The 144,179-nt window shown below is 32.3% G+C and overlaps 2 protein-coding genes and 1 long non-coding RNA gene across 5 annotated transcripts in view; 2 read left to right on the forward strand and 1 right to left on the reverse strand.

The window, feature by feature from the left end:
- The first annotated feature begins 9,374 nt into the window (after positions 1-9,374).
- LOC126734660 (uncharacterized) lies at positions 9,375-97,047 on the forward strand. Its single transcript, XM_050438360.1, has 3 exons — positions 9,375-9,633; positions 9,741-9,921; positions 96,892-97,047. The coding sequence occupies exons 1-3, from the start codon at positions 9,542-9,544 to the stop codon at positions 97,045-97,047; spliced, it is 429 nt and encodes a 142-aa protein (XP_050294317.1). The 5' UTR covers positions 9,375-9,541.
- Positions 88,854-91,004, forward strand: LOC126734137 (uncharacterized). 2 transcript variants are annotated; one of them, XR_007659988.1, is made up of 3 exons: positions 88,854-90,366; positions 90,437-90,570; positions 90,628-91,004. It is a non-coding gene; the product is annotated as an uncharacterized LOC126734137 (long non-coding RNA). The 2 variants fall into 2 exon arrangements; XR_007659989.1 differs by having other exon boundaries at positions 88,854-90,358.
- Positions 97,048-138,372: 41,325 nt separating the features above from the next.
- Positions 138,373-144,179, reverse strand: part of LOC126734133 (uncharacterized) — an 8,485-nt gene continuing 2,678 nt past the window's right edge. Inside the window, exons 2-3 of one of the 2 annotated variants that reach the window (XM_050437665.1) lie at positions 140,397-142,724; positions 138,373-139,414 (exon numbers count right to left, since the gene is read on the reverse strand). In XM_050437665.1, the coding sequence (XP_050293622.1) occupies positions 138,796-139,414; positions 140,397-140,761 (984 nt within the window). In that variant the 5' untranslated portion in view covers positions 140,762-142,724 and the 3' untranslated portion in view covers positions 138,373-138,795. Of the gene's footprint in view, positions 139,415-140,396 lie in introns of both variants that reach the window. The other variant, XM_050437666.1, reaches the window with a different exon arrangement.

Below are 144,179 nucleotides of genomic sequence, written 5' to 3' on the forward strand. Positions count from 1 at the left end.
TTTTTTGCATTTGATAAGCAGCTTTTGGATTGTTCGGCATTTTTTACCTTTTTTTTGTCGCCGTTATATTTTCCACGTAGTTTGATGTTATATTAGAAGAAGTTTCTTGAGAATTATTCTTATTTTCTTGTAATTTTGGTATTTCTTCCGAGCATCTTTTACAATCATTAAGTTTTGGTTTTTTTTTAATCACATTTTTATTTTCTGAAATGACTAATTTTCTTTTTTTATTCAGCTTATTTTGCGAAAGGTCTACCAATTCTTTTTCCGTCGTTTTTATATTTTGTACGTAGTTTGATGTGATATTAGAAGAAGTTTCTTGAGAATTATTCTTATTTTCTTGTAATTTTGGTATTTCTTCCGAGCATCTTTTACAATCATTAAGTTTTGGTTTTTTTTTAATCACATTTTTATTTTCTGAAATGACTAATTTTCTTTTTTTATTCAGCTTATTTTGCGGAAGGTCTACAAATGTCAATTCTTTTTCCTTCATCTTCTTTTCCTCCATGCTTGACATTAGAATAAGTCGTCATAAAACATTATTATTAGGAACAACGAAGAAACACAAACTTTTACAAAAATATACACATTTACCAAAGACCATTAACAAAAATATACATTCGTGTATGCACAAACCAACGATATCTTGCCTTACGCCTTATGATAACTTTTATAATCTGCACGAACTCACGAACTAATCCGCTTATTCTTATTATTTATTAAAATAATAAATATGAAGCGATAACAGAGTCTCGGCTCCCGGCACGCGGTTTCGGATTACGGTGTCGCAAAAAGCGGTGTCGCGACCGACACCAAATGATAATTTTGCATAAAAGCGATCGCAGTAGTATTTTCAATACTAAAAACAAAAATTTTCTTATGTACTTATTTGATCAGTAATAAAACAAGTGTACCTATTTTAACTATTATTTTAAACAGCAAGTGATTAAAAACATTAAATTTTAAAACGTTTTTAATTTTACATTTAATTAATTTTATTCATATACCAATCCCTTAAAATATAAACATTTTCCTTGGCGCACCTTAAATTATTATAAATATGTTTTTTGCAGTGGTATTTACGACCACTTTGACTAATAAGACAATTTAAATTTAAACAACCCAACTCTAACAAGTCTATAATATTATTTGGAATTATACTACTTAACCACATTTTTTTTGTTAAACCTTTAACATACTGTTTGGTTTAATAGTGTCTTTTAAAAATGCATAAAGACCTTCCAAGGGTAATTAGTTGACGTCAGTAAAGTCCCAAGGCAATCCATGGACTTTTTTTTATATTGAAATCCTTGAACGTCTAAAAAATACATATTATACGTCTGTAAACGTGCGTGTATCTTTCACTATAACTTTTAACAAACTGAAGTTAGAAATTATACATCATGCATTATTTAAATCATAAAATCTATTTTTAATAACACATAGGCTTTAGTTTGTTATATAAAGAATATACATTAACAAGTGCACAAAAACATTGTGATCGAGAGTGATAAAAGCATAGAGGTTCAGTTTTTTCCATCTCCACTTCTTTTTCCTTCTCCACATCCTCTTTAATTTCGATAACAGGTTTCAGTGAATTGTAGTACAAGTATAGTAATAAAAGTATTAAGTTATGTATTATATTTAGAATAAAACAAATGTAATTATTTCTTATTTTATTATCATACAGTAGGTACCTATACTCTTAGATATGTTATTATATTTATAGATTAGTCAATATCCTAGTAAGGGTTCATGCCAGTTCACGCGCTATGTATGTCAACCAATTTGGTAATATGCTTATTTAATAATTATATTGTTGACTTATGTGTAATAGTTTAGGCTAAGCAATTTTGAGTGCTTCTGTACTAAGTTATTATATTTTTGAATATACTTAGATTTTAGTCATGTTTTAGACAAGTCGTTTTTAATTGAAACTCCTTAACCTCCTACATTATTACATGGCGACCCTGCCACTAACGATTTTTTTGGAAATGGAAGAAAATAATTAGAAATAATGGGAGGTCAACAGTCAAAAGAAGAGATAGTTGTTGCACAAGCTGGTAATAGTGGAGGACAAACTAATGAGGCTAAGACGGGCTTTGGAACCATCCAAGATATTTTAACCGTTATTTTGCTAGGTTTGATGATTGCTTTTCTGGGATGGTACATTTTTTGTTCGCTGCAAAAAGTCAGTAGAAAGGAAGATCCGGAAAGAAATATTCAGGAGCCGAGAAGTGGTTTAATTTTTTAGGTTATGGTTAAAGAAGTCTGATGGAATGGTATATTATGGAATGGAATTAGTAATTATTGGAGCAAAATAGTATAAAATGGTACATATGGAATGTCAAAGGAAGGCGATGAATTTACATGTTAGCTGGAGGAACTAAAAGTAGAATACCGAAATTTAAAAAAAGACAATTTGGAACGACAAAGTAGTATCGAGGTAACAGATAGGAAGAAAAATAAAGTTGATAATTTTAAGTTAAAATTTATTAGTATTAGGGATAATTTTAATAAGGAACTGCATGACCCAAAAATTGTAGATATAGTAAAATCTTACGTAGCTGATTGATATAGATAGGTATTTTAAGGCAATTTATAGTATTATTGATGAAAGATTAGCACAAATAACTTCCATCGCTATAGAAAGTAAAGTAGATTTTGAAGCATCTAATTCTGAATCACAAATTAAAATGGCTGAGAAATTTGATCTTAAAACTGCAGCAGGTTTAATTCCAATTATAAATGGCGCTGAAAATGTAACTAAGCAGATAACACTGCACAACAAATCGAAGGTTATTTTATGTTGACTGAAATATTTTTATTGTTGTTTACTAATTCGAGGCATCTGATTTCGAATCTGTCGTCAGTTTTACTCTAACAGCTCGAGTTGTTTAGATATAGCTACGTTCTTCTCATTTATCTTTATTTTTGGTTTTTTATCTATTATAGTTGCGTTTTAGATAAATTATTGTAATTTTCATCATGACTTCGCTAAGAAGGGTCTGCATTAACGATCCGAATTGTTTTTGTTATATTTGTGGTGAATATGTTTTTCAAAAATTTCGATTGAATATGTCAGACTTTGTGAAACGAGCGTATTTAGAGTGTTTTGGTTTTCCTTTGGAAACAGATAACAAGTGCTGGGTGCCCAATATTGTGTGCAAAATTTGTGTTGAAGAATTACGTTTATGGGCCACTAAGAAGAGACTCTCTTTTAAATTCCAATCCCCAATGATTTGGCGTGAACCTTTAAATCATCACGATGACTGCTATTTTTGCGTTGTTAATATAAAAGGAATCAACAAGACGAACCGCTCCAAATGGATTTACCCCACATCAACATCAGCTGTGAGGCCTGTAAGGAGCTCAAAAGATACATCTTTACCATTACCATCTACATCTACAGAAAGTTCTGATGAATTGAATGAACTGAGTAGCATGAGCGATGACGAGTTTGTTCCAGAAAATCTCTTTGAACCAAAACCATTCGATCAAAGTGCACTTGATGATTTAATTAGAGACCTTGGACTATCCAAAACTTCGTCTGAATTATTGGCCTCCAGATTAAAAGAGAGAAATCTTTTAACTAAAGAAACTAAAGTTTCTTATTACCGCACTCGAGAAAAAGACTTACTTCCCTTTTTCGCTGAGGAGGATAATTTTGTATTTTGTACTAATACTTCTGGTTTAATGACTGCCATGGGCTTGCAGAAATATGAACCAATCGATTGGCGTTTATTTATTGACTCGTCAAAACGGAGTTTGAAGTGTGTACTATTGCACAACGGAAATAAACTAGGCTCCATACCAATAGCACATTCAACTAAATTTAAGGAAGAATACCCCACAATAGCACTGGTCATGAACAAAATCAAATATAACGATCATAAATGGGTGATTTGCGTTGATCTTAAGATGGTGAACTTCCTTTTAGGACAACAAGGAGGCTACACTAAATATCCTTGTTTTATGTGTTTATGGGATAGTAGAGCAAAATCAGAACATTGGTCAAGAAAAGAATGGCCCTCTAGGGAAGCACTACTTCCAGGTAGTCTTAATGTTATAAATGAACCTCTAGTGCCACGAGATCGTATCATATTGCCACCCCTGCACATTAAACTAGGTTTAATGAAGCAATATGTTAAGGCATTAAATAAAGATGGTGAATGTTTCAAATATATTTCAAGGAAATTTCCAAGTCTAAGTTCAGAAAAACTCCAGGCAGGTATATTTGATGGTCCACAAATTCGCAAGTTGGTAAACGATCCTAATTTCACCAGCTCAATGTCAGAAATTGAGAAGAATGCATGGGATTCCTTTGTTTGGGTTATCCAAAATTTCTTAGGTAATAGGAAGGGTGATGATTACATTGCGCACGTCGAAGAGATGTTGTCACACTTCCAGCGACTTGGATGTAACATGAGCATCAAAGTGCACTTCCTACACAGCCATTTACACCATTTTCCTGAAAATCTCGGTGACATGAGTGAAGAACAGGGTGAACGATTCCACCAAGATCTTCGAACCATGGAGGAACGATTTCAGGGTCGCTGGGATGCACATATGTTGGCCGATTTTTGCTGGAGTATTCAGAGTAGCAGTTCATTCAAAACTAGTAGAAAATCATATAAAAGAAAATTCCTGAGTGTATAGTTCTTGTAATTAAAAATGTTTGTACGTTGAGTGTATTTTTAATTCCCAAAAAATACTCCCTCCTTTTAACTCAAAAACTAGAGCTGACACATATAAACTGATGACATTATTTAATATCAGCATTAAAAATAAGCCTAGAATCATAAAAATATTCAATGCAACATACATGCTGTTGGGCGGTGTAATAGATGCCATTGAAATGTATGATTCTCTTTTAGATGCTGAGGGAAAAAAACTACTAACGACCTATGTGTTGAAAACGCGTTTTTCGGAAAATGCTAAAATTAGACTTAAACAAACCTATGCCTCTAACGCTCTTTTAGTTCTAGATTTAAAAAAACATTTTATTTCAAAAAAATCTTCGGCAACATTATCTTTTAAGTTAAATAGTGAAAAACAAAAGTCAAAATCGATAGATGAATTTGGGAGGACATTGGAAGAATTATTAGTTGATCTCACTTTAACGCAAGCTATTGAACAAAATATCCAGGTTTTTTTGACCTGTTAATGAAAAAATTGCAATTAATTCCTTTGCAAACGGGTTAAATAACCATGAATTAAGGAATATTATTAAAGCTCGAAATTACTCAACTTTAAATGATGCCATTAGCGGTGCGATAAATGAAGAAATGTCTTTAACTGGTTCAAGAGAAATTTTTCATTTCAGATCAAATAATAATGCAACCTTTTCTAGAGGTTTCTATAGAGAAAATAATCATAGAGGAAACTCACAAACTCGAAGTTCTTTTAGAAATTTTCCAAGAAATAATTTTCATAATAATTCAAATTTTCATAATTCTTATAATGCAAACTCGAATACAAATAATACAAACAATCAGTTTTATAACAGTCGGAAAAATCGACATATTCCTAATTCAAGCACTTTTAATAGATCAAATTTCAATAATAGATTTAACCGAGGAAGCGGCCGTGTGAGTCATAATAATGGCCAGCGCGGATATTTTATACAGAGTGCTAACGATAACACAACCACAAGTAATGCAAATAATACAATGAACCCAAGAGGCCATGGTAGCGAAAATACTAATTCAAATATAAATAGTTCAAATAGTTGTTTTTTCGAGGCTAAAGAAAATATAGATAATATTCATACACCAAAACTAAATGGCTTAAATTATATTATAGTTAATTATTATGGTACTAAATTAAAACTTTTATTAGACACGAGTGCTACTGTTAGTGTAATTTTTAAAAATTATGTTGATAAATCTGAAACCATTAATTATTCAGACAGAATTAAAATAAATGGAATTTCTGGTTCTCTGATTTCGCAAGGTTCAGTCAACGTAAGGTTCAATGTCAATAATATAAACGTGTGTCATACGTTTTTGCTAATTAATGCCTTTGATAATTGTGATATATGTAAGCAACAAATGGATAATAGCATTATGTTGCAAATAGAAATCACCATCATAAAACCTATGTATAGCGCAAGTTAAGAAACGCGCAATTCTCAGATAAATGTCATCAATTTATTCATCACTCTCGACTGTAACGTTGAACCTAATAAATCATGTCAGTTAAGTAAATCTAAATAGTTTCATTACATACGGAAGCCATCCAACCGTGTAATGCTTACAAGTATCTTGTAAAAGGACATTACAATAATAATATTCATGGTGTGGTAGGTTTAGATTTTTTCCTTACATATTGTGCTAACATAGATTTTGAAAAATTTGCATTTTCTTTTTACTATAATGACAACAAAATAACAATACCTATGCAAAGCGAGCACGAAATATTGACGTTAATTCCAAAACGTACAGAAATAATAAAATATTTTAATATCGAGAATAATAATAAAGATTATGTTATTTTTGCAGACGAAGCAAGCGAAGGTATTTTTATAGGAAATGCAATAGTTCGCCCCGAATCAAATATGATACCTGTTAAGTTTCTTAACGTACGCGACCAAGATATTATTTTAAAGGATTTTAAACCAAAAATTGATTTACTCGAAAATTATGATTTAGGCAATTTTGGAAATAGCGATAATTTGTCTGTTAGTCGAGTAGAACAATTATTAAAATTAATTAATTTAGAACATCTTAATAAAAAGGAAAAATTTGATTTACAAAGAATATGTGCTAAATACTCTGACGTTTTCCTCTTAGAAAACGATCCGTTAACAACCACTAATATTTATAAACAAAAAATTCATCTAAAGCCAAATGCGTCCCCTGTATATAAAAAACAGTATAGATTACCATTTTCCCAAAAACAAGAAATAGATAAACAGATTAATAAAATGCTACAGGATGGTGTTATTGAAGAAGCTAGGTCTGAGTGGTCTTCACCTCTTCTGCTTGTTCCAAAAAAAGTCGATAATAACGGGAACAAAAGTTTTAGGGTGGTTATAGATTATAGAGGTTGTAATTCGCAGTTACAGGATGAAAAATGGCCCTTACCCTGTATAACTGATATTCCTGACTCCTTATCTGGTGCAACTTATTTTTCACATTTAGATATGTCACAAGGCTACCATCAAATAGAACTAGATGAAGCTAGTAGGTCATATACAGCTTTTACAGTAGGTAGTAAAGGCCAATATCAAATGACTCGTCTTCCTATGGGCCTAAAAATCAGCCCAAGCGCTTTCTCTAAAGCAATGACCATAGCTATGTCTAAATTAAATTATGAGAGATGTTTCATTTATTTGGATGACCTTATTGTCTTCGGTAAAAATTTCCATGAGCATAATATAAATTTGGTAAAAGTTCTTCAACGAATGAGAGAAATTAATTTAAAACTCAATCCCAATAAATGTGAATTTCTAAAGAAGGAGCTCCTGTATTTCGGTCACATTGTCTGTTCAAAAGGAGTGTTACCTGACCCTGAAAAAATCAAAGCAGTCCAGGAATATCCAGTGCCAACGGATGCAAATGAAGCTAGACGATTCGTCGCATTTGCTAACTACTATAGGAAATATATTAAAAATTTTGCTGAAATTGCTGTACGTTTAAACTGGCTGTCAAGGAAAAATGTTCCATTCAAGTGGACACCTGAGTGTCAGGAATCTTTCGAAGCATTAAAAACTGCTTTAATTAGCCCCCTTCTATCTTGCAGTATCCAAATTTTTCTTCAGATAATACGTTTGTTTTAAAAACTGATGCTTCAGGTCAAAGCGTGGGTGCGATTCTCTCCAATAATGATGATATGCCTATAGCCTATGCGAGTAGGGTATTAAATAAAGCAGAAAAACAATATTCTACCATTGAAAAAGAGCTATTGGCCATAGTTTTTGGTATAAAACATTTTTTGTGTTATTTGTATGGTAGGAAATTTATTATTTATACCGATCATCGTCTTTTAGTTTATCTATTTGGAATGGCTAACCCGTCGAGTAGACTTTTTGACAAAATTTCGGTTACTTATAAAAGAATATGATTTTGAAATTAGATATATTAAAGGTAAAAGTAATGTAGCCGCTGATGCCCTATCACGGATACAGCTTTCTTGTGATGAAATAAAAAATATGTCAAAAACTGTCGAAGGTACAATGTTTGCTATAACAAGACAACAAAGTAAAAATATAAATAATGCTGAGGATGAGGCCGATTTTAAGAGTTCTGTAGATGACAGGCTTGATCACCCTGGAGTTGTGGAATTATTAAAGCGTCCAAAAGACTCATATGAATTAAGCTCTACATTACATAAAAGTTATGAAGATTTTGAAAGGCATGAAAAAATTGATTTTCAGCTAGGCGATTTTATTATTAATGAAAAAAAAAAAATTGTTGTAAAGAATAATTGCACTTTAGATTCTCGATCGGCGCTCATACAAAGTATATCGTTGAGAGATCTTGATAAGATATACAAAAAATAATTCCGGAATTAGTTGTTATCAAAAATAAAGAAAATGCGCAATTAATAAACAATTTAACAGAAAATATAATAGAAATAAAGAAAATAGGTTTTAAAATATGTATAATAAAGGACGTCCAAAAAATTACCGATTTAGAAACTAAAAGAATTATTATGAATGACTTTCACATTCTGCCAACCGGAGGTCACGCGGGAATGAACAGAATGTATAATAATATAAAAAAAATATTACTTTTGGTCTAATTTGCAAAAGGATGTTGAAGAATTTGTTAGATGTTGTAAACATTCTAGGCCTAATATTCAACCAATGTCTATCACAACAACTGCGTCATCAGCATTCCAAAATATTTATTTAGATATTGTAGGACCATTAAACGAGGATCACGAGGGTAATAAATATATTTTAACAATTCAATGTGAACTTTCAAAGTTTGTACAGTGCTATCCTCTAAAAACTAAGGAATCTACAACCTTAGCTCGAAGTTTTGTTAATAATTTTATTTTACGTTATGGTATTCCAAAATGTATAATTTCAGATCAAGGTACTGAATTTATATGTTCAACTCTAAAAGAAACATGTAAAATTTTAAAAATTAAGCAGCTGTCTTCAACAGCTTATCATCACGAAACTCTGGGATCTCTAGAAAACACTCATAAACCTCTTAATGCTTATCTTAGAATACAAACAGGAAATAATTCAGAATCTTGGAGTTCATGGCTTCAATTTTGGTGTTTTTCTTATAATAACAGTATACACACTGAAACAAGATACACCCCGTACGAATTAGTTTTTGGAAAGACTTGTAATTTACCATCAAATATTGAGATCATTTTGCAAAAATAAATAAATCTGCAATAATTATAAATTCCAATTTTTTATAATCTTTAAGATGCATAAATGTTGTTTAACATGTAAAACCTTATTAGAATAATTACCAATTACTCGCTTAGGCAAATTTTCTAGTATAAAAGCACCATCGTTTTATACATAAAGTTAATCTTATCAACTCATCAACTTCATCAACTAACTACTACAATGAATGTAGAATCAACCTTCATTTTCGAATCTGTTGATCGAAAAAAGTTATCCAATAAACTATTAGTGGTGATGTTAAAAAATTTGTTCAAGTAAGTATTTTTTTAATTTAAAATTTCAAAAATGTTTAGCCATTATTATTATTGAAAGTTAATATTTTTATTTTTGTGAATAAAAATTTTGATTTTTTTTTTCATAGATTTGGAAAGAAGGATATTAAAATAGTACAGGGTAGAGTTCACCTCTACCTCTCTTACTCGCCCCGCAACGAAATAGTTGCACAAAAAGTGAAGGGCTTACTCGTAAAATATTTACGGGTGGCAGCTAGTGATGAAGAGGAGCTACAACTGTTCCTCAAGGCTATGCGGGAGTTTACAGAGGTAAACTTTTACCAAGCCGTGGAACTGGAAGAGGATGAACGTCACGCTTTAACGGACGGTAGAGATAAAGAGGAACCAAATAAAAAAAAATTAAAATTTTGGAAAACCGAACATTCCGAGACTCTACTACTACTACAGCTGAACCATCCCAATTAATTAAAATACCTGATGAAGATGCAGATGAGTTTGAGACGCAAAAATACTCTGTATTTGACTTAAATGAATATAAATAAAACATATTTTAAAATCAGTTTTTTATTTTAAATGGTTGAGTTTCTAAAAATAAATTTTTATTAATCTAACTAGTAATCCTGTTGGCTGTCTGTTAATTGGCTGTCTATGATGGAGAAAAAATAAGCCATTTTGTGTTTAAGCCACCATTTGCATTGGATCAATTATTAAATGAAATTATTAAAGAAGCCAAATCGGCAATGATAAATCAACACTGCATTCTTTGGTATGAAGGATATACCCCAGTTTATGAATTTTCTGAAATATTGAAAAATCTTACAGATAAAGAAAATATACATAGAATATATGTAAAAGGAAAAGATGTATGCAAATATGTAGAAAAGTATTCTGTAATAATGTAGGAGGTTAAGGAGTTTTAATTAAAAACGACTTGTCTAAAACATGACTAAAATCTAAGTATATTCAAAAATATAATAATTTAGTACAGAAGCACTCAAAATTGCTTAGCCTAAACTTTTACACATAAGTCAACAATATAATTATTAAATAAGCATATTACCAAATTGGTTGACATACATAGCGCGTGAACTGGCATGAACCCTTTGACTAATCTATAAATATAATAACATACCTACCGTATGATAATAAAATAAGAAATAAATACATTTGTTTTATTCTAAAGTTCAAATTTTCAAAGTAGAAAACGGTCTAACTATCTAGATAAACAACATTTAGCAACGTGATGCAATTATTATAATAGGTGTGTAATAAAATAATACCCGTCTTGTTAAATGCGAAAAAAAATGTAAATGGAATACATATTATTAGTATATTTATACGAGACATAGGAAAATATCTGATTCAATTTAATTCTACAACGTAAACTTATAACACTTATTCTCATCATGATGTCTACTACAACAGAAATTAGCGAGTTGAGTGAAAAAATGTTGTTAAAAATTGGCGAACTTGGTAAGCTTATAAAAAATAAATATGATTAATGCAAGTGGATAAAATTTTTAAATAAAAATATTTTAATTTTAAAAAAATATTTAAGAAGTTAGGTTCAAATAGATAGGAAATCTATGATTAAATTAGAATCAAATTTAAGTATTTTTAAAAATTATCGAGAACAATTTAAATACAAAAAGAATAATAATAAAAAGGGGAAACAATTAGTTTGGATTGAATTGGAATCATGTTTTAATAATCGTATAAGAACTGGAGCAATTGTTAACTTTAATATTAAGGACCCGCTGATATTTTTCAAAAAAGCTCTTAGATCATTTTTATGTCAAGTAAGAAAGGAACTTAAAAAATCTTTGTTAAAAATAAATGTTATATTTTTATGTAATTTTATTAAAGCTCAAACTGGTGAAATTGAATTAAAACATTTTACCACCAAAAATCAAATAGTTGATCGTAACACCGATTTAAGAAAATTTTATAATGATTACATAAAAACTAATATTTTAACAAAGTTAGAGGAGTTTCAAGAGAGAGATTCCGGTTGGGCACTGTATGAAATTTTACAATTAAAAATTAATTTTAATAATTATACCCCTATAAATATTAGCTATTTTACTTACATTACGGTGCCGAAATTTATTCAAAATACTAAGAGGGTTCTTAATATTAAAAATAATGATAAATACTGTTTTCTCTTTAGAACGTCTTCATATCCTCATTTTAGTGAAATTTTAAAATACGACAATATTAGTTTTCCAATTAGAATAAAAGATATAAGTAAATTTGAGAAAATGAATAATATCGGAGTGAATGTATTTACTTTGGAAAAAAAGAAGTTGTACCTGTATGTCTGAGTCAATATGACTTTTTAGTTAGGTTAATTTATTAATACTTTCTATGAATCAAGAGGATAATTTTAATACAGATGACGATGACGATAATGATGATTTAGGTCAGCATATCTTACAATTTCATAGAACATATCATTTTGTATTAATTAAAAATTTGTCAAGATTATTAAATAAGCAAATTGGTGATATTACTAATAAAAAAGTTTATTGTGACAGATGTTTAAATTATTTCTATTCTGAACAAGTTTTAAATAAGCATATGTTTGCCTGTAAAAAATGAATAAAATTAAAATATCACTTCCATCTGAAAAGGAAAAGAATATATCATTTTCACATTTTAAAAATAAAGAAAAAGTTCCATTTGTCATTTATGCCGAGAGTATATTAGAAAAATATGAGGATTTAAGTGTTAATGTAAATAAATATCAAAAACATATTCCATGCAGTATTGCTTATTATTTATTATGTAGCTATGATAATTCTCTATCAAAATTTGAGCTGTATACGGGGCAAGACTGTATAAGCTGGTTTTGTTTAAAACTATAAAAATTAGCACATCAATTAAATCCTATATTTTATAATATTGTTTTAATGTTACCCTTGTCAACATCAGAGCAAGAATCATTTAACACATCTACTATGTGTCATATTTGTCAAAAGCCTTTTAGTGAAGATGATATAAGTTAAAGATCATTGTCATTTTACGGGTAAATATAGGGGTAGTGCTCACTTTTTATGTAATCTCAATTATAAAGATGATCATATTATACCTGTAATATTTCACAACCTTTCTGGCTACGATAGTCACTTTATTATACGGACATTGACAACCGAAATACCGGGCTCGGTTACCTTATTACCTGTTAACAAGGAAAAATTTATATCTTTTTCAAAATATATAGAAAATACAAGTATTTAATTTAGATTTTTGAATTCTTTTCGATTTATGTCTAGCAGCTTAGATCGATTAAGTTCCTACCTAAATTCTTCTGAAAAATATATTACTAAAAGTTTTTGCAAAAATGAGACTGAATTTAGTCTTATATCAAGAAAAGGTATATTTTTATATGATTATCTTGATTGTTGGGAAAAACTAAAGGAAAATAGCTTACCGATCGTATCGATTGATGCTTCCTACTCCAAACTTAAAAAATCTAATGTAACACAGACTGATTATAACTTTGCTGTTAAAATTTGGGAATCATTTCAAATTCAAAATTTACAAGAATATTTGGAGTTATACTTAAAGACTGATATTTTACTTTAGGCAGATGCTTTTGAAAATTTCCGAAAAGTTTGTTATAAAACATATGGTTTAGAATGTCTAAAATATTTTACTGCCCCTGGATTGGCCTACGCTTCTTGCCTTTTCATTTCAAAAGTTACATTAGAATTAATTACCGATATTAATCAAATAATGATGATTGAAAGCGGAATTAGAGGTGGAGTATCTCAGTGTAGTAATCGTTATGGTAAAGCTAACAATAAGTATATGGAGAATGAGTTTAACCCCGATCTGCCATCATCATCTTTAATGTACTTTGACATTAACAATTTATATGGAACAGCAGTGAGTGAATCGCTTCCTACTGGTGATTTTAAGTGGGTTGACATAAGTGTCTACTATTCGGAAAATATTATTAATACACCAGACGATTCAGATCTAGGGTATATACCTGAAGTAGGTTTGGAATATCCTAAGGAACTCCACAATCTATACAAGGATTTACCTCTATGTCCGGAACGTTTAATACCACCTGTCACATCATCAAAACAACCTAAATTATTGACAACACTTTTTAATAAGAAAAACTATGTTATTCATTACAGAATTTTAAAACAAGCTTTATCTCTTGGTTTACAACTTACTAAAGTTTATAAAATTTTAAAATTTAAACAATCACCTTGGCTAAAAACTTACATTGATTTAAATACAAATTTGAGAAAACAAAGCCAAAATGGATTTAAAAAAAACTTTTTTAAGTTAATGAATAATGCAGTTTTCGGAAAAACTATGGAAAACGTGAGGAAATACAAAGATGTTAAAGTAGCAACTACTTGGCTCGGTCGATATGGAGCAAAAAATTACATTTCAAAACCTAATTTCCATAGTTTAACCATTTTGGATGATGACATGGTTATAATTGAAATGTCAAGGTTAAATATTAAATTTAATAAACCTATATATGCAGATTTTAGTATTTTAGAAATTTCTAACTTTTTCTATATGATTTTCATTATAATTATATTAAACCTAAATTTAATACAGACGCCAAACTATTATATACTGACACTGATTCTTTAATTTATCATTTTCATTTAATAAATTTATTTTATTATTGAAATTATTATATTTCAATAATATATTAATATATATTTTATATTAAATTTATTATATTATTTATTAGAAATGATATAGACAGATTTGACACTTCTGATTATCCTGTAGACAACATTTATAATATTCCTTTAGTTAATAAGAAAGTATTAGGATTAATGAAAGATGAGAATAATGGTAAAATAATGAGTGAATTTGTAGGTCTTAAATCAAAAATGTATGCATTACAACTGTTTGATTCAGATAAAGTTGTTAAAAAGGCTAAAGGTATTACTAATACTTCAATGAAAACAATAACATTTGACGACTATTATAACTGTTTATTTCATAAAGACACATTTTATACACAAGAACATTTAATTCGAAGTAAAAAACATGAGGTCTACACAATAAACCAGAGAAAAGTTGCTCTTACTCCATACCATGATAAAAGAATTATTAATTATATACAGGGTGTCCAAGATAAGAATCCTAAGCATGGGGATCTCGGTACCTGTTGGAGATACAGCTTCGGTTAAATTAGGAAAAAGTTGTGCACTTTGAAGCGTATTTACATGCCGTTGAGAAACTTCAAAAATTTCCATGGCCTGCTGAGATATTTGGAAAAAACGGAAATTTGCCAATATCGATTTTATTTTTTCCTGGCTTTATTTTAAAAGATATCAAAAAACTATTGACACTTTCTCATTGACATTTTTGAAGTAGTACGTGATGGCGCTTTTAAATTTTATATCCGTCGTTTCGTTTCCGAGAAACCACCATCAACTTTATTTTTTTATATGGCGCGAAAAGAAAGTACACCCTGTATCTGACTCCATTTTTTATTATAAATTCAACGATGTATCACATGTCACATTTTTTTGTTAGTTAAAAGGACAAATACAATTTTTCTCTTTTTTTTAAACATATTATTAAGTAGGCTTTGGAAACAAATGCTTTGACACTTTGACGTAAATACCTTTTACCCTGTCACATATTTTTTATTAAATATTAATTGCCGTTGTTGTTACCGTGATTGTCGAGGTGTTGTTTGTTGAGTAATTATTGTTATTATTTACTATTGTCGTTATTATTGCCAAAATTGTGTTATTATCTTCAAATATGCCTGGTGGTCATTATAGTCATGAAGAGAAGTTTGACATGCTGTCGTGCTACATTTTGTGCTACAAAAATACTGTAAATACAGCAGCAATGTATCTTAATAAATTTCCAGATAGAAAGCAACCATGTAAATCCATTTTCTTAGAGTTGGCTCGAAATTTAAAAGAATATGGTTCGTTTAAAAAGCCTGTTTTATCTCGAAAAAAGGAATCTCTTGAAGAAACTCAAAATAATGTTTTACAAGCAGTTATTGAAAACCCCGAGATATCAACCAGGCAAATTGAAAAAAATGTAGGAGTGACCAAATCTACAGCTCAGTTTATTTTACGTAAAAACAGATATCACCCCTACAAATTTAGAATTTGCCAAGGACTTAAACCTGGGGATTTCGAACGACGTCGGCATTTTTGTGAGTGGTATACACGTGCCTGTGAAGAGGATTTTAATTTTCCATCAAAAATAATATGGTCCGACGAAAGTATGGTCACTAATAATGGTATCTTTAACCGCCGCAATAGTCTTTACTGGGTCCAACAAAATCCGCGTGTTAAGAAAATATCTAGACATCAATAACGTTTTGGGTTTAATATGTGGTGTGGAATTTTAGGAACCAAAATACTCGGTCCATTTATTTACCATTATTCATTAACAGCAGAACAATATCTTAATTTATTGCAAAATGATTTAGAAGACTGCTTAGATGATTTACCTCTGGCACAAGTCAATAGCTGTTGGTTTCAACAAGACGGGGCTCCTGCACATAATTCTGGGCAAGTTCGACAGTACCTTTCGCAGCGTTTTCCTGAAAAGTGGATTGGAACCTCCAGTGAAGTGTCTTGGCCAGCGCGACCCCGGACTTTTTATTATAAAATGCGTTAATTGATTTGCTTTTTTCGTTATTTTTAAAATGTATTCATTATTTGTTGCATATCGTTAGAAAAATCATAAAACATTTGTCTATTACTGGTTACATTTTTTTATTTATAAGTAGTACAATGTATAATGCAAATCAATGCTTCATTTAGCTTCATCACTCTCTAAATAGATATTAAGAAAAATGTGACAGACTCGGTAACAGGTATTTACATACGTCAAAGCATTTGTTTCCAAAGCTTACTTAAAAAATATGCTAAAAAAATAAAAAAATAAAGTTGATGATGGTTTCTCGAAAACGAAACGTCGGATATAAAATTTAAAAGCGCCATCACGTACTACATCAAAAGTGTCAATTAGAAAGTGTCAATAGTTTTTTGATATCTTTTAAAATAAAGCCAGGAAAAAATAAAATCGATATTGGCAAATTTCCGTTTTTTCCAAATATCTCACCAGGCCATGGAAATTTTTGAAGTTTCTCAACGGCATGTAAATACGCTTCAAAGTGCACAACTTTTTCCTAATTTAACTGAAGCTGTATCTCCAACAGGTACCGAGATCCCCATGCTTAGGATCTTTATCTTGGACACCCTGTATATACCGATACACTACCTTGGGGTTATAATCAATAAATTTATTTTAGCCATTTTCAATAAAAAATTTGTATACATTTAAGCCGATCAAGAAGTAAGTCCAATTTTAAAATATACAAAAATCACACCTCACGCATATACACCCGAAAAGGGTAGTAGACTGGCCGCTGGATATGATTTAAAAAGTAATCATGACACAATAATACCAGCTAGAGGAAAAGCTCTAATATCAACTGGACTTAAATTTGAGCTACCGAAAAACTGCTATGGCAGGATTGCTCCAAGGTCTGGTTTAGCTGCAAACCACTTTATTGATGTAGGCGGTAAGTTTTATTTTTTACAAAATTATATTGTAATAATGAAAATTTTTTTTATTAGCTGGCGTTATCGATGAGGAATATCGAGGTGAAATTAAGGTCCTACTGTTCAATCACTCGGATGAGGATTTTCACGTTAGAACTGGCGACAGGATAGCTCAAATAATATGTGAAAGGATCTTCTATCCAGAGCTTCAAGAAGTCAACAACATGTCCAGCACAGAACGTGGAGAAAAAGGATTCGGGTCCACAGAAAAAAATAAGCAAAACAAATAAAGTGATTTGTTTTAATTTTTAAGAAAGGGTTTTTATAAAAGTAAATAAAATTGTTGTTATTATTATTTTATTTAAAATTATAGATATAACTTAAAAATATATTTTTTAAATATCTAAATTGTTTTACTTAAATTAAATAAACAATGTGTTTTATCAAACGTATTCATCAATAAATAAGTATGTACCTATTAGTAGTATTACTTATTCACATATAAATTAGTAATTAACATTTTAGCAAGGTCGTCTCGGTTACCGATACCGCTTTGTTCGCACTCGACGGTAAAATATCTTTAAACCTTGTAATATTATACTAAGACGGTACGGACGTTTTGGTAGGTGCGCGGTAGACCAAAATTGGTTTTTTTAACCTTAGCAATTAACAGAAATATGCGCAAATAGTAAAAAAGTGGCATTGCCACAAAGAGTTTTCATATTAAGTTAGGTGATATGTTACCTCAGGCACCCTCACCGACCACACCCTATGTTAATTACTTCTTCGGCGTTGAGTCATAACTTCTTCGGCTACGGAACGCCATCCATCTGAAGAAATTGATGAGACACGCTGATGAGTTCTTTAGATAATTACTTCTTTGGCAATTAGTCATAACTTCTTCTTCTTACTACTTCTTCAGCGTTGCATCATCACTTCTTCGGCTACACCTAAAGGACACTTCTGTCGACGACATGTGTCTTCTTCAGATCTGCATGCCCTCTACAGCACAGCTCAAGAACAAGTACCATCCACTTCTTCAGATGTGGATGGCATGTGTCACAGAAACGTGGTAAGATAACTACTGAGGGCCATTTAAACGTTTTTCTGATGACTTCACATAAAGGTTCAAAAAATTCAGGATTTTCGAAATATAAGTGATATTGTAAGCCTGGCTTTACATAATCTTTTATAAAATTTATTATATCATTATCGAAATTATTTTGGGATATTTGTAAATTAATTCGTTTCTTTTTTTCAAACAAAATTTTAATTTTGGGAATTGCCGGGGAATGTAAAACAACAGATATTATTATTTGGTTTAACCCGTAATTAACTGGTGTCTCAACGATCAGTATACCTATAATAGGATTTTGTTCAGCATTGGTGTGAACAGTGTCATCATTTGCGTTATCGTCATTAGGAATATCAGGTTGCACTATATCGTCTGTGTTTTCGACGGGAAGATTTTCAATGCCTTCGTCTGTTTGGGGGCATTGCTCTGTAGGGTCATGTTGCACAATTATTGAAATATTGTCATGGTCAGGGTTTTCATTTTCTGGGTTTAAATTTTCGGAATTTTGAAGGGACTGATTAAATTCCTCAATATATTTACTTAAATTAAAATTAGTATCCGTATCATTGGAGTGGATTTCTACACGTGAAAGGGCGTCGGCATTTGTATTTAGTTTACCCTTTTTATAATAAATTGTATAATTATATTCATCTAATTAAATTCGCCAACGTAGTAATTTTGATGAAGCATCCTTTAGTGAGATTAACCATTGTTAAGGTTTATGATCCGTAATTATGTTGAATTTTCGTCCGTAGAGATAAGGCCTAAAGTACTTCGTAGCCCAGACAATACAAAGAAGTTCTTTTTCTATTATTGAATAATTGACCTCACTATTATTTAAAGTATGTGATGCATATGCGATTGGTAGGTCATTACCAATTGGTCCTTGAGAAAGCACAGCACCTAATGCTATATTGCTTGCGTCCGTTGTTAAATTGAAGGGTTTGTTAAAATTTGGATATTGTAAAATAGGGTCGTTCATTAAAAGATTTTTACAGGTTTCAAAGCAATTTATAAATTCAGCGTTATGTTCTATAGTGGCTCCTTTTTTTAAACATTTGGTTAGAGGTTTAGTCAATTTAGCGAAATTATCAATGAATTTCCTGTAATAGCCTAATAATCCTAAAAATCCCTCCCCTAGTTTTTGGAATAGGAAAACTTTTAATGGCTTTAATTTTTTCGGGGTTTGGTTTGACACCTGAAGGGGTAACAATGTATCCTAAATATCCTACTTCTTTTTTAAAAAAATCGGTTTTATCTAGCTGTAATTTGAAATTAGTTTCATAACGACGTTGGAAAACGGCCCGTAATTTATCGATGTGTTCTTGTAAAGAGGTAGAGTAGACAATTATAGCATCAAGGTAAACGGCACACTTTTCGTTTTGCATTCCACAAAAGACATTGTCCATTGCGCCTTGGAAGGTCGCGGGCGCATTTTTCAGGCCAAAAGGCATACGCAGAAATTCGTAGTGCCCATTCTCACAACTGAAAGCAGTTTTCGGAATGTCCTTTTCGTTCATTGGAATTTGGTGGAAACCACTCGCTAGATCGAGGGTTGAAAAATATTGACATTTACCTAGCTTAACGAGAAGATCTGTTATATTAGGTAGAGGATACCGCATATCGATGGTAATTTCATTCAGTTTTCTGAAGTCTATTACACATCTTCATTTTTGTTTTCCGCTAGAGTCAATTTTTTCTGGTACTACCCAAATTGGTGAGGACCATGGGGATACACTTGGGTCTTATAATATTTTGCTCTAACTTTCTTTTTTATTTGACGCTCAACTTCTTGTTTCTGAATAAAGGGATATCTGTATGTTTTCGAATAAATGGGTGTTTCATCTGTGGTTTTAATTTCATGTTTTACCTGACTTGTGAACGTAAGAGGAGTATTTTCATCATAAAAAATATCAGAGTATTCTTTACATAATTTTAAAATTGCAAATTTTTCTTCTTGATTCATATGATCTATTCTGATTAGTTTTTCCGGTTTAAAATTAGGAGATTTATTGGTAAAATTATCGATTAAGTTAAAATCAATGGATTCTAATTATTTTTTTTTCAAAGGGTTCAACTTTTATGGGTTTGGAAAAATCTAATAGAATTTGATCAGTAGAGCTATTTTAAGATAGTGGTGAGGGCTATGCCATTCTTTGCAATAGAGAGACTTTCTGGGATTTCACAATTTTCTATTTTTTGATATGGAATAATAATTTCACCATTTTTGACTGAAGTTTTAATTTTTATAACTTGTTCGCATCGGGGTTCTACACTTATTTGATTTAGGTTTCGTTTTGTGTTTTGGAAAAGTAATTTTATTTCAGCATAATAACAGAGTACGTAAGTCATTGCCAAAATCTAAATTTGTTTTTAATTTTAAGATTATCCACTTCTGTAAGACCATCAAAAATGTCATGGAATTTAAATAAAAAGAATTTTAATTGTAAAGATTCGGGTAAGTTAAAAATTTTGGATGTTGGTATGAAAGTACTAAATTCATGAGCTGACATTTCTTTTCTACGAGATACAATAAACGGGTCTTTTATTATATCCTTTTTGTAAAATTTGTTTGCTAAGTTAGGGTTAATGAAAGAGTAATTAAATTGAAGCTTATTATAGGAGCTACTAAGGATTGGTCTCCTCTGGAGGCTTTTTGTAAAATTTTCTGAAGTCGGGTTCTTGTTGATCGTCATATGCTTCATACTGAAATTGGGAATTATTTTGATGAACCTCATCATCAAAAGTTGTGGGTTCTTTTGTATCGCAATAATAATTATCATCAAAATATTGATTAGTCTCAGTATTATATAATTCTTCTGATATAAAATTACGAGGGCCTGAGGGCACAAAGTGATTTGGTCTAATTTGGAAATTTCGTTGTGATTGATTAGGGTTATAAGTTTGCATAGATTCATTATTTCTTGAATTATGGGAGAATTGTCTGGAAGTTATGCTCATAGGCGTCGGTCGAGGAAGATCTTTTTCTCTCATTTAATTTGGCCTAAAAACGTTTCGATTTTGGGGTGGTCTACCAAAAACTTGCGAGTTTGTTGGCAAAGGACGTTGAGGTAAAATTCTAGGGCGTATAGGAACTGGTTGAGATGGAAAAACATTTTGTCTCATAAATAGATCTTGGGGTGTACTTGAGTTAAAATTTTTATGATTATTTAAATTTGGTTGGATATAGTTGGGTTGTTGTACAGATTTATTAAAATTTTGATTATACTGAGGTTTATTAATTTTATTATTATTCTGAAAGTATAAGCTATTGTTTTCTTGATTTACAAATTGAAAAGCTTCGGCTAGGGTTCTTGGCCGCATACACCGAATATTTGTCCCTAAAGGCTCTTTAAGACCTGATACAAAAGTTTTAAGTGCTAATTCTGAGTACATTATACGTTTTAAATTTTTAGCAACATCTGTAATTTCGTGACTATCAATATATGAACAAAGTAAATTCAATAAATGCAGTACTTTATCATAAAACTGATTGGGATTTTCATTTGAATTTTTGCCTAAGCATAACAAGGTCGCAATTGAGGCAGGCCTCATCTCTTTGATCAGCAAAATTTCTTTCAAGAGTTAGTTTAAGATCATTCCAAGTACTCACATTTTGAATATTTACCACAATTTGAGCATTTCCAATTAATTTACCTATTAGGCAATTAAGTAAATAAACATTTTCAAATTTATTAGGATCCGTTTGATCATAAAAGTGCTTAATTAAAGTTTCACAGTTTACGAGATATCGGTTAAGATCATTAGGGTTCCCATCAAAGTTCGGGACACAATTTAAATATTCTGGTTTAAAAGTGGGCATCCTAGTATTTAAATGTAAATTTTCTAAGTTTAAATTATTACCTAATGGTGAGTCAACTGAAGAGATTTTAAGATTATTCAATACAACGCTTAATTCATCAATATTGGACATTAACTTAATGAGCTGTACTTACATAAAGGCGATGGTCATTTCTATAAGGGACAGTCTAATATTCTGCCTCCTTGCGTAATTAGATGATTTGCATCTAATCACCGATGAATCTCCAATAGTGGTCTTCTTGTTTCAGCAATTTTCGGTAAATTCACTGCAGATACCTCCACCGAATTTTCATCAAGTTTCGTATAGTCCGATTAATCGTTAAAACGAACGTTCGATACACTAACAGATCTAACTCCGGACTATCCTGCCGACTGGGCCATTTAACTAACTTAACAACCAAAACGCCTTTTTAAAAAATATTATTTTATTTGAAAATTAATTAATACAAAATTACATGCTAATTGTCTTAGCGACTTCAATTGACTAACCCGATAATAAACAATGAAACAGTTTTGTTGTAATAAAATGCAGGGTCAGCAGCTAGTGGCTTCCATGGTTGTACAGGGTGGCTTGTCACATAACTCGTGGGAATACATTTAGGGTAAATCGGTCATGAAAAATCGATAGAAAATATTTTCAAGTAGTAAAAATGACAACCGGGCGTAACTGCCATCTTAAGTTTTAAAATTGCATATTTTGCATAATAAACTAATTTTTTTTTCACATTATTAAAGAATACCAGTTTATCTATTATTTTCGTAAATAAAAAATCAGCTGTTTCAAAAACAAAGATGCTGGGGTTCCAGGGAGCTAATTCTTACACTATGACCCAAAATCCAAAAAAAAACAAATGGAATGAATATGACTTTGTGACCAAAAAGTTGCCAAATAACATCGAAAAAAGCCAGTGAAAATCGTTGAGATTTGAAATTTGAATGAGATTTTGAAAAACGGGCTTTGGGCCTATCATAAAGAAAAAGTCATATCGATCAATTTGATTTTTTGGATTTTTATAGAATTTTGTCATGCTGTCAAAAATGGCCCCCTGACGGAGTGAACAATATTTTGGGGGATTTTTATTAATACCAAATTTGTTAAAATCTGCATGCACTGATTATTGTACAAAACCATTGAACGCCCCTCTACTATCTTTGGTTTTGAAATAACTAATTTTTTTTCACAAAAAGATGGCAGATAAATTAGTTCTCTTCAAAAATGTGAAAAACATGTTTAGTTTATTATACCGATTTAAAAGAGTGCAATTTTAAAATTAAGATGGCTGTTACGCCCTCTGGTGATCATTTTTAGAACTTAAAAATATTGTATACTTTATAATTCCTATCCTACACTTTATAATTTTTAATTTTTAATAAAGTGGAATATAAAGCAATATGCTAAAATATACAGGATGTTCCATTTAAGAAATGACCTTTTTTCTTATACTTTGAAACACCCCGTATATTTTCATTTCATCGGGTGTATTTGTTAAAAATATGTCAAAAAAAAATCTTTTTACGTAATTTATTCGTTGTTAAATCACAACCCTATAGGTACCCTAAGATAATTGTAGGATTTTTTATATTTTTGTTTTTTAACTTACTAAGTTAGTAATAGAATAGATAAATTCAGCTCATAATAAAGAATGTTTTTTTCTTATTTTATTATCTTTGCACAAAGAAATTACTCACAGTAAACACGTGACTCATCAATTCTCGTGAATCAGTTAGATATTCGTGTTTATCTTTTGTGTTTTTTTAAAGAATCAAAATCTCTGTTTTTAAACGGCTTATTTCTTTTTTGCGACATATACAAAAATCGTGTGAATCGAATATCGTCGGAAATGCAAGTAAGCAAACAAACTGAGATCCGAGATCTCAGCTTGTGGAGAAAACACTCATTTGTAATGTGTCAGTGTGTTCAATAGACGAAATGTCTAGAAATAAAAAAAAATTATCATTGCTAAAACGTGATAATGGTAAGTACGAAATACTTTAATATTTACTATTTCATTTATAAAAAAAGAGTTATTTTATTTTTTTTAGTCTTGAATTTTGCGTCAAAGTAGATAGAATAATATTACAAATTTATATTACAATGTGCAAAATTCTTGATTGATTATAATATATATAATTAGATATATAAAAAGCTACTATAATGTCTACAAAGAAAGCCTACAAATTGTGTTGCCTGATGGTTTAAGTTTTTACAACCGATCTCATATTTAATGTCACCGACATCCAAACTTTAGACATTTGTTTTAATAAAAACAAAATTTAACTTTTGTTTTTAAACTTTGTTTATATTTTTAGGAATTATGCAAAGGAAAATGCACATTTATATAAGAGAGTAAAAACACCGATGTTTACCTAGATATAACTATTTATACAAAGATCCCTTTTTCGTATTAGATCCCCCTAAAATTTAGTTATAAATAACATAATTGGTATTCCAATTTTAAACAAGTGTAATTTTTTTAAACTTTTTCTGCGTTATTAAATTAAAGTGATCAAAACTTATAATTTTTCGATATTTCGGCTTCTATGAGATCATTTCCAGGACTCTACAAATCAGAAGTATATGTAAATTTATCAATTACATAAAAAATTAACGGAATTAAAAAAAATAGGATCACTTCTTAGAAATCTCTTCGAAAAAAGTTTTGATTATCCAAACACTTTTTTAACCTAAATCCAACAACGCAGAGGAACAAACAAACCGAAAAAATAGATCCATGGGTTGAATTTAAGCAATGTAAAAATGAAACAATATGTAAAAGTGAAAATAAAGCCCTTTCGTTAGTAGCTGAAGAAAACTTAAGTAAAGTTGTTACGTTTTATGGGTATAGAAATATAAATTTTGATAGTCTTATAATATAGTGTAAAAATGATATATGTATGTGTTTATATAGGCATGCAGCTCCAAAATAAAGGAAAACATTTCTAACTCTTCTTCGCAAGTTTCTCCTAGTATATCCTCGCATGAACAAACTATTACTCTAGATACCGATGATAAAGATGTGTCTGATACTGAAACTATTCTACCCCAGACAGAATTATTTTTCAGGTATTTTTTCCATATTAAAAAAAAAAGGTAACATTTAAAAAAAGAGTGAAAAATTGGAATCTAGCTATAATAACTTTCCAAACATGAATAATGGTTTTGAACATGCTTTTAATGCAAACTGTTCAAATCCAGATTTTATTCAACTTTTAATGCGTCTTCTTTAAATGATGACTACTGTTTATCTGACAGTGAAATTATTATTGATCGCGATTTCGCAAAGGTATATTTTTTAATTTTATATGTATATTTTTTAGTTAGAATTGTGAAAAGAAAAGATGATAAATTAATTTTTAAAATAAAAGATTTATTTTTAGATTCGCAAATCCATATTAAGTGCCGATAAACAAACAGAAAATGGTAATGATACAAATTTTTCCGAATTGACTGCTCCTAATATTATTATTCAAGAAGACATTTTAATTACTCCTGCTAATAATTCTTGCCTAACTGAAAGCATTTTATCTGGAACTGTTAATAATAATTTGAACCTTCAGCCAGACTTACAGGTATTGATTTTTAAATAATAAATAATATTTAGTACTTTTTAGCATTGTGTAAAAATACCTAAACATAATATAGTAAAAAATCAGTTTACCAATACCATACTAGTTCTAATGTTAATTCTATCAATTCATATAATTTTTTTTACTTAGTCTCAACTTAGCTAATTAACTGTAATGAATTAAGATATAAAACATTAAAAACTGTTAATTTAACGTTTAGCATTAGTTTAGAATAATGAGAACAAAGAGAAAACAATAATTAATACTAAAATTACTGATGGCAACTTTAACAAACAAAATACGCAATATCGAGAAATATTACACCAAAATGTTCCTAAATTAAAATCATCGGTAAATATGTAATTTGTTGAATAACTTATATTAAAATAAATTATTATGCTTAATTTTAGATTTCCAGTCATGAAATTGATATAAGTCGTAGAAACAGAATATGGGATAAAAGAGATCAGTGTCCTTATTGCAATATCGATGTTACTAATTTTTCAAGGCACCTCTTTAGAAACCATTCCAATGAAGCTAGTGTAAAGACTATTTTAAGTTTTAAAAAGGGCACAACTCAAAGAAAACATCTTATCGATTTATTAAGAAAACAAGGAAATTTTTTCGTATACAATGAAAATATAAATCTGAAATACCTTTCCAGAGACCAACACCGTCAGAAAAACAACTATTATTTTTACCATGTATTTTTTGTAAAGGAATGTATCGAAAAAATAGTTTAAATAGACATGTAAAGACTTACAATTATAATAACAAAAAAAAGCTCTAGTACAAGATATGCCAGCGAAGGCCAAACACTAATTGCTTTTAACCACGATACACCAAAACACGGTATGTCAGCCGCTCGAGTAAAAATTTTTTCGTTCTGCGCATTGCGTCATCTGTGTAACAGATGATGTGAATTTTTAAGCACGTAAACGTAAATACCTAATAGGCGAAAATGTATTATTTGTGTGCCATATATGTAATTAATTTTTATTTAAAAGTTTGTTTGGCAGTTTAAGAAGACTTTTTATTATATAAATCGAGTATCGAGTATTATTATGTAAAAGATTATAGTATATTAATTATACATTGTGTGTGTGGTGTGCCGTTTTCCAATATGGTGAACTGTGCGGTTCTGGGGTGTAAAAATCACACGAAAAAGACAAACGGAACTAAAATTAAGTATTTCCGATTTCCAAAACAAGAAGACCTTGCTAAACAATGGGTAATTAGGTGTCACCGAGGAGACAAAATTAATCTGAAAAATGGTAGGTGTTCAAAACATGTATTTTAGGTACCAAGGGGGCAGTGTTATTACTAATTAATACTATTTTGGTGTACATACACATTTTCTATAATTTTGATGATTTTTTTTGTATGATTTTTTTAATGACTATGAGTTTTTGCATAGTTTTTATTATTTGGTGTACAAAATTGTTCTAAGTGGTTGCCCCCTCGTATTAATTAGTACCTTCCTTTATTTTTATGAATTTACCTCTCAATAACTTGTACTTCTCGATTTCAGCATGCATTTGTTCAGAACATTTTGAACAGGATTGTTATGAAATGCCTTTAAGACAGCGGTTACTGAATTATAATCCAAGGAATACTAGGATTTTAAAAGAAGATGCTTTGCCAACTTTAAATTTGCGATTAGCGAAGTCCTCAATGTCATCACAACTAAAAGAAAATCTTAGTCCAATGCTCAAACCCTCGACGAGCACAAACAGTGTATCTTATGAAGACACTACCATCAATATGGACAATATTGATTCTCTGCCTATAATGTAAGTTTTTTAGTATTAATAATTACATAATTTGAAATATTATTTATGTTTAATTATTTTTAGAAATCCATGTCAAGAACACCTAGACAAAATAGAGAAACTCACAGCAAAAGTTTCAGTGTTAAGGCAAAAAAATAAGATGCTTTTAAAGATACTTCAAAAAAAAATCAAAGAGGGAAGTGGATGAAAACATCTTTAATGAAAATTTTCTCTCCAGGACAAATTAAAAAACTGGAACATCCTGAAAAGAAAATTGTTCATTGGAGCCCGGAGGACATTGCATCGGCCATATCTTTACGCAGTGTCAGCCCCAAAGCTTATAGATATTTACGAGCTAATGGCTATCCTCTACCAGGGCTCTCAACTTTTAGAACCTGGGCAGCCACTTTTGATTTAACACCTGGTATATTACATAGTGTTATCAAAATGTTAAAGGGTATAACATTGAATATGAAGCCCATTGATAAACTTTGTATTTTATCCTTTGATGAAGTGTATGTGTCCAACAGAATAGACATCGAAAAAAAATATGAACAAAAAATTGGACCTCATAAGAGTTGCCAAACTGTAATGATACGAGGATTATTAAAAAATTGGAAACACCCCATTTTTTTTCAATTTGATCAACCAATGACGGCTGACATTATAAAAAGTATAATTATAGAATTGTATAATGTGGGGTTAACTGTGGTGGCAATAGTCGGCGACATGGGTCCTATAAACCTGGGTTTATGGTCGCAGCTGAATATTGGACATACGAAAAATCGCCATTTCATTCATCCGTCAGATGAAAGTTTAAAAATTTTTTTGTTTGCAGATGTCCCTCATTTAACTAAGCTGGTTCGTAATCACCTTCTTGACCAAGGATTTACTGTAAACGGGGAAAAAATCGACAAGGTATGTTTCCAAACACTTCTAGATTGTTCACTTCAATATCTGAATTAACAATTGCGCACAAGATAACCGAATACCATTTAAATGTTACTGGAGCAGAGCGACAAAAAGTTAGGCCAGCGGTGCAGCTATTGTCAAATTCAAATGCAAAAGCGATTAGATACCTTGGGGAAAATGGATATATGCCAGATAACGTATCATGGAAAAGTGTAGCAGATATTTGTCAATTATTTAATGATTGGTTCGATTTATTAAATTCAAGTAATAAATTTTCAGGGTGCATGGAAAAAAATGCCTTTGGTACAGAACTGAGAGCCCAACAAGACTTACTAAATCAAGTCTCAAATGTAGTTCTGGGTATGACCGTTGGCACCCAAAAATATTTGCTTCCTTTTCAGAAAGGTATAATTTTAACCAACAGGTCTATGATAGGTTTAACTGAGTACGTGCAAAAGAGATTTGGTATTGAATACATTTTAACATCAAGGCTGAACCAAGATGTGCTTGAAAATTTTTTTTCATATATTAGAGGAATGGGTCGGTCAAATGATCATGTACCTGAGATGGTACATACTCGGGAAAAATTCCTCTGCAATTTTCACAGAAAATACTAATACTCAAGAAACTATAGAGCCGTGCTTGCTTAAGCCTTTACAAGTAACCTTAGAACCCCACCCCAAAAATGAAGTTTGTTTAACGCAAACAGTTCTTTTTAGCCTGACAAAAAATCCAAATATCGATACCGACAAATCTCTTGACCCGGAAGAGGTATTGTTAGAAAGTTACGACGTTTCTGAGCCGGCGTACACGGAAATACATATTTCTGAGGCAGAAGGTAACGCTGAAAGTAACGAAATTCTGAAAACTTTCGAGTTAAAAGATAGAATTAAGGAGGATGCCTTAAGGTACATAGCAGGATATGTGGCCTACAGATTCAAGAACAAATTTAACCTAGGTGATGAAACAAAAAAAATTACAATTGACAGAGTGTCACAGAATTGGCTTACATTTATTTCCAGAGGAAACCTTTTATATCCAAATGAGGAGTTATTAAATGCTACTAGGATTTTAGAGGTTGAATTCCAAAACATGCATGGAGAATCATTGCTCAGCGAAAAATATTTATTTAAAAAGTTGGCAAATCAAACAATGGCCAAACTTACAACTGAAATCCCATATGAAGTTCTTTTGTGTTTATCTAGAACTCGTACATACATCAGATTACGAGATTTGAATCGTAAAATTAGTTTTTTAAACATTAAAAAACGATTAGAACGCAAAATGTCAAAGTTTACTAATGTTAAGAAAAAATAATACTTAATTATGGAAAAAAATATATGAATTTGTCCTTTTATTATTTTTATCATGTTTTCAATAAAAGCAGTTTTTATTTTTAAACAAAATATACCTACTCAAAATGTATTTCTGTTTTATTTGAAAATTATTAGTCATAATAATTAAAGTGTATACATATTAAAATAAAGAAAAAATTAAAAAACATGTATTAACTACTTCAAGTTAGTTCGAGTTAATAGACTTTTCCTGTATATTCTATAAAATAAAACAAATAATACTAAATAAAATTTTGCCCCCCTTAAACTATTAATTCAGCAAATGAATAAATTTTATCCGTTTCTATCCCGCGTCTAGTGGTATGGGATGTTACACACGTGACGTCACACCAACCGGGAAATGCGTTATGTGTGCGCGCTGACATACCGTGTTTTGGTGTATCGTGCTTTTAACGAAACTAGAACACCATTTATAAACAGACTTACGCGTCGTCCTGCGTGAGCGACAAGTTCCGTCCGACGCGGGCCGATCCGAATTTATCAAAGTATAAAAAACTATAGCGCTGTCCTACGTGCAGTCGCATTTGTGTCGCAATGTTTCGTACGAAATCCGCGCGGTATGTCCGATCAAATTATTTGATTTTTCCGCACGAATCGCATCAGTAGTAGTTCAGTAGTAGACCTGTCTCAGCCGACACATTTTCAGAATTGTTAATAGAGGCGGTTAGAAATTCTAAGTTCCTATGGGACATGACTGATAAAAGGTACCATAATCGACTGTTGGTGGATAGGGAGTGGACTAAAATAGCTAAAGAATTAGGGGAAACAAGTAAGATAAAAAAATATTGCTTTTTTATGTTTAATTACGAATTTAAATGTACATATTTATTAAGTTTTAAATACTCAGTGGCGTTTGGTGTAAGTTTTATGCTAGGTTAGTATTGGAAAACTGAAAAAAAAACTAAATATTATGGCATATACGTAATATTATATAAACACAACATTATAATTGATTTAACTATACACGTTGTATTGGTTGTAGTGTGAAGAATCTGCAAAACTTTTTTCTTATAATTGCAGCTTTCTTCGTGGAAGCATTATTTTTTTTTGTATGCTCAGGGATCAATCTTAGCATTTTTCATGTTACTTGTGTCACAATCTGATATTCCCTCAAAGTCTATAATAATGTTATGCAACAATGTGATAGCTTTCACGATATGCACAGCATTTTCTACTTTAGTTTCTATAGCTTTTCCTAAAATCCGGAATTTACTAACTATGCTACCAAATGAACATTCCACAACCATCCTTGCCCTTGATAATCGGTAGTTAAACGTATCATTTTCGGTTCCCTCTTGCAATTGGGATCGCGGGAAAGGGCGCATAAGGTATTCCGTAAGAGGAAAAGCTTCATCCCCAAGAAAAACAAAGGGTGTTGTAATTGTTGAATCTGGTAGTGTTGTTTCTTCAGGTTGTGGAATTGACAAGAATCAAAAACCCCAGCATCACTGTCTTTTCCGTATGAGCCAATATTTACCATAACAAATTTATAGGTAGTATCTGTGACAGCAAGAAAACCAATAGAGAAAAAATGCTTGTAACAGTAGTACATAGAACCAGAATTAGCAGTTTTTTTTATTTTGATATGTTTTCCGTCTATACACCCTAGACAATTGTATTGCAGGAAATTGCCACCTTCTCCAAAATGTCTTTGCAATCTCTTTAAATTTTATAACCGTAGGTTCCGGCATATGTTCCATTATCAATGTTTTCCAGATTGCTTTGCATACTTTCACGACGATAGTTGCCACCGCACTCTTTGAAATTCTATAAGAATATGCTATTTGTCTAAACTGTATGCCTGTTGCCAAGTACCTAAAAAAAAAAGATTTGTTTTAATTTTTAGAAGAAGCGGTTAAAGGGAAGTGAAAAAATTTACGGAATACATTTAGAAAGAAGCTAAAAAAAGTTCCTAAACCGAAATCGTGCGACAGCGTAGAACAAGAGTCTCGCGCAGAACGGGTCTTGGTTACACTTCGCAGCTATGCAATTTTTAAAACGTATAGTAACGCCTAGGGAAATGGTCGGAAACGTATCAATATCTCAGGATAGAAGTACTGCCGAACAGGAGTTTCAAGAATATGAATCCCAAGAATATGAACAGGATAAACGTGAGTCACAACAACATGAATCGCAAGCTAGGGATAGGGATACAGAAGAAGATATTGTTACTGAATCACAAATTCAACTGCAGTTATTAAATAAGGAAAAGTCTCAAACCAAGAGGTTACAAAAGACAATACAGGATCTAGAAACATCATTACCTGCCGCAAATACCCCAATAAACCCCATTCCAGTACCGTCTTCACGAAAACGTAAAGCTAAAACACTACAAAATCAAGAGTACAACTTTGAAAGAGACATGTTGCAGCTTGAGACAAGAAAACTTGATGCTTTAATAAGAGCAGATGATGACGATGAGGACATAAGTATTTTTAAATCGCTTTTACCGCATGTCAAAAAGCTTCCCTCGCTGAATAAGTTAAATTTTCCAATATTCAAATAATGAATCGCACTCAAGCACTACAGTATCTACACCACTCTGTTCGCCTCACTCTTCAGCCTATAATAGTGGTCAAGAAACCGGTTTAGGAAATTATTTAAGATACGAATATCTACCTTAATTAACATGTATGTACCTATTATGCTTTACTGATATCTAATATTAACCTTTAGGTCTTAAGTTAGTGTTTAGTTAATTACGTTAAAGAAAAGAAATGTGAAATATTTCTGTTACATACCTTAAAGTTAACATGAGTCTTTCTTCTACAGAAATTGGTCGCTGGAAATTAGTTGCCTTGTACCGTATTTCTGGCCTTATAGCGTTCACGATATAATTAAAAGTTGAGGGTAGCATTCTACTATAGTTATGGAATAAATTAGAAGAACTTCTTAAACGTTCATATAAATGGTGAAACTCTCCAAATATTGTTCTTTCCAAAAAAATAATGTCTGTTGATTTCCTTTTTTCGTCTGACACTTCGCACCTTAAGTACCACATTCTCACACAGTAAAATTTTACGTCTGTTCGACCAACCCATTTTTGCAAGACTGATCAAGTCTAGTCGCCATATCTTGTGCCTAGACGCACGAACAAACGCAACGCAGAGGACACAACTCTCGCCGCCCGAATTGGAGGCACCGGCCGGCCGCACCGCACCGCCCGCATCTGAACGGAACCACTCGCTCACGCAGGACTGAAAAAAGTGATCCACTTATATGCCAATATGCAGAAGATTATTTAAAAAAACATAAAAGACCGCACATCAAAAATTTAGTAAGCAATTAAATAAGAGAATTAGGACGACTTTTAATTAGCCTGCAGGATAATTATAACATTAATTCTATATTGGAAAGTTTAAATCCAGAAAATTTTGAAAAAGTTGTTTCATGTGTTCGGTTAATTTCAGGTTATACGGAATCCTCTAAAGAATTTCAAGCTCCTTCATTAGCATTACATTTTCGAACAATTTTACTTAGTATTTGCTCCACTGCTGAAACCTTAATTTTAAAAGAGATCCAATTTTACCAATAGAAAACTATGAAATTTCTTTAAAACGAATAAAAAATTTAAGTAAACTTGTAAGTCATAATTGGAAATTTGAAATGGGAAGTTTGGCCCTTAAAGACTTAACTGAAAAAAATTCACTGAATCCTCAAAGGCTTCCAGTCACTGCAGATGTAATAATATTCAACACTTATTGCTATGAATCAGCTGAAAAAGCAGCAGCAGAGGTCCAAAATAATATAACCAATATTGAAGCTTTTAAAACATTATCAAAAACGATCTTGGCTCTAACTTACGATCTCTAAATCGTAAAAGAATTGGTGATGTACAATATATGAAACTTACATCATATAAATGTAGTACAAATGTTCAGGAGAAATGCTTAGATATATTATCAGAAACTGAAAAAAAATTAACAAAATATTTTAAAAGAATAGTTACAATTGGAAAAGGAAGTAAAGCAATACCCATATTGTTTCCTACAAAAATCCAAAAATATATTGATATAATGTTAAATTTTAGAGAAAACACAAAATGTGTACCAAGTGAAAATCCCTATTTATTTGCTTTAGTAGGCAGTTCAAATAGGTGGATTAATAGTGCTCGGACTTTAAGAAAATATGCTTATTCATGTGGAGCACAATATCCTAATACCATAACATCATCTCGTTTACGGAAACAGATAGCTACAGTGTTATAAATTCTAAGTCTAGATAATGTCGAAATGGAACAATTGGCCACGTTTATGGGAAACACGAAAAAAACTCATGAAGAATTTTACAGGTTTGACAATTTATGCTTAATATTTATAATTATTTTTATTTAAAATTTAAGTAAACAATACGTCATAGTATATTAATTTATTTATAATATTGTTTTAAAGAAAATAATTAGATAGACACATTATATGCAATTAAAAGTAAATATCAAAAAAGTTTATAAAATTTTAACTAATTCTAATATTTAATTAGGATTTTTACTCATTTAAAAAATATTATTTTTATAGATTTTATATAAAAAAAGTTTTCTTTAACAAATTTTGTAATTCCAGAAACTTCACAACAATTCTATGAAAATGCCAAGTCAAGGAGAGGATCATGGAACTCGAAACAAAAAGAAATTATGCTAAAAAAATTCAAAAATCATATCAAAAATAAGATATCTCCCAAAAAGGGAGAATGTCTCGAATTTCGAAACCAACATTTGGAACTTTTTAAAGACAAGAACTGGGTACAAATTAAGGTTTTTATATACAATACGTATAAAGGCCAGTAAAAATAGATGTTAAACTGTCTAGTAGGTAAGTTAATAAATGCAGGTAGATTACCTACCCCATCAATACTAACATTTTCTGTTTTTCATAATGCTGATAACATATCTTTCTGTAATGTTCATATTGTATAAAACTATGGTACTAACAACTTTCTATTACATTTCACAGTAAGTCATATTAAATCTTCTATTTATCAGCATATTTTCTTAAAGTCCGAGCACTATTAATCCACCTATTTGAACTGCCTACTAAAGCAAATAAATAGGGATTTTCACTTGGTACACATTTTGTGTTTTCTCTAAAATTTAACATTATATCAATATATTTTTGGATTTTTGTAGGAAACAATATGGGTATTGCTTTACTTCCTTTTCCAATTGTAACTATTCTTTTAAAATATTTTGTTAATTTTTTTTCAGTTTCTGATAATATATCTAAGCATTCCTCCTGAACATTTGTACTACATTTATATGATGTAAGTTTCATATATTGTACATCACCAATTCTTTTACGATTTGGAGATCGTAAGTTAGAGCCAAGATCGTTTCTGATAATGTTTTAAAAGCTTCAATATTGGTTATATTATTTTGGACCTCTGCTGCTGCTTTTTCAGCTGATTCATAGCAATAAGTGTTGAATATTATTACATCTGCAGTGACTGGAAGCCTTTGAGGATTCAGTGAATTTTTTTCAGTTAAGTCTTTAAGGGCCAAACTTCCCATTTCAAATTTCCAATTTTGACTTACAAGTTTCCTTAATTTTTTTATTCGTTTTAAAGAAATTTCATAGTTTTCTATTGGTAAAATTGGATCTATTTTAAAATTAAGGTTTCAGCAGTGGAGCAAATACTAAGTAAAATTGTTCGAAAATGTAATGCTAATGAAGGAGCTTGAAATTCTTTAGAGGATTCCGTATAACCTGAAATTAACCGAACACATGAAACAACTTTATCAAAATTTTCTGGATTTAAACTTTCCAATATAGAATTAATGTTATAATTTTCCTGCAGGCTAATTAAAAGTCGTCCTAATTCTCTTATTTAATTGCTTACTAAATTTTTGATGTGCGGTCTTTTATGTTTTTTTAAATAATCTTCTGCATATTGGCATATAAGTGGATCACTTTTTTCAGTCCTGCGTGAGCGAGTAGTTCCGTTCAGATGCGGGCGGTGCGGCCGGCCGGTGCCTCCAATTCGGGCGGCGAGAGTTGTGTCCTCTGCGTTGCGTTTGTTCGTGCGTCTAGGCACAAGATATGGCGACTAGACTTGATCAGTCTTGCAAAAATGGGTTGGTCGAACAGACGTAAAATTTTACTGTGTGAGAATGTGGTACTTAAGGTGCGAAGTGTCAGACGAAAAAAGGAAATCAACAGACATTATTTTTTTGGAAAGAACAATATTTTACTAGTTCTAAAAAAAAAAGCTAATTTTAAATACAAATTACAAACACGCAGGGTATTTTTTTATTCCTGCGAGCAAATTTAGGAATGTGTTTCTTGGATAATATCAATCAGTTGTAAAGTTCGAAAAAAAAAACAATTTTTTTGCGAGTAGATATTTTGCTGTAAATTGGTACGCAGTTCTTTTGCAGGAGTAATTTTAATTAATTTCTTTCACTTTTCATAAAAAGACATAATAATGAAGATTTAATAGACAATGTCAATTTCATTAGTTCCCATTACTTTAAATTTGTAGTAAATAGAAAACACAAAACTATTACCGCAAATTAGTCTTATCGTTTAATCAGTATTATACTGAATTTTAAATGATGTAAATGTCATTCAATTCTTTTTTACATATATAATTATAAATAAGAAAATAGAGTAAATATTTATTTGCTAATTTATTTGAAACATTCAGTATATGTATTATAGAATACTTTTATTTAGGTCTTTACTTAGTTCGTAGTATATATAAACCCAGAGTTTTAGTTTTTTCAGTTGTCTTCTATTTTATGCTCCAAAATAAAAAAAAATACTGGGTGACGAGGAAAACGAGCACACTTATGTTGATTTTTTGGCGTATTCACTTGGTTTCTGTCACAGCCCATCTAACGGGAAAAAATTGCTTTTATTTTATTTATATTTTTCAAACCTTAAGTAAAAAATTATATTTTTAATTTTAAAATAAAATGATACGATTAAGTTAAAAATATTTAATTTGTGTCAGTACATATAGCGTGATGTTAAAAATTATAAAATACTATCTGATTTAGTTTATTTTTCTATGCAGTTATTTGTTGGCGGATCCTAATAAAAGCTACAGCAAATAACACATTTTAAACATTTTTTTTTGACCATATGTGTCAAAGTTTCCGTTACTGAAATTTAGGCATTGCTGTAATTTATATATTTATATACAGGGTGTCAATTTGAAAACTTCCCACCCCTATTATCTCGAAACGGGTTAGGTTTTTATAAAATCGCTAGGACACGTCGATTTTATTATCGAGGGGGAACAATTTTTATGCAGAAATCACTTCGCCTCTTTCAACCCCCTACCCCCCAGAACCTCCCTCTCAAAAATCTTAAATGGCAATAGGGGTTGAGTGATACCTCATTTGAAAGAACTTTTTATTCTCTACATTTTGGCACCTTATTTTTTAAATTTGAGTGCTGCGTTGCCAAGTTAGGGTTATTTAAACATTGTTAAATTACTTATTATTAAACATTATTCCTGTAAGTGTTTTAAATACGTTGAAGCTATGATTTCTATTGGAACGTGTTTGACCATAAAGCGAACCGGTGCATTTCTCACTGAAAGTGTTTATCAATCCGACAAATTCTTTTGGTCATGAAAGATAAACATTTAATTTTTTTTCTTTTTTGTTTATTTTCGTTTGCAATGGAATTCGTCTCAATACAGTTCGATGATATGATTTGAAATTTAAAATAGTATTTAGTGAACTTTCCTACCAGTCAATGTCACTAGGTATTTAAATCAGTTAAAATTTATTTCGATAATTTGTGTGTTATTGTTAGTTACTATGGTATACACGCTTAGGCAAAGAATTGAAATGATTTTTATTTATGGCGAGCAAGGAAGATGCGCAAGAAGAACGGCAGAAGTTTTTAATAATAGAAATCCTAATTGTAATGTAAGTCACAGATACATTTTGGACGTAGTAGCTAAATTTAATGAAACGGGTTCAGTTGGAAACAAAAAAAGGGCAAGTCGGCGTGTTTTAAACGAAGATGCTCAAGTAGAGATTTTGGGAACATTCGTTGCAGAACCCACCAATTCTCTCCGTACAGTAGCACGTCTAACTGGAATGTCACATGAAACTGTACGACGAGCATTACAGTTACATAAATATCATCCGTACAAGATGCAAATTTTACAGGAACTTCATGAGGACGATTTTGATAGGAGAATAGAGTTTTGCGAAATTATGTCCAACTTAATAAACACTCGTGCAATTGTGGTAAGCAACATTTGCTTCAGTGATGAATGTACCTTTTTCCTAAACGGCCATGTCAATAGACAGAATTGTCGATACTGGAGTGAGGACAATCCCCACATTTTCAGAGAGGGTGCTACACAGCGGCCACAAAAAATTAATGTTTGGGCCGGTATTCTTGGAAATGCTGTTATAGGACCGTTGTTTATTGAACAAAACTTAACTGGAGAGCTCTACTTACACCTACTTGAAGATGTAATTGATCCTTTGATAACAACTGAACTGGAAAATCAAGTTGGTAACATTTTGCAAGAAAACGACTAAACGAGACAACTACACTTTCAGCAAGATGGAGCTACGCCGCATTATTTTCGGCCAGTGCGGGAGTGGTTGATTAACAGATTCCCTAACCAATGGATTGGTAGAAGGGGACCGATAGAATGGCCTGCTAGGTCACCAGACTTAACGCCGTTAGATTTTTTTTTATGGGGGCACATAAAATCGGTTGTTTACAAAACTCAGCCTGATGATATCGAAGATTTAAAAAGAAGAATTACAGAGGCAAGGGCTATTCCAGAAGAGGTATTTCAGAATGTTCGGGAAGAATTTGAGAATAGACTTTATTTTTGTTTGGAGAACAATGGAGAACACTTTGAACACCTCTTAAAGTAGATGTGTTAATAAAATAAATTTTAGGCGTGCTTTTGTAAAGACCATAATTGTAACGGCTATGCAAATGTTTAGTAAAAATAATATTAACCTAAATAACATGTTTCAATGCAAATCATAGCTTTAACGTAATTAAAACACTTACAGGAATAATGTTTAATAATAAGTAATTTAACAATGTTTAAATAACCCTAACTTGGCAACGCAGCACTCAAATTTAAAAAATAAGGTGCCAAAATGTAGAGAATAAAAAGTTCTTTCAAATGAGGTATCACTCAACCCCTATTGCCATTTAAGATTTTTGAGAGGGAGGTTCTGGGGGGTAGGGGGTTGAAAGAGGCGAAGTGATTTCTGCATAAAAATTCTTCCCCCTCGATAATAAAATCGAAGTGTCCTAGCGTATTTATAAAAACCTAACCCGTTTCGAGATAATAGGGGTGGGAAGTTTTCAAATTGACACCCTGTATATTGAAATTTATACAAATAAACAAGGTATCTTAATTAAAACTTTCACTTTAAACTAATGATAGAAAATAATTAAATATGTCAAAAAAATTAGCATTTACGCAAAATATGTAAATTAAGAATTATGTATACCTTAAGAATCAATTATTGTTTTCCCTTTATCCAGGACTACCCGATATATATTTGTTAAGTTTGTTTATCTTTATTTAAATTTAAAACATTTTATATTATGTTATTTTTTTGTAATTCTTGCACATGTGTTCGTTATTTACTTAAATTTAATTAAATTTTTTGTTGTATTTTTGTTGTAAATTTTTTATTGTATATCAAAGTAATTAATTATAGGAAAAGATGTTTTTTTTAAAATTAGGTTTTATCATTTTATTTTTTTGATAATTTAATTATGGAAATTATTTTATTTTATAATTTTTTAATCAAAATAAATAACTTATCCACTATATGGCTTTTAAGTTAATTTAAAAAGGAAAACTGTAAAATTCTTTTCGTATCAAAATTCCTGTAAATAATATTTAATAAGTGAATTTATACGTACCTGTATCAATAATTTTGATCTGAATTTCAAAATTATTTATTATTTTAATATTAAGAATATTTAAGAATATTAAAATCCATTATATGATATTTAGGGGAGGGTTGGCCAAAACGGGATAGTCGGGTAAAACAGGATACCGGTCCTTTTCTTAAAACAAACAGCGCCATCTGTTGAATGGCGGTGTCAATCGCTAAAAATAACGTCTGTCGAAATATAGCAAGTGGGGATTCTTATTAATTCTGTCATTGCGGTGAGTGACAATTGACACTTTAATAAAGCAAGGTTACGGTATTTTGTTTTGTAGAGTTTTGTTACGATTTTGTCAGATTAAAGCCGGCAGTTAAATAAGGGTAAGTATTTTTTATGATTCTATGGGTCATTGGCTGTATTTTGAGAGATAAGTGAATGTTATAATTTTTGTTGTTGTTGTGGAAATTTAGAAAAAACTTTAATCATGTGCAGTTGGGTAAAATGGGATACCTGGGAGGTGGGTAAAAAGGGACCGTTTTACCCGTTTACCCAACGCCATATATAGGCATGATATGTTTATTCTATGACAGAGGCTAAATTGCTGATAATAATTTTAATCAATATGCTGTTATTGCATAAAAGTTCTATACAGCCTAAATTTTATTTATTTAAATTTATTATGGCTTAGCTTGGTATTTATTTTTAGGCTTTACATTTTAATATTAACCTATTTATTTACTTTTATTAGCTTGTATCTATTTTCAGATGCCTCTTACAAAATTACTACAAAATTAAATAGATTTTAAACAAAAAAATATTACCCAACTGCTAAAAAGACAGAGTGAGATTTTTATACAAGGTGTCCAAGAATGGATTTCCCTTTTAAAACTTGAACAAGTTGGCAACCGTGTAATATAGCGGAGCCGCGTTAGCGGCGTTCGATAGTGGATCGATGCGGATTATTTAGTCAAAATGGAGCGTTGGTCAGGTGTGCATCGCGCGTTCATTATTGAGGCATACTTCAAGAGTAATGATTTTTACATAGTTGCAAGACGAAGATTTTGTGCTCACTTCAATATTAGGCGTGTGGAGGACGCTCCGAACAAAAATTTGGTGAAATCCTGGGTGCGAAGGTTTAGAGAAACATCGTCAGCTGTAAATGCAAAACCCCGTGGTCGTCCAAGGACTGCAACTGCTCCTGAGAATGTTGAGGCCGTGCGTGCTGCGATTATTCAAAACCCTAGTGGATCAGTTCGTAAAACATCACAAGCTTTGCAAATGCACAAATCATCTCTACACACAATTCTAAAGAGAGATTTGAAGTTTCATCCCTACAAAATTCAAATAGTGCAAGAATTAAACCCAAATGACTTTATAAACCGGCGTTCTTTCGCTGAAACCATGATAGACCATTTTTTTGTAAACGATCGAGTTAACAATATCCTGTTCAGTGACGAAGCGCACTTTCACCTTTCAGGCGCAGTCAATAAGCAAAACTGTCGCTATTGGGCACCAGACAATCCAAGGCGAAAACACGAAAAGCCCCTACATAGCCCAAAGGTAACTGTGTGGTGTGCTATGTCGTCCTCGGGAATTATCGGTCCGTATTTTTTTGAAAACGAACGCGCCGCAGCTCTTACTGTTAATAGTGCTCGTTATTGTGCGATGCTTCGGGATTATTTGACACCTCAGCTAGAAGATTTTGATGGCTTCAATCAGGATACCTGGTTTCAACAGGACGGGGCTACCGCACACACAGCCCGAGCGTCTATGGAAGTCGTTAGAGGATTATTTCCGGAAAAGGTGATTTCCCGTTTTGGAGATCTAAACTGGCCGGCTAGGTCTCCCGACCTCACCCCACTGGACTTTTTTTTGTGGAGATTCCTCAAAAGTGAAGTTTATGTTGATAGACCTGCCACCTTGCAAGAGTTAAAACAAAAAATACGGTAAGAAATTAATGGAATACCAGCCGAGATGTGTTTAGCAGTTTTCGACCACATGAAGGCGGCACTACAAGAGTGTTTTGACCGAAATGGAAGGCACCTCGACAATATAATTTTTAAAACATGAAATCCGCATATATATTGTGCAGTCCTACCTTAATAAATTCTTTTTAAAACTGAAAAAAAAATTTGGTTAGCCTTCAAAAAGGGAAATTCATTCCTGGACACCCTGTATAATGAGTGTTTATTTTTTTAGGCTTACAATGGGCAAATATAAAAGAAAAACTAATCGACAGTCTTGGGATGAGGAATATATGCAACAAGCCATAGAAGAGGTTCTCGAAGGAAGAATGGGTTACCTTAAGGCTTCAAAGGAATTTGGGGTACCACGAACAACAATTGCAGCCAGAGTTGATAAAATTAAAAAAGGGACTCTTGAACGAGAAATGTCGGCGAAAAAAGGACTAGGGCGTCACAGACCAGTTTTTTCTCAGGAGCAAGAAGCAGAATTGGTGCAACACATTTTGCATATGGAATCAAGACTTTTTGGATTTACTTTAAGTGACCTCCGAATTTTGGCTTTTCAGTTAGCAGAACGCAATGGATTAGCTCATCAATTTAATAAAAACAAAAAAATGGCAGGTAAAGCTTGGTTATACAAATTTCTAGAGAGACATCCAAACGTTAAACTTCGCACACCCGAACCAACATCACTCATTCCCGTGGATTTTAAACTGTAGAGAGCTCCTGAAATTTAGCGTTAGCGATAGCGTAAGACGTGAAGACGTCCACCATGGTTTTTTATCTGTGTTGCTGTTTGGTGAATTAGTTTCTTTGATAATGATGATTGATAATCTTGTAATGGATCCCAAAAGTAAATTTCGATGCTGTGCAAATAAAACCTTCAATAATTACTTATGCATTCAGTGCTTGGGTTTTTTTCACCCCAGCTGCCTGGAAAGAGATTTTCGGACCCATGAAAAACTCGAACAAGCAAAGATATACTGCTCTGACACATGTAAGGCATCAGCTTCCACATCCAGCTGGATATCTACAACAGAACATGATAGGACCCTTAAACAGGTTGCTAGGCTGCAAACCATAGTAAATGACAAGAGTATTCTTATTGAGCAGCTAGAAACTTCACACAACCAAGAAATTTCGTCTCTGGAAAAAAAAATGGATAATCTTTATACTGAATTGAAATCTAAGGAAAATGCCTTTAAAAAGCAGCGCAAAAAAACTCAAGAATTTGAGGAAGACATATTGGACATGGAAAGAAAAATGGTTGTGGAATTAAACTGCAAGAGAGAAGAAGTTTTAAAGTTGAGATCTGATATCGACAGGATGTCCCAGACTGAGAAGGATTTTGACAGGCTCATTTCAGAACAGAAGGAAAAAATAAATCAACTTCAAAAAGACCTGGAGGAAACAGATGCTCTTAGCAGAAATATGATCACTTCTATTAGACTTCTTGAGGCTGAAAATCACTCTTACTCTTGTGAAATAGCTTCCCTTAGAAATGATTTACTGTCTTTTAAAATCTCAAAGTCTCCAATGGTAATCCAAGACTCTGATGACGTTGAACCACATACCAACTCTATGTATATGGTGGAACCAACAAATAATTCTGTCAAGTCAAAAGAACCATCTTCATATAAACATAGCTACTCCTATACAAATAAAACACGCCTCTCTTTACCTGAGAAATCCAGAGTTTTTATTTATGGAGACTCTAGTGCCAGACGTCTATCATCTATTCTCAGGGAATTGTCAGGTGCTTGCTATGATATATCAGGAAAAGTAATGACTGGCGCCCCTTTTCACAGACTAAGTAAGGACCTTTTTGGCAATGTCATTAATTGTCCATTTTGCTTTAGCCCTTTTAAATATTCAGTCAGTCAGAAATAAATCTGATGAACTCTCTTTATTTTTAGCATATGAAGATAACCCTGTCATTGTTGTTTTGACTGAACATTGGCTCAAACAGGGTGAACCTTTTTTCATAGAAAGTTATGCTCTTGCATCCATCTATTCCCGTACTCAGTATAATCATGGTGGAACTTTGATATTAATAGAGAATATGTTTTTAGAAAGATATAACTTTGTTGATATAACCAAGTTTGAGTATCTCCTGGAAGAAAAAACTTTGGAATTTTGCATTGTTTATTCTAAAGAATTAAATTTGTACATTTTAGGCCTTTACAGGTCACCCTCGAGTAATTTTAGTAGTTTTATTGATAAATTATATAACATTTTAAGCCAAATATCGGTAAATGCATCACTAATATTGACAGGTGACATTAATGTAAATTTTTTAGACTGCAATAACTCTAACAATCATTTGTCGATACATAGAGTGCTGAAATCTTTTAATTTAAGTTTGCATGTTGACCAACCTACTCGCATCACTGCTAATTCAGCATCACTTTTAGATTATGTTTGCTCTACTCTCTGTGAAACGCAGGTTGCATGTAGAATTGTAAATGCCGGGTTGTCTGATCATGAGGCCGTATTATGTTCCTTTCTTCTAAGTGAAAAAAAGTGTACCTCAAGAAAAAAAAAGTGCGGAAGGTTGTTCACTAGAAAAAATTTCTGTAAGTTTAAAGAATGTTGTAATTCAATAGACTGGAATGGTATTATACTTAACAACGGTGATCCTTTTGAGAGTTTCCATTCAACTTTAGTGGATGTTTTTGAGGCAACTTTTCCCATGGTGACAATTAGGGAAAAAAGGAGAAGACCCTGGTATAGCAGGGGTCTATTAGTTTCTGGTAAAAATCTTCGGTGTTTGCACTCCATAAGAAAGTTTGCCTTGGACAACTCCAAATTCATATCCTACTTTAATAGATATCGCAAAATTTACCGTGATACAGTGAAATTGGCAAAAAACTTATACTACTCAAGTAAAATAAACCAATCAAGAAATAAGTCTAGAGAGTCTTGGAAAATTGTTAATGACTTACGTGGCGAACATGGGAACCCTTCTGTTTCTAATAGCACGGTGTCGGCCGAAACACTCAATCATTTTTTCCAGGGTGTTGCTTTGGGTCTATCAATATTATTGCCTCAGTCTGTTGGAGATCCGCGCTCATACTTACACAACATTAAGGTGCCTGAAACATTTTTCTTTGGACCAACAGATTCTAGTGAAATAATGGAAGCTCTATCCTCAATGAAAAATAAGAACTCCTCTGGATGGGATGGGCTGTCACTAAAGGTCCTAACAGCGCTACCGCTACCAACCCTTGATTCTTTGGCTGAGGTGTTAAATGTTTCACTTTCAAGTGGGTCCTTTCCACATTTACTCAAGGATGCCTTGATTATACCATTATTTAAGGGTGGAAACTATAATGACCCATCAAATTTCAGACCCATAGCCCTGCTTCCCACGCTTGGCAAGCTTGTAGAAAGATTGGTAAAAACTAGGATGATGGAATTTCTGAAACGGCATAATGTTCTTAACCATCAGCAATTTGGATTCCGGACGAAACTGGGTACATCTGATGCTATTTTCAATTTTTTAGAGAGTCTGTACATGGGGTTGAACGCTGGGGAGAGTGCGGCGGCGGTGTTCTGTGACTTATCTAAGGCGTTTGACTGTGTGAGTCACAGAATACTGCTACAGAAGCTAGAAACCTATGGATTCAGAGGAGTTGCTCTCGACTGGTTTCGTTCTTACCTATCTGGAAGAACACAAAGGGTATTCTTTGACAATGATATGTCATCCCGTCTGAATATGGACGCTGGTGTACCCCAGGGTTCTGTTCTTGGACCAATATTGTTCCTGCTATATGTCAATGATATCTCTCAAATTCCAATTAGGGGCAAATTTACTATCTTTGCGGATGATACAACATTACTTTGGCATGACACTGACACCAAGAGATTAAGGAATATTGTTGATGAAGATTTAATTCTTGTAAAGTCATGGTGTGAATCTAATAGATTAACTTTTAATATTTCTAAAACTAATATTTTAACTTTTAAATGTAACCTTGGAACTGTCACTTTGCAAAATGAAACAATAAGTCCTTCTGAAACATGCAAATTTTTGGGCCTGACGATTGATAAGCAATTAAAATTTGAAAATCATATCTCCTCTTTATTAGGGAAGTTATCATCCAACTGTTATGCTATTAGAGTAATAACACATTCTCTGGGACGTGATGTGGCCAAAATTGCCTACCATGCTCTTATAGAGTCTTATCTGAGATACGGTATTGTGTTTTGGGGTGTGTGCTCTCAGTATTTGTTCAGTTCTCTATTTATTTTGCAAAAAAGAGCCATACGCTATATGTGTGCAGCTCCCTTTCGTAGCCCCTGTAGGCCATTGTTTTTAAAACACTCTGTCCTGACATTGCCATGCCTTTTTATTTTAGAGACTGTTTGTCTTATCCACAAAAAATATCGCCATCAACTTGGCCCCCCCTCCTCGGGTTACAATCTCCGAACAACCTTCTCTTTACCTCTACCTATCCCAAAAAGTGAGCAGATTAAGTCCTCTTTTGTATATGGGGGCAGAAGGCTTTTTAACCACCTACCCCTTTATATAAGGCTAATAAATTGTGAAAAACGTTTTAGGAAAAATATAAAGAAACTCTTGCTTGCTAAAGCATTTTATTCTGTAGACGAGTTTTTAAATACAATCTTTTGACAGTGAAGAATTTTGCGCAGTGTAATGTGAATTCTTACTACCCTTTCTTTGGGTGTGTTCTATATTCTATGTATGTAAGAATTGTTAAAATTTTTATATTTTTGTAAAAGATTATGTTGTCAACTATCTTTAAGATTTTATATAATGCTTTGTTAACAACAGATGATGTTATGTAACAATAAAGCTATTTTTGACTTTGACTTTGACTTTGACTTGCTAGAGCTATGGGCTTTAATAGACCAGCTGTACAAAATTTTTTCTCTTTACTTTCTGACGTGCTTGAAAAATATAAAATACCGCCTGGGCGGATTTACAATGTCGATGAAACAGGTATAATGACAGTGCCAAAGAAAAGATCCAAATGTTTATCGCTGCGTGGGAAGAGGCAAGTTGGCTGCATATCTTCCGCTGAACGCGGTGTTCTGATTACGGTGGAAATTTGCATGAGTGCCACTGGTATATTTATGCCGCCTGCCTTTATTTTCCCAAGATCAAGAGCAAAGCCAGAGCTGCTAGATGATGCTCCTCCTGGTAGTACAGCCTTTTTTCATTCATCAGGCTGGATGCAAAAAGAGATATTTTTAAAGTAGGTTAATCAATTTATTGACTTTTCAAAGGCCTCTACAGAACAACCTGTCCTGTTTCTGTTAGACGGACATACAAACCACACAAAAAATATTGATGTAATAAGAAGAGCTAGAGAATGCGGTGTAATAATGCTATGCTTTCCACCGCATACAACACACCGGTTACAACCACTAGACGTTAGTTTTATGTCACCGGTTAGTACATTTTATACGTCAGAGGTTCAAAAATGGATGCAACAACACCCAGGTCGGCCAGTTACGATAACCCAAATTGGTGCGCTTCCGAAAAGCTGGAAGCGCATACATGAAAGCTGCTAGCATCCAAACAGCTGTAAATGGGTTTAGAAAAACAAGAATTCAACCTTTTAATCCAGAAATCTTTGAAGACTGGATGTTTGAGCCAGCTGAAACTACAGATACACCTGTGCACAATCTTGCAGTTCCGATCGAAGAAAATAGGCGCCCTTCAGTACGTACACCATCGCCAACTCCACAAGACCAAGTTACAAAGGAAGAAGAAATAGGGTGTGACATGGAAAATATTGAGAATTCTCCAAGAACATCGCCAGATCAGATCAGACCAGATTCTTCAACACCAGAGAAACCTCGCCAACCGCTTGCGGATAAGGAAACATTGCAGAATATCCCTCCTCCTATTTCCTGCAGAAACTTTTATGGAAATGCGACTCCCTCATGTTCGTACACTACCACCAATTTTCAAGTAACACCTGAACAAATAGTTCCAATTCCTCACGCCGAAAGAAGTAAATGCTAATGACAGGAGAAGAGGAAAAACGGCTGTGCTAACTTCAACACCGTACAAAGAAGAACTGGAAATATCTATGGAAAAGAAGCCCATTAAGAAACCCAAACTAAACCTAGAAGAAAATCAAAAAGTAAAGAATAATAAAGGAAAAAATAAAAATAATAAACCTGTCAACAAGCAAAAAAAACAAATGACAGAAAAAAAGAAAATTGACAGCAGTTCAGAGGAAGAGGAAGAAAATGATGAAAGTTGCATTTACTGTACAGAGCTATACTCGAAATCTAAAGCTGACGATGGTTGGGTTATGTGTCAGGACTGTCGACATTGGGCTCACGAAGCTTGCGCCGGAGTGCTCATGCGATTTTTGTCATGGCTAAATTAGTAATTTTAATGTTTATTTACTTTTAAGGATTTTATAAGACACTTATTTTGTTTTGTTTTTAACTTCATTAAATTAAAATTAACGATTAATATAATAAATAATAATAAATAAAAAGGCCTTTATTTTATACTCGGCGAAGGGCAGCATGCTGTTAACTTAACCGAGTACACATAAATATTACAATAATATTATTACTATCACAAAAACACATAATTATTAAGTAGTTACTAATAGAAAATGTTAAAATATACAGAAGACCAAAAAAAAAATTAACTATAACTTACAAAGAAAAATACAAATTTTACAGATTAACGACTACTTGACATCATAATACTATATATATGCATGACCGATTTAACAATACAAATACTTATTAAAAAAATTAAATAGAACAATAGAAATAAAATTTAAAAAAAAAAAAAACAATCCCAAAAAAAGTTGAAATAAAATTATCCAGTTGACTGTTTAATTCTAAGTTATTACTTTATATTATTGCTATTTTTCTCGATATTTATTGTTGGCTTTCAATCAATATCTTTTTTAGGTTGTTTTTAAAGGATTGGAAAGACTGTTCCCAAACGGGAACAATATCATTTTTCAATAATTTCTATTAAATAAAACTTACAAAATATTGTTTTTATGGATGGAGTGACTTCTCGGGAACATTATTATTTAAAACTTTGTCATTCTCCCACTAGATGGTAGGCCAAGACAAAATATTCCATATTTTGGTTTCTACTGTTCTGACGAGACGTAACGTGTTTTTGTGCGAGTTTTAGTGGTAAATAATTATATTTTTAGGTAAGTAATAATTACTATTTTTTTAAAATATCATTTTGTAGTATATAAATTAGTATAAGGTACATTTATTTCAAATACTTCTTGAAAATAAAGTAATAAAAAACATATTTATATTTTTGTTCCTATCCGGGAACATTATGCGTAGAAATTACTTCGGTACTAGATATTTTTGTTTTTTTTTTGACAAGTATATTTTTTAGCTAAATTATTGTTTTTTTTTTCAGAATGGATCCAGATGACTTTACGCCAATAAGTACCAAAAATTTTTATGGAAAAAAACTTCAACCCGTTTTTCAAGTGAGGAATATTCCTGATGAAAGCGAAGATTCGGAACTTTCTGAAGACGAAATTCGGGAGAGCCCTAAGCCAGAAAATGAAGATTTATACACTACTAGCAGCGATGAAGAACCAGATGACAACATACCATTGTCCGTCTTACGACAACGTCTAAATTATATAGATATATCTCAAATAAAATGGACAGAGACACGCAGCCAAACAGATGAACTAAACACACAATTTCTTGGAAGTGAACAGTTGCCTGATTTAATTTTGCAACTGAATACTCCGTATAAATTGTTTTCTTTTTTTCTTTCCGAAGAATTTTTTGAAGAAACTGCTCGCCAAAGTTGCCTGTACAGTGTACAAAAAAATCCAAATGTACCTTTCACAACAGGAGTTGAGGAACTACAACGATTTGTTGGAATTATTTATTGGTCATCTCTCGTTCGACAACCCACAACAAGAAGACATTGGTCCCCAAACACTCGATTTCCGCAAATTGCAGATGTAATGACCGTAAACCGCTTCGAAAGGCTAAAAAAAATATCCACTTTGCAGATAATTTGACAAGTGATAAAAGTATTGATAAAATTATGCCAGTTCTGGATGAAATAAAAATTGCCTGTAAAAAATTGCCTCTGGAAGAAAATTTGTCGTGCGACGAACAAATAATACCGTTCAAAGGAAGGATTAGTCTAAAAACCTATAACCCGAAGAAACCTCATAAATGGGGCTACAAAATGTGGGTACTTTCTGGAGTTTCAGGAATTTCATATAACTTTGAGCTTTATGGAGATAAGGATGCAACGCAGATCATACAAGGAGAGCCAAATTTAGGAGCAGCAAGTAACGTTATTGTTCGATTATGCAGAGATGTTCCTCCAAACATAAATAATAAAATTTATTATGATAACTATTTTTGTTCACTACCTCTTATAGCTTACTTAGCGGATAAAAGTATTCAAAGTGTCGGCACTATTAGACAAAACCGCCTTAAAAATTTCAATCCCAAAACCGAAAAACAAATGAAAACAAACGGAAGAGGGACAATAGAAGAAAAGTCAGTAACTTTGGGAAAATCTGAAATAAGAGTAGTTCAGTGGTATGACAATAAAATTGTTACCTTGGCTTCGTCCTATTGCGGTACGGAACCTGTTAGAAAAGTAAAAAGATTTTTCAAAACCGAGAATACTAAAAAGGAAATTGATTGTCCCGATATTGTTCGAGTTTATAATAAACACATGGGGGGAGTGGATCTCCAGGATTCGTTACTTGGCCTTTACCCTATAAAAATGAAGAGTCGCAAATGGTACCATAGAATATTTTATCATATGCTTGACGTGGTTGCCGTAAATGCCTGGATATTAGATAAAAAAATTAAAAAACAACTTGGACAAGAAAGCAATATTATACCACTTTTGACTTTCAAAACTGAACTTGCTATGCAGTTGTGCAATAGAGGCTTTCCAAATAGTCATAAAAGGGGACGACCAAGTAATAAAATTCTACCTATACCAAAAAGAAGATGCCAAGAAGCTGGACCATCCAGGACAATTCAATTAGATAGTGTTGGCCATTGGCCAAACTGGACAGTGGAAAGGGAGAGATGTAAATTTCCACAATGTAACGGCAAATCAAGAGTTAAATGTTTAAAATGTAAGGTTCATCTTTGTTGTAATTCAAAACAAAACTGTTTCGTTAAATTCCATATTTCCTAAAATATTATACTTACATAAGAATTAAAATTATTTTTACTTACCTTTATATAAAATTAATCCATAATGTTTTGGCTAAAAATAAAACAAAAAAAATGTTTTTAATACGTATACGTCGAAAAATAAGATATACAGCATAAAAATATATTTTTTCCAGAAAAAAATTTTTTTTTTGGAAAATTCATGCAGTAGAGGGTTAATCGTAAAAGTACGCCACTGGTTTAGATGGCCTCTTAATATTTAAACAAAATTTCTCATTCAAATAAAAAAAAGCCTACCTGTTTTTTTGCTGCCAATAAATATTTGTAATTGCAAATATTTCACCTGGTCATAATTATAGCAACATTTGAAATTTAGTGCTCTTTCAATCTGTTGAAGTGCAATATTGAAACAATTTATATTGTGATTTCTTGGTAGTTATTAACTTATTTAAATAACAGTATGAGTCGTGGTAAAACCATTTCTGTTGAAGTGAGGCAACTTATAATTAATCAGTATAAGTCAGGCATCAAACAGTCATCCATTGCAAAAAATTTTGCTCTTCACAGATCAGTTGTATCACGTATAGTCAAAAGATACAATAACACAGGGCTGGTAGTACCCAAAAATTCGGGACGTCCCCGGAAAACTTCAAAAAAAAGTGACAAAATGATTGTTCAGATTTCCAGGCAAAACCCATTTTTGTCCTCTTCAAAAATTAAAGGGCTTTTGGATGGCAGTGGGTGTTCCGATCTTAGTGAACGATCCATAAGGCGGCGTCTATTTGAAAATAAGTTGTTTGGACGCAGACCAGCAAAAAAGCCTCTTCTTTCCAAGAAGAACGTGAAGGCCCGACTTGAATTTGCTCGAGAACACCAGGGCTGGACTATTGATCAGTGGCGCAGAGTTATTTTTAGCGATGAATCAAAATTCAATTTATTTAAAAGTGATGGTGCTGCATACGTTCGACGTCCTGTAGGCAAAAGATTTAATCCTCGGTACACTCTCTTCATGGTGGTGGTTCAGTTTTAGTGTGGGGCTGTTTTTCGGGGTATGGTATGGGACCTCTTCACAGAATAGAAGGGATTATGGATCGATTTATGTACAAGGATATATTAAGGAATGTTATGTTACCCTATTCTGAAGAAAATATGCCGCTGTTATATCAATTTCAACATGACAATGATCCAAAACATTCTTCAAGGCTAATAAAAGAGTTTCTCCATGATGAAAAAATTAATGTTATGAAGTGGCCCTCCCAATCTCCGGATTTAAATCCAATAGAAAATCTTTGGGAAATTGTGGATAACAGGTGTAGAACCAGGAATTTCAAAAATGCTGGAGAACTTTTCGAAGCTCTTCAGGATACTTGGTTGTCAATCGATCATGATGTTATAAACAAACTTATTTCATCCATGCCAAAAAGATGCATTGCTGTTATAAGGGCTAAAGGGTACTATACTAAATACTGAAGAATATTATTGTAATGTAATCTTATTTTGACTTTGGAGAATAAATAAATTGATTTTTCTAAAATGTGTTGCTATAATTTTGTCCAACCCGTTTCCTAAAAAAAATCCCATTTTTTATTTCTTTTATAAAGTAACAAAAAAATAAACATAAATAAAAAGCTTTGTAAAAAATACATCATAATATATACCAGTTTTTTCTAATCTACCACATCATATAATTTGAAGGAAAAATGTACTTGTTGCTATAATTATGGCCACTACTGTATATATATATATTAATGAAGCCCAAATAAGATATGCTGTGCACTCTGTTAAGCCCGTTTTGACGTTGTTGAGCCCATCACTGGGCTTATTAACGTTTAACGTGTATATTATTACTATTACGTGACATAAACTCAGTGCTCCCCTCTGGTAAAAAAATTGGCGGGCTTAATATCGACCCATATTTCTATATAAAATCATAAAATAGTTCATCAATTCGCGCTGAAGGGGGCATTCTTGTGTCGGTGTATCTAAGCAGCGTGATGGTAGATTATACGTTTTCAATGAAGCCCGTTATAATTTGCGATTAAACGATAAGACTCATCAAAACAAACTGTTTTCGATATCTTATTTGTTGCTGTAATGATACATAATATTTGAAAATTTAAAAAACTGCATTGAATCTATTTTAGAGTGTAGCTCGTTTCGTTGGTACCTTATGTAGATGTTTTTTTTTGTTTTAATTTCTGAAACGGCAAAATGATTAATTTTTATGCAAGGTGTTTATCTTGGGTCACTACTTTATTTCAGAATCTAGAGAGCACATAAAATAAAAAATCAAGTGTGTGTTTTGGTATACTCTGTAGATTCTGAAATAAGGTAGTGTACCGAGATATTTTTGTGTTCGATTTTTTATGATTAATTAAAAAAATAAATAAAAATATAAAATAGGATGCGCCGTTTTGAATATAACTAATTTGGAAATTTCATGACCTCAATATAATTCATACATGAATAACATATTGTTACGGTACTCCATTTAGTTAGCTTTATTTCTATTTGTTTTTCTTTGTTTACTGTCGTTTTTGCCATTATAGTTCGTTAATTAGCTTGTTAGGGGCTGTACTTACGTTTAGCATTGTTAGTGTTTCATGTCTACTACTTCTTGAATTTGTTTTTTAATCGTCTGATTATTTCTGGAATTTTTAAGCCTCTATAAATACTGGGCAGATTTTCGTAATTTTTAACGTTGAAAACTAAAGCTACTTGAAGTTGATAGTAGTGTCTAGACAAGTAGTTTGTTCAGAAGTTGTAAATAAACAGTGTGTTCCAGAATAAAGGTATTTCCTTGGGTGAATCCCGTTACAATATTTTACTCTTTTTTAAAAAATAGTTATAATTTCACACACATAATTTTATTGTAACCTGTTGCAATCATGCCAAAACATGTTTAAATAAACTTTTCCCAAACCCTGTACGTTTTATGATGTCCATTTAAAGACTGCTTCCATATAGGCAATTTGCCGACCTATGTCAAAGATGTAAATAGCTCCATGCGGAGCTATTTAAGAAGCAATTATCTTTAACCAATCGAGGATCGGTATTGCAATTCCTCCACCTACTATGAGTTTTTATAAGATGGAAAGAACTTAAGTTATAAATAGGGCTCCGTTAAAAGTTGTTACCACAGTCTAACATTGTTTGTTGAAAATCTATATATAGTTGAAATCTATATACTTTGTTGTTACTCTCAGTTCGCGAGTAAACAAACACAAATAATCTTCTCGACTAGTTCTTAAAAAAGACTTAGTTTTTTTAAAGCTATATATACGACTACGATCGCTCGAATATGAAGTGGGCTACCTTTTTAGCGCTTAACACAATAATTTTTCCGAAAATCATTAGTGGCATTGACTACATGCCTTGTACTAAAAATGTTGATGCAGCCGTAATGGCGACAGCCCTTCGACTATTGACACAGTCTACACCTGCGGGGTACCGTCTCGTTGAACATCGTCCTATAACTCAAACAGGTAAGTAATACACAGTTTTAAAAAGTTATGATTTTTTAATATTTTTTTTGATTATAAGCCAAAAAGTTATTTCTATATCGACCTCTCAGATCATTTATTTTTCCCAATATACTACACCTAATTTTACTGAAAAAATAAGAAAAATCTAATAAAAAATAATTTTAGTAGTGAACAAAAAGATATCGCTTTCCTAGAGTAATTGAGATGTTTTTTGTTTTTTAATAGAAGAACGTAAAGAAGAGAGCTGGAAGGTGACACATTAAAACCTCTTTGTTCTGTAACAAAAAAAAATAAATCCTTAATAAAAAATTAATTCTCATTAATTATAAAAAATTATCTCTCAAGTAAATTAGGATTTGTTAAAGTTAACTTAAAAACAGCAAAAAAAACGTTAAAAAACTGATAAATATGTAAGCACTAAGAAAGTTATTCTGTCTTTTTTTCAATGGTTTTTTAAACTTCTTTTGGAAAATAATAAGCAAAACTTTAACACTCTAATAAATACTTCATAAAGTATGTACTTAATTTATTATCTAACTAAATTAATTGTGGGTATCTATTTAATAATCTGGATTAACGTTTCCCGAATCGTTGGATTGGTAGCTTAACTTAACCCCGCTTGATTATAGCATATGGGGTCAAATGAAAGCACTGGTTTATGCAACCCCAATAATTACCCGGAAAGATCTTATCCAAAGAATAACCAACGCTGCCCAGCAGATCAGGAATACCATAACAACTAGAACAACAAAGACTGAAATGAAAAGGCGCTGCCGAGCCTGTATTCGCAATAGAGGCTCTCATTTTGAACAAGATTTGTGAAGGTAAATACTGATAAATGCGTTACTTTACAATTTATAATAAAAATACAAAACCATGTCACCTAACTTTTAAGCATTTGTATCCTGTGAGCTAGCTTAGGTAATAAGGAAGTTTTGAAGAATGTAGCATAATTTTTTTTCAAAAAATATCCACTAGAAAGTGTAGTATTTTATTTAAGAAAAAAAAATTACACTTTGCATCGAGAATTTACCTATGGTTACAACTATTTGCGGGACTTTTGCCATTACAAACGTAACACTATTGTGTTGAGCATGTATTTTGCCTAAAAAGTTTAAAAAATATACAGCGGATTTTCTGGAAACTGCCTTTTAAACCACTAAGGTCTACATTTTGAAGAAAAACAGAAAAAATTAAATATGTCGAAAACTATCAACTTTTGCATAATACATATTAGGGTTCAATTTACTTCTTACCCCCTCCCCTATCACATCTCTAAAGGAATGTATCGAATTACCAGTAACCCTGTATTATCGCGAACTATATATATATATATATATATATATATATATATATATACAGGGTGGTCCAAATGGTTTCGATGGCGGAAAATTAAATGGCCGATGGAGAACGAAAAAATAATAAGTTTGCCATTATAAATAATATTCGAAAAATGATTCGTTAAAAAATTGCAGGGTGTCAAAATTCTAATTAAAAAAATCATTTTTTTTTATTTTTCCTTAACCACTTTAGATATTTTAATGAAATTTGGCACGTTTAGACAGTTAATCAAGACGCATCTTTTTGTGCGAAAATTATTAATTTTATTTACCAGTGGCGTGTGTGCGGGCCGATCTTCATACAATTTTAATTAAAATAATGATGCGCCACTGTTTTTTTTAACTCTACAGAGGTCGCGCTAGTTTTCAGACGTAAACGCTCGCGATGGGTAAAATTTACCCATATTTAAACAAAGAGGTTTTTCAAATATTTATTAAACCTTCAGGTAATACAAGTAAATAGAACTAACTAAATACACAAAAAACTTTAATATTAGCGTAAAGTTAAATTATAGATACGTTAAATTTTCAACTTATAATCTAAGAAACATTTTTTTTTGCACAATTTTCACAAAAACAGTATTGATGCTCTCGACAAATATAAATTTTGCAACTGTAGCAACAAATTGTAGTTTTTCTGTCTTTTTTGTTTGTACAGATGGCACATCTTCCTCTGATACCAGTTGCTATTTGAACGTTATCGATGGTTTCAATTCCAGCATTCCTTATTTTTCCTTATAATCCTTATTTTTTGAAGTAAGTCTCTTGGCAACGTAGTGATTGCTGCTCTGTTTTTCATGTGTTCTTGACAAAAAGAAAGCCCCAACTTCTTCAGAAACTTTCTTCTTATCACAGTATTGCTCACATTTTTTGCATAAATTACTTGCGCATTTGTTGCGGCTATATTTAGCACTGAAAAAAATTACAAGTGGCCAACGATTGGTTTTTCGGGAAACATTGTAGGATCCTTTCATTTCATCTACATCAACAGCGCCTTTTGTCTTGTTGTAGTAAGTAATAATTTCAGGTTTTAATTTTTCCTTAGTTTCGAGATCTGTAGCATCATCATGGTGCATTCTCGAGAGTAGTAAAACCAATTTTCCTTTTGGTGATGTATGCGAAACCAAAGTTATATAATTTTTGAAACCAAACGTATTACAAGGAATTTCAGACTTCTTCTTTTTAGAGCAAAATTCAACTGGTATTTCTCTTTTAGTTTTCCTTATTGTACCTACCATGGGAAGGTTATGGTTTTTCATTAACTCTTCAGATAAAGGAACGCTAGTGAACCAATTATCCATGGTCACGTTACGTCCTGTACCTGAAATGAGAAAAACCAACCTCTTCATTACTTCAAATGCCGACTTATCAAGATAGTATGGTCCCGGAGGCTGTTTACCTCCATATATTTCCAAATTAGATGTATAAAAGTTTTTTGAATCAACCATGGCAGAAATTTTTATTCTGTAACGGGCCGGTTTATTTTTGATATATTGCCGAAACCCACATCGCCCACAGAAGGCTTCTAACATTTCGTCTGTTGTTAGATTCTCTGATACGGTGTACATGTTTTGACATTTTTGGACAAAATCTTCAAACATGTCACGAACTGGAGCTAATTTGTCTTCTAATTGTCGCTAATTTGTCTTCTAATTGCGATCCAAAATATTGTCGAAACGCAGACATCTCATCAAAAATTTAAATCGAGATATCGACATCACAGCAGGAAATATATCCAAACCCATACCATCAGTTGCCCATAAATCGTATATGTTGACATGTGACGACTTGTCAACGACGACTTGTGAAGCAACTCCAGCCAGGTACAAAAGCCCGATAACTTTTATTTCATGTAAATTTGTATGCAAAGCATCTCGTTCACGCGAGTACTGGCGTTTAATTTAATCAATGTAAATGTTGGAGTAATCTACAATTTTTTAAAGCAAACCATTAGATAAAAAAAGACAAAGAGATTCTAGAGGCGTCTTTGCATGCTTCGCTTCAGGACGTACTCCTGGTTTGTGTCGATCTGTTACCTTATTGTGTTTAGGCGTCCGCACATTTTGACTTGGTCGATCTTTATTCCATTTAGTTCCGTCACGTCCGACATAGTTCCGCACAAAATTGGAAAGGGGAATATCATCAGGTATGTTTATTATTGCTTCATTTTCTTCAAAAGGATCCTCCTCTGAAGTCAAGTCGTGATCACTAATGTGTAGATCATCTTCATCTGTTTCCTGACCTCATAGAATATCTTCGCCTTGGTCACTTTCTAACTCGTCGTACCATTTTAGCAACTGATCTTCAGTTTTTTTATCCATTTGTTAGAATAATATTATGCCTGCAAAAAATATGTCAATGCAGACATCACCTAAATAATAAAAAAATAACACCTGTTGGTAACAAAACACTTAAAAACTGGAACGTAACCGCTCGCGCTATGGGTAAATTTTACCCAGCCAAAAACAATAGCAGATAAAAAAATTTTAAGCGTCCGGCAGCGATGGTCACCGAAATGAAACTGACGAATAATCTATTTTAGGAAGGTACTATAGGTGGGGGGCGGATATTCGCTCGTTTCATAAAGATACGGACCAAAGAAAAAGGCATGGGTATATTTTACCCAAGCGCGTGCGTTCTAGGGTTAAATTTATTTTTTTATGAAATCCTTGTTTAATTTAAAATAAAAAAACATCTCTTTACTTTTTGTCGTACACACCGTTTGCGAGTCAAAAAGCTGATTTATAAAAACACATAAGAAGATAACACATTTAATTCGTTTAAAAACAATAACAAAATAAAAACAATTAATAATTAAAGAAGTTGTTCAACATGCAAACCACCGACCTCAATACATTTTCTACACTGAGTTATTAAGGAGTTTATTGCAGCCAGTACCACAAAATTTTGATTTTGCATGTCATTACAAGCTTCCTGAATTCTTAAGATTAATTCCTCTCTGTTAAATAGGGGATTAGCGTAAACTTTATCCTTAATGTTTCCCCAAACGTAAAAATCTAGTGGATTAAGATCCGGTGACCTGGGTGGCCAGGGTATTGGTCCAATACCATTTTGATCATTAATGTCATTCCTCCCTAGCCGGCCAATCCACCTTCGAGGGTAATTTTTATTAAGCCAGTTTCTTACACCTATTCCAAAATGTGGAGAGGCTCCATCCAGTTGTATCCAACTTTTATGTCTCAAATTAACGGGTAAATCCTCAATGTAGTCCGGCAGACTATTATTTAAAAACTCCAGAAATAGTTGTGAGTTTAGCCTTGGAGGTAGGAAATGCGGACCACAAACATTATCACGAATAACGCCCAACCAAACATTCACGGAAAATTCATTTTGAAACGATCTTGACCGAATTGCATGAGGATTCTGTTGTGCCCAAACAAGAATGTTATGAAAATTTATCACTCCGCGTCTTGTAAAACAAGACTCATCCGTCCTAAGTATCTTGTGTAAAAAAACAGGATTTTCCTCTGTTGAGTTTAAAAGCCACCGACAAAATCTTACTCTCTTTTCAGCATCACCAGGGTGTAAACCCTGAACAGGCTGTAGGTGATATGCATGCCTATGGTCAGCGTGTAAGGTTCGCAATATTTGAGATTTAGGAATTTGTAGTTGTTGAGCTGCCTTGGATTATTATCAAAAGTGCGCAGTACACGATTTTCATTATTATTTCTCTGGTTTCGGTATTGTTCATTATTACCACGTAGACCAAAGTTCCTAAAATTTTGATGTGTTCTAATGAATACGCGAGCATCTGGAATTCTTCTATTTGGATACCGTCTTCGATATTCACGAACTGCCGCTTCCGCATTTCCATCACAAAATCCATAACAAAAATTAATATCAGCGTATTTATTACCTGAAAAATGCATTTTTCACAATACTTTTAACAACACTGTTAACAATAGCAAAATTAATAAGTTAACCAACGCAATAATTTGACTTACTTAAATAATTAACTGTCATAATAAAATACAAACAAACCGTCTTTTGTTTTATGCATGCATTGCCTTCTTGCCGGCATTATTACATTCATTATTTATTTGAATTTCGGAATCCAGATTCTTGTGTCTTTTTTAGAACCCAACAGAATAATTTAGTCTTTAATTAAATTTAGTATTATCATAATTTTTGTTTAATAAAAATAAATCAGCATTTATAAAAATTTATTTTTTTACTCGCAAACAGTTTGTCGTACGACAAAAAGTAAAGAGATGTTTTTTATTTTAAATTAAACAAGGATTTCATAAAAAAAAAGAAATTAAAAAAAAACAGTGGCGCATCATTTTTTAAATTAAAATTAATTAAAATTGTATGAAGGTCGGTCCGCACACACGCCACTGGTGAATAAAATTAATAATTTTTGCACAAAAAGATGCGTCTTGATTAACTGTCTAAACGTGCCAAATAAAAAATTTCATTAAAATATCTAAAGTGGTTTAAGAAAAATAAAAAAAAATGATTTTTTTAATTAGAATTTTGACACCCTGTAATTTTTTAACGAATCATTTTTCGAATATTATTTATAATATCAAACCTATTATTTTTTCGTTCTCCGTCGGCCATTTAATTTTCCGCCATCAAAACCGGACCACCCTGTATATCCCGATTACAAGCTGAGATCCATTTTTGTTATACGATCAACAACCCGAGATCCGATTTTCAAGATGAGATCCGTTTTCGGATCTCGCCTTGTAACACGTGTATATAGGTCGCATTTGAATGTTAAAGGTCTAAAACGACTTTTTTCAAAAAATTGTCCGGATCTCGTTTGGCACGATGATGTATATTATATACCAACATGTGTTCCGTCCTAAATCTCTAGGTGGCGCTCGAGCCGCCTTCCTCTGTGTGCTGTATTTCGGTTAAGACGAGATCCGTCAATCGCGGCAACGTTGATGAATAATTTTTTTACTGCAGGTGCGGATTTTTATGAGATTTTAGAAAATAGGCTTTGTCTTCTATTTGATGATTCACAATATATAAAGACATACATTATTATTTTTAGTTGCCAACTTTTTCTAAAGTATATTACGATTAAGGCGAGATCCATGAGATCAGCATGACTCATGTCTTTTAGCGGGCGATAATAAGTATAAATAGAGAAAATGAATGAAACGTGGATTCTCTCTTTTGGCTCTAGTAGTCGGTCTTCATCTAGTCAGTTCTACCTCATTTTTTTTAAATTTAGTATTTGAGTTTCTGGTGCAAAATTGATTGTATTTAACCAGGTAAGTCAATATATTTATTTATTGATCTATATTTTATGTTAAAGTTATGAATGAAAAATCTTAATATATTTCTAGAGAGCGAAGTAAAATTTAGGACCGGTTTGGATTTTTATTTATTTTTTTAATATGGCTTTATTTCTTATCAATTAACAAAAAGGGAAGTCAGAATCACTTGTTTTTAATAGTTTTATTTGGTATAGAAAAGTGTGTTTCTAATTTATACTCTTTAAATTTTGCATTTTTACAATATTGTATTTTTACAAGAATGTAGCTGAACTTAAAATAATTGCGTTGATTAAGTTGATTTAGGTTTTAAGAATTATTTCTATATAAAATTAATTTGTAACATGTTTATTAACTTCGCATTTCATATTAAATCCGTTGTTGTTTCAAGAAAAGAGTAGACAAATAATTTCTTCTATACAGGGTGGTCATTTGAAAACGAAACAGAGCCTATTTTGGGTCCCTCAGAACATTTGCGAAAAAATCCTCGGACCCGTCAATTTTTGATTCAAGGGGGAAACATTTTTTTGCTAGTTTCGCCCCCCTGAGGGCAATCGTTAAGTTGGCTATCGTTAAGCGTAGAAGCGTAGAATTCTAGCAGATGTGAAAGAGAGAGATGCATGTATTCACGGTCAAGTAAACCTAATCAGGGAAATATGGGGCCTCCCCTTTATTGATTTTTTGGTTTAAATTTAAGTTTGTGCGCATTTTACGTCACCGGCATATTCTCTCATTTTATGGACTCTATAGACGTAGACGAGATTCTGGTATTCAAGATTTATCACGCGATCTTTTTTCCTTAGCTGGTCGAATAACTGCTGGTTTTTTTGTCAATCCACATCCTCCTACAATAGATCAAGATGGTAATGTTGTTAGATGCGATGATCGTGATTCTACGTGTGGTCATCAACATTTTTAGTGTCAATGTTTTTAGCTCACAATATCGTGTTATTATTGAAATAAAACATGGTTTACGTATTTTGTTGTCACACATCCACAAGAGTACTCTAATTGTAGCATATAACTCTTTTACTCTAAATAAATACACGACATTGTGAGATTTTATAATTTTTTTGGCGACAAGTTTCTTTTTCGTTCCTTGAAACCTTGAAATTTTTTGGAAAATACCGTTGTGAGAAAAAGGCCCGTAATAATTTCAGCCCTTAGTATTAATATTTTTAATATGTATGTAAACTTTGATTTATTTGTAAATTTTTAAAGCGGAATCTCCTCCGTAATTGTAACTCAGCGGCGAGTAATATGTGTCACTAAACTTATTTACTTACAGATTTTACATTTTCTTTAATAACCAGACCTATGTCTGGATATGTTTGACAAAATTTTCTAAAACCGGAGGTGTATAAAAAAAATTAGATTTAGTGATACATACTACTTCGCCGGAATGAGTTACGATTACATCGTAGCGGGATATTTCTATATTGTTAAATTCTGATAAAATCCATATTTAGGTCAAAATGATATCCGCCAATAAAAATTCAGTGATATTTAAATGACAAGCCTTGGGCACCTATTAATATTAAGAGCTGAAATTATTAGATTTTTTTCTTAAAAAAATTAAGACGCGTAAAAAAGCCAACAAACGTTCGATCATATACTAAATTTTTTTCAGCAAAAATTAAAATTCCTATTATCTTATTATTTTAATCTTATTTTAACAAATACAGGGTATTCAAGACACACGGCTCCTGCCGATTTCTTCTAAAGGAGGTCTTGAATTGCTTTAAAAATTTGGCAACCGCGACTAAAAATAAAATTACGTTTATCTTTAATCGATGTTGCCAAATTTTCAAGGTTTTCCAAAGCCCTACTTTTGAGAAATCGGTGGGCGTCGTTTGTTCTTGCACACCCTGTATAATCTTAAAATGTATCGTTAAAACTGTCTTTTATGTATTAACTTTCTATTTATATTATAATTAATATTACTTGTCTTTAAAACATGTAAATAAAAGAAGTTTAAATACTTTGACCTAGTTTAATACTAGTCTGCATGTAAACTTTTTTTTATAAAATTGATTGTCTGTTGAATTACATATATTTTCAATAAAACACAAATACTAAATTATTCATTTATTTTATTATATTACATCCAAAAATATAGGAAACATAACTTTTCCTTTCCTAAAATACCTAAATAGCATATAAAGGATTTTAATATTCTAAATATTAAAATAATAAATAATTTTGAAATTCAGATCAAAATGATTGATGCAGATACGTATAAATTCACTTACTAAATATTATTTACAGGAATTTTGATACGAAAAGAATTTTATGGTTTTCCTTTTTAAATTAAATTAAAAACCATATAGTGGATAAGTTATTTATTTTGATTAAAAATATATAAAATAAAATAATTTTGATAATTAAAATATAATCAAAAAAATAAAATTATAAAACCTAATTTTAAAAAAACATCTTTTCCTAAAATTATTTACTTTGATACAATAAAAAATTTACAACAAAAAATTTAATTAAATTTAAGTAGATAACGAACACATGTGCAAGAATTACAAAAAAATAACATAATATAAAATGTTTTAAATTTAAATAAAGATTAACAAACTTAACAAATATATATCGGGTAGTCCTGGATAAAGGGAAAACAATAATTGATTCTTAAGGTGTTGATTTATTGCGCTGAGTTTAAATAAAAAATAAAATTAAAAAAATTAGTTAACTCACGATGAAGAAAAGAAAAAAAAGAGGTAATTTAGTGGACTGTAAACACTTAATGAGATTAACTAAAAACTTGGAAAACTTTGTTGTGAGACCTTACCTTTTATTATCGGTGGCCGAGATTTACGAATTATCTACACTTTTACGCTAGCGATTTTTCGGTGTTGAGTCGCGACTCTAAACTGTTTGACGATTAGAGCTCGAAATGAAACGCGCACTGTTTAACACGTTAAGCGCCAGCAAAAAAAATTGCAATTTTCAATTTTGGACTAACCATAAATTTTGAAAGATATCATGATAATAAATACCCTAACATTAGTAATTGTTGAATTATTGACACATTTTTATAAATATTGACAGTTATTGACAGTTGGTCCCATGGGACCAACGCGGTCTGGCGAATGCAAATTTTTAACGCGGGACCGTTGGTCCGCGTGGTGGGAGGTGAGTTATTGCATCATTCTGTTTCTCGTGCATATTGGTAGCGCATGTGTCTAATTCTTATCTTTGCAATTTTGTTGTACCTGTGCTTGTTATAACGTGAGTTTTGAGTGGTTCATTGGAAATATAAAGGTAAGTGAATATAATATGCTTTTTTTGTGCTAAAGGTTATTTTTACGATCCTATGAACATCCCACATCGGAATAGCTTGAACAATATTATATTTATATTTTACGGTTGTTCTAGCAAGTTTGTTTTTTTCTAGATGTCTGAAAACAAATGTGATAGAAAACGAGCACTAAGGCCCGATGAACTTGAGGCATTAGCTTTGAGGTTGGACATGTCAGATGAAGATTGTACCAGTTTCTATGACTCTGATGCTGATCCATGTTTTGAGCCGACTGATTCAAGTTCTGAGACTGACTCAGAAGCTGAACAAATTGTTCCAAAGCCACACTCGAAAAAGCTTTGTTTACCAAAACCAACTGAAAGTGAATTTGAACCTTTACCCTCTACGAGTTCAGCTAATTTAACTGAAATTATTCTTCCAGAAAATCAGACTGTTGAGCATTTGTTTCCTGGAAATCCTTGTAAAACTGTTTTACCGTCAGTTGCTGATAATATAACTCAAGTTATTCAACACATTGACAATGATCCTGAAGATACGGTCGATACAGATCAGAATAATGTCAGACATTTGCAAAAGGAATGGGGTCCTCCAACCGGAAATCAGCCAAAACTTGCATTCAATGGAAGCACAGGAGGGGTTGAACCAAACGTAGCAGCCTTATTAGCACCCGACTTTACCGCTGGTAATGTTTATTCTGCTTTGATTGACGATCGAATTCTACAGATGATCGTCGATCAGACTAATTTATATGCCACCCAACAACTCCTAGGGAACGATGCAGCTCCCGGATCTCGACTTCATTCTTGGAATCCAGTTACCATTCAAGAAGTAAAAACTTTTCTAGGCTTGGTAATGTGGATGGGTCGCGTAAAATTGCCCTCTATAAGAGATTATTGGAGCCAAGACCCATTATATCATTTTCAATTTGCAAGAACAAAAATGACCAGAAACAGATTTGAACTAATTCTAAAGATATTTCACTTTGCAGATAACTCCGCTTGTATACCAGGAGATCGTCTGCATAAAATCCAACCTTTAGTAGATATATTGGTTGAAAATTTCCAAGCACTTTACATACCAGGGGAGTATATGTGTGTGGACGAGACCATGGTCCCATTCAGGGGACGGCTTATTATGAGACAATACATGAAACAAAAACGGCACCGATATGGAATCAAACTATTTAAGCTGTGTGCTGGAATGGGTTACACCTACAACCTAAAAGTTTATTGCGGTAAAAATTTAGAAATAGAAAAAACTGTACCAACGGACATCGTTTTATCTTTGGGAAATAATTTACTGCACGAAGGTCGTACTATGTGCACTGATAATTGGTATACTAACCTAGATTTAGCTAATAAACTCTTAGATGCGAATACACATTTGATTGGAACTTTGCGCTCTAATCGAAAGGGTTTGCCTAAGAGTGTCGTAACAAAAAAATTAAAAAAAGGTGAAATTATTGCTGAAGAAAATCACAGAGGAATTAGGGTTCTAAACTGGAAAGATCAGCGCAATGTTCTTATGTTATCTACGAGACATTCCAGTGAAATAGTTGAAGTTGGATGCAGAGGAGGAACCAAAGTCAAACCAAAAATGATAATCGACTATAATGCTGCAAAATCATCAGTCGATTTATCGGACCAAATGGGCGCCTATAGCAATCCTTTACGTAAAACCATAAAGTGGTATCGTAAGTTGGCATTTGAACTTTTGCTTACTACTTCTGTAGTAAATGCACATATAATTTACAAAGAAATTTCCGGCCAAAATATATCCATCGTTGATTTCAAAAAGGAACTGGTTCGTCATCTAACTGAGGTAGTTGATAATGGTGATCGCGAACTATCAATTGATATTTCTAAAACCAGGCAACATGAATTAAAAGCCAAAGAAGGAAAAAAACATGAAGTAAGACGCATGTGCGTAAACTGTTACAAAGAATTATCCCAAAAAGAAGGTAGGAAGGCAGCACAAAATAAAACAAAAAAAGTTATTACTTTTTGTCAATCATGTGATGGAGAGCCCTTTATGTGTCTCAATTGTTTCAATAAGCTTCACAAAAAAAATTAAAACGTGATGTGTTTATTGTTAGCTTTGATAAATAAAACATTTTGTACAAAAATATTTTTATATACATACCTGTCATTTATAATGGACCACATAGGTAACCCGAAAACAAAAATCATACCCCGCATATTTTTTGCAGTCTATATGACCGCGACGGTCCTTTTTAATGATTTAAAGCATATAAAAGGGGACCTACGGACAGTAAGCGATGTTCAAATTTATAACACATTGTAGGTCCCATCGGACCAACAAGGTCAGTTCTGACCCAAATGCCGTAGGTCCCATGGGACCGTCATGGCGCTGAACGTGTTAAGGACTCAAAACGAGGAGTTGAAATTCAAGAAAAAAAATTAAATATTTAAACAAATAAAATACTTCCTTAACAAGGTGAGTCAACCAAAGGCATTAAATTTAACTAAAGAAAAAATACCGAGTGATAAAAGAACATTAATTAATATGAACTAAATAAACTAAATGAAAATTAAATGAAAACTTAACATACCGCCCACCCAAATGCATTGCATTTTTCAGTCCTCCGAAAGTGGCAAAGGACAGAGCTTCACCACAGGTCGCTTTAAAGTCCCATTACTACGGCGAACAGTAACAACTCTCACTATTCCATCTAAACCTGGATATACCTCAGTTATGCGGCCCATTGACCAATGCAGAGGAGGGGCCAAATCATTGCGAATTAAAACTAAAGTTCCTGGTGAAAGATTACCACTGAATTTATGCCACTTAGCACGTTGGTGCAATTTATGCAAGTACTCACCAGACCAACGACGCCAAAAACCTTGGTGCATTTTTTGAAGCATTTGCCAACGATCCAATTGACGAACGGGAAGTGAGGTGACATCCAATTCAGGAGGAACACTCAGAGGTTCCAGGGTCAGGAAATGACCGGGGGTTAGAGCAGTCATATCATTGGGATCATTACTAAAGGATGTAAGAGGTCGCGAGTTAAGAAAGGCTTCAATCTAAACCAATACAGTATTTAGCTCCTCATAGATCAAACACTGCATACCAATGGCTCTGTATAAATGTGTTTTTACAGATTTCAATCCGGCCTCCCACAATCCTCCAAAGTGGGGCGCAGAGAGGGGGTTAAAATGCCATGTTATACCTTCAGATGCGGCGGATTTTAACATAAAATTATTTAACTGCTTGGATGCACCAATAAAGTTGCTACCATAATCGCTGTACAAATGTTGGCAGCGACCTCGGCGAGCTACAAATCGTCTCAAAGCAGCTAAGAAAGCTTTCGTAGATAGACTGGATATCAATTCTAAATGCAAAGCTTTAGTCGCAAAGCAAACAAACAAACATAAATAGGCCTTACTGGTACGACAGCCGCGGTAACGAGACATCATGACATTGAATGACCAGCATAATCAACGCCGGTATGAAGAAAAGGTTTTACCTGTGATACGCGGGATGCAGGCAAATCACCCATAGGAGGTTGAATTGACTAAGGCCTACATCTAAAGCATCGAACACATTTACCAAGAATACGACGAATAACGGCTTTAGATGACAATGTCCAAAATTGCTGTGTAATAAGAAACTGAACACTCTGCACATCAGCGTGAAAATACTTTAAATGAAAAAAAGTAACTACAAGCCTTGTAAACTCGTGATTACTGGGTGGTAGGAGAGCGGGTTGTTAAAACTTAAAGAATGTTTTAATCTACTACCGACACGTAGTATCCCACCACTATCTAGGAAAACATTCAATTTTCTAAACGCGTTCGAAGGTATTTTATTTCCTTGAATTAACATTATATCCGAAGAAAAGGTTTGCGATTGAACATGTTTAACCAAAAGCATTAATGCATTGTGGAGTTCTACCAACGTAAGGTTACCCCCATATTTTTTGCGGGGCAATAAAATATTATGCTTATAGCGAAGAATATAGGCCATAATGCGTTTCAGTTTGTCGAGCGACGAGAACCTTGAAATAAGATTATCCAGAAAACCCTTAGAAGAAAAAATTGAGAGACATGTTTTCTTTTCTTCAGGTAAATCATGTGTTGAGATGTGTTGAGTGAGTGTGTTGTAAAGTTGAGGGAGTGTTTATGAAAGGGATCCAGTTGCGAGTTGAGCTAATTAAAAAACTAGGACCCGCCCACCAAAGCGAACTATTACATAACTCCATAGGGAGCAAACCTCTACAACCGAGGTCGGCTGGATTATTCTCAGATGAAACATGATGCCAACAAGATAAAGGTAATCTTTCTTGGATAAAAGAAACGCGGTTGCTAACAAAAGCACTCCACCGATGCGGAGAGGCTTTAATCCAAGAAAGTGCTATTGTAGAATCACTTCAGGCGTATATTTTATTGATAACAAAAGATGTTTTATAAATATCGTAAACATGTGATAGCAAACGAGACAATAGCACGGCCGCACAAAGTTCTAGACGTGGTATAGAAAGTGTTTTTAGTGGTGCAACTTTTGATTTTGCACAACTAAAACGAGTGGTTGCCTGACCGTTAGGTAGTAAACTACAAAAGTAAATAACGGCACAGTAACCCTTTTCGGAGCTATCACAGAAACCATGTAGTTCCAAAGTTTCAACAGGAGAATAAGGAAATAGTAGGCGAGGAATTTTGAGGCTAGAAAGAGTTGAAATATCTCTAACATGTTGTTTCCAAAGATTAAGAATATCATTTGGAGGCGTTGCATCCCAATCCAACTTTAAATCCCACAAACGCTGAATTAAAAACTTGACGAGAAACGTTAAAGGTGAAAGAAAGCCCAGTGGGTCAAAAATTTTTGCCAAATTAGATAACAATAGGCGTTTAGTGCAACCCCTATCCACATAGTTAACGAATAATTGAAACAAGTCAGAGGAATAGTTCCAATAAAGACCCAAAACTTTTAGCGGACTTTCTGAATCAAAATTCAGAGAAATGACCTCATCAACTAGCAAGCGAGGATCATTGCTACCACTTTCGAAGTTCGAACCCTCCTTTCTGCAGCATCACTACTAAGTCCTTTTGAAGTTTTCTAGAATCTTCAATTGTTGATGAACCTCCTGTTAGATTATCAACATAGCATGAATTTAAAATAATTTGCGAGGCCTCAGGAAAATTATCCTTTTCCTCTTCAGCCAGAACAAACAATGACTTGATATCCAAATAAGGCGCGCATGTTAGTCCATACGTTACCGTGAGAAGGTGGTAATCAGCTATAGGTTGATCTTTAGAAAAGCGCCAAACAATTCTCTGATAATCAGTGTGGGCAGGGTTAACGATAATTTGCCGAATATCCGCTAGGAAACTAAGATTAACTGATGCCTGATAACAGAGAAGCGATTGTGTAGCGATATGTGAAGAATTGGAAACCGTTTTACCCATCAATATAAAACCAAAAACAGTGTTAATTCCCACTGGCTCATTATAGTCACCGGTAAGTCTACCCTCCAGTAAAATATAGGGAAACAATGGAGCACCTATTAATACATCAATAGAGCTAGGAGTATCATAGAAAGGGTCAGCCAAGGACGCGCTGCGTAAATGAGGCCAGTTTGCGGTAGAAATAGGATGACTAGGTAATAGCCCGCAAATGTTTGGAAGAATTGCAGCTTCCAAATCAAAATTCGGGCTGAATTTATTACAAGCTCGAATCTTGGTAAATACACTTCTTGCACAGTTTTGTACATGAGCTTCTCCAATACCTTGAACGGAGCAAGGCGTCTTATAGGAAGTAAGTCCAAGACGTTTAACATAATTTTGTGAGATAAAGTGAAGTTGCGAGCCAGAATCAAGCAATATTCTAATTTTCTGAAATGTTCCTGACCCATCTAACATATCTATAAGAGCCGTAGAAAGCAGCACATTACTAGAATTATAATTGTTAAGGCTACTCGCTACCAGATGCGAAGAATTGGTAGACCTGGAGTCCTGATATTAAAGCTTTTCCTCTAGCTGGTATTATTGTGTCATCTACTACCCTTTTCGGGTGTATATGCATGAGGTGTGATTTTTGTATATTTTAAAATTGGACTTACTTCTTGATCGGCTTAAATGTATACAAATTTTTTATTGAAAATGGATAAAATAAATTTATTGATTATAACCCCAAGGTAGTGTATCGGTATATATATAATTAATAATTCTTTTATCATGGTATGGAGTAAGATCAACTTTTCTCTGGTTTATTGTGTAGACCTCATGTTTTTTACTTCGAATTAAAAGTTCTTGTGTATAAAATGTGTGTTTATGAAATAAACAGTTATAATAGTCGTCAAATGTTATTGTTTTCATTGAAGTATTAGTAATACCTTTAGCCTTTTTAACAACTTTATCTGAATCAAACAGTTTTAATGCATACATTTTTGATTTAAGACCTACAAATTCACTCATAATTTTACCATTATTCTCATCTTTCATTAATCCTAATACTTTCTTATTAACTAAAGGAATATTATAAATGTTATCTAAAGGATAATCAAAAGTGTCAAATCTGTCTATATCATTTCTAATAAATTGTTAATTTATTAAATGAAAATGATAAATTAAAGAATCAGTGTCAGTAAATAATAGTTTGGCGTCTGTATTAAATTTAGGTTTATTATAATTATAATGAAAATCATATAGAAAAAGTTTAGAAATTTCTAAAATACTAAAACCTGCATATATAGGTTTATTAAATTTAATATTTAACCTTGACATTTCAATTATAACCATGTCATTATCAAAAATGGTTAAACTATGGAAATTAGGTTTTGAAATGTAATTTTTTGCTCCATATCGACCGAGCCAAGTAGTTGCTACTTTAACATCTTTGTATTTCCTCACATTTTACATAGTTTTTCCGAAAACTGCATTATTCATTAACTTAAAAAAGTTTTTTTCAAATTCATTTTGGCTTTGTTTTCTCAAATTTGTATTTAAATCAATGTAAGTTTTTAGCCAAGGTGATTGTTTAAATTTTATAAACTTTAGTAAGTTGTAAACCAAGAGATAAAGCTTGTTTTAAAGTTCTGTAATGAATAACATAGTTTTTCTTATTAAAAAGTGTTATCAATAATTTAGGTTGTTTTGATGATGTGACAGGTGGTATTAAACGTTCTGGACATAGAGGTAAATCCTTGTGTAGATCGTGGAGTTCCTTAGGACATTCCAAATCTACTTCAAGTATATACCCTACATCTGAATCGTCTGGTGTATTAATAATATTTTTCGAAGAGTAGACACTTATGTCAACCCACTTAAAATCACCAGTAGGAAGCGATTCACTCATTGCTGTTCCATATAAATTGTTAATGTCAAAGTACATTAAATATGATGATGGCAGATCGGGGTTAAACTCATTCTCCATATATTTATTGTTAGCTTTACCATAACGATTACTACACTGAGATACTCCACCTCTAATTCCGCTTTCAATCATCATTATTTAATCAATATCTGTAATTAATTCTAATGTAACTTTTGAAATGAAAAGGCAAGAATCGTAGGCCAATCCAGGGGCAGTAAAATATTTTAGACATTCTAAACCATATGTTTTATAACAAACTTTTCGGATATTTTCAAAAACATCTGCCAAAAGTAAAATATCAGTCTTTAAGTATAACTCTAAATATTGTTGTAAATTTTGAATTTGAAATGATTCCCAAATTTTAACAGCAAAGTTATAATCAGTCTGTGTAACATTAGATTTTTTAAGTTTGGAGTAAAAAGCATCAATCGATGGTAAGCTATTTTCCTTTAGTTTTTCCCAACAATCAAGATAATCATATGGAAATATACCTTTTCTTGATATAATATTAAATTCAGTCTCATTTTTGCAAAAACTTTTAGTAATATATTTTTCAGAAGAATTTAGGTAGGAACTTAATCGATCTAAGCTGCTAGACATAAATCGAAAAGAATCCAAAAATCTAAATTGAATACTTGTATTTTCTATATATTTTGATAAAGATATAAATTTTTCCTTGTTAACAGGTAATAAGGTAACCGAGCCCGGTATTTCGGTTGTCAATATCCGTATAATAAAGTAACTATCATAGCCAGAAAGGGTGTGAAATATTACAGGTATAATATGATCATCTTTATAATTGAGATTACATAAAAAGTGAGCACTACCCCTATATTTACCCGTAAAATGACAATGATCTTTAACTTTTATATCATCTTCACTAAAAGGCTTTTGACAAATATGACACATAGTAGATGTGTTAAATGATTCTTGCTCTGATGTCGACAATAAACAATATTAAAAAATAACAATATTATAAAATATAGGATTTAATTGATGTGCTAATTTTTGTAGTTTTAAACAAAACCAGCTTATACAGTCTTGCCCCGTATATAGCTCAAATTTTGATAGAGAATTATTATAGCTACAAAATAAATAATAAGCAATACTGCATGGAATATGTTTTTTATATTTATTTACATTAACATTTGAAGAGTACAGGGAAAAAACGTGCAGTCAGTATTTTATAAAAATTAAGATAATACGTTTATGTGTTTCCTTTCAAAGAATATTTTCATATAAGCAATTAATACCAGCAAGAAACGCACTGTGTCACTGGATATTTGCAGTTTTTAAATAACTATGCAGGGAAAGAACGTGCAATGTCATCGCGATACTAGATAAAAACGTGTTAAGTCAGGAAAAAACGTGTTGGGTTGAGAAAATTATATTGTTTTTTTAAGCTGGTAGGTCAGTCTGCCGATTATTTTAACTGAGTGAACATGGCGAGTGACACTAGTGGTGACGAATTAGATAAAAAAATACGTGGACTATCTAAAAAACGTAAAATAACTGGTCGTATGTCTGATGTTTCAAAAAAAATACGCTTACAGAGTCATGAAGTAGGGCCAGACTGTCATTGTAAGCGATTTCAGTGCTTTGAAAAAGTTTTACCTAATGAACGGGCTAAAATTATTAAACATTTTAATGAGTTAGGTTCTTGGGACGAACAAAGTGCCTATCTGTGTGGCCTTATGCTTCTAAGTCCTGTTTTCCAACGAAGAAATCGTCGCCCAGAAGAAGAAAGTCACTTCCGGCAGGCTAGTTACTTTTATAAGGTAAGAGTGCTACGTAATGAAAGAACAGTCGACATTCCAGTATGGCTTAAAGCATTTTGTTCACTTCATGGAATTACACGAAGAAGAGTTATTCACAGACTATTCACACTTCACTTCTAGTCAAAGGAGTTGCTCCTAAGGACAACAGGGGAAAACAATCCTATAAACATCGTGCACTTAAAGAAGATATAAAAAACTGTGTTATTTCTCATATTCGTTCGTTTAAGGGTAGGTCTAGTCATTATAGCAATAAAAAGTCAATGAAAATTTACTTACCTGAAGATTTGAACATTCGCAAAATGCACTCAATGTATAAATTAAAACATCCAGATAAATATGTGTCTTACGAAACTTACAGAACTATTTTTTCGACTGATTTTAATATCAGTTTTGGATATCCCCGCTCTGACATCTGTTCTAAGTGCGATGAATTCAATGCTAGATTAAAGTCGCTAAATTTAAGGCTTACCCAAAACATCACTTTGGAAATAAAAGAGTTCCTAAATCGCAAAATAAGAAAGCTTACATTAGAGAAAGAACTTCATAAGAAAAAAACTGAAGCCTTTTATGCTAGGAAGAGACAAGCTCGACTTCAAAGTAGGAAATCAATAGAGATAGAAGCGGTGGCCATGGACTACCAAAAAAACTTCCCAGTCCCGAACATAACGACTAATGCCGTCTATTATAAGCGTCAATTATCTTTTTATTCTTTTAACATCCATAGACTTTCGGATGCTGATTCAGTATTTTATACCTATTCAGAAAAAGTAGCTAAGAAGGGTTCTAATGAGGTATGTTCTTTTTTAGAAGATTATGTTACTCATCATCTTCCTAGTAGCGTTAAGATTTTAATAATTTTTTGCGACTCTTGTGGAGGACAAAATAAGAACTTTACAGTGTTTCGCTATTTGCACTACCTCGTCCACCAAAAAAAGAGGTTTCAAACTATCAAAGTTGTAATTCCGATTAGGGGCCACTCATTTATGGAGTGTGACAAAAATATGGGTATAATTAACTGCAAATCCAAGACCGAACTACCTTCAGACTGGGTTCGGGTTTTCAAGGAAGCTAGAGTTAAACCAACACCTTATAAACTAGAAGAAGTTAACGACAGCCTTATAAGAGACTGGAGTGCATTTTTGTCTCCTTTGTATGTAAAGAAGTGTCCGTTTTTGAGTCGACCAATAAGAGAGTTGGAAGTCACTGTAAATCATCCAAGAATGATTCTTCATCGTGAAACCTATAATGGATCTTGGACTACTTCCATCGTAACTAAACCAGTCTCCAAACTCATACGAGGCCCACCTTTATCTGAAAAGGAGTTTCACTATCCACCACGAGCTTATAATGGTAAGTTTGTTTTGTAATTCCTTTAAATAATAGTGTTTTTGTTAATAAAATATTTTTTTAGGTAAAATTCCTATTTCAAGAGAAAAATACAAAGATCTACAGGAACTGAAAAAATTTTGTGACGAGAGCACGTTTTCCTTTTACGACAATCTTCCTGTACTACCCGCAAAGAAAATCCCTAAAATGAACAGAAGAGAAAAGCCCGTTAAAACAACAAAAAATAAGCGCATAACACCAATATAGTAAATACGGTAACATTTAAAACAAAGTTACTTTGCACGTTTTTTTCCTGTTTTTTTTGTACTTTGGTTGAATTTGTAATAAAATTTAAAAAACTAATTGATATTTTTTAATTTCATTACATAATTTAAAAAGCTAGTATACGGTATAATAATTGTTTCCAAAATCAAAATTTTAAAAAAATTATTAAAAAATTTATAGCGTTTTCAAATTTAAAATTTTATTTTCTCAAATTCAATTAATAGTGACTTTGCACGTTTTTTCCCTGTGGTCTTCATTTAAATCCTCATATTTTTCTAATATACTCTCAATATCGGCATAAATGACAAATGGAACTTTTTCTTTATTTTTAAAATGTGAAAATGATATATTCTTTTCCTTTTCAGATGGAAGTGATATTTTAATTTTATTCATTTTTTACAGGCAAACATATGCTTATTTAAAACTTGTTCAGAATAGAAATAATTTAAACATCTGTCACAATAAACTTTTTTATTAGTAATATCACCAATTTGCTTATTTAATAATCTTGACAAATTTTTAATTAATACAAAATGATATGTTCTATGAAATTGTAAGATATAGCGGAGTTTAAAAATGATTCTATCGTGTCATTCCATCCGTCCATCCGTTTGCATTATTTTGCTAAAATGTAACACCTATCTTAAATCATTTCTTATACCTTAAGAAAGCAAAATTGCCTGGTCGTCAAAAAATCATAGTGTCCAGGGGGTAGTTTAGGGGTGGTTTTAAAAAAAATGACGAAAATTTTTTTTTGCGTAATTTACATCTGCGCGATATGCTTAATAATTGGTGAAAGTTTTGTTTTGAAATCCCAAAATGAAGTATTTTATTTTTAATTTTAAAATATCTGTGGAACACGCTCTTATATGGAGTTCCTTAATATAAAACGGCCCGTACTGAAACATCGAAATTGCAATATCATTTACACGAAGATATCTCAAGAACGGCAATTCTGATCAAAAAAACACATTTTATTAACGTTGTTGACTAAAGATCTGGGAATCAAATGTTTTTTTGTTTTTTAAAATCCGAAAAGTAGTTTTCTCAAAAAAGGCTAAAACGTCATTTAACAAGTATACTTTAATCCGTGGGGAACAGAAGAAATTTTCTTAATTTTTGTTAGTATTAAAAAAAAATCTCCACAAAAATCCAAGAGATGCCCTAAACATGCAGTGGGGAAGAAACCTGCCGTATCCTCGTAAAGCTCTGAGTTCAAACCTTAGCCTCGGCATGGTGCTCTGCCCAACTTTTTCTTTTTTTAGTACTTTGAAAAAATAAACATCTATAGTAAATACAGAGAGAAAAAGGAAGATATTATATATTATAATCAGAAATAAATTTCATTGAAATATTACTTACTTATTTCTGGGTATCATGCTTCAGAGAACCATGATGTGTTACAATACGCTTCGCTCTCAAGTAACTCGTATAAATATAACCAATATTCAATACCTTCCTATTTTATTATAATGCGCTAGTGGCATCTAGGGTAAATATGCTGAAACAGACTCCTCAATTAATACACTGTTGTACTAGTGAACGTTATGGTGTATGCCCCTTCGGGACGGCGTGGCCAAAAAAAATTTACATCAGCCTTAACCTTCCCACATAAAACGGTGAAAACCGGAAAAAAAAATTCGCACTAGAAGCAAAGTTATTAACGTTTATGTGACGCGAGTCCTAAAATCTGTCAATTCTTCACGAGCACATATAAGAGCTTTGCTCTTAACAAAAGAATATGTGATTATGCCTTACTAAACTAAAGACAAAACATATACACGCGTTCCGGATTTGTTCAACAACAAAACTCATATAAAATATCAATGATAATTTTTTTCACGATTCATAAAAGAACCACACAAGTTGAGGAATTATATACATCAGGTTCCATAAGATTCTATGTATTGAAATTGGTCAAGCAGGTTTTCATCGAGATTTTTTTTATTCTTCTTTTTTCTCTGATAGGGAGGTGTAATAAAATATGCGAATAATTAACGGAAAAAGAATAATGAATTAAAGTAATCAACAACATGAATTGAATCGAACCCATAGAATAAATAAATAAATGCAGCTTTTATTTCATAATATTATTACAGTAAATGAGAAAAACGACTGAAATATACTTATATATAAACTTAACTACTTATAACTTAAATATATGCTATAGCAAGTATAGCATATACTTGCTATACTTGAGCATCAATTTAAAGCTTTTAGAATAAAAAATTTATAAAATGTTTCAAAAGCACAGATTAAAGACAAGTGATCAAGTCAGATCACTTGTAGCATCAGTACCAGCGATTCTGAAATATTATTTTTAAACATATAAAAATTCATATTTTAATTTTAAACATTATTTAATTGTGATCAGGCACTTGCAAATTGATATTAAATCTCGTCTCATATGGCCACAAAACTGTTCAAATTTTTCTTAACATAAATCAATATTTCTAGTATATAGAAAAAGTAAAAATATTATAATGTTTTTTTAATAAGTTTCTGCAAGAATTCCCAATACCTACATCAGTAATATTTCTTAATGTTTTCTTTTGCATTTGAAACACTCCAGTCATATTAGAATTAGATGATACCAAAAAACAAGCCCATATTTTACGCGCCATACAAAGTAAGCAAAGTAATACGATAAAACACTCTAGAAAGAACTCTAATACGAAAAACAGCAAAACAAATTTAAATATAAATCATTTTATTTGCATTAAAACGCAATTAGTTTTTAAGAAACCAATCCTCAACTGCACAAACAGGATACGCAATCTTAATAATACTTCACCGACAGTATTATCATTACAAATATATTATCATCGGAAAACATAACCAAAGTTGGATTATTCATAATTGTGGGTAAGTCATTACAAAAAATTAAGTATATTAAAGGGCCCAGCACAGAGCCCTGCAACACACCAATTTGTACAGGAAGGTAAGTTAATCTCTGACTCCCAATCTCAACAATCTGAGATCTATTTTTATCTATATTTCTAAGACCATAATGATTGCATTTCAAAGGTAGGAGTGAACGATCTAAAAAATTAACAGCCTTGCCCAAGTCCATATGCACTTTGTGCTAGAATCAAGTTATTAATAAATTTATTCCAAAAATTGCATTGCGGCAAAGCCAGTGCCTTTACCCTCAGTAAAACCGTACTGACATTCTGTAAGCACCTCACACGAACACAAAAAAAATTATTTGCTCAAAAATGACCTTCTCAAGAATCTTTGAGACTAAACTAAGTAAATAAATAGGGCGAAAATTATCAAACAATGTTCTACCACTTTTTCGAAATAAGGAAATTATTCGTGCTATCTTAAAAATTCCCAGAAAGGTACCCGATTCAAGGGACATTTTTATCAAAAAGTAGTGAAGGTTATGGATTCTAATGCAACTTTAATCATATTGGTGGAAATACCGTCCAAGCCAAAAGCATATGATTTGTTTTAACGAACGTATAATCTTTAAAACATCAAATCTATTTACTGGTGAGAAAAACCTAGTTTTATTATTGTATGTAGATATAAATTGATTGTTGACCCACTTATCACCCTATTAGTAATAATTTTATCATTTAATAACATACTAGAAAAATTTGTCTTTGAAATAGGAAATATACAATACGTAAATTTTATGCCACTTCAGGCAATAATTTAAATTTTCATTTAAGAGCGTTAATTTCTCTTAATTAAAAAATTATAATTATGAGTTAGATTTTATATCATATTTTATAATGAGATCATAATGAAGGATGGGTCTGCAACCCTTTTTTGCAGTTAATGGTGCAGTTAATGGCATATCATTAAAGATTGCGGATAGTGACCGCTTGAGTACATGCCTTGAATTAAATAACAAATTAGCTAGTGAACAGCATAATATTATTATGAAAATGTAAATACGTTAATTATTCTCCTACTTTTTGTACTATTTTATTAATATTCTGTAGTTAAAGTTGATTCGTAGGGTTCATTTAGGGTTCTACTTACGTTTGGTGTATTATTTTTATCTATAGTGTCTAGTTTATAAGTAGTTCATCTTGTTTGAGGGCCCCATTTTGGCCCCAATTTAGGTTATATTATTGTAAATCCCTGTAGTTTTAATTTTCTAGAATTTGTATACTTGCTTGCTTTGACTGTCAGTATTCTCCTAAAATTATTGGCCTCTTTCGGCAAAAACAATGAAGATAATTATTTCGAAAATAAGAAGATAATATTATATAAGATATTATATATATTATATATTATATAATATATATAAGAAAATAATATTTCGAAACTGTTCCATCGGGTTTAAAAATCCATCTTGGTAGAATTCTAAATGTTTCACATGGATCGAAAAAGAGCAAGAAAAACTACTCCAAGCACAGTTACTAGGAAAAAATTAAGACAATAAAAACAGAACTAAATAAAACCTCATCTATGACCTACATATCAAACAAAGTCAAAAATACTGGTGGCAAAGTCAAAGGTAATAACTGCAATTATAATATTTCAGATCATATGAAAAATTGCATCTGGAGCAATATGTCAGTAATCAATGTAGACTTTAATTTCGCATTACAATAATTAATTTTTTTTTCCACTTCACTATGAATGAATTGGATAAGACCCTACATAACAAAAGTCTTTAGCATCTGGCATATAGGACATATTTAAATATATACCCTTTTCGGCTAAACAGATACTTAAATAATTTATAAATAAAAAATTTATTGTATCTTTTCTAAAACCTAATAAAGAACCATCTAGTCCAGACAATTTTAGGCCCATTTTTTAATCTTCTTGTGCATAAAGAACGCTTGAAATTCTATAGATGAAGAATCGTATAGAGTGGTTTTTTGAACACAATACTAAATTTTCAAATAAACAAACTAGTTTTAGGAAAGGGAGATATATATATATATATATATATATATATATATATATATATATATATATATATGATAATATAGCGTATCTGACTTCTTATATTATTGACGCACATCAATTTTCAAAATCAGTACTGATGGTTTATTTTCGACCTTAAGTCGTCATATGAATATGTACACTTTGTATTCTAGCCTTAAATACTTAAGAATTCCTTTATACCTTTGTAATATAATTTTAAACCTATTTTAAAATAAATTCTTATACAGAAGGGGTAACGGTGGTTCATTTTTAGGTCCAACTAAGCAACAAGAATTTGCCACATAAGAAAAATCTTTGCTTTGGATTTGGGAGGTTCTGTAAATACTAGATATGCAGATGATTTAGTAGTTATCATAAAACGAAAACATATAAATCCAATAATCAGTAAAATTAATTCTAATATCTCACCCTTCCAAGTGATAAATGTAAGGCAATATGGTTTAGCAGAGGTGAAGAAAGGCATTACCTCCATAAATCCAAATAAATAATGTCATAATAGCGTTAAGGCATCAAATAAAATATGATTTTAGTACAAACACTTTATATTATAGTACAAAAAGCTTACCGTTTAATGTTGCACGTCTCAATAAATTAAATAGCATCTTTTACGAAGGTTTACGCATTTGCTTGGCGTGCATGAAATTTACTCTTGGAGCAGCACCTTTATCAGAGGCCTTGGTGGTAGATTTGAAATGTAAAAGAAAATTCTAGTCCTTAAGTTTAGCTCAAAATTTTAATGAATTACAAACCACCCTATCACGCATCTTATCAAACAAATACAATATTCGTTCACAAATTATACACACATACCTAAATATTGAAACAAAGCTTAGTACTAATTTATTCTCTGCAAAAAAGGAATCTATCTACAAAAAGATTGACTCGATTACCTTAATTAATGAAAGAGGCTTTGGTAAGATATATATCTCCAAACAAATATTTAATTGAATATTGAAAAATACATAATGTTTTTTCATCTTTTTAAGTAAAACTTTTAAAATGAATTCAGTGCTAACTACAAGTCCTTAGTCAGTAGGAAATCACATTTATGGCAACGTAACTAACTTTTTTTATAGATCTAAAATAAATTACAAAAATAGAAAACTAATATTACAACAACTATTATTAGAATGCATACGGGTCACTAATTAAAACTAATTAACTTAAACCAATTAAACCAAAACCAATTAAATTAAAGATAAATCTAATTAAAATTAAAGATAATACTTTTGAGACTATGATTATTTAAAAATTTTAACAGCATATTTTCTAAGTGTCATATTTACTTTATTTTAAAACTTATATTTACATGTTCATAGTCAAGAAAAAACATCTTTCACCATTATCAATGTCAGACGTTCTTTTAGTTCTAAATGATGAAATAATAGGGTAATCATAAATGACTTCATTATATATATAATAGAATTAAATTCTACAGCTGAGCTATCCAGCTACCTGTCTATATCCAAGCGTCGTGCCTCACGCGTAATGTGTATAATGTTTACCTTTTACCATGTTTTATATTACTAATATATTTCCCCCACAATGAATCTAGTATCAATAAAACAGCTGCTACTTGAACCCCGTCAACTGCTTAGTCAAGAGCAATTTGTGGAGATTCCTACATGGCGCATAATCAAACAAAATATGGAAATTGCCTTGTAGCAAAATCATATAATCAAAAAAGAAGAGGAAAAATATATTCTACTTGAGACCCGTGACTTACAGTTTAATTTATTCGATCTTTTTGAAAAAAAATGGACTATTTTTTAGTTTCTTCGAAAAGAACAAAAATACGATGAAGAAAAGTAAGGCTAGTTGCTACTCGTAGTTGCACCATCGTTCTCCCACTCTGTTTAAAAATTGTAAAAATGTAAACTTGATAAACGTAAAAGCACACCGAATTTTGCTGCTTCATTTAGCCTCATAGTCTGCTTGATGTGATGCATTGTTTATTCCGGTCTAGCTATGTTTGCTCTTGCGGGTAGTCTGCTTGATTTAATATTGTACAATTTTATTGTAATTAGGTTTATTTCTGGGAGTTTTTGCAGAAAATTATATTTTGCATAAAAAAAGCTGTTTAAATTAGAATCCGAGAGAAGTCAAAACTCTGTAGTACCAAACTACTAGACGTAAAAGTTTATAAATTGTTTCTAAAAATAAGTTAAAAAAAATATTTAAATGCCAAAAGTATGAAGCCTCTATTAAGTGTCGCGAATAAAAAAAATTGAAGAAAACAGAAAAAAGTGCTTAAAAGGGGCTTCATCCTTTTAAGCCCAATGCACATTGTATATTATCGAGCTCAATAAATTATACTTTTTTTAAAAAGATTCAACTTTTAAACGATATAAATAAAAGCATTTTAACATTTTTAGTTGAAATTAAAAAAAAAACTTCTAAGGCCTGTTTATCCAAATATTTTTAGTAATAATAATATTAATAATAATAATAATAATAATAATAATAATAAAAATGGTAATAATAAATACTATCTGGTAGTTATAATATTGGTAAATTTTATGTTGAATTTAATTATTATTAAATTTTCCAAGCTTCCCGATAACACGTGTCGAGCCTGTAGACCCATCAACACAACGATGCTCCCAGGGAGCTTTACTTTCACCTCAGGTACTACTACACTCTGGATGAAACACCGGAATTGCCATTTGCTTTAGGCGACAACCGCCTGAATCAGTTGTAGAGAACGATAACTACCGGATTTGCTGCACACCGAATTCAGACTAAGAAGCCTGGCATCGTTTTGCGTGATAAGGGAGAAGCTCTATATGTGTAATAGAGTTTTCTGCACCAACGGAAACTAACATCGACCGCAAAGAACTGGAAAAGTGAGCGAAATACGTAGATCTAATAATTAGCGAACTGCGCAGGTTGTATCCGAGATATACTGTGCAATTGCCTATACTAATCGTCGGCGTTTTTTTGGGGGTATGAAGATTACGCTACTGGAAGAACTGAAGAAGATTTCGACATGTCAAGATTCATTGGGGTCTGTCCTCTAAGATCCTTCACTGGATCTATTCGTCTTTTATCAAATCTCATATCACATATGGGGCTATCGTTTGGTGGCCATGTAGAGAGAATGCAAAAATCCGGACTCAACTAGATAGAGTCATATCTCAGCATACTGAGTTCCATGCATACTAAAGCGTATAGAAACTCTGTTGAGCCTTTGGCTTTGGACCTGGTGGGGCAATTTGAGGCAAGGAAAACTGCGCATAAGCTACATGTACTTAGTGAACTATGTACTGGTGAGACTAGTCACGTAAAAATCTGGTCACAGGCCTTACATGCAAAAACAAATAATCTAGTACAATCATTCCTTGATTTGAGAAAAAGACTCCGATACCACTTAGTATAGCCCGTCATCTCAGAAAACGGCTTTATTGCAAATCATAGTTCTTATAACGAAGAAAGCTGCTATTTATATAGAAAATATATCATTAGTTCATATTATCATAAATTTAACCGTTTATGCTTCACAGTTGGTTTAGTCCTGCGAGGTACCACACTAAATTTTAAAGTTATTTACTCGGAAAACCAACTTTTTGTGGGTTGATCTGAAACAGCTTTACTTCACTTCATCTCACCATCAAGGGGGTTAATGTTTATTAGTTTTAAGTAAAAATCAAGGAAAGTCTTAACGACCCAAATTGATTCTGCGAGAAAAATTCCTAAAAAATAAGTTTTTTTCCCGAATTTAGATATTTTTCTTATTTTTTAACATCTTTATAACTTATCTTTCTTGTTTCTTAACATGTGCTACCTATTATAACTGTCATTATTATCATATGTCCTACGCCGAAAACCCTAAAAAAATTACGTAAAACGATATTAGCAATTATGTATCAATATTCTAAAAATCCGTGGAAAAAAGATCGCATGTACGAAATAATTGTTAGTGAGTTTCGTTTTAATCATAAATATTGCGAATTGTTATACATATACCTAAACAAGGAAAAATCTAAAGAAACTAGCGGGTTACATGTCAATTGGTAAAACTTTAGCGTTAGAAAAAATCTTAGAGAAGTAATTTGGTAAGATAGATAATGTATAGAAGCACACAAAATTAAATAGCTTAGTATATTATATTTTATTTTATTATATTTATATTAACTTCACTGACTAGTTTTAATATCTCCAAATGCTCAAACCTCTAAGAGCTTCAACGTCTAAATAATGAATCAGTCTAGCAAAATTATCGTATATGTATAAATACAACACATACTGAACACATTCTTTTCAATCATGAAGAAATCAAACGTAGATTTGTATCGTAAAGCGAATTTGTTTCGTGCTACGAGATTGGCATTAATCTTAGCAGGACTCTGGGCATTAGAATTGGATGGGATGAACAATGTTGTAAAATTGATTTATAAGTTTTATTTTTATTCGATACCAATTACGTTTTATCTGCTTGTAATTTCTTTAAACATTAAATTTCAAGAATTAATGAGATTAAAGGATATTGAACAAGGTATGTCTAACATTTTAGTCAAAGTAAAGTAGAGATAATAAAAATTAGATTTTAGTTTAAAACTTTTTACGAAACATAATTTTTAATTTCGTTTAATATTTGAATAGTATATTAAGATATTTTTAATACATAATAAAATGATCTGAATTTGAAAGATCTTCAATATTTTTCTTATTTATAAGGTGCTTAATAGCCTAATATAATTGATTTAACTTTCCGATCCTAACCCAGATAGTACAGGAAGCCCAATGGACATCCAAAATTAATTCAATTATTATTCATTACGTCCAAGTACAAAAACCTGGCCAGGCAATTTTAGACATCCAGTAGATTACCGATTTGCGACATCCATGTACAGGGTGGCCAAATAAGAATGCAAGGTACTGTATCTGGGAAATTATTCATCGTAGAAGCTTGCGATAAAAAAATTTATGACTAAAATGGCCGAGAGAATGACCTGGAAAATATTTTCAAGTTTCTAAAATGGCCGCTAGGGGGCGCAACTGCAATCTTGAATCTAGAAAACTGATGTTTCTGTAAATTTTGTTGAATTAACCTAACAAAAAAATAGCTGATTATTAAAGTAAAGACTAATCCAAACCTTTTTTATTTAAATAGTTTTGCTGTATCTCTAAAAATAAAGTGGTGGGGGGTGTTCAAAAGTTGGCTTAAAACACACCCTGTATACTAAAAACGCCTTAGCCGATTTTATCAAACTTGGGCTAGTTGAAAAGAGCTATTATTAAGCTACGAATATTATTATATTTCATGTTTTTTTAGTTTTACATCTCGCCGCTAGAGGGCTTTTTTTGGCTTTCTGACACAAATGACTAATTTTCTCAAAAAACTTAAATGCAATGGTATAAATTTTTTTATACAAAAAATAGCTTAATGACGCCTAAATACGCTTGCGAAAACCGCATCTTAATATCTTCATCCTAACCTAAAATTTTGGCCAAAGAAAATTTTATATGGAAATCCCTTAATATTTATAAAAACTACAAAATAATTTATTTCGAATTTCTTTTATAATGTAAGTTGTGGCCCTATAAAGGACCGATTTTAAAAAGAACGGGTTTTAATGCTGACCGTCACGCTCTATGCATTGCTGAAGCCTCTCATGGGTAGATAGAACTGCAGCTTCAATTTCGGCTCTCGGTATGGTATGTATTGCATTACGAATGCGGTTTTTCATATCTTCTCTAGTCGTAGGCTGAGTCTGAAATACAATGTCCTTTAACCGCCCCCATAAATAGAAATCAAGACAGGTTAAGTCTGGGGATCGCGGAGGCCATGGAAACAGGCTTTCTCTTCCAATCCACCGCTGTTAAAAAATGTTATTAATATGCTCTCGCACATTCCTAGCAAAATGTGCTGGACAACCATCCAACTGCAAAAACAAATTTTGCCGGACTTCCAGTGGCACCTCTTCCAGCAACAACGGTAATTGATTTACCAAAAAGTCGAAAAAAACATTGCCATTTAGAGATTGCTCAAAAAAATATGGTCCAATAATGTTGCCTCCAAGTATACCACACCACACATTTAAACTCCAGCGCCCTTGGTGCTGAACTTCACGCAACCAATGCGGATTTTCTGCAGACCAATAATGCATGTTATGCAGGTTGACTCTACCGTCACTATTAAATGTGGCTTCATCGGTCCAAAGAATTTTAAATAAAAATCTCTGTCCTCGCGTATCATGCCTAATATCCAATGGCAATAGTCCAACCTACGGTCAAAGTCTGCTTCTTCCAGTGCCTGATGTAAATTAACATGATATGGGTGCATTCTATAAATATATTAAAAAAAAAAGCTGAACTTAAATAAATCCATATATGGCGATGGCTATTAGAATTTACCTATTGTCCTTCAAAATATTTTGAATCGTTGTTCTTGATATGCCTAATTCAAGGCATAATGCTCTTGTGCTAACATGAGGATTTCCTTCAATATATCCCAATACGCTGTTAATATTGTCCACATTTCTTCTAATTCTTGGCCGTTGAAACCTAGGCCGAAAACTACCATTGGCTCGTAAGTTCGCCACTAATCGGGGAAAAAATGTAACATCGCAAGGACTTCGATTTGGATATCGAGCAGCATAAACTCTTTTTGCTACTGCAGTATTTTGAAGACATTCAAAATAAACTGCAAGCATATCAACAGCTTCATCGTTCGTAAAACGCATTTTGCAAAAACAAAAAATGCTCAAGTAACGTAAAACTTTTGACAACTTACTATTGACAATTTGAGGAATGTTTATAATTTGAGTAGACATTTGTTTTGCTGCATTCCATGGCCTGCTTTCTAATAATTATTTTTTTCGTATTATATCCATAGTGAATATATAATATAAAATAGGTCTGATTTTTGATATAAGCATTATTAATACTTACCTTTTAGTGATATTAGGTAATATTTTTAAAAATGGTAAATTTTGTTTTCAAAAGTAGTGAATTTTAAAAAATTCCAAAATAATTAGTATAAAAAAATTTAAATTTAAGGGTATAAAATATTCTTTGGCCTATATTTTAGGTTAGGAACAAGATATCGAGTTGCGGTTTTCGCAAGATTATTTACACATCATTTAGCTATTTTTCTATGAAAAAAAAATCATATCAACGCATTTAAGTTTTTTGAGAAAATTAGTCATTTGTGTCAGAAAGCCGAAAAAAGCCCTCTAGCGGCGAGATGTAAAACTAAAAAAACATGAAATATAATAATATTCGTAGCTTAATAATAGCTCTTTTCAACTAGCCCAAGTATGATAAAATCGGCTAAGGCGTTTTTAGTACCCTTAAGGGTTAACACCCCCCACCACTTTATTTTTAGAGATACAGCAAAACTATTCAAATAAAAAAGGTTCGGATTAGTCTCTACTTTAATAATCAGCTATTTTTTTGTTAGGTTAATTCAGCAAAATTTACAGAAACATCAGTTTTTTAGAATCAAGATTGCAGTTGCGCCCCCTAGCGGCCATTTTAAAAACTTGAAAATATTTTCCAGGTCATTCTCTTGGCCATTTTAGTCATAAATGTTTTATCGCAAGCTTCTACGATGAATAGTTTCCCAGATACAGTACCTCGCATTCTTATTTGGCCACCCTGTATATTCCTATTATTTTCCTAAATCGGCAATAGGGATTTCTAAGTAAAAAGTAATAAAATAACTTTTTGCAATGATTCATTATTGTAAAATTAAAGCTTCAAAACAAAAAGATGAAATAAATTCATAATTTTTAACAAATTATCTATAATTTAGTTTATCTGACTGCTAGGGCGCCTAATGTTGTTTATGATGTTTTCGCTGTGCTAATTACGCTATATTTTATGTAACCTCTCGGTAGGTATAAGAACAATTTTTTGATGTTCTAGCTGCCTCCTCAAAGTGACAAAAACTCTTGAATCTACAATCCATTCTCTACCAAAAGTAATATAATAGTCAGTTACCATGCCAAAGATTAAACATAAACATTGTCAAATTAAGATAAACTATTAATTTTATATGTTTTGAATATTCAGGCATTGCTGAAAATACTTTTGTTTGTTTAAAAAAATTGATCTAGTAGTGGTAGTAGTAGTAGAACATGTATAGAATTAAATATCTCAGCGGTAGTATTAGTAGGTTACATGTGAGAGTCTAAAAAAACGACACTAGTAATAGTAACTTGCACATATAAAATACTATTTTTTTAAAAATGCTTTTTTTGTAAAAACTTAACAAAATAATATTAAATTTCATTGTTTATAGGTTCAAGCGGTAGAGTCTGATTTATTATATGTTTAAATTAAAGAAAAAATTAATATAATAGACTCCAGTTAACGGGTAAAAACGTCCATAAGGTTAAATAAAAGAATTCAATATATTAAATGTCGTATTTAATTAGCTTTACTATTAATTAACACCAATTTACAATAATTTATTACTAAGACCCTTGAAATATTCCTATGCTATTATATGTTTTACATTGCCAATATTCGTACCTTTTATTATTATAAGATAAGTAAATTGAGAAAAATGGTTAAGGAAAAACAATTAAATACCTAAACGCTCCGATTACGTATGACTTCTACCGCATGCGATCACAATGGGTTTACAAGTGTGAACTCAATGAATTTTACAAAATGTTTCAGGAAGTTCATTTTTTATGTTTGCCAATACGATTACGTAATTAAGCTAAGAAATTAAGTTATACGCAAAGAAACAAATATATATATATATAGTTTATAAGATTAAATGCTTAATTAAGAAAGTGGTTAATTAATGTGGTATTTGCACGTTCCTACACGCGGTACTGCATTCCTGGTTGGCCTTTGTGGTATTAAAGAGTCGAGTAATACCGCTATATAGCTATTATTAGTCTCGGGGAAAATTCCAGTTACATAGAGACCTTCGTGAAGCTGGTTTTAAGCCTCTGGATTGGGATGACCAAGTTGGAAGAAGCTTGATACCGCAGAAGATAGTGGAAAATGGATAGCTCTGATGGACAAGGGTTTCAAGCCTATGGTTTAGTTATTAACATAAAGACCTGTTTTCAGACAAAGACAATATATTGTGTTGGTATTCTTTTAGGGTAGGGAATCAATAGAGTCTCACCAAGCAGAATAAATTATGGCCAATATCACAAATGCTCAACATCAATAAACGTTACGCCACACCCAATTAACAAAATTAAGAATAAAATCCCACACAGGATGGTTAATTTACCTTAAAATAACTTAATTTTGCTTTGATTACCTCGCGTACCGATAAAAGCTAACCACGCCAACTAACAAGTAGACGCTTCGCGTCTACTTTAGTCCGTGGGGACCAGTAGAAATTTTAAAAATTTTTGTCAGTACTACAAAAAAAAAATCTCCAAAATTATCCAAGGAGTGCCCTAAACACGCAGTGGGGAAGAGACCTGCCGTATCCTCATAAGGCTCTGAGTTCAAACCTTAGCCTCGGCATGGTGCTCTACCCAACTTTTTCTTTTTTTAGTACTTGGAAAACATTAACATCTATAATAAATCCAAAAATCTCATCCATTATTCTCTAAGAGACCAACATACAAAATTGACGAAACACAAAGTCACGGTCTCACAACATGTAATTAAACGGGCTACACGTGTTTCGCTCTAGTTAGAGCATCATCAGGCCTTTAGAAGCCATCCACACACTTATGCTGTAACTGATGATGCTCTAACTAGAGCGAAACACGTGTAGCCCGTTTAATTACATGTTGTGAGACCGTGACTTTGTGTTTTTCTTTGTTTTTCGTCAATCTATAGTAAATACAGAGAGAAAAGGAAAGGTCTTATTATATATTATAATCAAAAATAAATTTCATTGAAATATTACTAACTTATTTCTGGGTATCATGCTTCAGAGAACCATGATGTGTTACAATACGCTCCGCTCTTTAATTTTAGTTTAGTAGAAAATATTCTCAAAACCTACATATATCAAAATTATGTCAGGGTTCTAAAATGAATCGGTAATAAAATCGTAAACCAGATCAACATTGGAAATAATTTAAAAAATTTGCTTTGGTCCGATTGAAAAAAGTACTATACTACCAAATAGTTACATCTATTCTGTAGCAATAAAAGTTATAAAATTCTGTCTATTATTAATTTTAATATTATAAAGTGTATCGTTTAACTCTTAGCCATTATTTATAATTTAATTGTTAATTATGCCTAAAAAAACGAATTAACAACTTTGGTATTGTTTGGAAGGTAAACAGCTTAATTCCTTTATGTAAAGCCACCTTAACATGTTTTTGCATAATTCTGACTCACGTTGGTTGCTATCGGGCTTAAGCCATAAAAATCGAAGAAAAAAAGAAGAAGACGAAGAGACTTTCACTTGTCATTTCAATGTCACTTTCCGGCCCACAAGCATAAACGCCACCGGCAACGGAAGTTCCCAAAATCCAAACAAATGTTGGAAGATATTTTTAAGTCTCCGCATCTTTCTTACTTTCCTATATGAAAATAAAATGTAAGTATCACAATTACACACATACAAGTTTTTTTTTTTAATTCAGTTTCATAATTACCAATTTTTAGTGAATAATCCTGAAATTTATGAAAATACATACATTTTAAGGTTATGTCATAATGTTTTGATTGTTATATTTGATTTTGTTTTTGTTATTTTAGTGGACTACACCAACAAAGGTTATGTGTTTTGCACCAGATTGAAAGCATCATAGCGAAAAACGGACCTGTCATATCTTTAAATTTTCAAAAGAGCCCCTGGAAAAAGAAAAATGAATATCTTTGCCAAGGAATAGGTACTAAGGTATTTTAACTAAATCTTTCATTTTTTTTAATACCTAAATGAGGTAATTTATAAATTTTGTTCCTTGTAGGCAAATGGATAAAAAACCTTCAGTCCATGCATTGGTATGTAATTGTTGACAAAAATACAATGAATGGCCTCACTACTTTTCCACATGCAAAGAGGTTAACCAAGGAGAAATTAAAGAAATTGTCAAAAACCTAGGTAAGTCTATACTTCCAACTTATTTTTATTTATTTCAAAGCTTGATTTTTTTTCAAGGTAAATACAGAATTGCTTAGTACAAACATATCTATACCCAGTACAAGTTCGTCCACTTCTTTGAAGCATGGTACTTCAAACAGAGACACTGTCAACAATTTTGTAGAAGGTGAGCCGGTGTCAAATTCCAGTAAGGGACATGATTTCAATTTTGCACCAACAGCAGAGCTAAAATTCATTTTGCCGCAAAAAACTGGAGGATGTGAAAGAAAAAAGTGCAGAAGTTAAAATTAAGTTTTTCATATGAGCACATAAAAAATAATCATGACAAAGTTCAGTTGTATACAGGTTTGACATGTAATAAATATTTTTGTAATCTTATTAAGTTAATTAGTTTTATATATTATTTAAATAATAATTGTATACTTCACATAGAATATGCAGAAATTATATGTACATATATAAATTTTTTTATTAAGATAAGGACAACATGTATTAAAGCATAAAACATAATATAAACACACACGTAATATCTTCATTAAAAATTATGATTGTATGTTATGTAGCATTAGAGCCTAAAAACATTAAGGAGAATAAAGGTCGTTATTGGCAAATGACAATATTATTTTCTCTATTTCCTACATTTTTGGTGAAGGGAATAGGCTCTGCCCTAAAAAGCCAGGTTAAACCAAGAGCAAAAAAGTTTAGGTCTCATGAGTGTAAGTAAAGTAAACCTTTCTATTAAAAAGGCCATCCAAGATAAAAAAAATATACTAAAAATATTAATGTTAATTCTTTAGCGACATCTAGGGTGGATATGCTGAATCAACTCATCAATTAATTCACTGTCGTACTGATGAAAGTTATGGCGTATTCACCAAAGTATGCAGATAATCGCTGATTTCAAAATAATTTTATTTGCGTTTTCAAATTATTCTTAAAATTCAAAACTTCTTTTTTTACCTTAAAGGCCATGCAAAACTTAGTAGAAAAGTTTATTAAGTAAATTTTCCACGATTTATACGTGCCACAAGATAAAGGGAAAAGAGGGTCCCATTTATTAGGGTATTGGGATAAGACAACTAGGTTTTTATGTCGATTTTTTTTATTTTCCATTTTTATTTTGAAAAGCAATTGTAATAAAATATAAAAAGAATTAACAGGAAAAGAATCGGTAATAAAAGAAACTATTAACGAATTGAATCGAAGCTATAGAAGCCGAGATATTAGTAAAAATGTGAGAAAAACAAAAGAAAACTGGTTTTTTCCCACGGTACAATTTTTTTTTTTTTAAATGATTATTGACAAATTTTAAAGTAAGGCCTAAACTAACAATTTCCAGTAAAAAAACTCAATAAAAAATAAATTTTTTTTTTGGTCGAAAATCGAAAGGGGTATACCCACGAAAAATTTCGAAAAAATGATTTTTATTTTTTTCTGAATTAACTGTGAGTCTGAGAACTTTTTGTTTCAAACAAAAGTTCTCGGGAATATTACGAGGTATCCGTATGTCAAAACGAATCGGTTCTAGCTATTATAGAATCGGAGAAAATTGCAAAAAACTGTAAAACATAAATATCGGATTATCAAGAGCCCTATGGAAAAATATCAATTTTTTATTTTTCTATCCTGCACTACTTCAGAGTACCTTTAAAAAAGGTTATTACCAATTTGACTCTAAAATGAACAGAAACCCTATTTCTTTGCAATTTTCGATTTTCGAACAAAATCCGGGGTCAAAATGACCATTTTTTCAAAATATGCTCTGAATTTAAAATTTCTTTTTTCTGGTTAAAGACCATTCAAAAACTAGTAAAAAAGCTTAATAGCAAAATTTTCCACGATTTAAATGAGTGCCACAATATAAAGAGAAAGATTAGGTCCCATAAGAATTCATGTTTGGGGATAAGAAAACCGGGTTTTTTCGTGGATTTTTTTGATTTTTCAGTTTTATTTTTGAGAGCCAATAGTAATAAAGTATTAAAAGAATTGACAGGAGAAGAATAAGAAATAAAAGAAACCATAAACGAATTGAATCGAAGCTATAGAAGCCGAGATATAAGTAAAAATGTGGGAAAAACAAAAGAAAACTTCCTTTTTCCCACCGTACAATTTTTTTTTCCTAAAATGATTAATGGCAAATTTTAAAGTAAACCCTAAACTAACAATTTCCAGTAAAAAAACTCAATAAAAAAAAAATTTTTTTTTGGTCGAAAATCGAAAGGGGTATACCCACGAAAAATTTCGAAAAAATGATTTTTATTTTTTTCTGAATTAACTGTGAGTCTGAGAACTTTTTGTTTCAAACAAAAGTTCTCGGGAATATTACGAGATATCCGTATGTCAAAACGAATCGGTTCTAGCTATCATAGAATCGGAGAAAATTGAAAAAAACTGTAAAACATAAATATCGAATTATCAAGAGCCCTATGGCAAAATTTTAATTTTTTATTTTCCTATCCTGTACTACTTTAGAGTACCTTTAAAAAAGATTATTACCGATTTGACTCTAAAATGAACGGAAAACCTATTTCTTTGCATTTTTCGATTTTCGAACAAAATCCGGGTCAAAATGACCATTTTTTCAAAACATGCTCCGAATTCAAAATTTCTTTTTTCTGGTTAAAGACCATTCAAAAACTAGTAAAAAAGCTTTATGACAAATTTTTCCACGATCCATACGAGTGCCACAATATAAATAGAAAGATTAGGTCCCATAAGAATTCATGTTTGGGGATAAGAAAACCGGGTTTTTTCGTGGATTTTTTTGATTTTTCAGTTTTATTTTTGAGAACCAATAGTAACTGGATATAAAAAGAATTGACAGGAGAAGAATAAGGAATAAAAGAAACCATAAACGAATTGAATCAAAGCTACAGAACCCGCGATACTATAGTAAAAATGTGGGAAAAACAAAAGAAAACTGGTTTTTTTCCCACCGTACAATTTTTTTTCCTAAAACGATTATTGGCATATTTTAAAGTAAGCCCTAAACTAACAATTTCCAGTAAAAAAGCCCAATAAAAAAATAATTTTTTTTTTGGTCGAAAATCGAAAGGGGTATACCCACGAAAAATTTCGAAAAAATGGTTTTTATTTTTTTATAAATAAACTATAACTCTGATAACTTTTTGTATTAAATAAAAGTTCTTGGGTATATTAAGAGGTATTCGCCTGTCAAAACGAATTAGTTCTAGCTATTATAGAATCGGAGAAAATTGAAAAAAACTGTAAAACATAAATATCGAATTATCAAGAGCCCTATGGCAAAATTTTAATTTTTTATTTTCCTATCCTGTACTACTTTAGAGTACCTTTAAAAAAGATTATTACCGATTTGACTCTAAAATGAACGGAAAACCTATTTCTTTGCATTTTTCGATTTTCGAACAAAATCCGGGTCAAAATGACCATTTTTTCAAAATATGCTCCGAATTCAAAATTTCTTTTTTCTGGTTAAAGACCATTCAAAAACTAGTGAAAAAGGTTTATGACAAATTTTTCCACGATTCATACGAGTGTCACAATCTAAAGAGGAAGATCAGGTCCCATAAGAAGCAATGTATTAGGATAGGAAAAAGTGGTTTGTTTCTTGTTTTTTTTTTTTTAATTTTTATTTTAAAAGGCAATTATAATAAAATAAAAAAAATTTAAAGAAAAAAAAAACGAATAAAAAAATTTATCAACTTATTGAATTGAAGCTATGAAAGCCGTGATCTCAATAATATAGTAAAAAAAATATAAAAATACACCTTTTTTTGACACCGCATCAATGTCTTTTTTTTCTAAATTGATAAACTATTAATATAAATTTATTACCAATTTAGCAACCCCCACTAAAAGAACCCTAACTAAAATAAAACTATTATTACTATTATTTTTTTTCCAGATATTTATACCTTGTCCTAACCTTTATGCTGCTATTACTATTATTATAAATATTATCTTTCTTGTCAATGTCCTTAAACCTTAAAACACCCTTTATAATATGATTAATATAATTATAAGTAATATTTTCCTTATAAATACCTTAAAACCTTAAAACCCCCCCGTATAATTCTATTTATATACTATTATTATCCTCATAAATGTTCCGTAATATCAATACCCTCTGTATATTTCAAATATATATTTCTTAATATTTATATTCATTTTATTTATCCTAGTAATTTATCAAGAAACCGCGTAAAATTGTCCCCATAATACTAATAATATTCATTAATAAAATAACTCATGACGTCACGAGACGAACACGACGCGTTTATAATTGTTGCCAGACATCCTCCATCCTTCTCTCAAACCGCTTTTCCTACTCTAACTCGTAGCGCAAACGGGGCCGAATTTGCCGCCACAATACCCCGAAAACCCCGCGCTTACGTCATCTGGCCATGTGCGACTCGATAATGACGTCGTCCGTATGCCTTTACATTGGGTCAATTTGGTGCTGGACCGCCACCGTTATTGTACCATGAGCTGGCTCCCTGTGTCTCGAGGGTATGACTGGTTGATTGGAACGGCTTATTTTTGGGGGTTTTTCTTAAATAACAGCTCGTTGCGGAAAAACGGTAACATTTGAAGAAAAACGGTTTTTAGTGGATTATAGCCAGATAGTGTCCGGTGATTTCAGAAAAAAAATGGTTTCCGTAGGTGTCATAGGTATGCCGGTATAAAGCGTCAAAGTTAAAAAAAGGTGTAGAGCAAAAACTGCTCTACGTAGAAGATTGTAGACTATGTCGAAAAATAGGATTTAAAAAGTTCTTAAAATGCTGAAAGTTTGAAATTTCTAGGTGCCGCCAATAAAGAGTTATTAAGAAAAGTAGAAAAAAACGGTCAAAAAAAGGCTCAAAAAGGGGTTTATATTTATTAACACAGCTCACCCCGTATAATACGTAGCACCATGAATAATACCTCTATTTAATCCTAAAGGATTAAGCTTTCAAACGGTGTTAACAAAAAAATTTAAAAAAATTTTTTAGAAGTAGAAAAAAATTTATTTCTCGAAAAATTCACTTTTTTTTTTCTCGAAAAAAAAATTTTTAAGTTTGAGCTCGTTTATCTCGGAAGGAGTTTCTTTTGGAAAAAAATAGTTTAGATAAAAAAGAAAGCTACATTTACGTAGAAAAGGGCTGTTTTATTCGCATTACCGGGAACATTACCGTTTAGGCCCCACGGCCGTTTAAGTCCGCGAGGTACCGCGCAAAAAGTTCAAAATTCATTCACAGAAAAATCCGACTTCTAAAGGGTTTATCTTAAAAAGCGCCCTTTAGGAGCTGCTTTATATAAAGGCCTTTAACGTCAATGAGTTTCAGAAAAATCGGCCCGGTCAGTTTTCCACAACGACTTAATCAAATTTTTTTCGTCAAAAAACCGTTTTTTGCCACGCCCACCCCTTCGGGGTGGGCGTGGCGAAAAAATTTTTCCACCGTTATATACTCTCATCCTTCCTACATATAACGGTAAAAATCGGAAAAAAAAATTCGGGATAGAACCAAAGTTATTAGCGTTTATGTGACGCAGGGTCCGAAAATCCTTCAATTTAGCTGGATGCGTTCTTACAATACGCGAAGCGTATTGTAACAAGACGGGTATTATTATTTTATTACACACCTATTATAATAATTGCATCACGTTGCTAAATGTTGTTTATCTAGATAATTGCTTAGATCCTTTTCTACTTTGTAATATTTAAATTTTATATAAATAATATACCATAATTATAATAGATAATTTTTGAGATCATTTTGCAAAAATAAATAAATCTTCAATAATTATAAATTCCAATTTTTTATAATCTTTAAGATGCATAAATGTTGTTTAACATGTAAAACCTTATTAGAATAATTACCAATTACTCGCTTAGGCAAATTTTCTAGTATAAAAGCACCATCGTTTTATACATAAAGTTAATCTTATCAACTCATCAACTTCATCAACTAACTACTACAAGGAATGTAGAATCAACCTTCATTTTCGAATCTGTTGATGGAAAAAAGTTATCCACTAAACTATTAGAGGTGATGTTAAAAAATTTGTTCAAGTAAGTATTTTTTTAATTTAAAATTTCAAAAATGTTTAGCCATTATTATTATTGAAAGTTAATATTTTTATTTTTGTAAATAAAAATTTTGATTTTTTTCCCATAAATTTGGAAAGAAGGATATTAAAATAGTACAGGGTAGAGTTCACCTCTACCTCTCTTACTCGCCCCGCAACGAAACAGTTGCACAAAAAGTGAAGGGCTTACCCGTAAAATATTTATGGGTGGCAGCTAGTGATGAAGAGGAGCTACAACTGTTCCTCAAGCCTATGCGGGAGTTTACAGAGGTAAACTTTTACCAAGCTGTGGAACTGGAAGAGGATGAACGTCACGCTTTAACGGACGGTAGAGATAAAGAGGAACCGAATAAAAAAAAATTAAAATTTTGGAAAACCGAACATTCCGAGACTCTACTACTACTACAGCTGGACCATCCCAATTAATTGAAATACCTGATGAAGATGTAGATGAGTTTGAGACGCAAAAATACTCTGTATTTGACTTAAATGAATATAAATAAAATATATTTTAAAATCAGTTTTTTTATTTTAAATGGTTGAGTTTCTAAAAATAATTTTTTATTGATCTAACTAGTAATCCTAAAGACTTGGCTGTCTATGATGGAGAAAAAATAAGCCATTTTGTGTTTAAGCCACCATTTGCATTGGATCAATTATCAAATGAAATTATTAAAGAAGCCAAATTGGCAATGATAAATCACCACTGCATTCCTTGGTATGAAGGATATGCCCCAGTTTATGAATTTTCTGAAATATTGAAAAATCTTGCAGGTAAAGAAAATATACATAGAATATATGTAAAAGGAAAAGATGTATGCAAATATGTAGAAAAGTATTCTGTAATAATGTAGGAGGTTAAGAAGTTTCAATTAAAAACGACTTGTCTAAAACATGACTAAAATCTAAGTATATTCAAAAATATAATAATTTAGTACAGAAGCACTCAAAATTGCTTAGCCTAAACTATTACACATAAGTCAACAATATAATTATTAAATAAGCATATTACCAAATTGGTTGACATACATAGCGCGTGAACTGGCATGAACCCTTACTAGGATATTGACTAATCTATAAATATAATAACATATCTAAGAATGTAGGTACCTACCGTATGATAATAAAATAAGAAATAAATACATTTGTTTTATTCTAAATATAATACATAACTTAATACTGTTATTACTATACTTATACTACACCTCCTACGAAAATTAAAAAAACAACAAAAAAAAGTTAACCCTACTTATCATAATACAATTTTGTTCTATTTTTGTGAACCTCTACTAACCTATTACCTATCTTAATTAACACATTGGGAGACTTTTCTTCCATTACAATATATGGGCCATTAAAAGTTGGATCTTTTTTATTCCCAGAATTATTTTTAAGTAAAATTTTGTCTCCTGCTTTAAAGTTTATAAGTTTTGTTTTCTTATCGAAATAAGTCTTTCGTTTTTCTTTTGAATGCACTAAATTATTTTAAGCATCGGACCAAGCATTTTGTAATCGGTATTTTAATTCAAGAGGGTAATCGTCAAATTTATAAAGCGGGTCAATTTTGTTAATAATATTTGATAATAAATTACATGTGTTTCCAAAAACTAATTCGTACGGGGTGTATCTTGTTTCAGTGTGTACACTGTTATTATAAGAAAAACACCAGAATTGAAGCCATGAACTCCAAGACTCTGAATTATTTCCTGTTTGTATTCTAAGATAAGCATTAAGATGTTTATGAGTGTTTTCTAAAGATCCCAGAGTTTCGTGATGATAAGCTGTTAAAGACAGCTGCTTAATTTTTAGAATTTTACATTTTACATTTTTACATTTTAGTTTCTTTTAGAGTTGAACATATAAATTCAGTACCTTGATCTGAAATTATACATTTTGGAATACCATAACGTAAAATAAAATTATTAACAAAACTTCGAGCTAAGGTTGTAGATTCCTTAGTTTTTAGAGGATAGCACTCTACAAACTTTGAAAGTTCACATTGCATTGTTAAAATATATTTATTACCCTCGTGATCCTCGTTTAATGGTTCTACAATATCTAAATAAATATTTTGGAATGCTGATGACGCAGTTGTTGTGATAGACATTGGTTGAATATTAGGCCTAGAATGTTTACAACGTTGACAGCTGTTACAACATCTAACAAATTCTTCAACATCCTTTTGCAAATTAGACCAAAAGTAATATTTTTTTTATATTATTATACATTCTGTTTATTCCCGCGTGACCTCCGGTTGGAAGAATATGAATGCCATTCATAATAATTCTTTTAGTTTCTAAATCGGTAATTTTTAGTCCTTTATTATACATATTTTAAAACCTATTTTCTTTATTTCTATTATATTTTCTGTTAAATCGTTTATTAATTGCACATTTTCTTTATTTTTTATAACAAGTAATTCCGGAATTCCATATTTTTTGCATATCTTATCAAGATCTCTCAACGATGTACTTTGTATGAGCGCCGATCGAGAATCTAAAGTGCAATTATTCTTTACAAAAATTATTTTTTCTTTTTCATTAATAATAAAATCGCCTAGCTGAAAATCAATTTTTCCATGCCTTTCAAAATCTTCATAACTTTTATGTAATGTAGAGCTTAATTTATATGAGTCTCTTGGACGCTTTAATAATTCCACAACTCCAGGGTGATCAAGCCTGTCGTCTACAGAACTATTAAAATCGTCCTCATCCTCAGCATTATTTATATTTTTACTTTGTTGTCTTGTTATAGCAAACATTGTACCTTCGACAGTTTTTGACATATTTTTTAATTCATCACAAGAAAGCTGTATCCGTGATAGGGCATCAGCGGCTACATTACTTTTACCTTTAATATATCTAATTTCAAAATCATATTCTTCTATAAGTAACCTAAATTTTGTAAGTCTACTCGACGACACCATTCCATACAGATAAACTAAAGGACGATGATCGGTATAAATAATAAATTTCCTACCATACAAATAACACGAAAAATGTTTTATACCAAAAACTATGGCCAATAGCTCTTTTTCAATGGTAGAATATTGTTTTTCTGCTTTATTTAATACCCTACTCGCATAGGCTATAGGCATATCATCATTATTGGAGAGAATCTCACCCACGCTATGACCAGAAGCATCAGTTTTTAAAACAAACGTATTATCTGAAGAAAAATTTGGATACTGCAAGATAGGAGGGCTAATTAAAGCAGTTTTTAATGCTTCGAAAGATTCCTGACACTCAGGTGTCCACTTGAATGGAACATTTTTCCTTGACAGCCAGTTTAAAGGTACAGCCATTTCAGCAAAATTTTTAATATATTTCCTATAGTAGTTGCTATAGATATAGATATAGACTGCTTTGATTTTTTCAGGGTCAGGTAACACTCCTTTTGAAGACACAATGTGACCGAAATACAGAAGCTCCTTCTTTAGAAATTCACATTTATTGGGATTGAGTTTTAAATTAACTTCTCTCTTTCGTTGAAGAACTTTTACCAAATTTATATTATGCTCATGGAAATTTTTACCGAAGACAATAAGGTCATCCAAATAAATGAAACATCTCTCATAATTTAATTCAGACATAGTTATGGTCATTGCTTTAGAGAAAGCGCTTGGGCTGATTTTTAGGCCCATAGGAAGACGAGTCATTTGATATTGACCTTTACTACCTACTGTAAAAGCTGTATATGGCCTACTAGCTTCATCTAGTTCTATTTGATGGTAGGCTTGTGGCATATCTAAATGTGAAAAATAAGTTGCACCAGATAAGGAGTCAGGAATATCAGTTATACAGGGTAAGGGCCATTTTTCATCCTGTAACTGCGAATTACAACCTCTATAATCTATAACCACCCTAAAACTTTTGTTCCCGTTATTATCGACTTTTTTTGGAACAAGCAGAAGAGGTGAAGACCACTTCTTCAGACCTAGCTTCTTCGATAACACCATCCTGTAGCATTTTATTAATTTGTTTATCTGTTTCTTGTTTTTGGGAAAATGGTAATCTATACTGTTTTTTGTATACAGGGGACGCATTTGGCTTTAGATGAATTTTTTGTTTATAAATATTAGTGGTTGTTAACGGATCGTTTTCTAAGAGGAAAACGTCAGAGTACTTAGCACATATTCTTTGTAAATCAAATTTTTCCTTTTTATTAAGATGTTCTAAATTAATTAATTTTAATAATTGTTCTACTCGACTAACAGACAAATTATCGCTATTTCCAAAATTGCATAAATCATAATTTTCGAGTAAATCAATTTTTGGTTTAAAATTCTTTAAAATGATATCTTGGTCGCGTACGTTAAGAAACTTAACAGGTATCATATTTGATTCGGGGCGAACTATTGCATTTCCTATAAAAATACCTTCGCTTGCTTCGTCTGCAAAAATTACATAATCTTTATTATTATTCTGGATATTAAAATATTTTATTATTTCTGTACGTTTTGGAATTAACGTCAATATTTCGTTCTCGCTTTGCATAGGTATTGTTATTTTTTTGTCATTATAGTAAAAAAAAAATGCAAATTTTTCAAAATCTATGTTAGCACAATATGTAAGGAAAAAATCTAAACCTACCACACCATGAATATTATTATTGTAATGTCCTTTTACAAGATACTTGTAAGCATTACACGGTTGGATGGCTTCTTCAAGTAATGAAACTATTTAGATTTACTTAACTGACATGATTTATTAGGTTCAACGTTACAGTCGAGAGTAATGAATAAATTGATGACATTTATCTGAGAATTGCGCGTTTCTTAACCTGCGCAATACATAGTTTTTATGATGGTGATTTCTATTTGCCACATAATGCTATTTTCCATTTGTTGCTTACATATATCACACTATTCCCCCCTTTTTTTTTAAAAAAACTTCATCCCCTGGAGAGAAAAATATGACATAAAAATTACATGTTTACCAAAATGCTATACACTTTTCTATAAATGTTTTATGTTTTATAATATACTTAAATCTACTCATAAATCTGACTGCAACTAAATGTACCTTAAACTTACTATATTATACTTATCTAACATACCTAATAAACTAAATTGATCCTTGTAGCAGTGTGTCTTATTCATCCTTACATTTAATAGTTGTTTTACTTAGAAGACGTTTTGAACGCCAAACATCAGGTGATCAATTAGGCTCTACATTTTTATTAGGAGTAATATTTGCATGGACAATAGGAGGATTTTCTTCGTCATCACTTAACAGAATTATTTCATCATTTGACTTTTGTTCTTCCCTGTCCAACCAATTTTCAGTAAGGATGTCTGATTCATTTTTAAGTGGAATGTGAGGACTTTTTGAAGTATGAATGTTTAACTTTTTGATTTGATTTAAGTGTCTTTTCCAATTTTTTTGTAAATCAGGTACCTCTACTAAATATGCACGCTTTCCTATTGCTTTTATAATTTTACCTTTAATATATGTAGGATGCGCTACATTCCTATAATATTTTACTAATACAATTTCTCCAATATTAAAGTTAATTTTGTCTTTTCCAGCCTTATAAAATTTTTGTTGCTCTTGAACCTTTTCAACTCTATTGCGTACCTCCCTGACATTTACTTCAACATTTTCACTATGTAAATCTGTGGTAGGCAAGACTGTTGAAAATCTAGTTCGCAGCTGTCTTCCAAACATTAAAACCGCTGGGCTAACTCCGGTTGTGACATGAAATGTATTTCGATAATCAAACAAAAATCTGCTTAATATTAAATTTGTATCATTGCTACTACATGATTCTAGAGTCTTTTTAAGCGCATTTTAACAATTTTTACAGAATTTTCCGCTGCGCTATTAAAGGAGGGAGTGTACGGAGAGCTTGTAAGATGTTGAATATAATTTTTAAAAAAAAAATGTTCTAGCTCTTCTGATACTAAAGATCTCCCATTATCTGAAACAACCGTGATAGGAAGGCCAAACCTTGCAAACAGGTTTCTTAACACTTGAATTGTGGAATATGAATTTATACTTGACATTTCAAAAACCTCTATCCATTTTGAAAAAGCATCCAGTACCACAAAGTAATTTTTTTTCTTCAAATCAAAATAATCAACATGAATTCTTTCCCACGGTCCTTTAGGCCATGGCCATGGAACAATTTGAGCTTTAGCAGGGTTATTTGAATATAACAAACAAGCTTTACAATTTTTTGTAATTTCTTCAATATTTTTATCTTTTAACTTTTTTGGGCCATCCCTTTAAAATAATTTTTTTAATTTTGGCCAGTAAACTATCACTTATAGTAGCCTCTTTGAGAGCTTCAAAACACAATTTAATATTCTGGCTAGAATCAAAAAAATTGCAGTATTCAAGATCAATTTCATCATCAGAAAAATAATAATTTGAATTTTTTAAAGGTAACCTAGACAACCAATCTGCTGAATTTTTATTACTAACAACATACTCTATTTCATATTTATAGCCAGATAAAATTATAGCCCATCTTCTTAAACGATTTGCAGAAAACTGTGGAATTTCTTTATTAGGAATAAAAATTGTTATAAGAGGTCTCATATCACTAACAAGAGTACATTTTTTATTATACAGGGTGTCATTGAAATGGTGTAAAAAAATTCGGGGGGTGATAGTACTCCTAAAAATTTTAAAAAAAGTTCCTATAACTATAGGGCGGAAAATGCATATTAAGGGAGTTAGGGGCACTGAAAGGGTAAATTTAAAAAACGGTTTTTTGAAATTGTAGGCTTAAAAAACGAGATAAAATTTCGAAAAAAAATCCTCTGCCATAAATTTTGACCCAAAATCAAATGGTGATACTGAAAAATAATTTGGAAAATCGGAAAGGGTAGTTTTTGCAAGGGTAGGGGGTTAATTCGTGAATAACTTTTTTTAGGTTATTTTTTTCGCAACGTGGGTTCATTTTTTAAAAACTACATACTTTTTCCTACAAAAAAGGTACTCTTGTTGCACATCGCCCAGAACGATGGTTTTCGAGAAAATTGAAGGCAAAAAGTTTGCTCTGATGGGTTGCTAACTGGTTAAACAACATAAACCTATGAAAGTTATGGGGTTTCAAAAGTAAACACGTAGTTATTAAATAATTATTTGAAAAATCTAAATTTTATGATTTTTAAAACATCTTATTGCTTTAAAAAACGAAATAAACCAAATACCAAAATTCCTTATTAAAATAATGCATTTCTTAATTCATTCATAGTAAATGTTCAAAGTGACCACCATTCATTTCAATGCAGACATCTGCTCTTCTTCTCCATGATCTGCGTACCCTGTGGAATATCCCTGGGGTTGGGTTGGAATGAATGAATGAATCAACTAATGAATCAAATAAGTATGCATTTAATAAGGAATTTTGGTAATTGGTTTATTTCGTTTTTTTAAAGCAATACGATGTTTTAAAAATCATGAAATTTAGATTTTTCAATTAATTATTTAATAACTACTTGTTTACTTTTGAAACCCCATAACTTTCATAAGTTTATGTTGTTTAACCAGTTAGCAGCCCATCAGAGCAAACTTTTTGCCTTCAATTTTCTCGAAAACCATCGTTCTGGGCGATGTGCAACAAGAGTACCTTTTTTGTAGGAAAAAGTATGTAGTTTTTAAAAAATGAACCCACGTTGCGAAAAAAATAACCTAAAAAAAGTTATTCACGAATTAACCCCCTACCCTTGCAAAAACTACCCTTTCCGATTTTCCAAATTATTTTTCAGTATCACCATTTGATTTTGGGTCAAAATTTATGGCAGAGGATTTTTTTTCGAAATTTTATCTCGTTTTTTAAGCCTACAATTTCAAAAAACCGTTTTTTAAATTTACCCTTTCAGTGCCCCTAACTCCCTTAATATGCATTTTCCACCCTATAGTTATAGGAACTTTTTTTAAAATTTTTAGGAGTACTATCACCCCCCGAATTTTTTTACACCATTTCAATGACACCCTGTAGAGATACTGCGAAAATTTTAAAACTCCAAAAATGATTGCTGGACCTTCGTTTTCAATCTGTGAATAACTACGTTCAGCTTTATTTAAAGTTCTCGATGCAAATGCTATAGGCTTATCTTCACCATTTGGAAATCTGTGGCTTAAAACAGCTCCTACACCTTCTTGAGAAGCATCTACGGTTAATCTTAGTTCTAAATCAGGATTAAAGTATACTAAAACTGTAGGAGAAGTTAAAATTACCTTGATTTTTTTTAAAGAATTTTCACAATCATCGTTCCATGCCCATGCTTCATTTTGTTGTAATAATTTATATAACGGATTTAAAATGTTCGACATATTTTTAACAAATCTACCATAAAAATTAACGCTACCAAGAAAGGCTAACATTTGTGGGCCTGGGAGCTTGTTCTATGGCAATGGTTTTATCTTTTGAGGTGTGCAGTCCTTCACTGTCAATAACAAACCCCAAATACTCGACACTTTTTTCAAAAAAAAAACACATTTATCAAAATTTAATTTAAAACCTGCCCCTTGTAAAATTGATAAGACCTTTTCTAAATTTTGCATATGATCTTTTCTATCTTTCCCTATTACCAAAATATCATCTTGGAATACCGCACAACCCTTAACTCCCATAAATAATGCGTCCATAATTTTTTGAAATTTAGCAGGAGCGCAAGCAACTCCAAAAGTTAACCTATTAAATTTAAACAACCCTAAATGAGTGGATACTGTTAATAATTTCTTACTGGCTTCATCTAATCCTATTTGCTAAAATGCTTGCGACAAATCCAGCTTTGTAAACTCCCTGCCTCCTTGTAGCTTGTAGGAACCTTGTAGGAACGCGATGTAACTGATTTAATTCTATGGTCAGACTCCTGCGGTGGGCAGAACCGAAAAATAAAACTTTGTTTATTACTTAAACACATTTTAAATAACTCATCAACCTTGGAAAGCATAAGCATGAAATTTCTTATATCAGGCCACAGTTTCTTGCCGAACGATTCTGATTTCGGTGATATCGAAAAGGCGTTGAAATATCAACAAAGGCTGTATATACCACAAGACTACATTAACGTTCTTAGTAATTCCAGAAAGAAGAGTCCATTTACAATACATCAAATGAATAAGAACAATTTTATCGCATCTGAAATATTAGAAAAAAATATAGTTAATAGAAAAAAAGACACTATTGGTGAAAAAATAAACTGGCTAGACATCAGAGAAATTAAAATAAAGAAAAACTCCCCATACAGCATATTTTTTAAATCCAGTCATGACCAAGATTCATATGTTGAGGTTGATATAAAACCAAAACAAAAGGGCAGACAAACAGACGTATTTAACACAATTAATTTGCCAGTACTTTATCCCAATGGAAAGCCGATATCAACCTCCAAACTTAATGACATCAGATCGGTTATGCATTTAATTCCTGAGGCAGATCAAGGATTTTATTTACACCTGAAGGTGAAGAAATTGTAGATGATATTGATGGGTACAACGGAGATTTGGATTTCGAATACCAAGAAGACTGAAATCACTACAAGTTAATATGTTCACTGTTTGCACTAATCTGAAAAGATAATTTTTTTTGAAAAGATATCATAGTTGCAAAAAATTTAATATAATTATATTTAGAGTAAATAAAAAAGATCTAAGTGTGAAAATCATGTATTTATTACAAGATTTAAAAATGCATTCTTGTGAAATAGATATTTTTACGAAGGAACCAGGCTTCTGGTAATATAATAGTATATGAGGCGTATAGAATCAAACCCCGCTAACTCCACTTTTGTCCAAAAATGATATTTTGATTTAATTTCACAGCTAATTTGCCAATGAATCTGGTCGCGTGAATCTTAACTTTCAAAACACGCTAAAAGAGGTCTAAAATATGGCAAAAACATCGCGTTTATTTTCAAAACCCGCTAACTCCCTGCACATGTTACAATCAAATCCCGCCAACTCCATTTTGACCAATGACGTTGCTCTATTAGATACGAGCACATGTTTATGTATCATTGCAACAGTTGATGTTTAGATTTCTATCGTGCAGGATCTGAGTTATTGCTTTTAGTAATTTTTATAAATAAGTTTTAAATATAAATATGGAAGAGTATAATAAACCCGTACAAAAATGTACACCGAACAAAGCCCGAAAATGTTTAGTAAACAAATCCAACCGAAAATCAGAGAAGCAAAAGATTGAGAGGTAAGTCCTATTGTGTAATTTTGGTAAAAATGTGTTTCTAAGTGTATTTTTATATACTCAAGTCAGGATCTTTTTGCAAGTAAGCGTTTTTTTGTCGAAAATCTAAACTAGGACATTTTTTAAAATTGTTAATTGCTACTTTGATAACTACAATTAGGGGCACATTAAAATTTGTTAAAATAAGAATGTATAAGTTTAATTTTGTATAATTTGTAAGTAAAATGAAAAGCCGGTTTGTTGTAATCTCAATAATATGTCACTTTCAACTTATTTTTAGATACAAGCCTAAAAGACCACCGGGTGTCCCAAGCTGTAATCATGCAACGAAGAGCTTCCGATGCAGCACTCTAACCAAATTTGACATATCTGATTTTCACTCAAAGTTTTATGCTACTCCTGCAAAAATTGATCAAGATAATTATATTGTGAAGTATACCAACGTTCAATTGCCAAAGCGGAAGCGCCCAAAGAATAGTTCGAGGCAAGTGAGAAACTTAAGTTACAATTACACTTACTTTTTTGTAAGGAATAGAAGCGGAAAAATAATTCCAGTTTGCAAACCTGCGTTTCTGAGTATACTGGATATTAATAAAGATAGAGTTTATGGAGTTTTAAAAAGACATTTTGAAAGTGGACAAATGGCACATGAAAACCGGGGTGGAGATCATAAAAGCAAGAAATATCAATGTAGGCGAGAGACAATTCAGTTCTTTTTGGAATCTTTCAAATGTCAGGACTCACATTATTGCAGGTCAAAGAGTTCTTGTCGTGTATATTTGCCGTCAGAACTAAACATCAGAAAACTGTACCAAATGTATTCAAATTCAGCACTTGACAATGTCAGTGTTAAAGAATCATTTTTTAGACGTGAATTTTGTACAAAATATAACATTGGCTTCGGTTCTCCGAGGACTGATGTATGTTCCACATGCATTCAGATAAGTGAAAAAATAAAGCAGGCGAGAGATGATCCTCCTAGAAAAGCTACACTGATGGCTGAAAAAACAGTGCATAAACTTAAGGCACGAGCTTTTTTTGCATTACTAAAGGAAGAAAAGCCTGAAATGATAACATTATCATTTGACTGCCAAAAGAATTTGCCAGTTCCAAAACTTCCAGACCAACAGGCATATTTTTCAAAGCAATATAACTTCTACAATTTTACTAATGTCTGTGGTAGTTCCAAGACCACGTTAACTTCAGAAAACGTGTTTTGTTATTGTTGGAATGAAACTGTTCGGCCGAAAAGCTCTAATGAAATTGCTAGTGCTGTTTTCCATCGGCTCATAAACATGAATTTGGAGGGTAAAACGCACATTAGACTTTTTGCTGATGGTTGTGGTGGCCAAAACAAAAACACCACCATGATGGGAATGTGTTCAAATTGGCTGGAATGTTATGCGCCACCAAATATTAAGAAACTTGAGATAATTTTTCCTGTAGTTGGACACAGTTTTATACCACCCGACAGGGTGTTTGGAAATATCGAGAAAGCTATAAGAAAAAAAGAGATAATTACGACCCCACAGCAATATATTGAACACATAAGACAATATGCCACAGTATTAAAAATGGGTGACGATGTCCCTGTTTTGGATTGGAAGAAGGAATCCCAAAATATACTAAAGCCACCTGGAGCATGGCACTTTAAATTTAATCCTTCGAAACGGTTTAAAATAACTCTTGACAAAAATCGAATTACGAAAGTTCAAGGTGAAGTAAACTACAGAACTGAATTAGGCAATCCTAGAAGTGTTACGAAGAAAAATAAGCAAATCAAATCAATGAATCCTCAACAACTTCCTGTGAACGTTCCTGTCAAACAAGATAAAATTATAGCAGTAAGTAAATTATTAGAATCACACTATGGCGAAAACTGGAGGCTTAACGAGGATTTTGATTTTTTCGTAAATATTGAACTTCGCCAACCAGATCAAGCTGATGCTAATGAAGAGCTTCCAGATTTGCAGTGCGAACCAGTTGAAGAGCTGGGATCTCTGTCTATTTAAAAAATGTGTTCTAAAAGAATTTGTGTTTTATTCAAAATGTTTCCGTTAAAATTTATAGAATTACAATTTCTGTTAATTAAAATAAACATGATTTAAGACATACTACGTTTTTATTTTTATAGTGAAGTAAGTTAAAAAAGTAACTAAAGAAGCTCTACCTATTTGCTGCGTATTTCGGACCCTGAATCAGAATCAAAACTCGCTATATCCATTTTTCACAATCAAAAGCCGCTAACTCCAAACAAAAACCTAAATATTTAGCCTAAAACTTAGAGCCATGGTGGATTTTTTACCAATACTTAGATATTTTTATATAGAAAATTTAAATTAAAAATATTTGGCAATCAAATATCAAAAAATAATCTAGCTAACGGTTTTTCTCAATTCCTGTAAAATTTTGCATTTTGGAGTTAGCGGGGTTTGATTCTATACGCCTCATATGTGAATCAACCCAAAAAGTGCTAAAAAATAAATATTTACTTAAAAATGTGCATGTATTTTTGTTATAATTGCCTCTCTGGAAGCTCCCATCAGCTGTACTTTTATGAAAACATCAGCAAAATTATTTACAAAAATTTTGTGTCTGACAAACGATTTTACCTAAATTTCTGCAATTTATAATTTGGCGCTTGGTTCCTTGTACGCTAACTCTATCCAATTTAAATTACGTCAAAATATGGAGTTTACTTTTATTGAGTATGCAGATATGCATCTTATGTATGGTCTGGCGTCTTGCAATGCATTGGAAGCAAAAAGATTGTACGAAGAAAGATTTCCCAATCGCATTATTCCGGATCAGAAAACATTTCAACGTGTTGATTAACGTCAAAGGGAAACTGGTAGGTTTCTGTTTTCCACTTAATGAGGTAATACTATTAAATTTCCTTAATGCAATTTTAGGATGTTTTGAAAAAAAAAAAGAATAATGGTGGTCGGAGGAGAACAGCACGTACAGTGCAATTGGAAGAAAATATTTTAGACGCTGTAGCTGCACTCCTACAACGAGTACTCGAAAATTAGCCATTCAGCTTCATTCGTCCAAAACAATTGTACATATGGTACTTCAAGAACAACTGTTGTACCCATATCACCTACAAAAAGTGCATGAACTACTGCCCAGAGATTTTGCTCCTAGAATACACTTCGCAAACTGGCTGTTAGATCAGCAGCGAAATAACCCTAACTTTATCAGCACGATTCTTTTTACGGATGAAGCAGGGTTTACCAAAAATGGAATTGAAAACTTACATAATTCGCATGTATGGGCTGATGAAAATCCCCGTGATACTATTATTTCTCATCATCAACATCAATTCCAATCAATAAATATCTGGGCAGGAATTATTGGCAATTTTTTGATTGGGCCATTTGAACTGCTACCACGTTTATAAATGGAGAACTTTATTTGGAGTTCCTCCAGAACAATCTTCAAGATTTATTAGAAGATTTGCCCCTTGCAACCCGCCGAGATATGTATTTTATGCATGATGGAGCCCCACCCCATTTTAGCCTTGCTGTAAGACCACTTAAATAATACTTTTGAAAACCGTTGGATAGGTAGAGGAGGACCTGTTGCTTGGCCTCCTCGGTCTCCCGATCTAACGCCATTAGATTTTTATATATGGGGTCACCTCAAAACATTGGTGTACTCCACCCCAGTCGATACTCGGGAAGAACTGCTCCAAAGAATTACATTTCATTGTGATAATATAAAAAACAATCTTAAGTTATTGTGGCGAGTGCAGCAGTCCTCGATTCGTCGTGCCCGCAAATGTGTTAGAGTTCACGGAGCCCACGTCTAACCTACTAATGAAGTTTTTAATAATTAATTGCTTATTGCTCGTATTGAAGAATTTAACTTATGTTTACATATTTGGTTTTTGGCATTTTTTTGTAAGTTGTTTTTTCTAATTTAAAAACATACACTCATCATAAGTTTTTTTTTTTAATTATTTTGTAAAAGTATTTTTTAGGACACCACTGTATTTTTAGGAACATGTATTATTTTAAATTAAATGACTTACATCAAAATTTCTCTGTTCTTTAAATAACTAGCGTACTTATCTCATTAAAAAATTTTTTTTCTCCAAAACGGTTCATTTTATCGATAATGAACAAGAGTACCTTTTTTTTAGCCTAGGGTTCAAGGTATCCAAATTTATTTTTTTTAGACCTTAACATACAGGGTATTAAAAATATACGCATTAAAGTGTACAACCTAGTTCGCCCTTGGTAAAGTAAACAAGGTAAATGTATTTTAAGGATGTCATTTTAAGAGGTCCCTAATAGTGTTCATCACCTAAAATTTTTATTAAATTCTACCGGGTAGTTTAAAAGTAATTTATGAAAAACCAATTTCCAGTAGCGTCCTTTAGGAGGCTGTATCTTCGTAAAGAAGGCCTGTAGGAATTTTTTTTAAAAGAAGTTAAAAGGGTTATACAAAATAAACGCGGTAAACTACTGTTTTATTTTTGATTATGTTTAATTCTTAGGGATGTCCTTTTAATTTTAAAATAGTTTCAAAAATTCTAATGTCTTCTAGTCCAAAAAAAAATGTTTAAAAACAAGTTTTGATTTCAAAAAATCTTAGTAAGTTTTTTTTAATGGATGGTGATAAAAAGAAATTACCCTTTAAAAAACTGACCCGCCCTTAGAAAATCTTGAGAAATTATTGTAGATTCTTAACATAATAATAAATAATAAAAACAGATTTGTTTTACCCAATTTCTAATGGAAAATACTTTACTTTGCCAATTCTTTTAAAAATCACAAAAACTTTTAAAGGTTTTTATTTATTACCAATATTATTAAGGTAGGTATTTACCATTTACCTATTCTTAAATTTAAGGTGAACGTTAAAGTTCAGTTTAAAAATATTTTGCATTGTCCTTTTTTGTTGAGATAAAACTAACAAACGATTTGGTATTTTTCAAATCAGTCTTAGGTACGCTTTCCTCCATACTGGGCTATTACATTTCGACCTTTGCGATTAATAAGTACCTACTTTTTTTATTTGTTAGTTCAACTATTAAAGATGCCTTATGCACCACAGGAATATGCAGAAATGCATTATGTCTACGGGTTTTGTGACGGTAATGCTCGGGCTGCTGCTAGAGAGTATAGGGCACGATTTCCTAACACCCTGTATACAGGGTGTCCGGAAGCTAGATGCAATCCTTTAAGGGCGTCATAGCTGACTTAATTTCAAACATTTTAAAGGACAATAAAGTAAAAAAATATATTTTTTAAATTTTGTGTATTATTTCAAAATTACAAATTTTATTAAAACTGCTCTCCTCTGGCCTAATACATGCCCTACGTCGCCGTTGCACTTCCACTGTCGTAAGACGAAGCCGCATCTCTTTTCTGATAGTTTGAAAAGCGGCATCGATTCTTTGAATGGTCAAATGAGGAGATCGTGGAACATGCTGTGGGATTGTTGTTGTGATAACAATATTATGTGGTACATATTGTAAGGAAGAGCCAATGGTAATACGCGAGAAGCACAAAGAATTTATGAGGAGCAATACCCCAATAGGCGTGTGCCCCACCACAACACTTTTGCTAACACTTTTCGTCGATTAAGGGAAACAGGCAATCTAAATTTTCGAGAACCGAGGATCAATCGGAGGCAGTATAATGTTGCTGTAGATGAAAACGTAATTCGCGCATTCGATGTGGATCCCACCACTAGTACAAGGAAAGTAGCTACAGATCTGAACATTTCTACATGGAAAGCATGGTCAGTTGTCAAGGCAGAAGGAAAGCATCCTTTCCATTACACCCCAATGCAAGGTAATTTCATACTACATCAACAACTTAATTCCGCAATTTTTACTGGCATCGTGATACTCTATTCTAGGTCTTCTACAAGCCGACTATGAGCGACGGGTACAATTTTGTCGCTTTTTGCTTCACGCAGACGTTGAAAATTGATACTTTTTAAAAAGCATCTTATGGACAGATGAATCAACATTTATACGTGCGGGGATATTTAACCAAGATAATTTACATTATTGGGAAAACAAAAACGTAAATCCGCATTTGACCAGAGCCAAGTCTTTCCAAACAAGATTCAGTGTTAATGTTTGGGCAGGTATGATTGGGAGACACCTCATCGGTCCACACTACTTGCCGAGAAACCTCAACGGGGACAATTACTTACTTTTTTTACAAAATGATCTCCCACAATTATTGGCTGATATACCCATATTTAATGAAGATTCTTCCAGAATCGTCTTCCAGAATGACGGGTGTCCTGCACACTATCGGGTCGCCGTTAGAGAATTTCTGGACAATACTTTGCCCAATTCGTGGATCGGAAGAGCAGGTCCCATCGCATGGCCTCCACGGTCCCCTGATTTAACCCCTCTCGATTTTATGGGGACGTGCGAAAGAACTCGTGTACGAGGTGGAAATTGACAATCTAGACCACTTAATTCAAAGAATCAATGCCGCTTTCTAACCGTCAGAGAAGAAATGCGATGGCGATGTAGGGCATGTATAAGAGCCAGGGGAGCGCAGTTTCAACAAAATTTGTAACTTTGAAATAAATACATAAAATTTAGAAAATATATTTTTTTACTTTATTTTCCTTTAAAGTCATGAATTGTGGCAAGTTAGTCGGCTTTGTGTTACACATCGTAATCAAAAGTTTAAAGATGTCAAAAGGCATAATTTATTGAAAATCCTGAAAATAACACAAAATCAATGATATAAAGAAAACCGAGACTTTTAGAACACAAGTTTATTAAGAAAATATGTTCTATCTGAGCCTATCTATATGCCCACCAAGTTTGGCTAACCCTCCGCCAAACACCCTGTATATACAGGGTGTTTCACTTTTTTGTAGCAGGACTTTAACAGTATTTAGAAAAATTAATTTTAAGGTAGGTTTCTCATATAAATATTGATCGTCAAACTTTTTGTTTCTGAGATACAGGGCGTCAAAGTTTCCCAAAAAAAAAAGTTTTTATTTTTTAATATCCGAACTATCAAAGATATTGAAATCAAAATTGGTATAAACAATTCTAGGATGAAGGGTCATAATCGTAAATAATGTCATGTTTCTACGTTGGCCAGTGGCGGAGATATGACTAATTAATAATGTTAATGTGACTAAAAAAGTAGCACGCCACTGGATTAAATCGATTAAACGATCATTTCTAAATAGTGCATTTAATTGTAAACAAAAATGCCCTCTTGATATTTTTTCGTGTCTGACTCCGTTTTCTCCTCAAATTGGGTTGTAAAAATCACTTAAGATTTGAAGATAAATTTATTTCAACCGTCTAATAAATCGCAACATAGAACAATACCACAAATACTTATAACTTATTTATAACAAACAACAGATTACAAGAACACAACAAACAATTAACAAATTTAAAGAAGGTGTTCGAAATGTGAACCATTTTCTGCAATACATAATTCACATCGACGAATAACCGAACGTGAAATGTTATTTAAAAATGGTACTATTTCATTACAAGCAATCCTAATTCTATTTATAAGGTCATCCCTTGTTGGAACAGGTGTCGCATACACTCTTTCTTTTAAAAATCCCCATACTGAAAAGTCTAAGGGGTTTAAGTCTGGGGATCGTGGAGGCCACGCTACTAGCCCTTTGATAGTTATTAAAAAATAAAAACTTTTTTTTTGGGAAACTTTGACGCGCTGTATCTCAGAAACAAAAAGTTTGACGATCAATTTTTATATGAGAAACCTACCTTAAAATTAATTTTTCTAAATACTGTTAAAGTCCTGCTACAAAAAAGTGAAACACCCTGTATATATTGTCACACCGGGGGTTGGGCCAGTCTACGACAAGGCCGTGTGATGGTTACATGTATGTAACTGGGACCTTAAGGTACGCTTTAGAATTGAAACAAAATATATAGTTCACTAAATACCTTGTATTAACAGCAAAATTTAATTATAACGATTTAAGTGGAGTAATAATTTGACAAGAGATAAACTAAGATCGACATAATAGGATTAATAATATAAGTACATAGGAATATGTAGCGAATTTTATAATTAACCCTTTCGGTACGAATGACGGATAAATCAGGCACAAAAAAAGCCACACAGACGAATGACGGATATAACCGGCCGCGGTTCAAATTGCTTACCAGAATACTGCCTGTTATATCCGTCGCTAATGAAAATTTATGTTTGCGTACAGACGATTGACTTATTTATCAGTCACAAAAAATCTTTCCAGGTGGACGAGTGTCGGTTATATCAGTCACCAGTTACATCCTGTACATAATATGCCCAGGTACGCCACTGGAAGCAATGTAACTGACTGATAAAGATGGGTTTAAATGAAACTATTATCAATTTCGTAAATAATCTTTTATACCGATTCTTATCTTGTAAATATTATACCATTGTAAACGACGTAATTTACTGATAAAAATGGGTTTAAATGCAACTATTGTCCATTTCATAAATAATCTTTTATACCGATTCTTATCTTGTAAATGATAATTAACGACATTTAGCTTAATAAGACCTCTACCGTGTTTTATCAAACTACATTTTAGCTAACTCAACATTTTTATTGTTAATTATCATATTTAATTTCCGAGTATGTAAAACACCGTATTTTATCAAGCATTTTTAGTATAGAAGATTAATGATTATAACATGTAGTGTCTTAGATTCTCGATAGTCGCCTGCTGTTCTTGATTGTCTCTTTAAGTTATAATAAAACTTCTAAAAATCAAGAATTAGAGTGATTTATTTGGGGCAAGTCCAAGTTAGTTTCGAACCTTAAATATAATTGGCGCAGTCGGTAGGATAGTCCTGTACAGAAGAAAAAGAAACATAGTGCCGTTTTTCGCGGATAGTGTTCCTACAGACTCTGGTGATTTTTAAATCCTTGACGGGACTTCCTAAATCAATTTTGGTGGTGTGTGGAACTGATATTCCCAATCTCATCAACGGGCCTTAGTGGACAGCAAACCATCAACGGAACGGATATCCCTTGGTTGGTTTTAGACTTTAAGTACATGGTAAGAATTTTTGATTTTATTTTTCTTATATTGTGTGGATTTTATTTCTCTCTGTTAGGAGATCCCATTTATCCTTGTTTTTATTTTCCCAAGAATTTATGCAAAATATATTTTTGTTGATATTTATATTTTTATAAATGTGTTCAGATTTATAAATGTTTCATGATTGAAGAGAAGCTCAGAAATTAAATAATGAATTTCGAGAACAAATAAAAAATCTCGGTAATAATTCTAGTTCTAGTGGTACTTCTAATAATTCTTCATCTAAAGAATCTCCGTTAGATTATCAAAATACACATTTTGAATTTCCATCTCCCAATTTAGACAAAATTTTAGATCAGCTTGCTAATATACATTTGAAAAACAACATGAGTGAGAATTATCAGCAAATATGATTATTTTTAGACATAATTCCTAACTATAGTGGTGATCCTTGCGAACTTCATAACTTTTTAGCTGCTTGTGATGAAACTTTAACTACTTTTGCAACAGAAAGCGAAACAGTAAAAAAATTAATTTTTAGAGGAATAATAGGCAAATTAAAAGGCAAAGCTCTAACTTTAATTAGTAGTCGCTTAGAATTAGATACTTGGAATAAGGTGAAAGAAGTTTTAAGGTTATCCTTTAGTGATCAAAGATCGTTTCCTTGTTTGTTGCATGAATTGCATAACTTAAAACCTCATTCTAAGGACAATCCTTATAACTTTGGCGTACGTTGTCAATACACTCGTAGTCTTATTTTTTCTAGTATAAATGATGATGCAACATTGTCAAATGATGCAAAAGTTGCACAAATAAGTAATATTGAAAAACTAATTTTAATAACATATTTAAAATACTTAACATACAAACGGCAGTTAGGTTAAAAAATCCTTTAAACCTTGAAACAGCCATGCGACATGTTATAGAAGAAGAATTTTTTTTTCATTTGTCAGTAATACCGAAAGACGACAAACACAAAATACATTACCTCCACCTAAATATAAAACTCCATCCCAAAACTTTTATCAAACATACCCTCAAACATCGAGATTTCCAAATCCCAATTTTGGATATGACCAACAAAATTTTCAGAATTTTCCGAGTCAACCTATTAATATAAACCCAAGACCAATACCCAATCAAAGATTTTTCACTAACCAACAAATTTTTGGAAAGCCAAAACCCCAAACAAATGTTTGGAAACCCACGAATAAAGTTATAACTGAAAAACCAACCCCAATGTCTGGTATTTCTACAATAGCTACGAAACCACAATCGCAGCAGAATAAGCCTGTTACTTATTAACAACAAAGATCCAACAATTATTTTGTTCCTCAATCCAGACCAACATTCCGTTTTGAAGAACTTCATAATTCTGAATTAGACACTGACCAGATTCCAATTGAAGATCTAAATATCCTCCTTCAAGAAAATCCAGTAGAACAACATGATGACTACTTAATCCCAGATCTTAATGATTTACCTAATTCCGATCAAGAACCTGTAGATGATGAAAATTTTCCAGAACAAGCCTCTGTAACGAATTTTATTTGACCAATGATTTAGACGATCGTAAATTACCTTATATAAAAATTCTAGGTTATGGAAAACCAATTAAATTACTTATTGACTCTGGAAGTCATATATCGCTTCTCAATCCTCATCTAGCAAAAACTTTTTTTTCTGATTTCATTGTTATCAAACCTAACATTATTAAAACAGCTTGTGGCCAACAAGAATCTAAATAGCTCATATTCCAGCTTTCAAGGAATTTGATTCATGCCAAAAGATAATATTTACCCTTTTTGACTTCCATTCATTTTTCGATGGTTTAATCAGTTTTCGTGATCTACGAAATATGGGTTTCAACTGGAATTTACAACAAAATATTTTATTTAAAGACAAAATGACTTTACCAGTACTGTAATAACTCAGGTCTTAGGTTTGTTTTTAGAGGCCATTAATAATAGTCAAAATTCAACCTTTCTACATAGTTTATTGAACTATTCTAATCACAATATGGGTCGTATATTGACCGGACATTGCACTTGCTTACTTTGCAGAATTGCATAAAACTATAACGATAACAATTACCCTAGCATATTAATTAATTCTAATAATATACCGGATGATTTTATTTATATTAAAATTACTTCATACTACATTACACCTCCCCCCGATATTTAAAAGAATTTTTAGTCACCGAATAACAATTCTTTCAAATTCGATTGGAGTTACTTATTTATTTATTATTATTAACCTAAGAAGAAGAAAAAAAAATTTTAATACTCATATTATGATATACATTATTACTAAAATACCAATAGCACTAATAAGATACAATCCATAACTTAGTACTTACTAAATAGTCAGGGGCCCCTTAATAATAATAATTATTATTATACAGCATATATTATCAACTATATAATTATTAAATATATGTATATATCCTAAAAATTTAAACTACACAAAGTAAAGTTTTGTTCTATTTTTATGTACGATCGTCTCTTTATTATTTCTTATAATTTTTACATTTGGAGACAAATCCTCTATTACTAAATATAGACCCAAAAAACAAGGGTTAGAGAGTTTATCCCCTGTCTCGTTTTTAAGTAAAATTTTATCTCCTTTCTTATACGTTATGGGATTTTTATTTTTATCATACACTTCTTTCCGCTTTGACTTGGAAATATTTAAGTTTTTTCTTGCATCTTCGTATGCTTTTTGAAGCCTGTATTTTAGTTCTATGGGGTAGTTGTAAAAATTATAAATAGGGTCGATTTCGTTATTTAAGTTACTTGGTATGTGACATTTTCTTCCAAATACCAATTCAAACGGGGTATATTTAGTTTCCGAATGTACAGTCGTGTTATAAGAGAAACACCAGTATGGAATCCATTCATTCCAAGCAGTGGTATTATCATTTGTTTGTGTTCTAAGATATGCCCCCAAAACTTTATGTGAATTTTCCAACGCGCCTATACTCTCATGGTGATAAGCCGTCGACTGAATTTGATTAATTTTTAAAATATTAGCAATTTCAGTCATTATGGATGAGATAAACTCGGTACCTCGGTCAGTAGCAATTTCTGTCGGTATACCGTACCTAAGAATAAAATTATTTACAAAACTTTTAGCAACACTTATTGCGTCTTTAGATTTTAATGGATATGCCTCAACAAATTTTGTCAAATCGCATTGAAGAGTCAAAATATATGAGAATCCATTAATATCTGTTGGCAATGGGCCTACCAAATCTAAAAATACCTTTTGAAATGCAAAATTAGCAGTAGTCGTGATTACCATAGGCTCTTTAATATAGTGATTAGAATGTTTCATTTTTTGACAACTATCGCATCTTTTTACAAAAGTTTGAACATCTTTATACATACCTGACCAGTAGTAGTATCTTTTTAAATTATTTATCATTCTATTAATACCTGCATGACCGCTCGTGGGAAGTAAATGAAAGTCATTTAGTATTATTTGTTTTTCATCATTGTCGACAATTTTTCTTACGCCTCGAATTACATATATACGGGGACCGGTCCAACTTTTATCTTTTACTTTCTTTAGTATGTCTTCTATTATAAGCGCATTATTTTTATTCTTTATTATAACTAATTCGCGAATATCTGACTTATTACTAATATTAATCAAATCTCTTAACATTTAGTCTCGCGCAAATGTCGATCGAGTATTTTGATTAAGATAAATAGCAGCGTGCGTAGGAACAAAATAAAATTCCCCTGAGCTTAGTGTTATATAATTTCTAAGCTGATTTATATTTTGTAAGGACGTCGGTATTAATTCAATACTATTTTCAGGTCTTTTTAAAACTCTTACAATATCTGGTTGATCAGGCCAATTATTTGTAGTCGTATCTAATTCATTATTATTGAAATTATGGGAATTTGAATTTGCTCTTGCGCATTGTGCTCTCGTTATAACAGAAATGACCTTTTCATTCATATTTTTTAAATCTTCAGAAGTTAAAATTATTCTTGACAAAGCGTCAGCCGTAACGTTTTCTGCGCCTTTAACATACTCTATATAAAAATTATATTCTTCTAATCCCAATCTAAACTTTGTTAAACGGCTCGAGGGATCAGTCATATTAAAAAGATATACTAAGGGTCTATGATCTGTTAAAATTTTAAAACGTCGACCAAATAAATACGGTCTAAAATATTTTATAGCCCAGTAAATAGCTAGCAGTTCTTTTTCTATCGTAGGATAATTCAGTTCTGCCTTATTTAAAGTTCTACTGGCATATTCAACCGGTTTATTCTTTACATTTGAAAGAGTTGCTCCTATTGCTATACAGGGTGTCCATTTATAAACTGACACATTTTAACTGCTTATAAGTCGAGAACGAAAAATTACAACAATGTGCGGTTTTCACATAACTTCATCAATATTTTTAAAGTTTTTTTTTGACAGAGTTGCCAAGTTTCAAAATTTACCTGAAATAGGAGGAAAAAAAATGATGATTTTCAAAGGCCGATTTCTCAAAAATTTTAAATGTAACACCCTGTACTGTTTAATTTTACATTAAAGCCTGTTAAATCCCCTTTCCGAAAATGTATAAATTGTCTTAAATTCATTATTTTTTTTTTATAATTAAGTTTAAACCCTACAAAATTCAAACTTTCCAAAAAATAGATAAAAGATATTTAATGTGCAAAACACTACTAGATCTTTTTAGAAATGAGCCGGATACCAATTTAATAATGTCTGATGAGGCAACATTTCACATCAGTGTGGAGTAAATAAGCATAACTGCCGAATTTGGGGAAATAAAAATCCTCGAGTGTATAACAAATTTGAAAGAGATTCTCCTAAGCTGAACGTTTGGTGTGCAGTATCGAAATTTAAAATTTATGGGCCATTTTTTTTCAAGAAGCAACAGTGAATGGAAACAATTACACTGATATGTTGGAAACATTTTTTTATCCTCAACTTCAGCAGGATGGAATTTTAGACACGGTCTAAATTCAGCAAGACGGTGCTCCACCATACTTCTCCAGGGTCGCAAGGGATTCCTTAGATATTACTTTTGGAAACAGATGGATAGGGCGAGCAGGTTCAATCGAGTGGGCACCTTATTCTCCCGATCTAACCATTCCAGATTCTTGTATATGGGGATATGTAAAAGACGTTGCTACAATCCAACCCCAAGAAATTTGGATGAACTGCGCAACAACATAGTAAACGTTTTTAACCAAATTACACCGCGAATGCTACAAAACGCCTTCGGTAACTTATTTCTCCGTCTACATTTGTGTTCCGAGCAAAAGGGGGTCAAATTCAGCAGCTAATTTATTAGTTATAAATTAACATTAATTTCTTCAATTGTTTGTTGTTAAAATTGTTATAAATAGTTATAATTTAATACATAGAATAAATACTTTTTATAGACATGGCAATAGCGCAAATTATTTATTTATGATCATGCTAAAGCGATACATATGCAATTACCAGAAAATGTTCATCAATCGACAATCACCGAATAAGTATTCTAGGAAAATTTTCAAAAAGGTGTCATTTACTATTATAAAATTGGCTCTGTAAAAAAAATTATGAATTTAAGACAATTTATACATTTTCGGAAAGGGGATTTAACAGGCTTTCATGTGAAATTAAAAAGTTCAGGGTGTTACATTTAAAATTTTTGAGAAATCGGCCTTTGAAAATCTTCAATTTTTTCCTCCTATTTCAGGTCAATTTTGAAACTTGGCAATACTGTCAAAAAAAACTTTAAAAATATTGATGAGGTTCTATGAAAACCGCACATTGTTGTCATTTTTCGTTCTCGACTTATAAGCAGTTAAAATGTGTCAGTTTATAAATGGACACCCTGTATTAGAAGCATCGGTTCGAAGTATAAACTCGCTGTTTCCTCAAAAATCCGGATAGTCTAAAACTGGCGGACAGCTAAGAGCGTCCTTGAGAAACAAAAATGATTTCTCACATTCATTAGACCAGTCAAAAGTAGCGTATTTTCTACACATTTTATTTAAAGGTATAGTTTTTTCAGCAAAATGCGGAATAAATTTTCTATAATAATTTGCGAAAGCTACAAATCTTTTAACTTCATTTGTATTAGTGGGTCTGGGATATTCTTTAAGAGCTTTAACTTTATCATTATCAGGTAAAATTCCTTTTTCAGAAATAATATGTCCAAGGTATAGAATTTCTTTTTTTAGGAATTCACATTTTAAGGGATTACGTTTTAAATTAGTTTTACGAACCCTATTAAAAACAGCAATTAGATTTTTATTATGATCTACAAGATTTCTCCCAAAAACTATTAGGTCATCTAAATAGATAAAACAGCTTTCATAATTCAAACCTGACATAGCAACTGTCATGAGTCTTGAAAATACGCTTGGACTAATTTTTAATCCCATCGGTAATCTTTTCATCTGCCATTTCCCCTGATCAGTAGTAAAAGCTGTATATTTCCTACTTTTCTTATCAAACTTTACCTGGTAGTAACCTTGACTAAGATCCAAGTGGGAAAAATAAACAGCTCCTCCTAATGAATCAAAAATGTCAGTAATATTTGGAAGGGGATGTTTTTGGTCTTGAATTTGCTGATTTACTAACCTATAGTCTACAACTAGCCTAGTTGAATCTTCATTTAACCCTTTTTTTGGAACCAATAAAACTGGAGAATTCCATTCACTTTGTGCCCTTTCAACTATACCATCTTGGCACATTTTAGTTACTTTTTTATGTATTTCATCTTTTTGTAAAAAAGGTAATCTATATGGTTTAACATAAGAAGGTGTGGCATTATTTTTTAAGTGAATCGATTCTTTATAAACATTTGTGACAGTTAACTTATCGCCTGGCATGTAAAAAATATCTGCATATTTAGCACAAATACTTTCTATTGCATTTTGATCATTTGGATCTAAATAACTTAATTTTAGCAAGTCGAACAGTTTTTTCACACGATTCACCGATATATCATCTGTTGAAAATTTGCAAAATTCATAGTTGCTTAACTTTTTTACTCTAGGAACACAATTTTTTAGAGAAACCTCAGTTTCCCTAGTGTTTAAAATTTTTACAGATATTTTTCCATCTTTAGGTTTTACAATCATGCCCGCTATAAAAACACCTTGACACAATTCTCCAGGTAAAACCACATATTCTTCTGTAAAACCAACAGATACATAAGAAATTGTTTCACATCGTGGAGACAGAGTCAAAATATTATCATAACACGTAGGCTTGAAGGGTAAGACAACGTTAGTATTATATTTTGTTAAAGTTAATGTATTCTTTTCGTAGTCTAAAATACTCTTATATTTTCTTAGAAAATTTTCTCCTATAAGTGCATCACTAGAGCAAGTAAGAGAATCAAAAACGTAAAATTTTTCTTCGAATGTAATACCGCCTGCATGTAATTTAAGATAAACATAGCCTGTTGACGTAATTGTTCCACCAACTCCTTTAATTTCTATACTATCGCTATGTAAGTGTAATTGTGAATTTAAAACCTCCGATTTTATGGCACACAATGTCGCGCCTGAATCGATTAAAAAGTTTACGTTTTTATTAAATATTGTAAAATTAACGAGGTTTGTATAAGAATTAGAATAAGTAAATATTTCATCATTTTCCGTATTAGGAACGAAAAAAATTATTTGTCGGTGCTGATTCTAATTTACTAATGGAGCAAGGTTGCACATTTTCTTGACCTAAGTTACTCTGATAAAAAGTGTTAATATTATGGTGTCTACCTGACGGCGAAAAACGCGAACCATGGTTTCCTCGGTTATTAAACCGTCCGCGAGAATTCCGCTGAAACCGCTGATTGTTTTGAAAATTTCTGTTGTTGGAATTACTATTATGATGATAATTATTGTTATGATAATTATTATTTTGACTTGAAAAATTGTTGTTTCTATAATAATTATTGTTTAATCGAGAACCCCTATTGTGAGAAGAACTTCTTAAAAATCTTCTTCTTCCGCTAAAGGCGTTAAAGATTTGGGGATTACCTCTAAAAAAAGTCGTTTCTTCGTCTTGAGCTACTCTAATAGCATCTTTTAACTTAAAAAAATTTCGAGAAGCTAATATTGTACCTAATCTTGGATTACGCAACCCGTCAGATATTAGATCCCTTATGGAGTTATAACTGGTATTGAGTCTTAGTTTTGCGCTATTTGACAACCTAGTTTTAAGAACAAATGTTATTAACAAGGATTTACCCTCTGCACTTAACATAGAATCATAGAGTTCAATGGCATCGATTAATTTTAACGTGGTACCTTCGGTTTCATCCATTATAGGTAGCAAACTTACAGCAACTTTAAGGTCAAAGGAAGCCATATTGGTATTCGTTTTATTTGTGTCTTTATTTTGAAAACTTCGAATCTCGTTATATATTTTGTTTATTTTAGAATTAGGTTCTTTAACAATAAAAATTTTAGAGTCGTCTAATTCTTTACTTTTTATTTTTTCATTTATTAAAGATATTTCACTTTTCACTTGTGTATAAACTACATCAGCCTCATTAGTCTTTTGGTCTAGAATTGGAGTTTTTCGTCGCTCATAATTTAATTTCACAATATACCCTCTAATTGTTTCTAAGGCATTTAAGTGTTCCTGTAACTTATTATCCCCCATTAAGTATTACCCCAAAAATAGGAAGTTGTAAATTTATCATATAAAATAATTTTTAAATGATACCTAGTTCTTGGTTTAAGGGTCCATATCTTCCTTAAAGTATACTTAAAGCAACTAACAAAACAAACAATGAAAATATAAATTTAAACAGTTACTTACAGCGCTTATTCTTCATATTTATATGTATGTATATATTTTTACGACCTTATTATTATACTTTTAACTTCTAGTCACATCAGTTTATCCACAATTTTATGTCCTTTTTATACAATTTTTAACCAGCAATAACCTAAAAAAAAAAAACCTAAAACAAAAAAATTATTGGTCCTCTTCCATAATATTATTTCTTGAGCGTCTCAATTCTTCTTTTGCAATTTCTCTTCTGATGGTTCTTCTCATATTTTTCTTGTACTTTTTAAGAATAAAATACAACAGTACTGTTAGAGCTACAGCAACAAGTACGATTAATAAGGTGTCTGTCAAAGAGAATGCCTGGCTCGAGTTTTTAGTAGTGGCATCACCAGATGCGGATTGGGCAATTACAACTGTCTCATCAACTTTCGACTGTGATTTTCCCATCTTCTTTACTAATTATTCTTCAGTAGGTATTTTAATTTAAAATATTGTAGTAATTTGGCCTTTTAAGCAGGATCGCCATGTAATAACTCAGGTCTTAGGTTCGTTTTTAGAGGCCATTAATAATAGTCAAAATTCAACCTTTCTACATAGTTTATTGAACTATTCTAATCACAATATGGGTCGTATATTGACCGGACATTGCACTTGCTTACTTTGCAGAATTGCATAAAACTATAACGATAACAATTACCCTAGCATATTAATTAATTCTAATAATATACCGGATGATTTTATTTATATTAAAATTACTTCATACTACATTACAGTACATCAATGTACTCCTAGTGATTATAACTGTTTTAATATAACCCTAAATGAAAATGAAATTTTAAAAATTAAACTTCCAACTAATGCCACTTTAGATGGAACATATTACATACCTTATAATAAATTAAACTCACATTGCTTTATACCAGAAGGAGTTACATATGTTAAAAATGGTCATGCTATGGTTGAAATACATAATGTAAATATAGATGACACATACGTAAGTCTCAATAAACCGATAGAACTATTTCCCATAGATAATTGGGACCTTTATCAAACAGAAATAGAAAAAAACTATTTTTGTTCAAATGAAACCGAAATAGGATCCCTATTAAGACTTGAACATTTAAATGAAGAAGAGAAACATAAAGTTGTTACATTGTGTACAAAATTCAAGTCAATATTTCAAAATCCCAATGAACCCTTGTCATCCACTACTCAAACGTGTCATAAAATCATTACTACCGATGAAGAACCTCTATACACCAAATCATATTGACTTCCCCAAGTTCACAAAGAAGAAGTAAATCAGCAGATAGGAAAAATGTTAGAGGATGGAATAATCCGAAACAGTACTAGTCCCTGGTCAAGTCCTATCTGGATTGTACCAAAAAAACTAGATGCTAGTGGGACACCTAAATGGAGGTTAGTAATTGATTACCGGAAACTTGCTAAATGCTAAAACAGTTCAAGATCGATTTCCTATTCCAAACATTTACGAATTACTAGACAAATTAGGCAAGTGCCAATACTTTTCAACCTTGGACCTGGCAAGTAGTTTTCATCAAATAAAGATCCATTAAGATAGCATAGAAAAGACAGCATTCTCAACTGAACAAGGACATTATGAGTTTCTAAGGATGCCCTTCGGATTAAAGAATGCTCCCGCAACTTTTCAGAGAATGATTAACGAAATCCTTAAACAATACATTAATAGAACTTGCTTGGTATATATGGATGATATTATAATATTTTCAACTAGTCTTGACGAACATATTAAAAACCTAAAGGAAATCTTCAAAAAACTACAAGAATATAATCTGAAGGTACAACTTGACAAATGCGAATTTTTAAAAAAGGAAACTGAATTTTTAGGACATATAATCACCCCTGAAGAAATCAAACCTAACCTAAAAAAAATTGACGCTATTTTAAAAATACCGTTGCCAAAAACTCATAAGGAAGTGAAAAGTTTTCTAGGAATGGTAGGTTTTTAAAGAAAATTTATTAATAATTTGTCAAAAATAACAAAACCAATGACCCTATGTTTGAAGAAAGGAAAGAAAGTTGAACAGACTCAAGACTTTATTTAAGCATTTGAGACATGTAAAGCCATCCTTTGCAATGAACCAATTTTAATACATCCCGATTTTTCAAAAGTATTTAAATTAACAATTGATGCTAGCAAATATGCCATTGGAGGCGTGCTTAGTCAAAATGGAAAACCTGTATGTTATGCCAGCAGAACTCTTAATCATAATGAAATCAATTACTCAGTAACCGAGAAAGAATTATTAGCTATAATATGGTCAGTAAAATATTTTCGTCCATACCTCTTTGGAAGGCATTTTCAGATCAGAACTGACCATAGACCTTTGAAATGGTTACAAAGCCTTAAAGAACCTAATTCGAAACTGGTAAGATGAAGGCTATTACTATCCGAATATGAATATGAAATTGACTACATAAAAGGAAAAGATAATAGTGTAGCAGTTAGTTTATCCAGAAATACAGCAGAACCCATAAATTCAAATTATACTAATCCAATAGCAAATCCAAACTCTTTATACAACGAACCTGGTGATATTGACATATCAATACAAGAGTTTTTTGAAAATAATGTGACTACTGTACATTCAGCTGATGAGCCACCTTTACTATCTTACCCTTATTGTGACAAACCTATTAATTATCACAAACAACAAATGATAATTAAAATGTCAGAAAGTTCAACTGTACCAAGATTCATAAAAGAAAAAGTATTTGAAAATTTCAGATACTTTGTTCACATTAGGAAACGTTTTCTAGAAGAAGACTTAGAAGAATTTATTGCTAACTTAAAAAATGACGTCACATACGAGGCATGTCCAGAAAGTAAGTGTACTGAGCCTGTCACGGCGGTAGGGAATTGTTTTTCCACATGTTGGCTGCACTGCCGCATAGCGTGATTTCCCCCCTCCACAACAAGACCGCTTCGAGGTCAGTACGTTGAGAACTATAGACGCAGCAACTTTAGTGAGAAATGTCAATCCAATCTCCCGCCAAGTGTGAAATACGCGGCGTTATCCGTTATCTCGTTTGGAAGGGATTAACTCCGGTTGAGGTTTGTAATGAGGTACAAACTGCATATGGTGATAAAGCTATGAATCGTACAAGTGTGTTCAAGTGGTGTCGCGAGTTTAAAAATCGTCGTACATCTGTGCATGATAATCAGAGGAGCGGAAGGCCTTCAATTGTGACTGAAGAAATTTTGGAAAAAATCGAAAATGCGATCCGTGACGATCGCAGATTGACCGTGGATGAATTTTCTGCAATGTTTCCACAAATCTCGACATCTCTGGTACACGAAATCATCACAGAAACCCTCGGATATCGGAAACTGTCGGCGAGGTGGGTCCCAAAACAGCTGACAGACCAACACAAATTGAATAGAGTTGAGGCCGGGCAAGAGTTTTTGAGACGCTACACACTGCATGGCGATGAATTTCTCCGCTCCATCGTTACTGGAGATGAAACTTGGGTTGCCCACTACACACCAGAAACCAAAAGGCAGTCTCAACAATGGCGTCACACCTCTTCACCCTCTGCCAAAAAGTTCAAAACGACAATTTCATCCAAGAAAATCATGGCATCCGTGTTTTGGGACTGTCAAGGCATAATTCTTATTGAATATTTGCCTCAAGGGGAGACCATCAACGCTGCAAGATACTGTCAGACCCTAAGAAAATTACGGAGGGCAATTCAGAACAAGAGGAGAGGCATGCTGACAAAGGGAGTCTGCCTGCTGCACGACAATGCCAGACCACACACAGCTAACGCCACGAAAAACCTGCTCGCCTCGTTTAAATGGGATGTCCTGGACCATCCTGCGCATTCCCCTGACCTAGCACCGTCAGATTACTACCTCTTTACCTCCCTGAAGCTGCACATGGGTGGAAAAAAGTTTTCAACCGACCAGGAGGTGAAGGAGGAGGTGGAGAAGTGGACGAAGGGATTGGCGAGAAACTACTTCGAGGAGGGCATCAAAAAATTGATACCCCGGTACACCACCTGCATTGAGAGGAATGGTGACTATGTCGAAAAATAGTTTAGATATGTACTAATGTAAACAGATATCTTTTTTGTTCAAATAAAAAAATTTATAACCTATAAAAATTTAGTACACTTATTTTCTGGACATGCCTCGTATTATATGCATTTTCCAAATAAAGAAGACGAGAGATATTTCCTCAAAAATAACTGATGTTTATTATTATTATTATTGTAACGAAATTCGGGAACACACTTTTATTGTCAACGTCAAAAACACTAACCTAACTCGCTTTGACTGTCGTTTAATTGTTTCCAAGGTAAAAACTGACTAAACAATTAAAACTGAATGATTTGTCACGAAGCGCGTCCTTTTTAAAACCCGATGGAACAGTTTCGAAATATTTAGAATTATCTTCATTGTTTTTGCCCAAAGAGACCAATAATTTCAGGAGAATACTGACAGTCAAAGCAAGCAAGTATACAAATTCTAGAAAATTAGAACTACAGGGATTTACAATAATATAACCTAAATAACCTAAATTGGGGCCAAAATGGGGCTCTCAAACAAGATGAACTACTTAAAAACTAAACACTATAGATGAAAATAATAAACCAAACGTAAGTAGAACCCTAAAGAAACCCTACGAATCAACTTTAACTACAGAATACTAACAAAATTGTCCAAAAACTAGCAGAATAATTAACGTATTTACATTTTCATAATACTGCTCCCCTCTCAAGTTTGATCGTCCCGATCAAACATGGGACCACCTGAGTCATGATAGGGCGCTAGCCGGACGATGTTTACAATTTTCATCTTCGCTGTCGGATGTCGCTGGATACGGTACACCACGTCGTTGATTCTGGTGACCACATTGAATGGACCTTCCCAATCCTTCTGGAGCTTTGGTGACTTGCCCTTCGTCCTCCGTGGATTGTATAACCAGACTTTATCCCCAGGATTAAAACCGGTAGAATTTGCCTTTATGTCATAACGTGATTTCATTCTGTTACTTTCTAGATGAAGTTTATCCCGTGCTTGTTCGTGAACAATTTGTAAACGCTCTTGTAAATGGTCGACGTACTCCTCCAGGGTTTCAGACTTATGGGGTCTTCCAGTAATAATGTCCAAAGGTAAACGAAGTTCATCACCGTAGACAACTTTTGCCGGGCTTTTTCCAGTTGACTTGTGGATAGAAGAACGATATGCCAATAGAAATGGTTGTATACAGGTATCCCAGTCGGTTTGCTTAGAGTTTACTACCATCCTTAAATAGGTTTCAAATGTGCGGTTAAATCTTTCAACCATTCCATCAGACTGAGGGTGTAGTGGGGTTGTACGGGTCTTATTGATTCCCAGCAACTGGCATACTTGTTGGAATATTTGTGACTCAAAGTTCCTTCCTTGGTCTGAATGTATCTCTCTGGGTACACCAAATCGACAAATCCAGTTCTGGAACAGCACTTCAGCTACTGTCGTTGCTTCTTGGTTTGGAATCGGATAAACCTCGGGCCACTTACTAAAGTAATCCATAGCAACAAGAGCATATCGGTTTCCGGAGCTACTAGTAGGAAAGGGTCCTGCTACGTCTATGGCAATTCGTTCAAAGGGTGCACCAACAAGATACTGCATCATCTTTCCTCTTGTCCGGGTTTTTGGGCCCTTGCTTGACGAACACTGCTCACACTGTCGGCACCAGCGTTCAACATCTTGATGACTGTTCAGCCAGTAAAACCGTTCTCTCACTTTTGCCAAGGTCTTACTAACTCCAAAATGTCCCCCGCCGACACCGCCATGAACAGCTTCAAGGACTTCCGGAATACGTTTTCGAGGAAGGACTGTCAGATATGTCTTTTCTTTTCCATCTACGCTCTCCCAGACTCTTTTTAATAATCCATCTTTTATAACCAATGAATTCCATTGAGACCAATAAGCTTTAAGTTCTGGAGATTTGTCAGAAATGTCTTTCCATTCTGGTTTTGAAATTTCTCGAGATTTCAGTTCGTAAATAAGACCAAATACTGGGTCATCACACTGATCTTGGATTAAACTAGCTACATCCCACTCTTTAGAACTGTGAAGGCCAATACGATTACAAGTAAATATCTCTGGATGCTGTTTTGATTCCTTTTTAGAACAATGTTGACATGTTTCAATACAGGGTCTTCTCGATAAAGCATCGGCATTTTGGTGATATGCGCCTTTCCTATGTTCTATTGTAAAGTCATACTCTTGTAATCGTTGAAGCCACCTTGCTATTTGTCCTTCGGGATTTTTAAACTGAAACAGCCATTTCAACGAAGCATGGTCGGTTCTTAGGATAAATCGTTGACCATACAAATATTTATGGAAATGTTCAATAGCTTTTACTGCTGACAATAGCTCTCGTCTGGTGACACAATAGTTTCTTTCTGGTTTTGATAACGTTTTACTGAAATAAGCTATCACGTGCTCGCCATCTTCATATTTTTGTGATAGAACGGCCCCAATTCCAACATTACTCGCATCGGTATCCAAAATAAAAGGTTGTCCAGGAATCGGATATGTTAAAATTGGAGATGTGCATAGTGCTCTTTTTAACCGTTGAAATGCTTCTTCACAGTCTGTTGACCAACTAAATACCATTTTGTCCTCCGTGAGCTTATGTAGAGGCTTTGCAAGATTAGCGAAATTTCTTACAAATCTTCTGTAATAGGTACAAAGGCCCAGAAAGCTTCTTAACTGGTGTTTGTCAGTGGGTCGTGGCCAATTTTCGATTGCCTCTACTTTATCTGGATCAGTCTTGACACCTTTTTCTGATATTACATGGCCAAGGTATCGAACTTCTTTTTGAAATAAGCAACATTTTTTAGGACTTAGCTTCAGGTTGGCCTCTCGCAGTTTAACAAATACCTCTTGAATATTCTTTAAATGATCTTCAAATGTTTTTCCCAGTATGATGACGTCATCCAGATAAACTAAACATGATTCCCAAGTCATTCCACGTAAAACTGTTTCCATAAGTCTCTCAAAGGTAGCTGGAGCATTGCAGAGTCCAAAGGGCATTACTGTAAACTGCCAAAGTCCCGTTCCAGTCGAGAATGCGGTCTTTTCCTTATCTTCTGGATGCATCTTTACCTGCCAGTATCCACTCTTTAGATCGAGTGTTGAGAACCATTGTGAACCTGATAACGTGTCCAGAGTGTCGTCAATTCTTGGTAGGGGATAACTGTCTTTCTTGGTAATGTCATTCAATCGCCGATAGTCTACACAAAATCTAGTGGATCCATCCTTTTTCTTTACTAGCACAACTGGAGATGTCCAAGGACTCTGAGAAGGTTCTATCACTCCTTGTGTCCTCATTTCTTGAAGCATTGAGGAAACTTCTCCTTGTTTAGCTATCGGAATTCTTCGAGGTGCTTGTTTAATTGGAGCATTGTCTCCAGTGTTAATTCGATGCTGCACCAAATCAGTTCTTCCCAGGTCATTATCGTGCAAGGAAAACACATCTTGATTTTCTTCAAGAAGACGTCGCAATTTACTACACTGGTCCATGGTTAAATTGGCAGATGATTTTTCAAATAGGTTTTGTAAACATACAGGAAAAGGTCTGTTTGAATAACGACTTCTATCAGCATTTTTCATGACTGCCACTACTTCAGAGCATACGCCAATGTTCTCTCCTTGTTTCAAGTGTTGATCATATCCTTTTAAATTTACCATTCGAACCAAAACAGTAGATTTCTTCTGCGTAGATAAAGTCTTGGCTGGAAAAATTCCTTTACCATATAGTTTGCATTCTAGGATCGGGATAAAGAGGGGTCTGTTTTACTTTCATCTCTAGTTCTTGGATCTTTTTTTGTACTTGTCCCAATTCTTCTTCTACTGTTGCTTCAAAGTTAGTCATTAATTGTTTCTGATTCTTCTCCAGATCTTCTTTAAGTTGTAAAACTCGTTCCTCTTGTTTTCTGTCTCGTTCCTCCTGCTCCTTTTTAAGATTATTTTTTAAATTAAGTAAGTCATCTTTCATGGTTCGAATCAGGTCTTCATTTTCTTTCTTTAGGTCATCTTTCATGGTCCTTATCAGGTCTTCATTTTCCTTCTTCAGGTCAGATTTAATTGTCTTTAGTAAATCTTCCTGTTTCTTGTCTCGCTCTTCTTGTTTGCGGTCTCGTTCTTCTTGTTCTTCCTTCAGTTTACGGTCTCGTTCTTCTTGTTCTACCTTCTGTTTACGGTCTCGTTCTTCTTGTTCTTTCTTCTGTTTACGGTCTCGTTCTTCTTGTTTGCGGTCTCGTTCTTCTTGTTCTTCCTTCTGTTTACGGTCTCGTTCTTCTTGTTCTACTTTTTGCTCGTCAAACTTCCTTAATAGCAGCTCCATCAATTTCTCGGTCTCCATCTTGGCCTGACTTCTTGTTAAAGGCATCCACTAAAATGAGCTTCCAAATATCCCACTTCTGACACCAATTGTAACGAAATTCGGGAACACACTTTTATTGTCAACGTCAAAAACACTAACCTAACTCGCTTTGACTGTCGTTTAATTGTTTCCAAGGTAAAAACTGACTAAACAATTAAAACTGAATGATTTGTCACGAAGCGCGTCCTTTTTAAAACCCGATGGAACAGTTTCGAAATATTTAGAATTATCTTCATTGTTTTTGCCCAAAGAGACCAATAATTTCAGGAGAATACTGACAGTCAAAGCAAGCAAGTATACAAATTCTAGAAAATTAGAACTACAGGGATTTACAATAATATAACCTAAATAACCTAAATTGGGGCCAAAATGGGGCTCTCAAACAAGATGAACTACTTAAAAACTAAACACTATAGATGAAAATAATAAACCAAACGTAAGTAGAACCCTAAAGAAACCCTACGAATCAACTTTAACTACAGAATACTAACAAAATTGTCCAAAAACTAGCAGAATAATTAACGTATTTACATTTTCATAATATTATGTTAATTATTACTGGCCAACATTAGTCAAAGATGTAACTAATTATATTAACAATTGTAATATCTGCCAAAAGTCCAAATATGAAAGAAATCCGAATCAATTCATATTTCAACCAGTACCAATAGGTTCCAAACCTTTTGAAAGAATCCATATAGATACTCTGTCTATTTCTAAAGAAAAATGTTTAACTGTAATTGACTCTTTTTCCAAATTTGCACAAGTGTACAACATCCCTGGAGTAAATGCAGTTAGTGTTCTAGATGGGCTGTTAACATTTATATCTCATTGCGGACTACCAGAAACTATAGTTTGTGATAACGGTATAGAATTTAATAACAACAACTTTACTGATTTCTGTAAATTGCATAAAATTAAACTTCATTACACTACTCCTAAAAACCCCAATTCAAATAGGTACATTGAACGATTTCATAGCACTTTATTAGAACAAATAAGAATCAAAACTCAACAAAACCCGAAAGAATCTCATAAAATATTCTTTAATTCATTATATTAATACCATACACTCTGCTACTGAATACACACCCTTCGAAATCGTATCAGGCCATTTCAATTCAAAAGATCCTTTCGATGTGAAAGAAAAAAAATATAGTTTCAAAATATGTTCAAACCCATAAAGACAACCTTAAAGACAAGTATAAATAAATCAATGAAAAGATACAAGAAAAGAAAAATAAAAAATTAGAAAAAATAAATTCTAAACCTGCAGAACCCATAAACATTTCTGTAGATGATAATATTTATCACAAAGAATTACCCCGTGACAAATTAGCGCCAAGATATGTAAGAATTGACCCTATAGCACAAACTACTAATAAAGTAAAGACAAATACTTCAAAATATTCAAAACATAATATTAAGAGGCGCAAGAAATAATAATTATTTTTCTTTATTTGTTTCAGATGAGAATACTTCTCATTTTTTCCTTTATTCTTAATCCTTATCACTAATGGTTCAATTCAAGAATTATCTAATCCAATTTTACCACTTAGTTTACAACCTAGTAGAATAATACTTAGCAAACATACAAATGTAAGTTATTTGAATTTTTCGGAATTATTAGAAATTCGAGACAATCTAGCCTATCATCTTGGTTTCATTACAAGAAAGAATAATATTGGGAATCACACTATTAATTCAATAAAACAAGCTGAAACATTACTGCTTTATGTAAATAATACTTTACAAATACTTTATCGAAAATTAAGATCCAAACGTGGATTACTTAACTTGGGAGGAAGAATTTCGAAATGGTTATTTGGCACACTAGATGCTGATGACGGCGAACGAATAAACTCTATTCTTGAACATCTTAATAAAAATAATAATATATTGCAAGATTCCATAAATGAAGAAATAACAATGGCAAAAGATATAATTATTAAAACTAATAATTCTCTTTCTCAAATTAAGTCAAACTTGAAAATTATTGGCGACATAATTAATAGCTTCTCAGTCGAGCTTAACGATATTAATACCTTAGATTTACTTATTAATTCATTGTTGACCTTTTTTATTCAGTTAAATCAAATAACGAATGCAATAACATTTGCTAAGCTTAATAAAGTTCATCCTACTTTCTTAACGTTACAAAACCTAAACTATTTAATCCTACAAACAAAGTCGATCTATTCTACTAATCAAGTTGCTCAATTTAAGAATCATTATAGCTACTATTCATTTTTAGGAATTCAGTTAGTATTTAAAAATGATAAAATAATATTTTTAATACACTTTCCTATTTTAATGGATAACTCTTTTAAAACATATTTTGTTTATCCAATCCCTATTGATAATAAAATTATTATACCACCTAAACCTTACCTTGTCCTAAACGAGAGAAATGAATTTTACCAATATCAAAAAAACGCCATGTGAAGAAGTCTAAAATACCTTCTATTGCAAAAACAAACTACGAGCTGATGAAGATTGTATTGTTGATATTATACAAAGAAACCAACCTCAGAACTGTACAACTGTCTCGATCCACTTGAAGAAAGCTATAGCCAATCAAGTGACTCCACATTCAGTACTACTAACCACCCCTACAAAAATCCTTGTGATAGAAGATTGCTCCATTGAAGAACGTCAGAGTTAAACCCTGGAAGTTATTTGATTACTATTCCTACCAAATGTCACTTTATCATCAATAATGAAAAGTTTGTTGCTGGAACTGAAGAAATATCACCAGCCCTAGTAATTCGACTATCCAAATTAGATCTTTCTCTTCTGCCAGAGCATTACGAAACATTGAAACTAACGAATCTGGACTTGGAAGAAATCAATCACCTAGCTGCTAAAATCAAATCACAGCATGAAGTGAAACTTATGGACTCGATTGCTCGAACACCGCCCCTTTGGGTCCACACTGTGATATATCTTGTGGTCTCAGTCCTCATTCTTTTGGTAGTAACATGGTACTATCGAACATGCTACCCATATCCAATTTGGTTTATCCGCCGACAGAGAAAAAACCAAGAAGATGTCGAACTTGATGATCAGTCCAGGCCACCTTAGCCAACCATTCCAACCCTAAGGTTCCATCTCAGTTGGGAGGAGTTACATCCTGTACATAATATGCCCAGGTACGCCACTGGAAGCAATGTAACTGACTGATAAAGATGGGGTTAAATGAAACTATTATCAATTTCGTAAATAATCTTTTATACCGATTCTTATCTTGTAAATATTATACCATTGTAAACGACGTAATTTACTGATAAAAATGGGTTTAAATGCAACTATTATCCATTTCATAAATAATCTTTTATACCGATTCTGATCTTGTAAATGATAATTAATGACATTTAACTTAATAAGACCTCTACCGTGTTTTATCAAACTCAACATTTTTATCGTTAATTATCATATTTAATTTCCGAGTATGTAAAACACCGTATTTTATCTTTTTATAAATCTGCTAAGAACTAAATATTCCCGTAGTTTATCAAGCATTTTTAGTATATAAGATTAATGATTATAACATGTAGTGTCTTAGATTCTCGATAGTCACCTGCTGTTCTTGATTGTCTCTTTAAGTTATAATAAAACTTCTAAAAATCAAGTATTAGAGTGATTTATTTGGGGCTAAGTCCAAGTTAGTTTCGAACCTTAAATATAATTCACCGCCGGAAATAACCGACAGTCGGCGATTTCATGGTGTAGCGAAGATGGTATATATATTCCTAATTATAATTTTTCCTACTTCTCCGGGTCATTCGGGTTCCGCCGCCGAGAGTTGCGGGTAGGAGGACTAGGAGGGGGATCGGAATTGGTCCTACTCGGAATTTGTCCTACGTACGAATCCGGCCGAACGGTTAAAAACAGTGTTGTCAGAACTTTAAAATATTCTTAGCAATGTGACCGAAATTCAGTATTCAGTTCAGGGAGGGGGATACTGTGTGATATTGAATGTGATACCAACTATACAACAACTACAACGAATAAGGCCGTTCAACCTAGAACTTATTGTTGTGTGTGTTGCAAAGATGGAAGGATTTGGTAATCAAAGATTTTTTGATCAAGAATTTATTAATGAAGCCAGAAGGTATGAAACTTTTAATAAAATTTAAATTTAAAATTAAATCAGTTTTATACCTATACAAATTATTATAAAATAGACAATATACGAGGAAAATCGAAGTTTTATGACCAATATGCTTTATGCCAACCTAACTCGCCCTAACTTTGTGTTATCAAATGATAACGACTGGACGTCAATTTAAGCATTATCAAAATTAATTGGCTTATACACAACGCCTGGTGACTTGGGTTGGCCCAAGGTTGGGTCAGGTTTTGAATATTTTAAGGAAATAGAGAATATTGGTCATAAAACTTAGCTATTAACAGTTGCGACACAGACAATCCATCGCATCGGTCGCTATTTAGGCGCCGAAATTCGTAAATACGACGTTGTCCAATATAAATGCCTCCTATCCTTGCTTCTATTTCTATATCGAAATACAAACCCAGGATTTTCAAGAAAAAGCCGAACCGTTCCGATCGACCGTAGGACAAAATCTGAGTAGGACTAATTCCGCCTTCTCGACTAGGAGCGTAGCCGATCGATAGTTCTAGCCTGGACACTTATCCCCGCTTCCATCGATACCTCACAACAGAAGCCGAAATCATGCGAGGCGACGACCGCATCGCGATGGCAAAAATTCCGCGCTGGGGCACATATTTTGCGTTGATTCAAAATAATATTTTACTGCAGTTATTATTGTAGTTTATAGTAAGATTACGCATTAAAAATTTTAAACTACCAAACTATTTTGATACTCGCTTTGAGTTTTAAAAAGAGTAAAAATTCAATAATAAAAATGTAAAATATTAGGTCCCGCGGTATTTCCACTTAGGGTAGAAACATAGTGGAGCGGCGAGTCAAGAGTCAAGCGGCGAGTCAAGCGGCGCGTTTTAAAATCTTCCATACAATCAAGTTGATGCGCACATAGTGAGGCGGCGAGCAGTGCTGCATGCATCGACATGAATCTTGACTCATCGCTCGTGAAATCACCAACGATTTCTTTGAAGCGCTGCTCCAGTCGATTTGGGGCTTCCATTGCAGGTGGTACGGCGTGTTTGTTGTTTTTTGTTCTGGTTTTTATAATAGATTAAACAACATGAACGTGGAGTTGTTTATTCTGTCAATAAGGAATCGAGAACCTATATGGAATCAGCAGCTGAATGACCATCACAAACATTATACATTGGACAAACTATGGAAAGAAGTAGGTGAAGAAAATAATTGTACAGGTACGTTTGTGTATACTAGGTAGGGCAATAAACAATTTTCTACTAATGTAATACTTCTAAATATTTATTATTTATATACAAAAAATAAAATAAATTGTTGACCTAAAGGTAACTTTACAAAAGAAAAAATGTTTAGATTTGTTTTATAGGTTTTCCAAAAACGTTTTTCTGATTGTTTACACAACGAACCGTTTTTTTAACGAATGTTTCTTTAGTCTCTTGAGAAATGAATCATATTCTCATTAAAATATCGTGTGAATGTGTCCCGCACCAAAAGAGCATCACTTGATTGGCGTTCTCTTCGACGTCGTCCTATTGGTACTTCAATGTTCTTGGGTTCAACTGTTTGAACCTCTGTTGAATGCCTCTCAAATCCCTCCTTATCTATGATAGTGTTTTGAAGAACACACATACATTTTACTATTATGTCTACAGTTTGATGATCAGTTTCAATACTTTTAGACAAAAGTCTCATTTAGAGAACATGATTCCAAACGTACACTCTATACTTTTTCGAGCGTGCCTTTTATTGAAGACCATTTTTTCATCATTGAGATTCTCTACGTTGTGAGGTGTCAGAACACTCACAGATAAGGGAAAGGCTTCATCTGCGAGAAATACCAATGGCGTCGTAAAATTAGTTCCAGGCAAACAAGCATCATCCGGAATATCAACTTGATTGTTTTTTATCATGTGATAAAAGTCACAGGAAGCAAAAGTGGCTCCATCACTTTGCTTGCCAAACCCACCAACATCTATTACATGAAATCTATATTTTGCATCACAAACTCCTAGCAAAACAATGGAGTAGAACTTTTTGTAATTGGAAAACATCGTGCCTGAATGTGGTGGGCACGAAATTCTTACATGGTTTCCATCGATGCATCCCATGCAATTTGGAAAATTCCACAAGTGACTGAATTCCTTGCTTGTCTGAGCAAAGATTTCTTTTGAAGGATGTTGCATATGTAGGGGTTGCAAAACATTCCATAGAACATTAACGGTTTCTTTCACTATCCTGCTAACTGTAGAAGCTCCAACACGAAATGAGAATGATAAACTTTTGAATGAAGAACCAGTTGCCAAGTATCTGCAATAAAATATCATATTATGTAATTTTCAGTAATATTTAATATCATGTTTAAATTTAATTCTTAGTTTCTCTTCTTTCAGTTAAAGAAGCTCAAAGCAAATGGAAATCGCTACGGGACTATTACAGGAAGGAAGTAAGAAAAATGCAAGAGGAAATATCGGGATCCAGCTCTGATTCTGTGTATAAATCTAATTGGCCATATTTTTTATTGTTAGACTTTATGAGGTCTCAATTCAAGACTAGGCCTACATCTGGAAATATAAAGAGAAACTGTGAAAGTGGGCAGGAGCAGACTGAAAAAACATTTCTTGAAGAGCCAACTGGTAACGACGAGAATGTTGTGGAAGAAAACGGGACAGAAGATCTAAATAAAAGTAATGAGGGGAGCGTCGGTGGCAATGTCAGTGTCACAGGTTCATCAACTTCCACAGACAAAATTACAAAGGAAGGTCTTGTCCACCCAAACAATTTCAATAAGAGGAGGGCACAAAGTCAGGACTTAAAGAAATTGATACAGATCGAAGAAAAGAAGATGGCGATGTTAGAAGAAAAGCGGACAAGACGAGCAGAAGAAAAGCCAGATGATGACATGCTGTTTTTTCAAAGTCTTTTGCCTCACATACAAAAAATCAATGGAGCCGATAAACTTTTTTTTCGAAATGATGTTCAAAATTTAGTGCTGAAATATGCGTACAAAAAGGACGTTTCTAGACCGTCTACGGGTAGTTGTGGTTCCACTCGTCAATCATTTCTGTCTACAGGCATTTCTCTTCCACCTTCCAGAAGTCAATAACACCTCAGGACAATAACATCCTAGATCTGGATCAGTGGTCTCGTGGTTATGACTACTCATATGATAGAACTTAAGTTTTTATAAAACAATCTCTAGTTTTATCTTTTGTACTGCGTAACCCATATTTATTTCAATATTAGCCATTAAAATGTGTTACAATTTTTTATTATCTAGTCACTTTCTTACCTCAATGTTATAACCAGCTTCTCCTCAGGTTCAATAGGCTGCTTGACGAAATTGGTGAATTTTGTTACGATTTCAGGTTGTATGAGATCTAAAATATACACAAAGGTACTGTGCTCCATCCTGGTGTATTGAAAAAACCGACCAGGGTACTCCTTTAGTTGTGGAAATAGGTTATGGTATTCGCCTAATGTATGACGTTCTTGGTTCAATGGATGAACAGTATAACTTCTAACACCTTTAAGACATAACACTTTAAGAGCACTATTTTCCAACAAGTAATCTTCACTGTCAGACAGCATTTTGCTGACTGAATTCATGACATGAAGCCCTCTTCGCAGCAGTTCTCGCCGCTCTACTATGTACATGTGAAAGCGACGCTTGCATCTTGAATTAAAAACGCGCCGCTTGACTCTTGACTCGCCGCTCCACTATGTTTCTACCCTTAGTCGTCCCACTGTACGGCGTGCGCCACCAAATCTCGGCTTCAATTTTGACGCCACGAAACCAGTGTCACGGCTAGTACTATCGATCGGCTACGCTAGGAGGCGGGTACCATTGTATATGGAAACAGTGTTGCCAGGTCTACTGTTTTTGCAGTAGATCTACAAGATAAACATACTCTGTAATTTGTATTCAATACTTCTAACAGATGGCGCAACAATACTTCTAACAGATTCCCTCGTGGCTTATTTTGGGGTTTACCGTATACCATTTTCTATTTCTTTGTTGCTTATTTATCTGGAATTCAGATGTTGAACCCGTGAATTGCGTTAGAGGTACCTAGCAAAATTTACGTTTTTTATCGAGACAGATGCCTAATTATATTATTATTATTATATACAGTAAAGTAGGTAGTATTGTCGTTAAATTATTGTTTATTATACTTAATAAGTTAGTATATTGACTGTGCATTGTCAAAAAATGTACCAAAAGTCATCCGAATTATCAGACTCGGATTTTTTTTTTTAATTTAATATTTTTTTTTAGAGGTGACCATTAGGTACTTACCTATGTATGTATTATTACCCAAGTCATTTCATGTTTTATTTGTATAAAATATTTGCACCTACTCATTAATTTTGTGAGAAAATAAATGAGTATTTTTTTAATATTTGCACTAGGTAGGTACTCATTAATTTATTGAGAAAATTAATGAGTTATTATTTTAATAGAATAAAACAATTTTTAAAACCTACTGTTTTTTTATTAATTTTAATCTACTGCTTAACCTTAAAACCGATCACCAGCCATTTTGAAATGAACACTGCCTGTTTATTTCAAAATGGCTGAAACGGCTGGCTACCGCCAAGAAGGAGAGCGAAGCACGCGACCATTATAATCACTTCTTTACTTCTATCGTTTGTAATAATAATTGTGTGTAGGTATGTGAGCATTTCCTCGAATTTAGGCGGTATCCCAGGCGTCAGGGACATTTTACTTCAGGCCATTTGTATAGTGTAGTTATTACTGTTATTAGGTTACACTCATGATGAGTAATAGTATCATGGGTTACACTCAAGATTTTATTCAATTGGCAAGTTTATAGTTAGTATTTATGAGCCTTAGTCTTTCCGACTTTTTATTAGTTTTATAGTTAATTTTAAGATGTAGGTAATTCATGACAGTGAGCTTTTTAATTGAGCTTTATAAACATATTTTTTAAGAAAGAAAGAGTAAAGATAAAAAGTTTGAAAGTGTTTTATTTGTTTGAAAGTTGATCCAATCTCATCTATACCATTCTTTATTTATCTGGGTATATCATACTAATCATTGAAAAGTCTAGGAATAGTACAAGTACTTTAAAATAAAAACAAAAAAATTAAAAAGTCGTTTTTTCTTCGAAAAACAGGCCGCAATTCATTTAACAGAAGGGTAAATCGGTCTCCATGGCAACGAGTAAATAAGGAAAACGCATAAACCTGGCCGAAATAATGCTTGGGAAAGGGTTCCGATTTTCTTAAAAATATGAACCAAATCAATTTAAGGGTTCAAATAAAGGCTTGAACGTTCATGACAATGCTTTAAACTGTAATATTTATACATCGTAAAAGTTCAAAACTCCTTTTATGGTAGTACAGTTAATGTCATGTCAAAATTCCAAATTACCGTATTTACTATTCTTCACCCTGTAAATCGATAAGTAGGCATTTTATTATGTTTATTCAAGTTTTTTTCAAACGTTTGCATTAAACTAATTTTTTTATCGAAAACGGAGGGAGATACGAAAAACACCCAAGAGTTGAAACAATTCCATCTTTAGTTGCGTCATCCAAAAAATGTACAGGAGGTTCAAAAAATCTACTAGGTGCTATTTTTTGTACAAAAAACCTAACCCGCTTACCCCGTGGGCACGTCCCTGGAATAACAAATCAACTGTCATATGTCAAAAAGATACATATGGTATATATATATACACTATCGGACAAAAGTAGAGAAACTTCTAAAAATTCTTTGATTTACGGAAACCATGTATTTAAATTAAATATTTACTACAAATATTGTAGTTCTCAACAACTGCGTTTTTTTACCGCATTTTACATGCCTCTTATCAGTTGTTTATTTACAATAAAAGAATTCAAATATTTTCGGATGGACATAAGTAGAGAAACCTAAATATCAATCGTCCAAATTTAGTATTTAGTTCGCTTTACGTGAGTTCTGTTGATAGTTTTGCATAGTTTTTTTAATCAACATGCCTCGCGGAAGATATTTGTCTGAAGACCTTCGTAGAAAAATAGTTGATGCACACAAGAGTGGTATACGACAAGTGGACATTAGTAAAACGCTTAATTTGCATAAGTCCGTTGTTAGCAAGACAATTTCTAATTTTAAAACACGAAATTCAACAAAAAGCATTAAAAAAAGTGGCCGCCCAAGAAAAACAACCAAACACATGGAAATGATGATAAAAAGAATTGCCCAGTCTGATCCTCACAAATCAGCAAATGAAATTTTAAGTGAATTACCTGGTGTTAATGTTAGTTCTAAGACCATACAAAGACGACTGACGGAAGGAGGATTATTTAGTAGAAGAGCCGCTAAAAAGCCGTTTATTAGCAAGAAGAATCAGAAGGCCCGACTCAACTTTGCACAAAAATATTTGCATTGGACAACCAACGACTGGAAAAAAGTTCTTTTTACTGATGAAAGTAAGTTCAATTTGTTTGGGTCCGATGGAATCTCATGGGTACATCGACCACAAGGCAAAAGATTCGATCCAAGATATACACAGCCTACGGTAAAGCATGGTGGTGGCTCCTGCATGGTATGGGGTTGCTTCTCTGGGTTCGGTACAGGACCATTACACATCTTGATTTGTGTATTTAGACATCCTACAAAATGTAATGCTACCCTTTGCTGAGGATAATTTACCTTTGACTTGGATATTCCTACAAGATAACGACCCCAAACATAAATCAAAGGTTGTCAAAGATTGGTTTTTATCGGAAAATATTAGGGTTATGGACTTTCCTGCGCAAAGTCCCGATCTTAACCCGATTGAAAACCTCTGGGAGGAACTAGACCGGCGTGTAAGGCAACATCAGATCAGTAATAAAAATGATCTTATAAAAGTTTGACAAGATTCCTGGAATTCTATTGTAGAGGAAACCATTATGAAACTGTTGGAATCCATGCCAAATCGATGCCGCGAGGTGATTGCCAATAAGGGATACTCTACTTACTATTAATTTTTCTAAGATAGAAATAAGAAATAACTTGTACTTTTGGAATAAAATTTAGTTTCTCTACTTTTGTCTCATAAATATTTTGTTTAATTAAATT

The sequence above is a fragment of the Anthonomus grandis genome, chromosome 3 (assembly GCF_022605725.1).
Source record: "Anthonomus grandis grandis chromosome 3, icAntGran1.3, whole genome shotgun sequence".
NCBI lineage: Eukaryota > Metazoa > Arthropoda > Insecta > Coleoptera > Curculionidae > Anthonomus > Anthonomus grandis.

What these genes read in the sequence shown, in the direction of transcription:
- LOC126734660 (XM_050438360.1), top strand. Translation starts at nt 9,542, where the DNA reads ATGAATGTAGAATCAACCTTCATTTTCGAATCTGTTGATCGAAAAAAG. An exon ending in ATGTTAAAAAATTTGTTCAA is followed by an intron (nt 9,634 to 9,740) that starts GTAAGTATTTTT and finishes TTTTTTTCATAG; the next exon opens with ATTTGGAAAGAAGGATATTA. An exon ending in CTATGCGGGAGTTTACAGAG is followed by an intron (nt 9,922 to 96,891) that starts GTAAACTTTTAC and finishes GAGTTTACAGAG; the next exon opens with GTAAACTTTTACCAAGCTGT.